Source organism: Corythoichthys intestinalis, chromosome 3 (assembly GCF_030265065.1).
Source record: "Corythoichthys intestinalis isolate RoL2023-P3 chromosome 3, ASM3026506v1, whole genome shotgun sequence".
In the NCBI taxonomy this organism is placed as follows: Eukaryota; Metazoa; Chordata; class Actinopteri; order Syngnathiformes; family Syngnathidae; genus Corythoichthys; species Corythoichthys intestinalis.
Genome location: NC_080397.1, coordinates 58,952,845 through 59,097,023, shown reverse-complemented (window position 1 = coordinate 59,097,023; position 144,179 = coordinate 58,952,845). Strand labels below are relative to the sequence as shown.

General features: G+C 39.0%; 1 protein-coding gene across 2 annotated transcripts; it reads left to right on the top strand.

The window, feature by feature from the left end:
• Positions 1 to 30,328: 30,328 nt before the first annotated feature.
• Positions 30,329 to 109,266, top strand: si:ch211-225b11.1 (uncharacterized protein LOC561694 homolog). Of its 2 annotated transcripts, none has more exons than XM_057832008.1 (13): positions 30,329 to 30,676; positions 43,455 to 43,589; positions 70,008 to 70,218; positions 73,704 to 73,836; positions 74,022 to 74,156; positions 78,813 to 78,916; positions 84,052 to 84,176; positions 90,327 to 90,439; positions 92,644 to 92,784; positions 92,872 to 92,971; positions 97,026 to 97,126; positions 98,863 to 99,030; positions 105,995 to 109,266. In XM_057832008.1, exons 1-13 carry the CDS (start codon positions 30,496 to 30,498, stop codon positions 106,115 to 106,117), a joined length of 1,770 nt encoding a protein of 589 aa, XP_057687991.1. In that variant the 5' UTR covers positions 30,329 to 30,495; the 3' UTR covers positions 106,118 to 109,266. The 2 variants fall into 2 exon arrangements, with proteins under 2 accessions (XP_057687991.1, XP_057687992.1); XM_057832009.1 differs by lacking the exon at positions 30,329 to 30,676 and adding an exon at positions 61,021 to 61,135 and having other exon boundaries at positions 43,458 to 43,589.
• The last annotated feature ends 34,913 nt before the right edge of the window (positions 109,267 to 144,179 follow it).

The following is a 144,179-nucleotide window of genomic DNA, read 5'->3' as shown; positions in this document are numbered from 1 at the left end:
GAAAATGAAGAAAATGTGTCTAGACTGTGACCAGAGGTTGCGCTAGACTTTTTCGTTGTCTGTCATTTTGACTGACAGTGTCATAAAAATCCGGTCATAATCTATTTTTACCCGTCACTTAAATTTTAAAAATGATGATAATGACATTGTGGTGACCCTTTGTTTGGCATAATTCACCTTCCGTACTTGTGTGTCCATTTGGCCGAGCGCATTACCGGCTACGACACAGTCACGTGACAGACACTTTAGAGCTGCGCGCGTTCCGGCTTGAATAGAGAGTTCACAGAGAGCAGCAGAGCTACAGCGGCTGGACACAGCAATTCGAGCTAACAAGACTCTTAACATTGCATACCGCTTCAACATATTCAATAGTATTTAGTTTTCCTTCATTTTAAATTAATATTCTGTCCGAACAAGCTTAACAGAGAATCCACACCGTGCCATCATCACACATCAAGCAGATGAGGTTACATATGGAACAATGAAATTAACAGTTCACCTGCTGTGGCCTGAATGCAGTCTCACACTTTCCTCCTGGTGCGCATGGACTTGAATTGCGTGCCCGCTTGTGCAGTCCCTCTTTTTTCACCTCTTTTATCAACACCATCGTCGTTTTGGGGCTTTTTGAAGAAACTTCGGACACTCAGTTGCCTTGACATTTTTCAGAGTAAGGCCAACGACGTCATGCATCAAGAGAGACAATAGCTAATTAATATGCTCACTCGCGACCCTGTGGTCTGGGGTGTGAATTGCATCCTGTCAAAATGACAGAAAAATTGGTCAATGACGGAAAATATTCGGTTAACGCGATCCCTGACTGTGACTGTCTGACTTGGGCTGCTCAAAGTATTGCAAGGCTGAACTGGAGTTGGGTTCATTTTCTGTACTAGCTCTTTGATCAACCTGAAAAAACCAAAGAATTTTTATTTTTCAAAGCAAGTTTTATGTATCCAATTGATTACAATACTGTATATCTCTGTATATAAAATGATTTCATTGTTTATGCCATAACTCAGTGGTCTCCAAACCATTCCACATAGGGCCGCAGCGGGCGCAGGATTTCATTCCAACAAAACAAGACAACACCTATGCACCAATCTGGTGTCTTACAAGTGTAATCAGTTGATTGCAGTCAGGTGCTGCTTGTTTTAGCAGAAACTTCATTGGTTAAACTGTCGGTACTCGATCGGTTGAAACAAAAACCAGGCCCCACAGCGGCCCTTGAGGACCAGTTTGGAGACCCCTGCCATAATTAATCCTGCCATACAAATAATAAATTTCAATGAAAATACAATAAACATTTCAAGACAAATCCTGGATGCATAACCTTCACTGGAAAGTATTAACCAGAAAACAAAACGATATATACATGATTAAAAATATATATCATATCAATTTAACTAACTAAACTTTAAAGTAAAACCATTCATTTTATTAATACCGTATTTTGTTATATTTCTTCTGAATTAATATTGCTGCTGCGTGTGCATACGTTGTTTTACAGCTAAAATATTTTTCCTTAGGAGAGTGATAGTAGGACGAGCATACTGTAACTTGACACGATTGCAAACGGACTAGCTGGCACTAACCCTTTAATTGTCATTTATTTCATTTAAAATGTAGCTACCTGGTGGATAACAATTGCCAGTATACCGAGCAAGTGACCCTCTTCATCCCTTTTTATTTGCCCTGCGCTTGTCTGGGGAACTTCCACCAGCTTATCATTACACCCTCCCTCTTCTTTTCTCTCTCCCTGCACCGGCTGCACGTCAGAGCGGCTCCCGCTCCCCCTCTCACCATCGCCGGGGGCTGAGCTGCTGTTACCCGACGTGGCCGTTGTATGGACTGCTGCTTGCGAAAATATTTGTCAACTTATGACATTTTAATGCTTCGCCCTCCAGTTTCTTTATTTTTTTCCCTCCCTAACCGTCTCCGCGCCACCCTTCGCTTTTCTTCTTTTGCCACCACCATCCATATTGGGCATTGACGCTCGTCGCTAGTTTGCTTCCACAAAGAACCAATGAAGGCTACTTTGTGCTTTCTTCGTTCTTCTATTAGACTGGCGATGAACAGCAGGCGCATTGCTGCCACCTGTCGGATTGGATGCGAACTGTAGATAATCAGAGGCTAGGGGGGATAAAAACAGTGATGTATAATGAATGTCCGCCCCTGACTGCATTAACCATCAAAGTGAAGTCTAACTGTAACTGTAGTCTTGAAACAAATCTGAATAAGGAAAAACATTGCAATAAAATAATGCAAACTGGTTAAACTTGAGAGTAGCTGAGATCTGTCATGACTAGGGCTGTCAAAATTATCGCGTTAACGGGCGTTAGTTAATTTTTAAAATTAATCACGTTAAAATAGTTGACGCATTTAACGCACATGCCCCGCTCAAACAGATGAAAATGACAGCAAAGTGTCATTTCCACTTGTTACTTGTGTTTTTTGCTGTTTTGCCGCCCTCTGCTGGCGCTTGAGTGCGACTGATTTTATGGGTTTCAGCACCATAATTATTATTGACATCAACAATGGCGAGCTACTTGTTTATTTTTTGATTGAAAATTTTACAAACTTTATTCAAACGAAAACATTAAGAGGGGTTTTGATATAAAATTTCTATAACTTTTACTAACATTTATCTTTTAAGAACTACAAGTCTTTCTATCCATGGATCGCTTTAACAGAATGTTAATAATATTAATGCCATCTTGTTGATTAATTGTTATAAAAAAACAAATACAGTTCTTATGTACAGTATGTTGAATGTATATATCCGTCTTGTGTCTTATCTTTCCATTCCAACAATAATTCAAAGAAAAATATGGCGTATTATATAGATGGTTTGAATAGCGATTAACTACGATTAATTTTTAAACTCTGATTAACGCGATTAAAAATTTTAATCGTTTGACAGCCCTAGTCATGACAAAACATCGCTTCAATGATATCTGGCGCCATCTAGCATCGTAAATGGGTGTAATGTCTAGACCGCAAATGTAAGACGACCCTCTCAAGCATTGTTCTCGAATGGTTAAAAAGTTACATGGGAAATCGCAAACAGTACGTACAGATTGGTGATTACAGATTATCATTATTGGACATTACAGTTGGAGTACCACAGGGCTCTGTATTGGGTCCAAAACTCTTTGCACTGTTTATCAACGACCTATATATGACATCTAAAAACGCTAATTTGAGTGTGTTTAAGAGAAAATACTAAGATCTTTTTTTCTGTAATTGTTCTAAAGTCTAGTCCTTCTTGTTATTAGTTCGCTCGCCCACCAGAGGGCAGTATAGGATCCCCTCATAGTCCTGTGAGAGTAGAGTAACTGAAGTTGTTTTTTTCCTGGTTTAAGAAATGTTATTGCAACGAGAGGCGGCTGCTCTGCTCATTCAATCCGAACTAGTAACAATTCCTTGTTCTATCCCAAGTTATTGTGTGCGTCCAATACCAAGTGAGTGACTATTATTATCTTAATACTTGTTGATTCAATATTATTGTTGTTTAGTTATAGTAATTGTTTAAGTTAAGTGAACCTTATTGATAGTACTATTGCCACTCTTATATTGCCTTTCACTTTGTTGTGTTGTGTTTACTAGCCATCTGCTCTAACTCATAATGGCAATGTCTTATGTTATTCCTTCAGAACCACACATACCTGTATTAACGTGGATGGAATTCAAGTAAACTTGTGATTCTCAACTCCTCTTCTGTGTTCATTTAACCCTAAAGTCTTGGGGGAATACAAGGCTAATATTACATCCTGATAGATGTACATTCTGCGATTATCAAACAGCATCGCCAGTAATCATTCGACACTCCAAAACAGTAATTATAAAATGAATGATAGTATTTATGTTGAGAAATTGTTGAGTGATGTTCTTTAGGCATTGAACTGTTTTGAATTGTATTTCTTTTGTCTGATTCATGCTGATGATTATGTAGCGGACATAGGGGTAGGATTCATAGATTAAAAAATTTTTTTTATTAGGGCTGTCAAAATTATCGCATTAACGCGCGGTAATTAATTTTAAAAATTAATCACGTTAAAATATTTGACGCAATTAACGCACATGTCCCGCTCAGACAGTATTCTGCCTTTTGGTAAGTTTTACAGCAAAGCTTTTTGTGCTGTCTAACAGCGAACTCTTGTGGTCGCTTTGCGACATGGTTTATTGTTGTCTTGCCAGCTCAAGGCTGCACGACGTCTCGGGCTGACGCCTACGTTGTAATGTTGTGCTTATATGATCCTTGGACAAGATTTGTCCGTAAGTATGGTTGTTGTAAATAATGTACATATTATGTTAGTAAGCGAAATGTTATATTTTTTGTATGAGACGCTTTTTGTTTATGTTTAGTGAACCTGTATAGCGTGCTAAGCTAACGTTGTTGCTAATGCAATGCTTGTGTACTTTTTTTTGGGAGTTTTACGACGGTCTAAAGAGGACAATGGTTTGAGGCCATTTTATTAATAAATCAGATGAAAAAGAAAGAAGTCTGATTATTATGGCGTCGTTCACTAGCTGTCTAGCTTTGGAAAAAGTAGACGCTTCGGAGTGAGGACAGCATAGACAGATTTAAATGACAGTAGAGTGAAATGCCCACTACAGTCCTTATGTACCGTATGTTGAATGTATATATCCATCTTGTGTCTTATCTTTCCATTCCAACAATTTATTTTACAGAATATATATATAATTTAGAGAAAAATGTGGCATATTTTATAGATGGTTTAAATTGCGATTAATTACGATTAATTAATTTTTAAGCTGTAATTAACTCGATTAAAATTTTTAATCGTTTGACAGCCCTAATTTTTATACTTTTTCCTACTCCTTTTTGAATCTTATGTTTTGTCTGTATTTTTGTACATCCATAATGGGATGCATGTTTTCTAAATAAATTCAATCAATCAATCAGTTTCGTGTGTGTGTTTTGAAAACTGCAATCCTATTGTAGCATAGGAGACAGGTAGTCTGTAAAATGCTGATGAAAGGTTTGTTTATTGCCGTGTTTTCTCCTGTAATTCTTCTTACACATTGCGGTTTATGAAACACAAATGAACCACCCTTCACAAATTGTTAGCGATGCCAAAATGAACATTTCCAGAATAATATACATCAGGCAGACTTGCACTCCACTCAAGTTCACGCTTGCCCAAAAAATGAATGGACTTGTGACATTTTTTACATTGGCAATCGTTCAGGGGTTACGTTAAGGCAGAGGTGTTTTAACACTTTAACCAGTTGCCAGAGTCCTCAAGCATAACTATGGAGGAAAAAAAAGGGGATTAGGTAATGAGAGACCTTTCTGGGAACAGACCAACTAAGTGGTGCGTGAGCAATAGACAATCCTTTTGTCCAAGTGAACCAGGTTATGAAACATGGCTTGAATAACACAGGAAATAATCAGATCTATTCATTCATTCTGCACTTTTTTCCCACCTTTTTTTTTTTTTTTTTTTAAACTCAACTGGGTGTGAACGATCACTGCCATCCCTTGCATTTGTCAATGGCATGGAAGAAGTTGAATATCAGCTCGCCTTTTCATCCATTATTATTATTGTAGTGACCACTACCGCGTAACAGAATTCACCTATGAAACTTGTGTCGCGCGCGTTTCCGGCAGAGAGACTAGAGCAGAGGTCACGGACAGTGGCGCCTTCAGAAATTTTTCATAGGGGTAGCCAGATGGGGCCACTTAAAATCTTGGGGTGGCCAAAACTAAAAGCCATAAGGTTTTCATTATATTATTGCAGTAAAAAGGTCAGGGGAAAACTATCAGAAAGACTTAAAGAGCATATGACACGAGAAAAAAAGTCTTAAATGGCATTATTATGTGAATTAGAATCATATTTTGAGACGATTCGATTATATACAACAATTTAGCAAAGCACAGATGACGAGAAATTAGTCTTTTAATCTGCCGGTTAGCCACGCCTACCATTATAGGGCTTTAGCGTCCTCAACAGGTGGATGACGTCAGCGGTAGACTGGGCTCATCGGTTTTACTATTCAGCCCATTGAGAGGGAATTATTCAGAACGAGGCAAACGCGACGAAGAGAGCCGCAAAATGTCATAGTTTCAGTCTCTCTACTCCAATATTTTTACAGGATATTCTTTTTATCCAAGTATTTTCCCCCAATAGCTATATAAATGGCTTGAGAAGGACCAGTCAGCCCGTCGAGGGGGAACTATTCACAACGAGGAAAACGCGACGAAGACAGCGGCAAAATGTCATTGTTTCTGTCTCTTTACTTCAATATTTTTACAGGAAATTCTTTTTATCCAAGTATTTTCCCCAATTGCTAAATAAATGGCACGGTCATGACAAATAACGGTCTTGTGCTAAATGGAATATGAAATAATAAAAATGCATTTACTCAGGACGACATGGCAAAATTACTCCATAATGGTCAAAACTGTCGACTTCACCTTTACTGTCGCACCTCCCGAACGATATTTTATGACACCTAAATCGGACATATGTCATTTCCCTTCCCCGGCTTCGGAGAATGTAAACAAACCAGAAGGCGTGACAGCTAGCCGACATGCTAACCTGAACCGAGTGATGTTTCAAAGTCTTCGAAGCGGAAAATCACACATAACTATCCTGGATTATTTGACATGACGACCCGGTTGTCGATTGTCTTCGCGGATCGGCAAACCGCCCGGCGGAGAGCAATTTACAGTTCATTCCCCGGAGGAGGGTGGCTGGAGTTGTTGTGCAGCTAATGTGCTGCTGCTAATCAGCATTAGGAGAGCTTTTTACATGCCTATCAATGATCAAACGTAAGTAGTCCTTCATTTAAAGGAAGTTTGTAGTGTTTACTTTGTAATCGCTGTATTCGTATTTGACATAATACAAAACAAGATGTTTACTCACTTCCTCGTAAATCCAATGGTCCCACAGTAAATATCCACGGTGAATGGGAACCTTTTGAAACTCCGAAAAGGCGCATACGCCTCTCCCTCATACAGAAGGATTATTCTGCAGCTGTTTGGCTGGCGTGATGCGAAAAATAAACGTATTAATCCGCAAAATCGGCTGAATCCTTCGTCCTCATACACAACAGTACACTGTAGCGTGAAGAGGACGTCTTCTACCGTACACGTCACAGCGCCCCCTCCTCCTCAATGCAAGACCGAAGCCGGAAGTCACTCATTTTCATGGCGCGGGATTAAAAAAACTAAATAAAAATAGCGATCGCTTCCGCACACATCCAAGCGGCCCATATCATTCAGGGGCATAAAATACCGCGTGTATTATGAAATAAACATGCTTTTTCGTGTCACAGGCACTTTAAGGACACCGCTACTGATATACTTTGGTGTATTGTGTAATATTTGATGTTACTAATGATTTAATGTGCATAGTCCATAACTGTCCAGTCAACATTTTGAGTTCCACAGCAATTCTGTTTTATCGTGTTATGTATATATTAGGCATAAGGTGTACATTTAACTAAGGCTGTCAAACGATTAAAATTTTTAAACGAGTTAATCACAGCTTAAAAATCAATTAATCGTAATTAATCACAATTCAAACCATCTCTAAAATATGCCATATTTTTCTGTAAATTATTGTTGGAATGGGAAAGATAAGACAAGACGGATACTGTATATACATTCAACATACTGTACAACCAATTCAGGGTGTCCCCTGCCTACTGCCCGAAGTTAGCTGGTCTTGGCTCCAGCACCTCCGCGACCCTCGTGAGGAATAAGCGGCATGGAAAATGAATGAATGAATGAATACTGTACATAAGTACTGTATTTGTTTATTATAATAATAAATCCACAAGATGGCATTAACATTATTAACATTCTTTCAGTTAAAGGGATCCATGGATAGAAAGACTTGTAATTCTCAAAGGATAATCGTCAGTTTGTATACTGTGACTTAATATTGCCATCGAGTGTATTTGTTGAGCTTTCAGTAAATGATACTGTAGCGACTTAACTGTTCTGCCCAAATGCATGATGGGAAGTGGTGCAATCATGACTGTGTGTGGTGGCTGCAAATGCTATAGACCCTACTCACATGACGTCACAACCACGCCCCCGCGCCATATTGTCCGTCAACTCGTCACTGTTGATGCATTACCGCTACGTAAATTCCTCCTATTATGGCGTGTTTTTCTGCTCGTTAACATTAGTAATCAAAATGGTGAAGGCGTGTGTGGCGGTCGGTTGCAATAACAGAGAAGATAGACGGAGAGACTTGAAGTTGTACCGGATTCCGAGAGACCCAGAGAGGAGAACGAGATGGGCTGATACAATTCGACGAGAAAACTGGGCTCCAAACGATTACCACAGATTATGTAGTAGTCATTTTATATCTGGTAAGATGCATTTAATATATATTTAGAGGGTTTTGGGCTGACAACCACAATTAAGATCATTGCTAGGCTAATCGCCGACAACATACACTCAGACGTTGTGAATGAACTACCTGAAAATATATAATTATAAGGGTATAATAAGACAGTTGTCATACAATGAATTTACAATTTCACTATTGAGGTCAAAAGCCCAAAAATAAATTCAACTAGGGACAATCTGGAGTAGTGCTATCGCACTTCATATTTATTACATATTATATATGTATGTAGTGAGAGTGCTATCGCAAACCATATAAACATTAAAAGCCCTAGCTCCATTGACAAATGACATGAAATACATTAGACTTGACAGTGGATGTTAGCAATAACAAAAGATTTTGAATTGAAAATTTCGTTACTCACCTTTCCAAGCACAAGATAGATTCCTGCCTAATTTTCGTGGACGAGGACCTGTTTCACCCAACCAGCAACGAAGTATTTGTAAGCCTCCAAGCTCTTAAAGTTTTTCAAACTTTCGTGAGAATAGGCTGATTTTGTGTGAACAAGATAGTTGTAAATATCAGGGTAGCAGATGTCAGGCAGAGACGGCGAAGACAGCGGGTCGAAAAACATCGATTTAGGCATCAAATATGGATCTGACGAATGGATAAACTGAAGCTTTTCCACATAACGCCTTTTATGCAACGCATCCAATGAGTTTACAGCGTCAGATAACACCGGGGCTTCCATGAATTGCTCTATAAATTGCACGACTAATTGAAACCATTGAGAATAGGGCTAAAAAATGACGGACAATATGGCGGCCAGATACAGCGACACGTCATTTTGTGACGTAGGTGAGTAGGGTCAATACCTTGTCTGCGTTGGGTACACTACAGGGTATTAAGAAAAAGATCAACTCATGTCATTCTTCCCCACGTCGCTTCCCACAATATTTATAGTTGCTGTGGGAGAGATGACAAAGCTTTTGCCAATTAAAAGCACGGCCCCAATGAATGCTTGTATCTACTCCACTCACTTGACACCACCGCTTATTCTCTGTATATAAGTAAAACGGCGCCATTGTAGGCTGTGTGTGGCAATGCGTGAATGAGTCGTACTGCGAATGCGTGAATTGCGATAAATATTTTCACGTGATTAATTTTAAAAATGTAATTACTGCTCATTAACGTGATAAATTTGACAGCCCTACAATTAACAAAACAAAATAAATGCATTCATTTGGAATGAAATGCATAACTGATGCTACAACAATCTAACGATATACTGGCAAGCGGGATGGCCAGTGGGGTGGCCAACCAATTTATAGGGGTGGCTGTGGCCACCCCTGGCCACCCCCTGGTGGCGCCACTGGCCACGGAACCGCGGACCTCGGTCCGGTTGCCCAAGCCGTCTGGACCGGATGTCAAGCTGTCAGGACTAATACACGTTGCAACAACAAAAATCATATTTTTTTCTGCGGGTTTGCAGAGCGGAAGGAGGCAACAAACAAAAACCTTAGCGGTGACAGGCGTGAGCCAGGCAATGGGAGTGAAGCATTTGAAAGTTATTTTTAGAACAGCATGTCCCACACTCGCTTTCCAGACTCCGCGGAGTGACAGCCAAAAACTGAGCCGAATGAAGTTGGAGGATGAGGCGAAAAGGTACGGCAAATGGCGTGCTCAAAACTACACGAGACTGATGCAGAAAACAGAGTGTTTAAGGAGGAGTGGACCAACACATTTTTGTTCATTTTACCTGGTGGCAGCAAAAGACCGCCAAGCCTCATCGGCTACATCGGCGAAACGTCCTACATTAGTCGACTTTGACACCCAAAGTACTACCGTGTGCGCTAAACTTGTTTTGTTTGGATGCATACAGGCAGAATGTACTAAAAATGCCTTAAGAAAATACAGTTATACCAGTTATACCAAATAAGGATGGTTTAAATACGTTACGTGACTAATGTGGTCAACTGCTTCAAAGCTAACACAAAAATACACAATGGTTAAAAGTAGAGTTGTTCCAATCATGTTTTTTTTGCTCCCGATCCGATCCCGATCGTTTTAGTTTGAGTATCTGCCGATCCCGATATTTCCCGATCCGATTGCTTTTTTTTGCTCCCGATTCAATTCCATCCATTGCCGATAATTTTTCCCGATCATATACATTTTGGCAGTGCATTAAGAAAAAAATGAATAAAACTCGGACGAATATATACATTCAACATACAGTACATAAGTACTGTATTTGTTTATTATGACAATAAATCCTCAAGATGGCAGTTACATTATTAACATGCTTTCTGTGAGAGGGATCCACGGATAGAAAGACTTGTAATTCTTAAAGGATAAATGTGACTTTGTATATTGTGACTAAATATTGTCATCTAGTGTATTTGTTGAGCTTTCAGTAAATGATACTGTAGCCATTTAACTTCTGCCCAAATGCATGATGGGAAGTGCAATCATGACTGTGCGTAGTGGTACCAATTGATATATCTTCTCTATGTTGGAAAATAACATCGGGTGTTAAGAAAAAGATCAATTACTACCTTTCTTCCCCACATTGCTTCCCACGATATTTCTAATCGTAAGGAGAGGGATTGTAAGGCTTTTTGGCTCCAAAGGCCGCCAAAATTCACTTTACCTGTTTTACGCTGCCTTTTAGCTCTATATATAAGTAAAACGGCTAAATAAATTGATAAATTTGATAACCCTACCTTAAGCCTAAACTAAAGACTCTGGATGAGTGTAACATATTATGTCTGTAACGTTAAATACAATTAGAAAACGATTTAATAAAAATGAAAAAATAAATTAAAAAAAGGCATGTCCGATATTACTTTTTGCCGATTCCGGTACTTTGAAAATGACGTGATCGGACCCGATCGATCGGAGCATCTCTAGTTAAAAGTATGAGAGGGTAATACATGCAAAAGTATTTTGAGGCAATGAATACAGTGGGGAGAACAAGTATTTGATACACTGCCGATTTTGCTGGTTTTCCTACTTGCAAGCCATGTAGAGGTCTGTAATTTCTATCATAAGTTCTCTTCAACTGTGAGGGACGGACTCTAATACAAAAGTCCAGAAAATCCCATTGTATAATTTTTAAATAATAAATTTGTATTTAACTGCATGAAATAAGTATTTGATACATTACCAACTAGTAAATATTTCGGCTCTTAGTTCTTTTTTAAGAACCCCTCCTGTTCTCCACTCATTACCGGAAGTAACTGCACCTGTTTGAACACATTACCTGTATAAAAGACACCTGTTCACATGCTCAAACAAACAAACTCCAACCTCTCCACAACGGCCAAGACCAAAGAGCTGTGTAAGGACATCAGGGATAAAATAATAGACCTGCACAAGGCTGGGATGGGCTACAGGAAAATAAGCAAGCAGCTTGGTGAGAAGGTAACAACTGTTGGAGCGATTATTAGAAAATGGAAGAAGTTCAAGTTGATGGTCAATCTGCCTCGTTCTGGGGCTCCATGCAAGATCTCATCTCGTGGGGCATCACTGATCATGAGGAAGGTGAGGGATCAGCCCAGAACTACACGGCAGGACCTGGTCAATGACCTGAAGAGAGCTGGAACCACAGTCTCGAAGAAAACCATCGGAAACACATTACGCCGTCATGGATTAAAATCCTACAGCGCACGCAAGGTCCCGCTGCTGAAGGCAGTGCATGTCCAGACACGTCTGAAGTTTGCCACTAACCATCTGGATGATCCAGAGGAGCAATTGGAGAAGGTCATGTGGTCGCATGAGACCAAAATGGAACTTTTTGGTCTAAACTCGGGTCGTCGTGTTTGGAGGAAAAAGAAGGATGAGTACAACCCCAAAAACACCATCCCAACCTTGAAACATGGAGGAGGAAACATCATTTTTTGGGGCTGCTTCTATGCCAAGCGTACAGGACAACTGCACCGTATTGAGGGGAGGATTGATGGGGCTATGTATCGCCAGATCTTGGCTGACAACCTCCTTCCTTCAGTGAGAGCCCTGAAGATGGGTCGTGGCTGGGTCTTCCAGCATGACAACGACCCAAAGCACACAGCCAAGGCAACTAAAGAGTGGCTCCGTAAGAAGCATCTTAAGGTCCTGGAGTGGCCTAGCCAGTCACCAGATCTGAACACGATAGGAAATGTATGGAGGGAGCTGAAAGTCCGTGTTGCCCGGCAGCAGCCCCGAAACCTGAAGATCTGCATGGAGGAGTGGGCCAAAATCCCTGCTGCAGTGTGTGCAAACCTTGTCAAGGACTACAGGAAACATTTGGTATCTGTAATAGCAAACAAAGGTTTCTGTACCAAATATTAAGTTCCATTTTTGTGATGTATCAAATACTTATTTCATGCAAATAAATGCAAATTTATTATCTAAAAATCATACACCCTGATTTTCTGTTTTTTTTGTATTAGATTCCGTCCCTCACAGTTGAAGAGAACTTGTGATAAAAATTACAGATCTCTACATGCTTTGCAAGTGGGAAAACCAGCAACATCGGCAGTGTATCAGATACTTGTTCTCCCCACTGTATGTTCTAAAAAACTAAATAAAAACAAAAATAGTGAGTATTCGCCGCTTCTGACCGATGTGCGCATGCGTGCGGATGCTTGCGCAAGCTCACTGAGCGTTAAGCCTGAACGATATATCGTTTAAACATCGCCATCGCGATGTGCGTGTGCGCATTAGTCCCATCGCAAGCACGTGCGATAGTTTTTCTTTTTTTTGATCCACATACGCCTCACTTTCTGGTCTGCGCACAGCCTCCTACCCTCCCTCTCCCAGCCTTTTGATCCTCTCAGTCACTGCAGCACAACAATGGCTTTGATCTGGCCAAAGAAGGAGACTTCACACGGGCATCTGTCAATCATCGTTTAACTTGTTGAAAGGAAGCCGCGCTGGAATGAATGTGTGTACTGTGGGGACGTTGGAGACATTTAAATGCCAGAAGTGGTCATGAGGAGTTTGAAATTTCTACATGTCACTTCAACGGTCACAGCTAAAGTAGATAAACAGAAGCATTTAATAAAGCCAAGCATTTATCTGCTACAGTACTTTATTCTTGTTCAAAAATGATTTGGTTGGACAGTTATGTTTAAAACTTATCATCATTATGAAATTGGAAGTGCTTAAAAACCATTTATTTATATACATTTTTAAAATCACTTTGGGGGGGGGGGGGGAGAGAAAAAAACATGTCTTATACACGGTGACCCAAAAAAAAGTTTACACTGCCATAATACAACTTAAATGCCATGTTTATTCATCTTAGAATTAGAATTGAATCACAAATTATACATTATTGTAAAGAACATGTACAGTACACTCTATTTTTCAATGTGTCCTCCCTTAAGTGTCACAACAGCCTCTAGGCGCCTGCGGAACGCTTCTTTATGTAGGATGCTGTCATCTTTTCCCAAGATCTAACAATGGACCTCTCCAAGGCTGCCACAGAAGTTTGTGGCTTCTTACAGGCACTGTCCTCCACAGTTGCCCATATGCTATAATCCAGGGGATTGAGATCTGGACTCTGGGGTGGCCACATATCACCTTGTCAATCAACTTTTTGGTCCGCACAGATCGGCACTTCCAGACCCAGGTTTTCGTGAGGCTGTTCCAATATCTTTCAGCTTCTTATAACTTTGTAGACTGCACATCTGGATATTCTCAGATTTGCTGCAATCTCAGTAGGTGTCAGACCGGCACGCAGCAATTCAGGTACAGCTAAAGTTTTCTTCATTTTCAGCAGAAGCACAGGAATTGTAGAGACGAGAGATTACCAGCTGCATTGAGTGACCTTAATGAATCACTTAAGCATGACAACCTATTTAGATATGTTTCAATGGCTTTTAAACAAGCAGTCAACTGAGTGTAAACTTTTTTTGGGGTCAACCTGTATGTATCTCTTTCCAATGCTAAATCTGAATAAATACATTGGGCACAAAAAACACACACACACAAAAAAAATTAAAATGGGGGGGGTGGGCTACTTCGCGGTTTTTCACTTATCGCGGCGGGTTCTGGTCCCCATTAACCGCGAAAAACAAGGGATGACTGTACACTGTGGTGATCTAAAGTCTTTCCAAACAGCTATTTAAGTCATCTTGTGAAAATATCTTGAAAAAAATATATATGAATTTTTTTAAATATCGCAATATAATATCGCAATATATCGCAAACCCCCAAAAAATCGCAGCAATAGTTTTTCCCAATATCGTTCAGGCCTACTGAGCGTTGTGTAGATGTTTCGCCGCGTAGTAAGGAATGGCCGAACAATGGTAGCGCTTGTAAAAAGCAGCAATTTGAAAAGGTACTATGAGACGAAGCACGCAGCTTTTTCGCAAAGTTTCCCTATGAACTCTGCCATCCGTTCTCAAAAAATAGCGGAATTAAGGGCTCAATATGATCTCTTTATTATCTATTACTAATTGATTATTATTAAATATTATTTAATACTTACTATAAATTTATTTTTTATATTTTATTTACATTCATGAATGCTGTATTTATCAGCACGGCCACGTAAAGATACGTTTGTATTTTTTTGAAAAAAAGAAGCATTAAAAATATTTCCGGACCCGAGATTGTTGTAATTTTTAAATTTCGGACCCAGACGATTTTTAATTCATGACCCCTGGACTAGAGAGTAACAAGAGACACGGGCGGCCTAACACGGCAACGCAGACCCAACAACATCATCCGCTACGTTACCATAATTTGCTAATTTAAACCAAGTGCAAATGTTGAAATTTTTAGGAGTGGCTGAGTGAAAAACACATGAATTGCACTTTATAAATCCTAAAATCAACATTAAAGCAACACTCGACAGCAGGAACAGGAGGATGACGTAGGCAGGGTCATGGTTTCATCTGATTTAGAATTCAGCCAATTGAGGGGGAATTATTCAGAACGAGGAAAATGTGACGAAGAAAGCCCCAAAATGTCATTGTTTCCGTCGCTCTACTCCAAAATTTTTTTTACAGGATATTCTTTTTATTGACGTATTTTTCCTCAATTGCTAAATAAATGGTATGGTCATGACAAATAACAGTCTTGTGCTCGAGGAAGTACGACAGGGCAAAATTATTCCATCATGGTCAAAACTGTCGACTTCACCTTTACTGTCGCACATCCCAAACGATATTTTATGCCACAGGAATGAATCCGGCTTTTGTCATTTCCCTTCCCCGGCTTCTGAGAGCATAAACAAACCAGGAGGCGTGACAGCTAGCCGACATGCTAACCCAAACCGAATGATGTTTCAAATTCTATTCTCGGCTTTTGAAGCAAAAAAAAATCACTCAAAACTACCCGGGATCATGTCACATGGCAGCGTGGATGTCGATTGTCTTCGCCGATTGGCAACCTGCCCGGCGGCGAGCAAGTTACAGCTCGTCCCCTGCTGCGGGCGGGGGAGCATGTTTGCCGGGAAAGCAGCTGGAAAATGACTGCCGGACAAACTGGCCGATGTCGGAGGAGCGCAAAGCTGCCACATCGACACGAATATGGCCTAAATTAATGCTTAACTACACGGCGAAGACATAAACAGTGAGAGAGTCATACGGGAGAGGCGTGCACTTGTTGTGTAGCTAACATGGCAGGATGTGTCTGAAAACTACATGTCCGTCCATGATCAAATGTAAGTAAATAGTCCTTTATTCAAAGAAAGTTTGTAGTGCTTACTTTGTAATCGCTGTATTTGCAGCCATTTTTAACACAAAGTTGCCATTCTGATTGGGTGGAAAATTTGACAGAACACCGGGCACATGAAGAGGGCAATAAGCTGAGTATAGCGCTCTCCCGGCGGGGGCATGTGCGACAAGCCGCCAGTTGTCGGCCGAGTGCCATTTTTGGTGGCCAAGGAGCATGTCAGCCACAAAATGCAGTATTTAATCGTGTGCCATGATCCCAGAATTTCACATAACCTATTGGCCCGAATATAAGACGGTGTTTTTTGCATTGAAATAAGACAGAAAAAGAGGAGCTCATCTTATATTCGCGGTCTACACATTATACCCATTCACGACGCTATTATTGAAGCGATGTTCTGTCATGACAGAGCTCAGCTACTCTCCCCATTCACGACGCTAGGTGGCGCCAGATATCATTGAAGCGATGTTCTGTCATGACGGATCTCAGCTACTCAAGTTTAACCAGTTTGAATTATTTTATTGCAATGTTTTTCCTTATTCAGATTTGTTTCAAGACTACAGTTACAGTTAGACTTCACTGAAATAGTTAATGCAGTAATTGCAATTTTTTTGTTTTATCACAATAGATTGGTTTATTTACATTTAAAAAACCAGAAGCCATTCATTTACGAATGTGATTGCACTTTAGTTTACATATGTAAATGTTCAGATATTAAGATTTCAATGAGGCAAAAATAACATGCTTTTTCTCTCAAATATATTGTTATAATAATTTGTTTCGGATGTACTGTAATTATTTTCTGTATAAAAATTAAGTTGGTGTTCACAAAGTCTTTTTACAAACTTGAGTCTTGAAAAAGAGGGGGTCGTCTTATAATCAGGGCCAATATGATAATACAAAACACGATGTTTACTCAATTCCTCGTAAGTCTAATGATCCCACAGTTGTCACACACTTGTTTTGGCCGATCTCGGGGTGAACGGGAAATCTCTGAAACCCATAAAGGCTCACACGCTTCTCCCTGGTGCAGCTACAAAAGCCTGCAGCCGTTTGGCTGGCGTGATGCGAAAAATATATAAATTAATCTGCAAAATCAGCTGAATCCGCAGTCCATCTGCATGACATAAAGCAGGGGTCCCCAATCTACAGCTCGCGGGCCGGACACGGCCTGGCTTTACATTTGGTCCGGCCCCCTGAACAATACCAGAGAGCATTTTGAAATTTTTTTTTTTTCTCAATAGTGTTATTTATTTCCTGGCCTTTTTCTGTGAAGAACTCAGAGAGGGTTATTTGGTTATTATTTAATTTATAGTGTTATTATTATTTATTATTATTATACTATATTATTATTTTTATTTTATTTACTTTTATTCCGTGAAGAATCCAGAAAGGGTTATTTAATTTTGGCTTTCTGAAAAACAATATTTTTTTAGGGCTGTCAAACGATTAACATTTTTAATCGAGTTAATCACAGCTTAAAAATGAATTAATCGTAATTAATTGCAATTCTATGGAGATAGAATAGTGCCAAAAGAAGTGAGGTTGTAAAATGAAAATTCTTCCTGTAAAATGACCATTTTTAACTAAAAAACACTTGTATTACCGACTTTTTCCTTTTGTAATAAACATGAAAAAAACACAATGTAAAAAATACATTATACAAGTGTTTTTTTTCCAATTACAAGTGATTTTTTTTGTTCTACGGGTGTTTTTTCTTAGCTACAGGTTAAAAAGTTTTGTCTCACCCTTGTCGCGTTTTATGAGACAAAAAAAATACTCGTAACCTAGTTTTAAAATAAAAACATACCTGTAAAATGACTCATCTTAACTAAAAAACACTTGTATTTTAACTAAAAAAACACTTGTATTTCCAAATTTTTTCGTTGTGAAATAAACATGAAAAAACAATATTATAAAATTTCTTCAAGTGTTTTTTTTCCTCATTTACAAGTGATTTTTTTTGTTCTACGGGTGTTTTTTCTTAGCTACAGGTTAAAAAGTTTTGTCTCACCCTTGTCGCGTTTTATGAGACAAAAAAAATACTTGTAACCTAGTTTTAAAATAAAAACATACCTGTAAAATGACTCATCTTAACTAAAAAACACTTGTATTTTAACTAAAAAAACACTTGTATTTCCAAATTTTTCGTTGTGAAATAAACATGAAAAAACAATATTAAAAAATTTCTTCAAGTGTTTTTTTCCCCCATTTACAAGTGATTTTTTTATTTTTCTACAGGTGTTTTTTTCTTTGCTACAGGTGAAAAAGTTTCGTCTCACCCCTTGTGGCGTTTTCTGAGACAAAAGTCACTTGTAACCAAAGATGAAAAAATCTACTTGTACATCGAAATAATATGTTGTAAAACACAAAAATATCATTCCAAGTCGTGGTCAAAAGAAGACGTTAGTTAAGAAAGAACACAATCTAGTGAATAGTTCTTCGGGTGTTTTATCTTTAATAATCTACAAGTGTTTTCTGAGCATGTACAACTAAATTTCGGCCCAAGCATGTGATGTGAGGCAAAATTCAGACCAATCGGAACGGCGATTGTTCAGGAGGAGGGCGGGACACACCATTGCCGACCTGCTCCTTCTTGCTTTATTCATCACGGCAGAGTACGACAGAAATGGCAGAGCTGCTCTGCCATTTCTGTCGTACTCTGCCGTAATGGCCGAAATGGCAGAGCTGCTCTGCCATTTCTGTCGTACTCTGCCGTAATGGCCGAAATGGCAGAGCTGCTCTGCCATTTCTGTCGTACTCTGCCGTGATGAATAAAGCAAGAAGGAGCAGGTCGGCAATGGTGTGTCCCGCCCTCCTCCTGAACAATCGCCGTTCCGATTGGTCTGAATTTTGCCTCACATCACATGCTTGGGCCGAAATTTAGTTGTACATGCTCAGAAAACACTTGTAGATTATTAAAGATAAAACACCCGAAGAACTATTCACTAGATTGTGTTCTTTCTTAACTAACGTCTTCTTTTGACCACGACTTGGAATGATATTTTTGTGTTTTACAACATATTATTTCGATGTACAAGTAGATTTTTTCATCTTTGGTTACAAGTGACTTTTGTCTCAGAAAACGCCACAAGGGGTGAGACGAAACTTTTTCACCTGTAGCAAAGAAAAAAACACCTGTAGAAAAATAAAAAAATCACTTGTAAATGGGGGAAAAAAACACTTGAAGAAATTTTTTAATATTGTTTTTTCATGTTTATTTCACAACGAAAAATTTGGAAATACAAGTGTTTTTTTTAGTTAAAATACAAGTGTTTTTTAGTTAAGATGAGTCATTTTACAGGTATGTTTTTATTTTAAAACTAGGTTACAAGTATTTTTTTTGTCTCATAAAACGCGACAAGGGTGAGACAAAACTTTTTAACCTGTAGCTAAGAAAAAACACCCGTAGAACAAAAAAAATCACTTGTAAATGAGGAAAAAAAACACTTGAAGAAATTTTATAATATTGTTTTTTCATGTTTATTTCACAACGAAAAAATTTGGAAATACAAGTGTTTTTTTAGTTAAAATACAAGTGTTTTTTAGTTAAGATGAGTCATTTTACAGGTATGTTTTTATTTTAAAACTAGGTTACGAGTATTTTTTTTGTCTCATAAAACGCGACAAGGGTGAGACAAAACTTTTTAACCTGTAGCTAAGAAAAAACACCCGTAGAACAAAAAAAATCACTTGTAATTGGAAAAAAAACACTTGTATAATGTATTTTTTACATTGTGTTTTTTTCATGTTTATTACAAAAGGAAAAAGTCGGTAATACAAGTGTTTTTTAGTTAAAAATGGTCATTTTACAGGAAGAATTTTCATTTTACAACCTCACTTCTTTTGGCACTATTCTATCTCCATACAATTCAAACTATCTCTAAAATATGCCATATTTTTCTGTAAATTATTGTTGGAATGGAAAGATAAGTCAAGAGGGATATATACATTCAACATACTGTACATAAGTACTGTATTTGTTTATTATAACAATAAATCCACAAGATGGCATTAACATTATTAAGATTCTCTCTGTGAAAGGGATCCACGGATAGAAGGACTTGTAATTCTTAAAGGATAAATGTGAGTTTGTATATTGTGACTAAATATTGCCATCTAGTGTATTTGTTGAGCTTTCAGTAAATGATACTGTAGCGAGTCTGCCTAAATGCATGATGGGAAGTGGTGCAACCATGACTGTGTGTAGGGGCTACAAATGTTATATCTTCTCTGCGTTGGGTATAATGGAGGGTGTTAAGAAAAAGATCAACTCCTCTTATTCTTCCCCACATCTCTTCCCACAATAATTATAGTATGTGTGGGAAAGTTATCAAAGCTTTGCCAATCTACATCCTTGACACTAATGATTACTTGAAGCTACCCCACTCACTTGACGCTGCCTGTTAGCTCTGTATATAAGTAAAACGGCGCCGTTGCAGGCTGTTTGCGGCAATGCATGAGTGGATCGTTCCACGCATACGTTAATTGCGTTAAAAATTTTCACGTGATTAATTTAAAAAATTAATTACCGCCCGTTAACGCGATAAATTTGACAGCCCTAATTTTTTTTACATTTATGCACTCCTGCGATCGTCACACTTTTTCTGTTACAAACTGACCGCGGCCCCTCATCAGAGAAGGGAAAAGTTATGTGGCCCTCACAGGAAAAAGTTTGGGGACCCCTGCTATAAAGCAATGCTGTATTGTGAGATGCTGACCCGGGTGACGTCATATTCGCATTCGTCCTAAACCCGAGACTGGAGCCGGAAGTAACTCACTTTCATGGCGCGGCATTTAAAAACAGAATCTATAAAACGATCACTTCCACACACATCCCAGTAGAGCTGTCCCGACTAGTCGACATTTTCGACGTCATCGATGACGTAAATCCGTCGACGAGCAAAACATCCCGTCGACGGTTAATGAAGGGTTAAAAAAATATATGCGTGGAAAGTTCAGAATGTCGGACGCTCTGTATGGAAGTGGGGAAAGCGGCACAAAGCCAAAAAAGCGCACCAGAGTGTCCAAAACATTGACTTATTTCAAAGAAACAAATGAGGGTACACTCTTGACTCTTCAATGTCAAGCTTGGCTGCACGTTGGCCGTGAATAAACACCTAAAGCTCCGTCACCCAGTTTCTAAGTCCATCTAACTAACTAACGACATGTTTTATTGAAGTTGCTAAGCCTGTCACGATATGCAATGAGTCCATTTATTGCACGGCAAATAAGAATGAGGCCGGTAATTTTCACGGCTGCCTTTTATCGCTGCGTGTGTGCTGATGGCATATGAGACTCCAGTTCCTTTCTCTTATCAACACTCTGTAGAATTAAAGTTCAGACAACAAAATAAGAAAACACATCTATATTAAACACTGTAACGTTAGCACTGCTACAATGAGGTGAATGGGGAAAAAGGCAACTTACTTTAGCCTGCTATAAAACATTGGCAGTCGTCTCGTGAAAGCAAACTTGCGGTTAAAAGGTGACACTTCAAACATGAAAAATCGATGGTTAACAGCATTTGCAAACGAAAAAATGACCAAAAAAATCTATTACTGACACTACATCCAATTACAAAAAGTGCTTTTTTTTTGCGGAGTGTAAAGCTAAAGTTAGCGGTTTAGCGAACGTACTTCCGGTGAACATTTCAAAATAAAAGCGTGTCATGTTTTTCATATAAATAGCTATTTCTGGAGTTAATCCCACATACTTCAAAATTCAAATTCTACACTAAGAATACCTTTAAAATGACACCCTTTATGAAAAATTTGATTGCAATGAATAATATAATTATTATCATACTATTATATATAGTACTATACTATAATATTGATGCTAGATGTTTTTTTAAGAATTGTTTTGAATCATGTTGGAAAGGCAAAGTCAGTGTTCTGAATCTGTTTACATTCCATTCTTTTGCACTAGTTAATTCTATCAGCATTTGAACTCGTTTATTTTCTGATTTATTGTTGTTATTTACGTGTTTATTTGTACTTAAATAAATAATTTACGTGTTCCAATGTGTTTTTGTGAATTGATAAGCGTCAACAAAAATTTCATCGCTAAATTAGTAAAAAAAAAAAAAAAAAAAATTTAATTATTAGATTAGTCGACTAATCGTAAAAATAGTCGGCTGCCTAATCGGGAGAAAATTAGTCGTTTGGGATAGTCCTACATCCCAGCGGTCCAATTCATTCGGGAGTATAAAACGCTGTGTGACATATGAAATAAACATGCTTTTTGGTGTCTTACGCAGTTTAAATCCCGTGATTTAATCGGCTAGCCCATTATTCGGCCTTTAGTTTTGCTTAGTGCAGTGAATCACAGGAATTTTTTCTCTTTTTTTTCTTTCTTTTAGCGAGAGGTTGTTTTAATTAGGTGGGTGAATAGACACGGTGGGCCCTCGTGTTGTTATATGTGGCAATGGACAGGAAGTGTTCAGTTTTTGTATTCATTGTGTTGAATGTATTGTTGTTTTAGGTGATGTCATGTGCTTTGTAAGTGCTTTGGAATAACTGTGGCTGCTGTGAAAGCACCATACAAACAAACCTGACTTCACTTATTCTAAAACGATGTGTTTTTTTTTTTCCACAAATTACCTCAATTACCAATGTGCAACCCTTTCACTCAACCTATGCCAAGTGTATGTGCCTCTTCCAAGATTGTTTAATAGGTGCTTTGTTACGTGGCTTTTTTCTCATGTCAACACATGCTGAGGTATCTTGCGTAAAAAACGATCAGTTAGCGGAAGTCACAATTTGTGTAAAATAGCACTAGCATAGATATACACAGTATACAATGAGACGTCATTGAGCAGGTGTCATATGTTACCTCATCTGCCATATTGGATGTGTAACTCCTTGACTCAACTCACACACACAAAGTGTGTGCCCTCCTAAACGAGCGCCATGTGTGATTCCATGGCTCAGTGTACCTATTTATTTTATATAAAAGCACATGGTCCCATCACTGATAATTTTTTTTTTTTTTACCTGTCCTGTTCAGCTGTTTGACACAGAGAACGGAAGTCTAAGTGCCCGGGTTGTCTGAACAGTTTTAATGTTTCACATTGAGAGTCTGACATACTCCCATTGTGATCATTCAAAATACCTTTTTATCATGACAAAGCAGCGAACAGGAAGGGATTATGGGGGGACAGAAGAAAAGCAACACAAGAGAAGAAAGAAAAGAAACACATACACAAACAACAACAAAAAATACATGGAACATCTAGACTAATTATTAATATGCTGGTGCCATCGTCAGCGAGATGTATTTCCGGTTTACACCATGTGGGGTCCTATTGGCCAGTGAAAGAGGGGGACGGGGGTGGGGGTGTCTATAAGCTAAGTGATTGAAAGAGGTAGAGTGTACACAAATCAGTTCCGTGATTTAGAACCCAGTAATTGTGTGAATCTCTTATGAATGTAAGCCCGTTGGCGACCGACCCTACGCCGCCCCATCGCCAATCCCGGCACCAGGACCCCCAACCCGAGCATGCCCTACCGTATCCAGCAGCACGTGAGCCCCACCGGGCGCGCGACAGCCATGCCAACCCAGGGCCACGGCCCCCACCACCCAGCCAGCCCGGGGAGGGAGGGTGGGCGGGGTGGTGGGGGGTCAAGCGCAGCCCATCCCTCCTCCCGCAGCCCAGCAAAGGAGCCATCCCCCCCCCGGGATCCAGCGCACCCATCAACCGGCCTTCAGGGATGGCAGGAGGGGACGCACCACCAACCCCACGTCTACCCCCACCCTCGCCCGCCCCCTGCCACGAGCCACAGCCGCAGCCCCCCAACCGGCACGGCACGCCACGGGACCCTCAGCGGCCCACCAAGCCCAAGGCAGGGCAGGGCCCCCCGCCGGTGCAGGCAACACCCCGCTGATACACCGGTGCCCAGCCAGCGACCCGCGACGGAGCGCAGGGCGGATGTCCAGTCAGAGAAGAGGGGAAGGCGGAGGCAGGAGAACGCCGAGGAACTGCCACGGGGCGATGCAAAATGGGAGCCCCGACCACCCGTCCCCACTCCCGCGGCCGGCAGCCCAGGCAGAGGGGAGGCCACACCCCAGGAGCCACGCCATAAGGAAAATGTTGGATCCACCTACCACCCTATTACTCTGGCTGCCAGGTTCCCGGCTGGCAGCCATCACCCAGCACCGTGATGGGATTGTGAGGGGAGGGTAGTGCAATGTATGCATTAAAATAGGAGAGCTTGGCTTGGGGCAGTGGGACCGCAGCATGGAATTTCTGCCCAGCCGCTCGTCCCACCGCCCTTTGCCGGAGCTCCCCTGTGGACTATGATGTGTGTGGTGCGTTTAAAAAAAGTGCAGGGATGGCGGGGCCTGTCGTGAGGAGGCAACCGTGAGGCACCCCCCCCCCCCAACAGGTCCAAACCATCCCACAACCTTGGTGTGTGGTGCATTAAAAACAGGGGGGAGCCGGGCCAGGATAAAGTATTTTTTGAACAGACCTTGGGTCTTGAAAAAAAGTTGATTTTTCTCTTTTCACAGGTTCTTTAATTCTCTTAATTAACAGGAGATGACGACACACAATTTGGGAACAAAATGAAAGCAATAATCACCTAAGCTAAATACTTTTATGAAAGACCAGGGGTGAAAGTGGACGGGAACGGACAGGAACGCAGTTCCGGTATAAGATTCAGTGCATGTTTTCTGAAACAGCAAAAAAAAAAAAAAAAAAAAAAAAAAGGGGCAATGCAACAGAATATGGATCAAACCTTTAAGAGCAAGGAAAGAGTTAAGGTGGCCTATTTATCATATTTAGTTTTATTTGCTCTGATGGTAAATGTGCACTTTGGATTTTTATTTGTTCATTTCAATGTGCACTTTGGATTTTTATTTGTTCATTTATGTTAGGCTACTTATTCATTTCCTTATGGTTTATAAAAGTCAATGTTTGGGCAATCTTCAAAATAGATTCCATTTCACTCTGCATAATATAAGTCATTTGTACTTATTTTTCTGTGCATATTACTTATAGTTTTATTATTAAAAACACAACAAAAAGTAAATGTTTACATTATCTTCAATTTTAATATACACCCTATGTTCTTAAGTACCGTATTTTTCGGACTATAAGTCGCAGTTTTTTTCATAGTTTGGCTGGGGGTGCGACTTATACTCTGGAGCGACTTATATGTGAAATTATTAACACATTATTATATCATTTCACATGTTATTTTGGTGTTTTGGAGTGACTCTGATGGTTTGGTAAACTTCTTAGCTTTAGTTATCTGAATAACTCTTAATAGCTATGTTACGTTAACATACCTGCCACGTTCGCATTTCGTTGTTTATGCATCATGTAACATTATCATACTGTCCCCTTATTCGGCATGTTGTTCTCTATTGTATTTTCATTTTAAATGGCCTTTCAAGACCACATATCTGTTCTATGTGTTGGATTTTATCAAGTAAATTTCCCCCCAAAATGCGACTTATACTCCAGTGCGACTTATATATGTTTTTTTCCTCTTCGTTGAGCATTTTATGGCTGGTGCGACTTATACTCAGGTGCGACTTATAGTCCGAAAAATACGGTAGTTAAAATTGAGATTTGGCATTTAGTATGTGAGGAAATGAGGGAAAATAAAAATTAGGAAATGGAGGTTGGGGTTATAGCTGTTTTTGTTAACTTTTATTTTGCAAAACATTGAAAAAAATACAATTTTGATAAAGAATCAGTTTTTGTATGTGTTATAGAAATAACTGACCAAAAAAGTTTTCTTTGCATTTCAGTAGTTTTGACAACCCCAAAATAAATAAATAAATAAATAAAAATTCTGGCTCCGTGGCGACCTTCACGTCGGGGAGTTCCGGCAAGAAATTCTAACCACTTTCACCCCTGGAAAAGACCCATGAAAAGCTGGAAGGCAAGAATTGAGGGCGCTTTCACGCTAGCGCTGTTTGGCTGTGTAGTCACATATGACCTGAAAAAGTCACTAAATTACTGATTTCACCTCAAAAAAGTAATCTAGTTACCGATTACTTCATTATCAAAGTAAGTTACTTTAAAAGTAATACAAAAGGATATAATATCTATATGAAATATTTAATATGTTATAGTTTTTAAGTATCTATCGAGTAGAACATAATATTTAATCAGACAATGATTTAAATAAAAAAGAAATATGTGAATGTAAAGTAAAATAAATTAAGAGTCATTCAAGGGGCCTTATGGTCCTGAGGCCTGAGACAACATACCCGGTGGCCCCCCCGCCACCCCCGCCACAGATCAACATTCCCCCGTACATCTCAACAGGTGGCTGCACTAGGCTCGAATGTGCACCCACGGTCTTCACGCCTTTCTCAGTCCCAAAACACTCAGGGCCCGTGACTCGAAACTGAAAAAGGAAGTATCTATGAGCGGTTACCATGGAAACAAATGAGTAGTGGGAACCTTTCTAACCTTTCTAGGTGCCTTCGAGAAGATTCCGTTCCCAACTTTCCTAATGATACACTTTGTATTATGGTTATGCAAATCAGCAAAGCTGGGCAAAAACAGTAGAAGAAGATCACTCGAGTCACTCTTATCAACAAACAAAAAAAACATTAATACATACATATATATATATCTATACTAGGGCTGTCAAAATTATCGCGTTAACGGGCGGTAATTAATTTTTTAAATTAATCACATTAAAATATTTGACGCAATTACCGCACATGCCCTGCTCGAACAGATTAAAATGACAGCAGTGTAATGTCCGCTTGTTACTTGTTTTTTGGTGTTTGCCACCCTCTGCTGGCGCTTGGGTCCAAATGATTTTATGGGTTTCTGGAGTGAGCATGGTGTAATTATTGACATCAACAATGGCGAGCTACTAGTTTATTTCTTGATTGAAAATTTAATAAATTTTAATAAAATGAAAATTTCTATAACTTGTACTAACATTTATCTTTTAAGAACGACAAGTCTTTCTATCCATAGATCGATTTAACAGAATGTTAATAATATTAATGCCATCTTGTTGATTTATTGTTATAATAAACAAATACAGTACTTATGTACCGTATGGTGAATGTATATATCCATCTTGTGTCTTATCTTTCCATTCCAACAATATTTACCGAAAAATATGGCATATTTCATAGATGGTTTGATTCGTGATTAATTACGATTAATTAATTTTTAAGCTGTAATTAACTTGATAAAATTTTTTAATCATTTGACAGCCCTAATATAAACTTCACAGAAGTCACGAATTAATGAAAATGGATGATCACATGAAATAACCAAATGTGTAGGAATAAATAAATACATTTATCTACAGGCTACTATGTGGTGCTTTGGGTGCTACGAATTGGTGACCTCGCTGGCGTTTTTCTTTTTCTTTTTAAACAGGCTACGGCTACTCATGTGGTCCTTGGGTGTGACATGATGCTCGAGGGCACCACATTGGTGACCCCTGTAAAAGAGAACTGGAAAAACCTGAAGGTGGTGGGGAGAGTAAAATATACATGTTGACCTGAAAAAAGGCACACAAACGCGTTTAACAGGTTACACGATCTGCAAAAAATACATCGTAATTTTAAATATTTGACCTCTATTGATGAAAAAAAGAAACACTTACTAAAATATACAGTGATCCCTTCTATGTTGCGCTTCAAAATTTGCGCCTTCAGTCCATCGCATATTTTTTTCAACAATAACAAAATAAATACAGTACTTAATATTTTTAGATATATACATGTATACATGTAAAATCGTTTTCTTTTATATATTCAGTTCAGTTCAATTCAATTTTATTTGTATAGCCCTAAATCATAACAAGGTTGTCTCAAAGAAAAAATAAGAGAAAAATATCTCATTTATATAATAATTAATACATTTGCAGTGCGTAAAAACTAGGACTGAACCATCATACCTTCATAAAATATTGACAGGACACGGGGCGCGGGGCTGATTAATAGGGAGCCTATCTCTATCAAAGCTGACCAAGTGGAAACACAGACAAAGAGCTTTCCATGTTGAAAATTCTTGTGAATAAATGCTTAAAGTGCATGTGACATGAAAAAGCATGTTTATTTCATAATACACGCGGTATTTTAAGCTCCTGAATGATATGGACTGCTTGGATGTGTGTGGAAGCGATCGCTATATTTATTTAGTTTTTTGAATCCCGCGCCATGAAAATGAGTGACTTCCGCCTTCGGTCTTGCATTGAGGAGGAGGGCGCTGTGATGTGTACGGTTGAAGGCGTCCTCTTCACTTTCCAGCCGCACTGTTGTGTATGAGGACTAAGGATTCAGTTGATTTTGCGGATTAATACGTTTATTTTTCGCATCATGCCAGCCAAACGACTGCAGAAAAATCTTGCTGTATGACGGAGAGGCGTCTGAGCCTTTTTGGAGTTTCAAAAGGTTCCCATTCACCGTGGATATTGGCCAAAACAAGCCCGACTACTGTGGGACCATTGGACTTACGAGGAAGCGAGTATACATCTCGTTTTGTATTATGTCAAATACGAATACAGCGGTTACAAAGTAAACACTACAAACTGTCTTTAAATAAAGGACTACTTACGTTTGATCATTGATAGGCATGTAAAAAGCTCTCCTCATGCACATTAGCTGCACGTTAGCTGCACAACAACTGCAGCCGCCCTCCTCCGGGGAACGAGCTGTAAATTGCTCTCCGCCGGGCGGTTTGCCGGTGCGCGATGACAATCGACAACCCAGTTGTCATGTCAAATAATCCGGGCTAGTGATGTGTGATTTTCCGCTTCGAAGACTTTGAAACATCACTCGGTTCGGGTTAGCATGTCGGTTAGCTGTCACGCCTCTTGGTTTGTTTACATTCTCCAAAGCCGGGGATGGGAAATGACATATGTCCGATTTAGGTGTCATAAAATATCGTTCGGGAGGTGCGACAGTAATGGTGAAGTTGACAGTTTTGACCATTATGGAGTAATTTTGCCATGTCGTCCTGAATAAGTGCATTTTTATGATTTCATATTCCATTTAGCACAAGGCTGTTATTTGTCATGACCATGCCATTTATTTAGCACTTGGGGAAAATACTTGGATAAAAAGAATATCCTGTTAAAATATCGAAGTAAAGAGACAGAAACAATGACATTTTGCAGCTCTCTTCGTCACGTTTTCCTCGTTGTGAATACTTCCCCCTTGACGGGCTGACCGGTCCTTCTCAAGCTTCAGTATCAAAGATTCAAGATCAAAATTTTTCTTTTTTTGATTGAAATGATTTTTCCTTTGAAAATATATATATTTTTGTATGAAGCAACTTATTTTTTTGATGTATTAATAATGACACAAAAGTCCTAGCCAAAATGTGGCCCAAATGCAAAACAACATTACTTCAATCAAAAAAATTTACTTCAATCAAAAAAAAAAAAAAAATCAAATAAAAATAGCTTTCAAATGCATTTTTTTTTTCAAATTTATTTTTGCATTCAAACACTTTTTTTTTGATTGAAGTGACTTTTTTTCAAATGAAAATATATATTTTGATTCAAGCAACTTTTTTTGGATCGAATCATAAAGACACAAATCTACTTCCATATGGCTCCGTCCAAGGGATACAATATTTGACTGTGGTAACTACATTGGCACGACACCGGCGGGCATACCATATTCAATGGATGATGATCTTGGTGAAAAGTATAGCTGTCCTGCCAGCAGCCTGATTTAGAATTCCCATCAAGAATGATGGGAAACAAACAAACAACCCCCCCCCCCCCAAAAAAATGCTCATTTTCAACTTATTACTATAAATATTCTTGTCAGTAAATTTTATTGCTGCGACTGCGTTTCGGGGTCTTCAACATGTTGTGCCCCCCCTGCCCCAAAAGTCAAACTCCCCCTATGATACCATGATGGTTGTTACGTTTTTATATATGTATTAATTGAAATTATTTTATTTTTATTTATTCATTTATCATTTATTATATATAATCTATCTTTTATTCTTATTATTTCACGAATAAGGATTTTTGTGTGTAACTTGCTTGTCTCAGTCGTCTGTTGTCGACTTCCATGCCGCTCTTTCCACATCCAATATGGCGTTGGCGTCGACGTTATGACAGTTTTGCAAGGTGAATGTCTATGGTTCAGCATTTTGTTTCCTGGCTATGCTCCACGAGGTTAACTAAGTGAGAAGGTAAGTTAGCAAAAAATGTGTAGTGCCAATTTCCGGCAAAATATATAATTTCAAAACAAAGGCACTAGCTGTTCAGGGTTGTCAATTTCACTACGGGAGTCCTCATTTTTAATGTTTTATTTTGAAAATAATTTTGACCGCGACTCGCTGGCTTGCCATACATATAACCATACCTAAATGTGTTCGTTTTCTCGTTCGCCGGCGCCTAACGACCACATCCCGTTAAAGCAAACAGTCTTACTTTTTGTTTCGAACCGGATCAGCCTATTTGTTCGTGGATTCCATTGTTGTGCGCCACACTATGATTCATTCCCATCAGCTCAATAGCGCGCTGAGATAGACACCGGTGATTCGACAATGAGTGAGGACGAGAAAACGAGAGGTTTGATAACCGATGTTCAAATGACCCCTGGAAAGATGGATGTTGCGAGACCCAAATGGAACGGGCGGCTGGAGTTCATTCTGTCCACTGTGGGCTACGCGGTGGGGCTTGGCAATGTTTGGAGGTTCCCCTACCTGTGCTACAGTAACGGTGGAGGTACAGTATACGCTTGGTTACATATACGGTGATATATCATGTACTGTGCAGTGCAGAAATTGTCCACTTGTCCAATTCTTATATGTTTGCATAGACTTCCCACTTTTAAGATGATCAAAAAAACAACAAAATATCAAGTCAAAAGTTATTTTTTCCTCCCTAACCTTAACAAATAATTACCATTTAAAAACAAATTTTATGTTAACTCTAGTGTTTGAAATGTAAATTTTAGTGATGATCCGAAACATTAAAGTGGGTAAACTGGAAAGAAAACTAACAATTGGAAATGGGAACAAATACTTTATAACCACACGGTAGTAGCCTAGAGTGTATCATTTGAAAAACATAAATTGTTACCTTAGAACAACTGATGGGAAGAGTGCGTAACAACTATGTTCGTTTTGTTTTAAGGTTACTTCACCTTAAACTCCTGCCAGAGCCTCACTTAGAACGGCTTTTGCTTTTACTCAAAAGTCGTTTTTCACGGTAAACGGGGACCGCTCCCCACCGCGTAAATCGAAAATCCGCGAAGTAGAGGCGGAACTTATTTACATAAGAATTTTTATTTTTTAGAAATATATATACAGTATATATATCACTGTATATATATCTTTTTAATTATTAAATTTATTAGGATCATGGAAGCTTCCATTTGGGGAAAATATATACATACAGTATATCCTGTATATACATAATATAATAAAAATATACAGTACTGTGCAAAAGTTTTAGGCAAGTGTCCTGCCTAAAACTTTTGCACAGTACTGTAACTGTATATATAATATATATACTTTATATGTATTAGGGCTGTCAAAATTATCGCGTTAACGGGCGTTAATCAATTTTTAAAATGAATCACGTTAAAATATTTGACGCAATTAACGCAGATGCCCCCCTTAGACAGATATAAATGACAGTACAGTGAAACGCTCACTTGTTGTATTTTATGGAGTTTTGCCGCCCTCTGCTGGCGCTTGGGTGCAACCGATTTTATAGGCTTCAGCACCCATGAGCATTGTGTAAGTAATTATTGACAACAATGGCGGGCTACTAGTTTATTTTTTGATTGAAAATTTTACAAATTTTATTAAAACGAAAACATTAAGAGGGGTTTTAATATAACATTTCTATAACTTGTACTAACATTTTTCTTTTAAGAACTACAAGTCTTTCTATCCATGGATCGCTTTAACAGAATGTTAATAATGCTAATGCCATCTTGTTGATTTATTGTTATAATAAACAAATACAGTCCTTATGTACCGTATGTTGAATGTATATACCCATCTTGTGTCTTATCTTTCCAATCCAACAATAATTTACAGAAAAATATGGCATATTTTAGAGATGGTTTGAATTGCGATTAATTACAATTAATTAATTTTTAAGCTGTAATTAACTCGATTAAAAATTTTAATCGTTTGACAGCCCTAATATATATATATATATATATATATATATATATATATATATATACACACACACACATATGTTAGGGCTGTCAAACGATTCAAATTTTTAATCGAGTTAATCACAGCCGCCCGTTCCATTTGGGTCTCGCAACATCCGTCTTTCTGGGGGTCACTTGAACATAATTACCATTAATTAATTTTTAAGCTGTGATTAACTCGATTAAAAATTTTAATCGTTTGACATGGGCTGTCAAACAGCCCATTAGGGCTGTCAAACGATTAAAAATTTTAATCGAGTTAATTACAGCTTAAAAATTAATTAATCGTAATTAATCGCAATTCAAACCATCTCTAAAATATGCCATATTTTTCTGTAAATTATTGTTGGAATGGAAAGATAAGACACAAGACGGATATATACATTCAACATACTGTACATAAGTACTGTATTTATTATAACGATAAATCAACAAGATGGCATTAACATTAACATTCTGTTAAAGCGATCCATGGATAGAAAGACTTGTAGTTCCTAAAGATAAATGTTATTACAAGTTATAGAAATTTTATATGAAAACCCCTCTTAATGTTTTCGTTTTAATACAATTTGTAAAAATTTCAATCAAAAAATGAACTAGTAGCTCGCCATTTTTGATGTCAATAATTACACAATGCTAATGGTGGTTAAACCCATAAAATCAGTCGCACCCAAGCAGCAGCAGAGGGAGACAAAAAACACAAGTAACAAGTGGTCATGACACTGTGCTGTCATTTTAACGAGCATAAGACAGGAGAAAATAAGTCTTAAATGGCATTATTATGTGAATTAGAATCATATTTTGAGACGATTCGACTATATACAACAATTTAGCAAAGCGCAGATGACGAGAAATTAGTCTTTTAATCTGCCGGTTAGCCACGCCTACCATTATAGGGATTTAGCGTCCCCAACAGGTGGATGACGTCAGCGGTAGACTGGGCTCATCAGTTTTACTATTCAGCCCATTGAGGGGGAATTATTAAGAACGAAGAAAACGCGACGAAGAGAGCCGCAAAATGTCATTGTTTCAGTCTCTCTAATCCAATATTTTTACAGGATATTCTTTCTATCCAAGTATTTTCCCCAATTGCTAAATAAATGGCATGGTCATGACAAATAACAGTCTTGTGCTAAATGGAATATGAAATAATAAAAATGCATTTATTCAGGATGACATGGCAAAATCACTCCATAATGGTCAAAACTGTCGACTTCACCTTCACTGTCGCACCTCCCGAACGATATTTTATGACACCTAAATCGGACATATGTCATTTCCCTTCCTTGGCTTCGGAGAATGTAAACAAACCAAAAAAAGGCGTGACAGCTAGCCAACATGCTAACCCGAACCGAGTGATGTTTCATAGTCTTCGAAGTGGAAAATCACACATAACTAGCCTGGATTTATTGACATGACGACTGGGTTGTCGATTGTCTTCATGGATCAGCAAACCGCTCGGCGGAGAGATATTTACAGTTTGTTCCCCGGAGGAGGGTGGCTGCAGTTGTTGTGCAGCTAACGTCCTGCTAATGTGCATGAGGAGAGCTTTTTACATGCCTATCAATGATCAAACGTAAGTAGTCCTTTATTTAAAGGAAGTTTGTAGTGTTTACTTTGTAATCGCTGTATTCATATTTGACATAATACAAAACAAGATGTTTACTCACTTCCTCGTAAGTCCAATGGTCCCACAGTAAATATCCACGGTGAATGGGAACCTTTTGAAACTCCAAAAATGCGCATACGCCTCTCCCTCATACAGAATGATTTTTCTGCAGCCGTTTGGCTGGCGTGATGCGAAAAATAAACGTATTAATCCGCAAAATCAGCTGAATCCTTCGTTCCATACACAACAGTACGCTGTATAGTGAAGAGGACGTCTTCTACCGTACACGTCACAGCGCCTTCCTCCTCAATGCAAGACCAAAGCCGGAAGTCACTCATTTTCATGGCGCGGGATTCAAAGAACTAAATAAATATAGCGATCGCTTCCACACTCATTCAAGCGGTCCATATCATTCAGGAGCATAAAACACCGCGTGTATTATGAAATAAACATGCTTTTTCGTGTCACATCACTTTAATCTGTTTGAGCGGGGCATCTGTGTTAATTTCGGCAAATATTTTAACGTGATTAATTCAGAAAATTAATTACCGCCCGTTAACACGATAATTTTGACAGCCCTAATATATATATATATATTAGGGCTGTCAAACGATTAAAAGTTTTAATCGAGTTAATTACAGCTTAAAAATTAATTAATCGTAATTAATCGCAATTCAAACCATCTATAAAATATGCCATATTTTTCTGTAAATTATATATATATTCTGTAAAATAAATTGTTGGAATGGAAAGATAAGACTAGGCCTGAACGATATTGGGAAAAACTATTGCTGCGATTTTTTTTGTGTTTACGATATATTGCGATATTATATTGCGATATTTAAAAAAATGTATATATATTTTTTTCAAGATATTTTCACAAGATGACTTAAATAGCTGTTTGGAAAGACTTTAGATCACCACAGTGTACAGTCATCCCTTGTTTTTCGCGGTTAATGGGGACCAGAACCTGCCGCGATAAGTGAAAAACCGCAAAGTAGCCCATCCCCCCATTTAAAATTTTTTTTGTGTGTGTGTTTTTTGTGCCCCATGTATTTATTCAGATTTAGCATTGGAGAGATACATACAGGTTGACCCCAAAAAAAGTTTACACTCAGTTGACTGCTTGTTTAAAAGCCATTGAAACATATCTAAATAGGTTGTCATGCTTAAGTGATTCATTAAGGTCACTCAATGCAGCTGGTAATCTCTCGTCTCTACAATTCCTGTGCTTCTGCTGAAAATGAAGAAAACTTTAGCTGTACCTGAATTGCTGCGTGCCGGTCTGACACCTACTGAGATTGCAGCAAATCTGAGAATATCCAGATGTGCAGTCTACAAAGTTAAAAAGAAGCTGAAAGATACTGGAACAGCCTCACGAAAACCTGGGTCTGGAAGTGCCGATCTGTGCGGACCAAAAAGTTAATTGACAAGGTGATATGTGGCCACCCCAGAGTCCAGATCTCAATCCCCTGGATTATAGCATATGGGCAACTGTGGAGGACAGTGCCTGTAAGAAGCCACAAACTTCTGTGGCAGCCTTGGAGAGGTCCATTATTAGATCTTGGGAAAAGATGACAGCATCCTACATAAAGAAGCGTTCCGCAGGCGCCTGGAGGCTGTTGTGACACTTAAGGGAGGACACATTGAAAAATAGAGTGTACTGTACATGTTCTTTACAATAATGTATAATTTGTGATTCAATTCTAATTCTAAGATGAATAAACATGGCATTTAAATTGTATTATGGCAGTGTAAACTTTTTTTTGGGTCACCGTGTATAAGACATGTTTTTTTCTCTCCCCCCCCAACCCCCCCCCAAAGTGATTTAAAAAATGTATATAAATAAATGGTTTTTAAGCACTTCAAATTTCATCATTATGATAAATTTTAAACATAACTGTCCAACCAAATCATTTTTGAACAAGAATAAAGTACTGTAGCAGATAAATGCTTGGCTTTATTAAATGTTTCTGTTTATCTACTTTAGCTGTGACCGTTGAAGTGACATGTAGAAATTTCAAACTCCTCATGATCACTTCTGGCATTTAAATGTCTCCAACGTCCCCGCAGTACACACATTCATTCCAGCGCAGCTTCCTTTCAACTGTTTAACAAGTTAAACGATGATTGACAGATGCCCGTGTAAGTCTGCTTCTTTGGCCAGATCAAAGCCATTGTTGTGCCGCAGAGACTGAGAGGATCAAAAGGCTGGGAGAGGGAGGGTAGGAGGCTGTGCGCAGACCAGAAAGTGAGGCGTATGTGGATCAAAAAAAAGAAAAACTATCGCACGTGCTTGCGATGGGACTATTGCGCACACGCACATCGCGATGGCGATGTTTAAACGATATATCGTTCAGGCTTAGATAAGACACAAGATGGATATATACATTCGACATACGGTACATAAGGACTGTAGTGGGCATTTCACTCGACTGTCATTCAAATCTGTCTATGCTGTCCTCACTCCGAAGCGTCTACTTTTTCCAAAGCTAGACAGCTAGTGAACGACGCCTTAATAATCAGACTTCTTCCTTTTTCATCTGATTTATTAATAAAATGGCCTCAAACCATTGTCCTCTTTAGACCGTCGTAAAACTACAAAAAAAAGTACACAAGCATTGCATTAGCAACAACGTTAGCTTAGCACGCTAGCAGGTTCACTAAACATAAACAAAAAGCGTCTCATACAAAAAATATAACATTTCGCTTACTAACATAATATGTACATTCTTTATAACAACCGTACTTACGGACAAATCTTGTCCAAGGATCATATAAGCACAACATTACAACGTAGGCGTCAGCCCGAGACGTCGTGCAGCCATATTGAACTGGCAAAAAAAAAAACAATGTCGCAAAGCGACCACAAGAGTTCGCTGTTAGACAGCACAAAAAGCCTTTCTGTAAAACTTACCAAAAGGCAGAATACTGTCTGAGCGGGACATGTGCGTTAATTGCGTCAAATATTTTAACATGATTAATTAATTACCGCCTGTTAACGCGATAATTATGACAGCCCTAATATATATATATATATATATATATATATATATGTGTGTATATATATATATATATATATATATACATACATAAACACATAATACATAAATACATAATACATACATACATAAATATACGGCGGAAAACACTCAGGTGACTTGAAGTTCAGCTCTGAGACCCCCAATTTGGCCAAATTTCAAAATTGACAGAAAGCTTGAAATCTCAATTTTCTAGGGGAAGAAAAATTTTGAACAGTAGGGCATTAAAAAAAAAAAAACATTTAAACAGCAAAACCCTATCTGGAGGTGAGAGCACGTGAGAGCAGAATTGCAGACGCTATGACTTTAACGAGATATTATCGCGTCCTTATCTTGTTTCGATCCAAAAACTCCATGTAGCATATCACTGATTGTCAAAACACAGCTGTGAATGGCCGCAGCTGGAATTTTTGGGGATTTTATGGGTGAAACATGTTAATTTAACAAGGGTCGCGATGCAGAAATCGCAGACATCAAGGAGTGGTTGAGATTTTCTTTTTCATATATTTACCCTTTTAAAAGTTTTTCTTCTAGTTTATCATCTAACATAGCAGAGAAAATGCGACAGTCACAAAAAAAAAATACAATTTAGCGATAGTTATGAGGTATATATCCATGACTTTTTCACAGACGCCATTTTTTTCATTGTGACATAATTTGTCTAATATGAGTGAATAATTTTTTAGTCGTTTTTTTTTTTAAAACAAAATATGAGACATCAATTAATGATTCTACGCTAAAAACGACAGACATTTTGAACAATAAATATAATTACTTACCTTCGTTTTATGGCTGGGTTGAAACAAAAGCGGTTGCGCGACGTCTGTCAACGGGGGTTTCCAGGGTAAAACGGACAAATTAAAAATAGTTCCGGGACTTCATGCGGCATGAATCTGCTATGGCAGCATATAGACATATTGTTCTGTCAAACATCTGTTTGGCTTAAAATACAACAGTTTCTTTTAAAGAGGAGTGCAAGAGCAGAAACTGCTTTTTCAGCCGTGTTTACTAGAGGTGTGCAAAATTTCCGATTCTTAGATTATTCGCGATTCGGCCGTGGAAGATTCGAGAATGATTCACAAACATCCAAATTCCGATTATTGAAATATGCCAAGTAAAGCGGAAGTACAACACACTCAGCGCGCCGCGCGGGCTTCGGGACGGAACGGAGCGGGAGTAGCTAAACATTATTCTTCTCATTAACCGGCCCCTCGGGTAATGCCAACGCTCAACTCACGGCTCTAGCTCAACTCATGCCACGAGATAAAAAAACACAACAACATACCTGACTGCTGCCGAAAAGCTGCTACAAGTACAGCTAAGCTACATAATGTTACGGTAGATATCATTTATATAGGACTAGATGGATTGTAGACTCGGTAGCGGTAGCAGCACATCTGCAAAAAGCTAGATGCGGGCGTTAGTAAACGGCTGCCATCTTAAAGCAGTAAACTTCCCTGCAATGCTGTTGTAGCGAACCTTCCAAGCAAACCTAATTAACTTTTTATCTAAAATACTCCTAAATCGGTAAAATATTGACTTGAATCTATCTTTAAAATAGTTTTAAAACTTTCACATGTCAAAAGTAGACAAAAGGGAAATTATGGAATAACGGGAGCAATTTTAACAACTTTAACGGTTGATTCACAACATTAAATTAATTGAATGTAGTTTAAAGCTGCTGATACAGAATGGGGACTGGAGTTTTTTTATTTAATGTTATTTTTGTATATTTGTTTACTGCTATATGTTAACTTGATACTGAAATAGTAGTTTGGTTTAGCCTGAGAGTATTTTTGAACAATTTTGGAACTAATGTACAAAACTTTATTTAAAAAAAAAAAAAAAAAAGGAGGGGGGTGCATCAATAATCGTTTTATAATCGAATCGGAGCCTCTGAATCGTAATCGTAATCGAATCGTTAGGTGCCCAAAGATTCCCAGCTCTAGTGTTTACTGTATATATGGCGGAAAACACTCAGGTGATTTGAAGTTCCTCTCTGAGACCCCTAATTTAGCCAACTTTCAAAGTTGTCCGATATGCATGTTTTATACATCATTGGAAAGCTTAAAGTCTCAATTTTCTGGGGGAAGAAAAATTTTGAGCAGGAGGACATTTTTAAAAAATATATTTTTTTTAAACAGCAAAACCCTATCTGGAGGTGAGAGCAAGCGAGAACAGAATTACAGACGCCATGACTTTAAAGAGATATTATCGCGTACCTACTTTGTTTCGATCCAAAAACTCCATGTAGCATGTATCACTAAGTGTCAAGACACAGCCGGATTTTTGGGGGATTTTATGGGTGGAACACGGTGATATAACAAGGGTTGCGATACAGAAATCGCAGACAACAAGGACCGGTCGAGATTTTCTTTTTCATATATTTACCGTTTTAAACATTTTCTTTCAATTTTTCTTTGTTTGGATCGAATATTTATCATATAAAATATTGGGGAAAATGTGACAGTAACGACAAAAATACAATTAAGCAATAGTTACGAGGTAGATATCGCGTGACTTTTTTACAGACGCCAATTTTTTCATTGTGACGTCATTTGTTTAAAAGCTTAAAATATGCAAGTGAATAATTTTTATAAGTCTTTTTTTTTTTTTTTAAACGAAATATTAGAAATCAATTAATGATTCTAAGCTAAAAATGACAGACATTTCGAATAATAAATACGATTACTTAGCTTTTTATGGCTTGGTTGAAACAAAAGCGGTTGTGCGACGTCTGTAGACGAAGGTTTCCATATAGTTTCCCAATAGTTTGGGGGCTTAATTCGCAATGAATCTGCTATTGCAGTATATAGACATATTGTTCTATCAAACAAAACAGTTCTTTTGGCTTAAAATACAGCAGTTTATTTTAAAGGCAAGGCAAGGCAAATTTATTCATATAGCACAATTCAACACAAGGCAGTTCAAAGTGCTTTACATCACATGAAGATCATAAAAATCACATTAAAATCAGTTAGGGCTGTCAAAATTATCGCGTTAACAGGCGGTAATTAATTTGTTAAATTAATCACGTTAAAATATTTGACGCAATTAATGCTCAGACAGATTTAAATGACAGTAGAGTGAAATGCCCACTTGTTAATTGTGTTTTATGGAGTTTTGCTACCCTCTGCTGGCGCTTGAGTGCGACTGATTTTATAGACTTCAGCACCCATGAGCATTGTGTAAGTAATTATTGACATCAACAATGGCGGGCTACTAGTTTATTGTTTGATTGAAGATTTTATAAATTTTATTAAAACGAAAACATTAAGAGGGGTCTTAATATAAAATTTCTATAACTTGTACTAACATTTATCTTTTAAGAACTACAAGTCTTTCTATCCATGGATCGCAGAATGTTAATAATGTTAATGCCATCTTGTTGATTTATTGTTAAAATAAACAAATACAGTCCTTATGTACCGTATGTTGAATGTATATATCCATCTTGTGTCTTATTTCCATACCAACAATAATTTACAGAAAAACATGGCATATTTTATAAATGGTTCGAATTGCGATTAATTACGATTATTTACGATTAATTAATTTTTAAGCTGTAATTAACTCGTTTAAAAATTTTAATCGTTTGACAGCCCTAAAATCAATACAACGTAAAAACCAAGACAATCAAAATTGGAAATAAAATTATACATAAAAATCGCATTTAATCACAAATACAATGAAAATAAATAAATAAAAATAAAACAAAAACTACTACTACTAATAATAATTGAAATCAGCAATGGAGATAAGCAGAAGAGGAATAGAAAGCAAGTAGATTGGAATATATGGACAGTTATGGATATGCAGTGCGAAACAAAAGCGTTTTTAGCCCTGATTTAAAAGAGCTAACAGTTTTAGCATACTTCAGGCATTCAGGTAACTTGTTCCAGAGGTGAGGAGCATAATAACTAAATGCTGCCTCACACTGCTTGGTTCTTGTTCTTGGAACATGCAGGAGACCGGTTCCAGATGACCTTAGGGGTCTAGATGTCTCTTAGGAATCTAACAAATCAAGCATGTCTTTTGGTCCAAGGCAATTAAGAGGGGTGCAAGAGCAGAAACTGCTTTTTCAGTTTTGTCTGTGTTTTCCGCCATGTATATATATATATATGTATATATATGTATATATATATATACATATATATATATATGTGTGTGTGTGTGTGTATATACTGTGTATATGTATATATATGTGTGTGTATATACTGTGTATACTGTATATATAGAATGCATTAAAAATAGGGTTGTTCCGATCATGTTTTTTGGCTCCCGATCCGATCGTTTTAGTTTGAGTATCTGTTGATCCCGATATTTCCCGATCCGATTGCTTTTTTTTTTGCTCCCGATTCAATTCCAATCATTCCCGATAATTTTTCCCGATCATATACAATTTGGCAATGCATTAAGAAAAAAATGAATAAAACTCGGACGAATATATACATTCAACATACAGTACATAAGTACTGTATTTGTTTATTATGACAATAAATCCTCAAGATGGCATTTATTGTACATTATTAACATTCTTTCAGTGAGAGGGATCCACAGATAGAAAGACTTGTAATTCTTAAAGGATAAATGTGACTTTGTATGTTTTGACTCAATATTGCTATCCAGTGTATTTGTTGAGCTTTCAGTAAATGATACTGTAGCCATTTAACTATTCTGCCCAAATGCATGTTGGGAAGTGCAACCATGACTGTGCGTAATGGCACCAATTGATATATCTTCTCTGCGTTGGGGAATAACATAGGGTGTAAAGAAAAAGATCAACTACTACTATTCTTCCCCACACTGCTTTCCCACGATATTTCTAATTGTTGAGAGAGGGATTTTAAGGCTTTAGCCAATTAAGAAAAGGCTTCAAATACTGTCAAAATTCACTCTACTCATTTTACGCTGCCTTTTAGCTCAATATATAGTAAAGATGCACGATGATATTGGTTGCCGATAATTATTGGCCGATAATGGCCATTATGACATGGCACCGATAATCCAGATTTTTAAAACATTCAACCGATAATGCAATCATTCAACCGATAATGCAATCCGATAATGATATACTCGATTAAGCCTCCAAATGTGCGCAATCGACGCAAATTTGTCCAATTCTGTGCCTGCGCTCCAAGCCCTCATAAAGGCATTTTTGTGCAGTTAAGGGGCATTGTATCCACCCAAATCAATAAAACTAAATGCAATCACTTTCAAAACAAACCATTGCCACTTTAACATACATATCAAAAGTTCGCTAGCTTAAATGCTATAAAATGCTAAATGTTTATTTTTTTACAATGCCCTTAACAAATGGTTCAAACACATATTCCCCAAAAAAGCGGCTAAATATACCTATAAACTAAATTACAAATGCATTAAAAAAAGCATTACCTTAAACAAAAACTTAGCATATGTTGGTCTTAACAGGGAGCAGCTGGATTCAGCCATGTGAAATTATTTAGGTCATATTCACTGTTGTCACTAGAGGGCAGTGTATCCAACCAAATCAATAAAACTAAATGCAAACAGTTTTTAAAACAAACCATTATACGCCACTTTAACTTATATAGCAAAAGTCCGCTATCTTAAATGCTATAAATTTTTTTTAATGCTCTTAACAAATGTTCCAACACATATTCCCACAAAAAACAGTTGAATGCATTAAAAAAAACATTAGCTCAAACAAAAACTTAGCTTACGTTGTTAAGTATTTTTAATATTAATTAATTAATATACATTGGTTTAGATGTTGAAATGTACTATTTGTTCACATTTGATGCGGAAAAAGGAGCAATGAATTCTATTTTGCACAGTAACATTTGCTGTTGTGTATAATTTAAAATTGTGTATGTATATCTTTTAACAGAATTATCGGCTTCACATTATCGGTTATCGGCTGGAAGGTGGAGAAAATTATTGGTTATCGGTATCGGTTGAAAAATACGTTATCGTGCATCACTAATATATAGGTAAATCGGCGCCATTATAGATTGAACGCGACACTGCGTGTGTGGTTCGTGCAGCCCACGCGTTAATTGCGTTAAATTTTATAACGTGATTAATTAAAAAAAAAATTAATTACCGCCGTTAACGCGATAAATTTGATAGCCCTACTTTAAGCCAAAACTAAAGACTCTGGATGAGTGTAAGACATTTAGTCTGTAACGTTAAATACAATTAGAAAACCATTTAATTAAGAAATATACAGTTTATATACTAAAAAAAATATGTCCGATTTTTTTTTGCCGATTCCGATACTTTGAAAATGACGTGATCGGATGCCGATCGATCGGGACATCTTTTATTAAAAACATTAGCTCAAACAACAACTTAGCTTATGATGGTCTTGACAGGGAGCAGTTGGATTCAGCATTGTGAAAAGAGGCAGACCAGAGGGCAGTGTATCCGCCCTAATCAGTAAAACTAAATGCAAACCATTACAACGCCACTTTAATTAAACGAATACTCGAAGCAACAAAATTTAATTCGAATATTTTTTTCAAATCGAATACTCGAGTTAATCGATTAATCATTGCAGCACTATTGAAAATACAGAGAAAAGCATATTTAGGTTTTGGTGGTTTGTGCCTTTGGTCAGCAAGGACATCAGATAGCTTCTCACTATACAGTACATTCAGTACAGTCATTTGATTATCCTGCCCTGCCCCCCAGGAGCTTTTTTGGTTCCCTATCTCACCATGGTAATCTTGTGTGGCATCCCGCTACTGCTTATGGAGTTTGCGATCGGTCAGTTCACCCATCTAGGGCCAGTGCACGCTTTAGCCAAAGTCTGCCCTCTGTTTAAAGGTAAGTCCACTTACTTGATTAACTTTGTCTACTGTCTGATTTTTTTTTTTTTTTCAGGGTTGGGTGTATGTGTAGGGGTTTGGCCATTTTATGACATGAATTTTTCCTCAGGGTTAATTATTTATTACACTGCCGTGTTACCCGAATCCATTTCTGTCACCACACAATATGAGAACCTTATTGGGAGGTGACGGCAATGGTTTGAGTTTCACAAATTAAGTGTCATGTTCTGGTGATGACCCATTCATTCCAGCCTATTGCCTTTCAATGTGGTCTAATCATTAAGTCCGTGTTAGTGTGTTAGATCAGCTCATCTTTAAATCTCAAAGTGTGATGTCAACGTTCCACAAAGCAAGCTGTGCTGTCGCTGGAGGCTTTCACAGATGAAGTACTGTCAAACTTTTGCAGTTAATCATCATCTGTTCAAGGACAATGTTTGATTAGTTTGTACAGTCCCTGACAAAACTCTTGTCGCTTATCCATTTTGTAGAAACAGTTGCTAATAACCTGACTTTGAGTTATTCAATTGGTTTCAGAAATGACTCATATGAAAGCTAAGACCCTAGCTAAGTCGAATGTACAAAAATATATTTGTTTCACTGAAAAAAGATTTATCATTTAATGAAGACATAAAGGTCAAATTTTAGCAAGACAAAAGTTTTGTCGCCTACAGAAAGTAGTGTGAAAATTGAACAAAAAATGTACTTCTAATACAAAAACATGATACATAACTTAAGCGAATTAAGTAGTGGTGCAAGGAGTCATACAATTTATTGATGAAGTCATCAGGAACATCAAAGAAAGCAGTCTTGCATGCCTCCCAGAGTTCATCAACCTTCGTGGGTTTCATCTTCCACGCTTCCTCTTTCATCCAGTTCATGTCTGGTGACTGGGCTGGCCAGTCCTGGATGATCTTGATCTTCTTTGCCTTGAGAAACTTTGAGGTAGAGATTGAAGTATGCGATGGAGCACCATCCTGCTGCAGAATTTGTCCCTTTTTTATGGTTAGGAATGTAAGAGGTAGCTAAAATTTGTTGATATTTCAGACTATTTATCTCTCAGGGTGCTGACAATTAAAAATCTGTGTGGCATTTGCCAAGGCCCACAGCCTGTCAAAAGGATGGACGCTGGAAAAGTGGCAAAAGGTGGATTTTTCAGATGAATCTTCCATTGAATTACACCACAGTTGCCACAAATATTGCAGGAGACCTACTGGAGCCCACATGGATCCGAGATTCACTAAGAAAACAGTGAAGTTTGGTGATGTCAAAATCATGGTCTGGGGTTACATCTAGTATGGGGTTGTGCGAGAGATCTGCAGGGTGGTAGGCAACATAAATAGTCTGAAATATCAACAAATCTTAGCTGCCTCTTACATTCCTAACCATAAAAAGGGACATATTCTGCAGCAGGATGGTGCTCCATCGCATACTTCAATCTCTATCTCAAAGTTCCTCAAGGCAAAGAAGATCAAGACCCTCCAGGACTGGCCAGCCCAGTCACCAGACGTGAACAGGATGAAAAAGGAAGCATGGAAGACGAAACCCAAGAATGTTGATGAACTCTGGGAGGCATGCAAGACTGCTTTCTTTGATGTTCCTGATGACTTCATCAATAAATTGTATGAATCCTTGCCAAAGCCCTTGGAAGGCATACAAAATATTAAATTTGGATCTCTGAGCACCACTACTTAATTCTCTTATGTTATGTAACATATTTTTGTATTTGAAGTACATTTTTTGTTCAGTTTTCACACTACTTTTTGTAGGCGACAAAACTTTTGTCTTGCCAAAATATTACCTTTATGTCTTCATTAAATGATAAATCTTTTTTCAATGAAACAAATATATTTTTGTACATTCAACATCATTTGGGAGGGTCTTAGCTTTCATATGAGCCATATCTGAAATCAATTGAATAATTAAAAGTCAGGTTATTAGCAATTGTTTCTACAAAATGGATAAGCGACAAGACTTTTGTCAGGGACTGTATTTTGTAACAACATTGCCCATAGGAAAAAAAGCAAGCATGACAAATGATTTCTGCCTCAAATATGTCCACGGACTTAAAAAAAAAATTTTTTTTTAAAGCCTCTTGTTTTTAGCTGCTTACGCTGAGAATGGGAATCTGAGTGTCTTCATGAGAGTTTTAATGTGCCACATGGGAGTTGACAACGTGCATTCTGTATTCCTTATCATTTGTAATACTTCCTGGAAAATGTTGAAAATAGCTATGAAACAGAACACACACAAAAAAATTAAAAACAATTAAAAAAAATATATATTTTGACTTGGCATGGCAAAATCCATTTTGCCACATAGCATGGCAAAAAAAATGCCACATGGCAAAATCCATTTTGCCACATGGCAAAAAAAAAAATTGCTACATGGCAAAACAAATGCCACATGGCAAAATCCATTTCACCACATGGTCAAAATATTTTGCCACATGGCAAAAAAAATTTGCCACATGGCAAAAAAAAAAATGCCACATGGCAAATACCACTTTTGGTTCTCGGCCCTGCTGGAAAATTGCCTGGGGTGGCCAATTTTTTTTCATACCACTGTATTTTCTCCACTTCCTAAAAATCTATGACCAAGCCACCCTGCACGTCATTGTTCCAGAACAGTGAGGCCTATTGAAATAATAACCAAAGTGTCTCAGATAATTGATTTGGAAGCGAAATTGGAGAGTGGGAAAAAAACGCTTCAATGTGTTGACTTACATTAATATCGCTTTTGGCCTCACTCATTCTGCTTCTGCGTGTAAAGTATGCAGCAAGCCGGAAGCATAACAATAGCTGTGCTCAACCAGCAGTTTGTGTGGCTCACCACATGAGCCAGACCCCCCCCCCCCCAAACAAGCTCATTTCACAGTGTTTAGAAATACAGTATGATGTAAAATATGTCTCTCATCCCTGATTTGGGGGTATTTTGCCATAAGCATGCCAAGGGCACATTTTAAAGGGTACCACGGAGAGAAAGACATGTAGTTCTTAAAAGATAAATGTTAGTACGAGTTATAATAATTTGATATTAAAACCCCTCTTAATGTTTTCTTTTTAATAAAATTTATAAAATTATATTAACTAGTAGGGCGGTGACGTCACACGGGTATGCTGCCGGACCTCCACAGTTTCACTCTTTAACTACATATACATGTCATTCCTTTTGCCCATCCAATTTAAACCCGAAAGGAACATTAATTTGAAGGACAGCAAAAGCAAAATGAACAGAAAAGACGGGATGAGACGAATCGCGTTCATGTGTCAAGTTCGCTAGTGACAGCACTCTCCTGCTCTAGTAGCAGTGTTTGATGTCAAAAACTGTTTGCAGATCTTCACGGTAAACTATTGTGTGATCCAACCTATTCCAATACTATTATGGAGATACAGTGCCTTGCAAAAGTATTCAGCCCCCTTGAACCTTGCAACCTTTCGCCACATTTCAAGCTTCAAACATAAAGATATAAAATTTTAATTTTTTGTCAAGAATCAACAAGTGGGACACAATCGTGAAGTGGAACAAAATTTATTGGATAATTTAAACTTTTTTAACAAATAAAAAACTGAAAAGTGGGGCGTGCAATATTATTCGGCCCCCTTGCGTTAATACTTTGTAGCGCCACCTTTTGCTCCAATTACAGCTGCAAGTCGCTTGGGGTATGTTTCTATCAGTTTTGCACATCGAGAGACTGACATTCTTGCCCATTCTTCCTTGCAAAACAGCTCGAGCTCAGTGAGGTTGGATGTAGAGTGTTTGTGAACAGCAGTCTTCAGCTCTTTCCACAGATTCTCCATTGGATTCAGGTCTGGACTTTGACTTGGCCATTCTAACACCTGGATAGGTTTATTTTTGAACCATTCCATTGTAGATTTGGCTTTATGTTTTGGATCATTGTCCTGTTGGAAGATAAATCTCTGTCCCAGTCTCAGGTCTTGTGCAGATACCAACAGGTTTTCTTCCAGAATGTTCCTGTATTTGGCTGCATCCATCTTCCCGTCAATTTTAACCATTTTCCCTGTCCCTGCTGAAGAAAAGCAGGCCCAAACCATGATGCTGCCACCACCATGTTTGACAGTGGGGATGGTGTGTTCAGGGTGATGAGCTGTGTTGCTTTTACGCCAAGCATATCGTTTTGCATTGTGGCCAAAAAGTTCAATTTTGGTTTCATCTGACCAGAGCACCTTCTTCCACATGTTTGGTGTGTCTCCCAGGTGGCTTGTGGCAAACTTTAAACGAGACTTTTTATGGATATCTTTGAGAAATGGCTTTCTTCTTGCCACTCTTCCATAAAGGCCAGATTTGTGCAGTGTACGACTGATTGTTGTCCTATGGACAGACTCTCCCACCTCAGCTGTAGATCTCTGCAGTTCATCCAGAGTGATCATGGGCCTCTTGGCTGCATCTCTGATCAGTTTTCTCCTTGTTTGAGAAGAAAGTTTGGAAGGACGGCCGGGTCTTGGTAGATTTGCAGTGGTCTGATGCTCCTTCCATTTCAATATGATGGCTTGCACAGTGCTCCTTGAGATGTTTAAAGCTTGGGAAATCTTTTTGTATCCAAATCCGGCTTTAAACTTCTCCACAACAGTATGTTCCTTGGTTTTCATAATGCTCTCTGCACTTTAAACAGAACCCTGAGACTATCACAGAGCAGGTGCATTTATACGGAGACTTGATTACACAGAGGTGGATTCTATTTATCATCATCGGTCATTTAGGACAACATTGGATCATTCAGAGATCCTCACTGAACTTCTGGAGTGAATTTGCTGCACTGAAGGTAAAGGGGCCGAATAATATTGCACGCCCCACTTTTAAGTTTTTTATTTGTTAAAAAAGTTTAAATTATCCAATAAATGTTGTTCCACTTCACGATTGTGTCCCACTTGTTGTTGATTCTTGACAAAAAATTAAAATTTTATATCTTTATGTTTGAAGCTTGAAATGTGGCGAAAGGTTGCAAGATTCAAGGGGGCTGAATACTTTTGCAAGGCACTGTATCTCCATAATAGTCAAACAGCAGTTCATTTTTTGCAGATAGCTCGTACAACACAGCACACGAAAACGTTGATGCAGTTCGCCTCTACTGAGACGTCTAATGTAGGGCTGTCAAACGATTCAAATTTTTAGTCGAGTTAATTACAGCTTAAAAATTAATTAATCGTAATTAATCGCAATTCAAACCATCTATAAAATATGCCGTATTTTTCCGTAAATTATTGTTGGAATGGAAAGATAAGACACATGACGGATATATACATTCAACATACGGTACATAAGCACTGTATTTGTTTATTATAACAATAAATCAACAAGATGGCATTAACATTATTACCATTCTGTTAAAGCGATCCATGGATAGAAAGACTTGTTGTTCTTAAAAGATAAATGTTAATAAAAGTTTCAAAAGAAATTTTATATTAAAACCCCTCTTAATGTTTTAGTTTTAATAAAATTTGTAAAATTTTCACTCAAAAAAATAAACTAGTAGCCAACCATTATTGATGTCAATAATTACACAATGCTCATGGGTGCTTAAGCCCATAAAATCAGTCGCACCCAAGCGCCAGCAGAGGGCGACAAAACTCCCAAAAAACACAAGTAACAAGTTCACATTGCACTGTGCTGTCATTTTAATCGGTTTGAGCGGGGCATGTGCGTTAATTGCGTCAAATATTTTAACGTGATTAATTAAAAAAAAAAAAATTACCACCCGTTAACGCAGTAATTTGAGCAGCCCTGGTCTAATGACATTTTTCCTTATTTTTGTTACGTAAAAACTTTGTCCAGATCGATCATCATCCTGCTGGTGTTCTCAAATTTATCAGACTTGTCAGACGTAGCTCCCGAATCTTGCTTCCCGGTGAATAAGCGACACGGAAAATGAATAAATGTATTAAGCTTAGCTTGATTGCTGGCTATTTGTATATCATTTTCTGCCCAACAGATTATAATGACGCCTTAGTTTGAACATTGAGATCTAAGAGGCGGAGAAAGGCGAGTGGACACAGGCGTTCAGATTCGTAGCTCGAACTGCCCTGTTTATTGGCATAAGCTCCGGCAACTCCTTCACAACATACAATTGAACAAAAGTATCATACAGTGACAATGCAACAAAAATAATGTTCATACCTCTCAAAAAATTATGTTCACAATAAGTGCTTCAATCTGAATTAATTCATTCACTCCCAGCCATTTTCACCGTTGCAACCCCCTTCAGTCCCGGCCGTTTTACTGGATTTTGAATGATTTTGCAAGCCCACAGAAAATTCTGTTCGATTGCTATATAAGCAGGGGTGCACATAATTTTTTTGCCCAGGTTCTCAGAGGAGGACCTGGAGATGTGACTTGGTCCTCATTGAGCTTGAGAGCCGACCCGCCTGATGTGATAAATTTATGACAAGCTTTACTTAGAGCCAACTAACTTTAATTAATTATATTAACAATTAATGCTTGATTAACATCAACTGGCACAACAAAATTGCCATTACTTTGAAGTGAAATGTAAAGAAATAAAAAGCACCAATTCAAAATAAAGGGCATTATGCGGCTCCCACATTAACTCCAAGCCTTTTTAAAAGTGGGATGTCCTCCTCATAAGAGGGCCAGCGCGTTTGTCTACGTCCAGTACGCATGTGCGCATGCGGACCACTTATGTGCACCCCTGTATATAAGCTTAGAACCCACCAAAAGAAAGATTAGACTCTCTTCTTTCAGCAGGAAAAAAAGTTAGTGCATATCTTTTTCCATTCTTTAGAAATCAGCATTAGAAAATAGCTTAGTTTGAGTAATTTTCCAATTTCTGATGAAAAAATTGAGAAATTGAGCTTTTTGTGAAAGCATACATTTTAAACATAACTTTGTCTTTAAGACAGCTATTTTTTTGCTTTAGTTACATCCCAAACATCTGGGGACTGGTATGGCCGTGCGCGTTTCCGTCTGAGTCACGGGACACTGGAGGGTCGTGGGGGACGCGAGCGCCCGAGCACGGCGGCGCGGGCTCCGCTCGGCGAGCAGCACGGACTGAACAGCATCGTCCGCTGCACTGGTGGTCCCAGTCGTTCTGCTCTTTCGTCCAGCGCCTGGCATCCCGGGCGTCCTACCGGTTGTTCTGCTCTGTCGTCCGCCGCCTGGCATCCTGGACGTCCATTCGGTTGTCTTCCGCTTGCGCCCCGGCAATGCGGCCCAGTCGTTCGTTCCATTGAATCTGGTTGCGGATCTTACCAAATGCGCTACTGCCCTCCAGTGGCCACTTTTGTCGCTTTAAAATTGATTTTCAGCATTGTGCTTTGGAGCTGAGTTGCATCAGAAAAAACGTAAAAGACATATAAATACGTCTTTGGGACACTGAAACAAATCAAAAATAGATGGATTTATACGTTTTTGGGCGCAAATGAGTTCATGAGGCCCTGTTCTCACACAGTTAAACAACAATGCAAATATAACTGGCATTCACAAATTCATAATTGAAATAGATATTCAAAATACACATAAAACTCAGACTTCGGTTAAACTCTATTTAAACATTTTAGCAACTTGTTTAGCTACAACTACACTGGATGGCAATATTTAGTCACAAAATACAAACTATGATGCTGGTAGCCATTATCAGGTCGACATACAATTGAACATAAGGCACAATGGACCCGCACTATGGAAAAAAAAACTACTGCGTCAGTCAAGGGACAAAACGTACTTATTGGCTTGATCGCTAATTAATTGAAAACTTTCCATTGACACCTTGTGGCGTATTTAAATTACTGCCTTACATAGTTAAAGAGTGAGACTGTGGAAGTACGGTAAATGGTAAATGGTGTTATACTTATATAGCGCTTTTCCACCTTTCAAGGCGCTCAAAGCGCTTTACACTATCTCACATGTGACGTCACCACCCCGCGACGTCAACAACAATGGCGAGCTACTAGTTAATTTTTTCATTGAAACTTTTACAAATGTTATTGAAACGAAACCATTAAGAGCGTTTTTTTTTTAATCAAATTATTATAACCCGTACTAACATTTATCATATGTCTTTCGATCCTTGTTTCCTTTTAAGACACCTACAGTGGGGAGAACAAGTATTTGATACACTGCTGATTTTGCTGGTTTTCCCACTTGCAAAGCATGTAGAGGTCTGTAATTTGTATCATAAGTTCTCTTCAACTGTGAGGGACGGAATCTAATACAAAGAAACAGAAAATCACGTTGTATGATTTTTAAATAATAAATTTGCATTTAATTGCATGAAAGAAGTATTTGATACATCACACAAATCAAACTTAATATTTGGTACAGAAACCTTTTTTTGGTATTACAGATACCAAACGTTTCCTGTAGTCCTTGACAAGGTTTGCACACACTGCAGCAGGGATTTTGGCCCACTCCTCCATGCAGATCTTCTCCAGAGCCTTCAGGTTTCGGGGCTGCTGCCGGGCAACACGGACTTTCAGCTCCCTCCATAGATTTTCTTCGGGTTTAGATCTGGTGACTGGCTAGGCCACTCCAGGACCTTAAGATGCTTCTTACGGAGCCACTCTTTAGTTGCCTTGGCTGTGTGCTTTGGGTCGTTGTCATGCTGGAAAACCCAGCCACGACCCATCTTCAGGGCTCTTACTGAAGGAAGGAGGTTGTCAGCCAAGATCTGGCGATACAAAGCCCCATCCATCCTCCCCTCAATACGGCGCAGTCGTCCTGAACCCTTGGCAGAGAAGCAGCCCCAAAAAATGATGTTTCCTCCTCCATGTTTCACGGTTGGGATGGTGTTCTTGGGGTTGTACTCATCCTTCTTTTTCCTCCAAACACGACGAGCCGAGTTTAGACCAAAAAGTTCAATTTTGGTCTCATGCGACCACATGACCTTCTCCCTTTGCTCCTCTGGATCATCCAGATGGTCAGTGGCAAACTTCAGACGTCTCTGGACATGCACTGGCTTCAGCAGCGGGACCTAGCGTGCGCTGTATTTTAATCCATGACGGTGTAATGTGCTTCCAATGGTTTTCTTCGAGACTGTGGTTCCAGCTCTCTTCAGGTCATTGACCAGGTCCTGCCGTGTAGTTCTAGGCTGATCCCTCACCTTCCTCATGATCAGTGATGCCCCACGAGGTGAGATCTTGCATGGATCCCCAGAACGAGGCAGATTGACCGTCAACTTGAACTTCTTCCATTTTCTAATAATCGCTCCAACAGTTGTTACCTTCTCACCAAGCTGCTTGCTTATTTTCCTGTAGCCCATCCCAGCCTTGTGCAGGTCTATTATTTAAACCCTGATGTCCTTACACAGCTCTTTGGTCTTGGCCATTGTGGAGAGGTTGGAGTTTGTTTGTTTGAGCATGTGAACAGGTGTCTTTTATACAGGTAATAAGTTCAAACAGGTGCAGTTACTTCCGGTAATGAGTGGAGAACAGGAGGGGTTCTTAAAAAAGAACTAAGAGTTACTAGTTGGTAATGTATCAAATACTTATTTCATGCAGTTAAATACAAATTTATTATTTAAAAATTATACAATGTGATTTTCTGGATTTTTGGATTACCGTAATTTCCCGAATATAACGCACACTTTTTTTCCCCAAAATCAACTTGCAAACTCATGGTGCGCATTATAAACGGGTACATGGATGGAGACAGAAATATATATGTATTACATATATATATAAACCGATTATTTTTTTCATTGACACGGCCACGTTGTGTTGAAGAAACGTATGCGGCGACCCGTTGCCGACCATTACGGTACGTGACGTCACCGTTTTCTTTCGGTAATACTTCACTCTAATCGGCCGAATGATTTCGTCTGTGTTAAATTCTGCTTTTTTCACTCTTCATAAAGCACAGAATTTAGTTTCTTGAACTCATTTGAGTCGACGTTTATTGCAGCTCCGCAATTCGGACCATAACAAATGTAAGGACACACACTTCCTGTGTCCGTCAACTATATCGGTCCCTCGGGAAACTCAAACCCAAATAACAATAGTTCCTTTTGTTACTGTCGTGTTGACAGCTATGAGCTCTCACGGATTTCCGACTTACGTTCTCACTTTCATTTTACCGTATCAATCCATGGAAGAAACATTTATTCATCATGAGGAAACGAGCAAGTTATACAGCAGCCTTTAAAAGAAAAGTCACATCTGTTTTGTTTTCTCCTAGATTCTGGTAAGTTGGAGAAGTTGTCAAATCATATTATTACCGTAAATATTGTCAGTTTACGGTAATGTTTTGAACTACCAATGTGCTATGCTTGTGCTGTGTTTCACCAGTCAGTAAAATGACATCCCTGTATCTGTACACAAGCTCTGTTTTCTTCTAAAATTAGGGTGCGCGTTATAAACGGGTACAATAATTTTCCCTAGATTTTACAAGTAAATTTGGGGTGCGCATTATACACGGGTGCGCCTTATATTTGGGAAATTACGGTAGATTCCGTCCCTCACAGTTGAAGAGAACTTATGATACAAATTATAGACCTCTACATGGCTTGCAAGTGGGAAAACCAGCAAAATCGGCAGTGTATCAAATACTTGTTCTCCCCACCGTATATTTTGTGTAAAATTAAAGCTAGAAAAGAAGGCGTCAAAACTGTACTAAACTGCTCACACTAGGGACGTTTAATACGAATCATTCGCTCAGTTGAGTTAATGACAACAGTTGAGACACGTTGAAGAAAAATAAACGTGAGGCTTTGAGATCGGGGACTAAACTCATTATGCAATGTGTAATTTAAAGTACATATTTTCAATAGTTTCACGCACTTGAGCATCAATCACCCTTGAGGCAGGTGATAAACCAATGATGAACCTGTCATACCGCATCTTATCACGACTGGTGCCAAGAATTAGTTCTCTGTACAACAAGATCACCCGAGGGCCCTGATTTTGTCAGTGTACATTTGATTAGTTCCTGAAGTAGTTTCGGAACTTGAAAATTCTGTAAGTAGTCACGTTTTCCATGTACAGATCCTTCTCAAAAAATTTGCATATTGTGATAAAGTTCATTATTTTCTGTAATGTACTGATAAACATTAGACCTTCGTATATTTTAGGTTCATTACACACGACTGAAGTAGTTCAAGCCTTTTATTGTTTTAATATTGATGATTTTGGCAAAAAGTCAAGATTAAACAAAAATCCCCAATTCGAAAAATTAGCATATTGCATCTGGCCAATACAAAAAAAGTGTTTTTTTTAATACAAAAAAAGTCAACCTTCAATTAATTATATCAGCTATGCACTCAATACTTGGTCGGAAATCCTTTTGCAGAAATGACTGCTTCAATGTGGCGTAGCATGGAGGCAATCAGCCTGTGGCACTGCTGAGGTGTTATAGATGCTTCGATAGCGGCTTTAAGCTCATCCACAGTGTCGGGTCTGCTTGTGTCTCAACTTCCTCTTCACAATATCCCACAGATTCTCTATGGGGTTCAGGTCAGGAGAGTTGGCAGGCCAATTGAGCACAGTAATGCCATGGTCAGTAAACCATTTACCAGTGGTTTTGGCACTGTGAGCAGGTGGCAGGTCGTGCTGAAAAATGAAATCTTCATCTCCATCAAGCATTTCGGAAAATGGAAGCATGAAGTGCTCCAAAATCTCCTGATAGCTAGCTGCATTGAGCCTGCCCTTGATAAAACACAGTAGACCAACACCATCAGCTGACTGTGGGTACTTGACACTGGACTTCAGGCGTTTTGGCGTTTCCTTCTTCCCAGTCTTCCTCCAAACTCTGGCACCTTGATTTCCGAATGACATGCAAAATTTGCCTTAAACTGAAAAAAGTACTTTGGACCACTGAGCAACAGTCCAGTGCTGCTTCTCTGTAGCCTGGGCCAGGCGCTTCTGCCGCTGTTTCAGGTTCAGAAGTGGCTTGACCAGGGGAATGCGGCACCTGTAGCCCATTTCCAGCACACGCCTGTGCACGGTGGCTCTGAATGTTTCTGCTCCAGACTCAGTCCACTGTTTCTGCAGGTCCCCCAAGGTCTGGAATCGGCCCTTCTCCACAATCTTTCTCAGGGTGCGGTCACCTCTTCTAGTTGTGCAGCGTTTCCTTCCACACTTTTTCCTTACCACTGAAGTGCCTTGATACAGCACTCTCGGAACAGCCTATTTGCTCAGAAATTTCTTTCTATGTCTTAGCCTCTTGCTTGAGGGTGTCAATGACGGCCTTCTGGACAGCAGTCAGGTCAGCAGTCTTGCCCATGATTGCGGTTTTGAGTAATGAACCAGGCTGGAAGTTTTTAAAAGTATCAGGAATCTTTCGCAGTTGTTTTGAGTTAATTCGGTGATTCAGATGATTAGGTTAGTAGATCCTTTAGAGTACCTTTTTATGATATGCTAATTTTTTGCTTTTCTTGACTTTTTTGCCAAAATCATCAATATTAAAACAATAAAAGGCTTGAACTCCTTCAGTTGTGTGTTATGAATCGAAAATATATGAAAGTCTAATGTTTAGCAGTACATTACAGAAAATAATGAACTTTATCACAATATGCTAATTTTTTTAGAAGGACCTGTACATAAATGCTCTAATCCGTCCCCCAAAATTCAGACATAAATCTTTTACCAACAGGTTGCTACCTAACTTTACTCTTCCATGAGAATAGTGTCTAAATTAGCTCATTGGCTGCCATTGACGGCTCTAGGCGTCCAGTTCATTTTGACAATCAAAATGGAGTGGACGTCTTGCACCGTTAAGGGTACCCAAACATGACCGCCTCCCAGTTTTGGGGCCATTCAAAGGTCAATTCCAGTTCATTTTAGGTCCTTTACAGATCACTTCCTGTTAATTTTGAGTAACTTCCTATTCATTTTAGGACCGTTTAGGTCACATCCTTTTCAGTAAACCAAAATCGATAACAAGCGACCCGGAAATGCCCAAAATAATCAGGAAGTGACCCAGAAATGCCACAAAATCAACAGGAAATAATGGAAAATTAACAGGAAATGACCTGAAATGCCCCCAAATGAACTCATCGGCTGCCATTGACAGCCATAGACATCCAAGAGGAAGAACGAATGTTCATTTACTGCGACCCTCCCAGATCAAATGAGCAGCTATCCAACAGCGCCATGGTCCCGAGCAAGCTTAACTGTTATGTCCAAACGAAACACCCGTGGCTTCAAACTATGGAATATTTTGTTGGCCTTTGTGAATACACAGAGAATGAGGCAACTTTTTTTGAGAAAAACTACAAAGGTAAATGAGAAAGCCCTCAAAGCCTCAAAGCTTGTTGCTTAACTTGTTGCTAAATCCAAAAATTCCCCTGCAAAGCCATTGTCAGCGAGATGCTCGGCCCTGATACGATTAAAGACATTGCTAAAGTCCCCTTGTCTGATAATTCCTAACTGCTATAAACAATAAAATCAGAGCGAGACTTGAGAGCTGTTGACGAAGATTCCTGCCAGGATATCGGCTTTGTGTTCATCTAAAAAGGTTCAAGTTAAGGCTCAAATATTAAGAAATTATTTTATAATTAAATATACTGTACAAAAAGTAATTTTGGAACATTTTTGGTCCGTGGTGTGCTGCAAGATTTTTTCCAATGTATAAACGTGCCGTGACCCAGAAAAGGTTGAAAAACACTGTTCTAGATGTTCCACTATAATCTTAAAAATGGCTAAATAAATACAAATGATTTATTTTTCCAAACACTCTTTTCTTGATGATAATGTTCTCTGTAATGGCACATGATTTGTGAGAGACAGCGAGAACAAAAAGTGGTATTTGGTATGTGGCAAAATGGATTTTGGTATGTGGCATTTTTATTTGGCATGTGGAACAATGGATTTTGGTATGTGGCTTTTTTTTTAATTTTATTTGGCAAAATAGATTTTGGTAGGTGGCATTTTTTTGCATGTGGCAAAATGGATTTTGGTATGTGGCATTTTTATTTGGTGTGTGGGAAAATGGATGTTGGTATGTGGCATTTTTTTGGTATGTGGCATATTTTTTTGTATTTCGCAAAATGGATTTTGCTATGTGGCATTTTTTTGGTATGTGGCAAAATGGATTTTGATGTGTTGCATTTTTTTGGTATGTGGCAAAATGGATTTTGGTATGTGACCTTTTTTGGCATGTGGCATTTTTTTAGTATGTGGCAAAATGGATTTTGGTATGTGGGATTTTTTTTTAGAATGTGGCAAAATGGTATTTGGTATGTGGCATTTTTTTGGGATGTGGCATTTTTTGGTATGTGGCAAAATCGATTTTGGTATGTTGCATTTTTTGTGTATACGGCAGAATGGATTTTGGTATGTGGCATTTTTTTGGTATGTAGCAAAATGGATTTTGGTATGTGGCATTTTTTTGGTATGTAGCAAAATCGATTTTGTTATGTGGCATTTTTTGGGCATTTGGCAAAATGAATTTTGGTATGTGACATGTTTTTGGTATTTGGCAAAATGAATTTTGGTATGCGGCATTTTTAAGGAATGTGGCAAAATGGATTTTTGTATGTGGCATTTTTTTGGTAATTGGAAAAATGGATTTTGGTATGTGGCACTTTTTTGGTATTTGGCAAGATGGATTTTGGTATGTGTAATTATTTTAGTTTGTGGGAAAATGGATTTTGGTATGTGGCAAAATGGTTATTGGTATGGCATATTTTTTGGATGTTCAGTTTCAGGGAAGCATATTCCCGCTGTTAATCCTTGCTATTTACAATCTTGGTGTCAGTTAACACACGAGTCTTTGTTTTTGCGAGTGGTATCAGTTAACACACAGTATGCCTGCGAATCCAACCAATGGGAGCGTCGCGTTGGCACATCGAACGCACCTATAGGAAAGTCGCGCTGACATACCATCGTGGCGCCGACATATTTTACTTCATACGTATGTCCCAAATAAAAATATTCAAAGCAGTTGAAGATGTATGGATAGGCTTATAGCGGAAGCCAGGTTTGCATCTTTGGTAATGCTCAAAATGCAAAATCCTGTAATCCATTTTGCCACAAACTAAAATCCATTGTGCCACATACCAAAAAAATGCCACATACAAAAAAATGCCACATACCACAATCCATTTTGCCACATACCAAAAAAAATGCCACATACCAAATAAAAAGGCCACATGCCAAAATCCATCTTGCCACATACCCAAAAAAAATGCCACATAACAAAAAAAAAACCACATACCAAAATCCCTTTTGCCACATACAAAGAAATGCCACATACTAAAATCAATTTTGCCACATACCCAAAAAATGCCAGATACAAAAAAGTGTCACATACCAAATAAAAAGCCACATACCGAAATCAATTTTGCCACATTCCTAAAAAAAAAAAAAAATCCACATACCATATAAAAATGCCACATACCAAAATCCATTTTGCCACATACCCAAAAAATACCACATACCCCAAAAAAATGCCACATACCATAAAAAATAACACATACCAAAATCGCTTTTGCCACATTCCCAAAAAATACCACATACCCCCCAAAAATGCCACATACCATAAAAAATACCACATACCAAAATCCCTTTTGCCACATACAAAAAATGCCACATACAAAAAAATGCAACATACCAAAATTAATTTTGCCACATACCACAAAAAACCACATAAGCCCAAAAAAACAAACAAAAAAAATGTTCACATACCAAATAAAAATGTCACATGCCGAAATCCATTTTGCCACATACCCAATAAAATGCTACATACAAAAAAAAAACCAAAACCACATACCTAAATCCCTTTTGCCACATACAAAAAATGCCGCATACCAAAATCCATTTTGCCACATACCCCAAAAATGCCACATACAAAAAAGTGTCACATACCAAATAAGAAGCCATATACCAAAATCCATTTTGCCACATACCAAAAAAATGCCACATACCAAAATCCATTTTGCCACATACCCAAAAAATGCCACATACCAAAAAAAATACCACATGCCAAAATCCATTTTGCCACATACCCAAAAAATGCCACATACAAAAAAAAAAATACCACATACCAAAATCCCTTTTACCACATACAAAAAAATGCCACATATCATAATCAATTTTGCCACATACGCACAAAAATACCACATACAAAAAAATGCCACATACCAAAATCCATTTTGCCACATACCAAAAAAAAAAACTGCCACAAACCAAATAATAATGCCACATGACAAAATCAATTTTGCCACATTCCCAAAAAAATGCCACATACCAAAAAAATCCCACATACTGTACCAAAATCCATTTTGCCATGTAAAAAAAAAATGCCACATACCAAATAAAAATGCCACATGCCAAAATCCATTTTGCCACATACAAACCCCCCCCCACATACTAAATAAAAATGCCACATGCCAAAATCCATTTTGCCACATACCCCCCCCAAAAAAATGCCACAAACAAAAAACGCTACATACCAAATAAAAATGCCACCTACCAAAATCCATTTTACCACATACCAAAACCCATTTTGCTACATGCTAATAAAAATGCCACATACCAAAATCCATTTTGCCTCATACCAAAAAAAATGCCGCATACAAAAAATGCTATATACCAAATCAAATTGCCACCTACCAAAATCCATTTTACCACATACAAAAAAAAAAAAAAACACATACTAAATAAAAATGCCACATGCCAAAATCCATTTTGCCACATACCCCCCCCAAAAAAAATGCCACAAACAAAAAACGCTACATACCAAATAAAAATGCCACCTACCAAAATCCATTTTACCACATACCAAAACCCATTTTGCTACATGCTAATAAAAATGCCACATACCAAAATCCATTTTACCACATACCAAAAAAATACCACATACCAAATAAAAATTCCACATGCCAAAATCCATTTTGCCACATGCCAAAAAAACTCCACATACCAAAATCCATTTTGCCACACACCAAAAAATGCCACATACCAAAATCCATTTTGCCTCATACCCCAAAAAAATGCCACATACAAAAAAATGCTATATACCAAATAAAAATGCCACATACCAAAATCCATTTTGCCACATGCCCCAAAAAAAATGCTACATGCCAAAATCCATTTTGCCACATACCAAACAAATGCCACATACCAAAATCCATTTTGCCACACACCAAAAAATGCCACATACCAAAATCCATTTTGCCACATGCCAAATACCACTTTTCGTTGTCGGCCCTCCTGTGATTTCTTGCAATGTTGAATATACAGTATAATCTATTGTTCTTTCATGTTGATGGATGAGATCTTGCTTGACTACAACAAATTTCAGTTCTTATTGACCTCAGTTTCACATAATTAAGTGGGACGAAAGAAACTATGAGTTCAAAATGTTCCAGTTGCTTAGTGCTTTAGACCATTTCCTAAGTTAATGATGGCATGCCGTGACTTGCTGTCATAAATTGATTCAAGAGCTCAGCCATCAACAACCTGTCAAAGTCCCTATATAATATGTTGCCTGTATTGTTCTAACTGGCTTTTCCTCCATAGTTTTTTTTTGTTAAAACAGAGATTATCTACCCGATCAAAACATGGGCCCTTGACCCGTTTTATCACTCCTTTGTTCCAAGTTAAAGCTCTGTGCTAAACATGGGCCAGAAAACAGGTAGTTTTTACTGTACACTCTTTTGAATGATTTCCACCTAAAAATCTGTAGTTTTCCAGATTGTTGACACCCATTCAATCATTTCAATGGTTATTCTTGAATCAATATGCCACATATGGAATGAAATACTTGAATCATTTCTAGGGATGCACCGAAATTCTGTCACCGCAAATTTCCATGCAAAATTAAGTAATAACTTGAGTAGCTCCTGTTTTGTATCTGAAAAAACATTGCGGAAACGAGAAAACCTTCTAAGCTAGAACTCTGGGTGGGATAAAAAACATGATACACCATTCATGGGGAGAACCTGATTTAGCTGTGTGTCACGCCATTGTGGTGCACCTTGGATACGCAAGCATGTCCCGTGAGCTACCTCTATGGCGGCCGTGAAAACTTGTGCATTGCTCATAAGTGTTAAAGCTACTGTGCTTAATAATCAATTTCGTGTTTCATGTTAGCTGCAGCTCACAGTTTAATGTTTAGACAAGCTGGCAATACGTTACCAATGTAACACTGGTAAAGTCTATTCATGGATGCAAGAGAGGAGGGTCCCTCGAGAGGTTGAATCTGGGATTCGGTAAGAGCAGTGTAGTTTTCGTCCTGACCGTGGAAAATGTGGACCATCTCTACACCCTCGGCAGGGTCCTCGAGGGTGCATGGGAGTTCGCCCAACTGTTGTTTTGTTGGTTTGGATAAGGCTTTCGACCGTGTCCCTCGGGGAGTCCTGTGGGGGTGCTTCAGGAGTACCGAGCCCCCTGTTAAGGGCTGTTCGGTCCCTGTGATGTCAAATCTTGGTCCGCATTGCCGGCAGTAAGTCGGAATCGTTCTCAGTGAGGGTTGGACTGTGCCAAGGTTGGCCTTTCTCACAGGTTCTGTTCATAACTTTTATGGACAGAATTTCTAGCCGCAGCCGAGGCATTGAGGGGGTCTGGTGTGTAGGGGTGTGCCATCTTAGGCACCCCACAATTCGATTTGAATACGATTCAAGGTGCTACGATTCTATTTTTGAACGAAGATCATGGAATTGACGACGATCGCGGTTATTGCGATTATCATGATTGTTGATGCATCGTACATTACTGATTAAAAAGTAGCCAAACAAATTTATGTCCATTATTTATTTAAAATATCCTTATCATTCAACAGGAACGATGAAAATATGCCCATACAACAAAAAGCTGCCCTTAAGCTGCTTTTTTATTTATTTATTTTTGACAGGAAAGTGCAAAAACATGAACTATTTTAAAAGGGAGTACTTATTTCTCTCAATAAAACAATAACATTTTCACTGGTGGAATGAATTCCACATTTTCCTGACAGAAACAAAGTGTCTTTAGAAATAAGACTTCTTTTAACCAATATACTTTATTTTCACAGTGTTACATCCCTTGTGTAACTCTTGGAGTGACAGGTGGAAATCACAACTGCTCTTGATCACTTTAACTTGTGGCATTTATTGCCGAGCGCATAAAAAAACAACACCGCCACACACACACTCATTACAGCGCGCGCACTTTCTTCTCTCCCTGGCTGCCCACGCGCACTCACGCCTGTCGGCGGCTCCCAGGCAGCACTTGCAACAACAGATTTCTGTACTATTTCGCATGTTTGTAGTGTACCGCTGTAACTAATCATGGTTTTACATATTCTGCATATCAGTTAGCGAATTAGCTAATCAGCTTAGCACTCGGCGCTAACTATTAACATCTCAAAAACAACAACAATAAAGGCTAAACAGTACAAGAGGGTTCGTGTACTCACCTCTTATAGATGCCCACGGGTCTTAGCAACACACTCAGGACATTTTTCAATTGAAATGCCATAAAACTACTGCTGGACATCTGAAAGACAAGGAGCAACGAACTATCTCTCTTCCCCTCTCGCTCTAAAAAATAACTTGCAGAAACAGGCAGAAACAGAAGTGCGACCGCCGCCTGCCTGTCTCATACACAAATTTATTTTCCTTTTATTTATCTTTTAAAAAGGAGTAAATCTCTCTCCCAGTAACTGGGAGCATCCATCATAAAGTTGTGCGTGCTTGCGTCCCGTGTCAAATCGCGATGCATGTAATAATCAGTTTTTTGGAACTCCTCTACTGGTTTGGTGACCTCAGCATTGCATCTCTCCTGATGTAGTGCTGTTGGCGTCATCAAGCCGTGATCTCCAACTCTCACTGGAACGGTTCACAGCCTAGTGTGAAACGGTCAGGATGAAGATCAGCATCTCCAAATCCGAGAGCGTGGTCCTCAGTTGAAGAAAGGTAGCGTGTCCTCTCCGGGTCGGGCAGGAGGTCCTGCCCCAAGTGGAGGAGTTTAAGTATCTGGGGGTCTTGTTCACGAGTGAGGGTAGGAGGGAGGAGGAGATTGACAGGCTGATCGGTGCAGTGATGCAGAATCTGTACCAACATGTTGTGGTTGAAGAAGGAACTGAGTCTAAAGGCGAAGCTCCTGATTTACCAGTCGATTGCTATCCATTCCTACCCTCCCCTATGGTCACCGGATCCCGGATACAAGTGGCCGAAATGAGTTTCCTGTGTAGGAGGTCTGGGCTCTCTCTTAACGAGAGGTTGAGAAGCTCAGGGACTCAGGGTCGAGCTGCTACTCCTCCGCGTTGAGAGGAACCAGCTGAGGTGGCTCGGGCTTCTGGTTCGGATTAGGCATGTGCCGGTTACCGGTTTCAAGGTGTACCGTTGTATGAAAACACCACGGTTTCAAAACCACTAAAATTTTCCGTCATACCATAGTACGATATTAGATATTTTTTATGTTCCAAAAATTTAGCGAAAAATGGAGCGGCAGAGCTCATTCCTCCTCCTCCGGTTGTTGCTGTTTGTTGTCGGTGACGCTACTCTGTATGTACTATAGACTAGAGTTGAAACAATGATTGAAGGTGGCGAAACTACAAACCTCAAAAAAACAAAAACAAAAACAAAGTAACAAGTATGGGAGTACTTCAGCTACCGAAAAGAAACAGACGGCCGCGGCTTAGAGGAGGAAGGACAGCCGACGTGCAAGACATGCTTGCGAAGGGTGGTTGCAACGAGGGGGGGGGGGTCACATTTACGTGACCATAATCCGTCACTTTACACAAAATTTAAGGTAAGTAAACGCTGTCATGAACATTTCCTACCAGCTACGAGAATTCACTCCAGTGTGTTTAGCGTGTCTAGCAACAGTAAAACAAAATACTATGACGTAAGCTTGTTAACGAGGCAGATAATGTGGTTAGTTGGCATGTCAGGACTAGTTTCCTCTCGCCTCACCGCTCCAAACTTTAACCAGAATAGGTGAACATGCTCACATTCCTGCATGATAACTTGAGCTGAGAGAGAAATATGGAGAAAATGAACAAGTCTCTAAAGATGTTGAGATGGAGCTGTAAACCGTCAAAATCTCATACCGGCACATGCCTAGTTCGGATGCCTCCTGGACGCCTCCCTGGAGAGGTGTTCCGGGCATGTCCCACCGTCGGGAGGCCCCGGGGACGACCCAGGACATGCTGGAGTGAGTACAACCCCTAGCAAAAAGTATGGAATCACCAGTCTGGGATGAGTATTTCTAGTATTTAGTAGTCTCTAGTATTTAGTAGCACCGCCTCTGACTTTTATGACAGCTTGCAGTCTCTGAGGCATGGACTTGATGAGTATTCTTCATCAATTTGGTGCCAACTCTCTTTGAATGCAGTTGGCAGATCATCCTTGCAGGTTGGAGCCTTGCTGTGGACCATTTTTTTTCAATTTCCACCACAGGTTTTCAATTGGGTTGAAATCTGGGCTATTTGCAGACCATGACATTGATTGGATGAGTCTTTCTCCAAGGAATGCTTTAACAGTTTTAGCTCTGTGGCATGATGCAATGTCATTTTCGAAAATGACATATTTTCTATTGAAGGGATAAGAAAGCGGTCTAAAATTTCAATGTAAACTTGTGCATTTATTGAAAATTTAACCACAGCCATCTCCCCAGTGCATTTGCCTGACATGCAGCCCCATATCATCAAGGACTGAGGGAATTTTTATGTTTTCTTCAGGCAGTCATCTTTGTAAATTTCACTGGAACGGCACCAAACAAAAGTTCCAGCATCATCACCGTATCTAATGCAGATTCTTGACTCATCACTGAAAATAACCTTCATCCAGTCATTCACAGTCCACGATTGCCTCTCCTTAGCCCATTGATTGCAGTCTTGTTCTTTTCTGTTTAAGTGTCAATGATGGTTTCCGTTTAGCTTTCCTGTATGAAAATCCAATTTTCTTTAGGCGATTTTGCACAGTTCTGTCACATACTTTGACTCCAGCTTCCTCCCATTTCTTTTTCATTTGTCTTGTTGTGCATCTTCTGTTTTCAAGACATCTGGCCTTTAGCTGTTTGTCATGACATTTGGATGTCTGCCTCGGTCTACCAGTACGCTTAATTTTAACAACCTTGCCAAGCTGTTTGTACTTGATCCTGATTTTTGATACAGCTAAATGTGAACTGCCCACATCTTTGGCAACCATATGTGTGGTGTTACCGTAACTTGTGCATTTGCCGGACATGCAGCCCCATATCATCAAGGACTGAGGGAATTTTGATGTTTTCTTCGGGCAGTCATCTTTGTAAATCTCACTGGATCAGCACCAAACCAAAATTTGACAATCATCACCTTGTCCAATGCAGATTCTTGACTCTGAACACCTTGTCCAATGCAGATTCTTGACTCTTGACAAGGTGATGATGATGGAACTTTGGTTTAGTGCTGTTCCAGTGAGATTTGCAGAGATGACTGCCTGAAGAAAACATCAAAATTCCCTAAGTCCTTGATGATATGGGGCTGCATTTCAGGCAAATGCACTGGGGAGATGGCTGTGGTTAAATCTTTAATAAATGCACAAGTTTACATTGAGATTTTAGACGGCTTTCTTATCCCTTCAATTGAAAGTATGTTTGTCATTTTCCAAGATGACAATGCATCATGTCACAGAGCTAAAACTGTTAAAAGCATTCCTTGGAGAAAGACTCATCCAGTCAATGTCATACAGCCCAGATCTCCACCCTATTGATAACCTGTGGTGGAAATGGAAAAAAATGGTCCACAGTAAGGCTCCGACCTGCAGGGATGATCTGGCAACTGAAATCAAAGAGAGTTGGCACCAAATTGATGAAGAATAATGTTTGTCACTCATCAAGTCCATGCCTCAGAGACCGCAAGCTGTCATAAAAGCCAGAGGTGGTGCTACTTAATACTAGAGATGTTTTGATTGTTATTTCTTTGTTTGTTTCTCACGATTCCATATTTTTTCCTCAGAATGGAATAATTCCATATATATTTCCCTGCACTTGCTCTATAAAAGTAACATTTACTGACCACCACCATGTTTTTTATTCATTTCTTTTAGTGTTTCATAATGCTAAATAGTTGTACTTTTGAACTAATTCATTATTTTTAAGCTTTTTATCTGAGTTTGTTCTACATGATAAAATGTCTGAGTGAGTGCTCGCCCGAGACTGGTGATTCCATACTTTTTGCTTGGGGCTGTATGACTCTCGGCTGGCCTGGGAACGCCTTGGGATCCTGCAGGAGGAGCTGGGTGAAGTGGCTGGGGGGAAGGAAGTATGGCCTTCCCTGATAAAGCTGTTGCCCCCGCGACCCAACCCCGGATTTAGCACTCTCGTTAGCAGACATTGCTAGATCACACTTAAAATTGGCCAAAAATGATCCCACCATTTTTGTTTTTCTTATGTTTTTTTTTTTAGTTTTCCTTTACAGCTAATTATAATTTCGGTGCATCACTAATTAATTACCACAATAATGTTTGGATTATGACTGGGAGCAATAGCATAGCATGCCATTGTTCCTATTTTGTCACTTGAGCGGTGTGTCTGTTGCTGAGGCAATAATTTGACAGTAAAAGAGAAGTGAAGCAACAGCTGTTCCAAGTATTTTTGCATGTACTTTTCCCCCCCAACTCATTTAGTCTGATGGGGGACTCAAGTATGTTCATGTGCATGCTGGTTTTCTTACAGGCAATAAAGGAAGACGGGGAGAAAATGTAATCACATACTTTTTGGAGGGGCTAGTAAAACGATTTAACAGTAACATTGATATATTTTTCAGGGTTTTAGGAATTTATTCTCCCAGGGCTAAATAATTTGGATGTTTTTTTACTCCCCAACATTTTTTTATGATCAGTTATCTAAAACATTCTTGTGTACAAAATTGATAAATGCACATTAAAAACAAAAAAACAAAACTATACACCCCTCTTCAAATGCATGTTTTTGTTTTCAATTAATGCATATTTTTTGTTCAGCCTTGCGGGTTTACCCAAAACGTTTGACCCAAGTCACGATGTTAAAAGTAAATGCTACTCAATGCAAGGAAATGTCTATTTGACTAAGGATATATTCTTATATTCTTTAGGACATTTTAACTCGTTATTGGGGCATTTAATAAAATTAAATCATTTTGGTGTTTGCAATCAATTTATACTTCTGGCTTCAACTGTATATACTAGGGCTGTCAAACAATTAAAATTTTTAATCGAGTTAATTCCAGCTTAAAAATTAATTAATCGTAATTAATGGCAATTCAAACCATCTATAAAATATGCCATATTTTTCTGTAAATTATTGTTGGAATGGAAAGATAAGACACATTCAACATACAGTACATACTGTAAGTACTGTATTTGTTTATTATAACAATAAATCAACAAGATGGCATTAACATTATTAACATTCTGTTAAAGCGATCCATGGATAGAAAGACTTGTAGTTCTTAAAAGATAAATGTTAGTACAAGTTATAGAAATTTTATATTAAAACCCCTCTTAATGTTTTTGTTTTAATAAAATTTGAAAAAATTTTCAATCAAAAAATAAACTAGTAGCCCGCCATTGTTGATGTCAATAATTACACAATGCTCATGGGTGCTGAAGCCCATAAAATCAGTCGCACCCAAGTGCCAGCAGAGGGTGACAAAACTCCAAAGAACACAAGTAACAAGTGGACATTGCACTGTGCTGTCATTTTAATCTGTTTGAGCGGGGCATGTGCGTTAATTGCGTCAAATATTTTTACGTGATTAACTAAAAAAATAATTACCGCCCGTCAACACGATCATTTTGACAGCCCTAGTATATACAGTACCTGACAAAAGTCTTGTCGCTTATCCATTTTGTAGAAACAATTGCTAATAACCTGACTTTTAATTATTCAATTGGTTTCAGAAATGGCTCATATGAAAGCTAAGAGCCTCCCAAATTATGTTGAATGTACAAAAATATTTGTTTCACTGAAAAAAGATTTATCATGTCATGAAGACATATAAGTCAAATTTTGGCAAGACAAAAGTTTTGTCGCCAACAGAAAGTAGTGTGAAAATTCAACAAAAAATGTACTTCCAATACAAAAATATGTTACATAACATAAGTGAATGAAGTAGTGGTGCTGTGAGATCCAAATTTAATATTTTGTGTGACTCCCATGGGCTTCGGCAAGGATTCATACAATTTATTGATGAAGTCATCAGGAACATCAAAGAAAGCAGTCTTGCATGCCTCCCAGAGTTCATCAACATTCTTGGGTTTCGTCTTCCATGCTTCCGCTTTCATCCTACCCCATACATGCTCAATGATGTTAATGGCTGGTGACTGGGCTGGCCAATCCTGGAGGATCTTGATCTTCTTTGCCTTGAGGAACTTTGAGGAAGAGATTGAAGTATGCGATGGAGCACTATCCTCCTGCAGAATTTGTCCCTTTTTATGGTTAGGAATGTAAGAGGCAGCTAAGATTTGTTGATATTTCAGAGAGGTTTTAATATATAATTTCTATAACTTGTGCTAACATTTATATTTTAAGAACTACAAGTCTTTCTATCCATGGATCGCTTTAACAGAATGTTAATAATGTTAATGCCATCTTGTTGATTTATTGTGATAATACACAAATACAGTACTTATGTACCATATGTTGAATATATATATCCATCTTGTGTCTTATCATCCCATTCCAACAATTATTTACAGAAAAATATGGCATACTTTATAGATGGTTTGAATTGCGATTAATTACGATTAATTAATTTTTAAGCTGTAGTTAACTCGATTAAGAATTTTAATCGTTTGACAGCCCCACTAAATATATGATAAACCAAAAAGTTTATGTTGCTTTTAACAAGGAGCAGGTGGAGTCAGCCATGTTAAATTAGTCATGTCATATTCACTGTTGCCACTAGAGGGCTGTGTATCCACCCAAATGGATAAGAATAAATGCAAACACTTTCAAAACAAACCATTATAACGCCAGTCTAATTAAACGAATACTCGCAGCAAAATTTGATTTGAAGTTTTTTTTTTAATTGAATTACTGGAATTAATTAATAAATCGTTGCAGCACTGGTCTCGACACTTTATAATATTATTGATTCAGCAATCCAACTGGAGTGTAGCAGTGAACTCTCTCTCTGTTGCTCAGATCACCCAAACAAGGACCCAAACAGGACTCTTCATAGCTGCCGGCAAAATTCGATTATCAAATTCGTTGGTAACTAAATTATTAATCGATTTTAATCGATTTAATGCATTGGTATGTGCAGTCTTAATCTCAGTTGGTAATCCTTGTATCAACTCTCAGAACAATTTCCACTTTTTTCACTTATATTGTGGAGATTAGAGGTCACAGTAATGTTAGATTTTTCTTTAAGGATGAAGATAAGTGGTATTAAAGATGACTGAATGAATGATTGGTGTCGTTTAAAAAAAAAAAAAAAAAAAGGTATTTGAACAGGGGTGTGTAGATGTTTTCGTAAAAACTGTTGGTTACAGACGGGTTAATTTAGTTTTAAGTGACATGTTTCAAAGCGTTGTCTGAAAACTAATCTTTCACCACAGGTGTCGGTCTTGCCACTGTGGTTATCTCCTATGTCTTCTGCACTTACTACAATGTGCTCATGAGCTGGGCCCTTTTCTATTTGTTCAACTCCTTCGGAGCAACACCTCCATGGAAGACATGCGACAACAGTTGGAATGTCTTTAAGAACTGTTCCAGTGGTTTACCTGGCAACACTTCAGATCTGCAGTCGGCAAGCCAACAGTTCTTTGAGTAAGACATGTTAATTGCATTTTTTGTTTGTTTTCACCATTACCTGCAGTGCTTCACTTTTGTCATTGTCTTATTCAAAATGGAACAAAACATTTGTGATCCTCAAAATGCTGCACACAGCATCCCATTATAACTATGACTGCAGATATCGATTATTTTAGCAGTCGGTGAATAAATTTTAGGAGATGTACAACAAAGGCTTGCCAAAATTGCACTTTCAAAATAGCATAAAATGTGAATACAAAATAAAATTCTTTCATTTAAACATAAAATACCTGAGCTTAGCCTCAAACGGTGATAAAAAAATAAATAAATGAGGATCTAAGTTAAACAAAAGAACAATTGGCTAACTTGGATAGCAAAAGTCCACTAGCTTAAATGCTACAAAATGCTAACATAGTTTTACAATGCTCTTAACATATCTACTAAATTACTAATGCATTAAAAAAACATATTAGCTCAAACAAAAACTTATCTTATGTTGGTCTTAACAGGGAGCAGCTGGATTCAACCATGTTAAATCTGATATGTCACATTCATTATTGCCGCTACAGAGCAACGTATCCACCCAAATCAATAAAACTAAATGCAAACACTTTCAAAACAAACCATTGCAAAGCCACTCTAATTAAACAAATAGTCGAAGCAGCAATATTTGATTCAACGCTTTTTTAAAATTGAATTACTTGATTAATCTTGCAGAACTAATTATAACTACTTGAAGAATAATTTTGATTTTTTTTTCTAATTAATTAGAAATAAAACAAATACAAATAACATTCGCTTAAAGCAACGCTAGGTAACTTTCCAATTTTGATCGATTTTAGCGACGCCAGTGGAAAAAAGAGGTAGTGTTTTGCCTTAAGGAAGACTGCGTTACCCGTGAGGACCAGCGCACATCCGCACAGTGTCATAAAATCCTGATCTCCCGGTCGCCTGCAGATGAATTAAACAACATTTCTGTTTCCAACGGCTGTGTGAAGGATGAATCATAGACTTTTTTCACTATCAGTTACGGGACACGGGGCTTGGGACCGAACCGTAGGGGGGCCTATTTTCAAAAACTTCCAAGTTCAAATACAGTACTGTGCAAAATTTTTAGGCAGGTGTCCTGCCTAAAACTTTTGCACAGTACTGTATATTTTTATCATATTATGTATATACAGGATATACTGTATACTATGTATATATTTTCCCCAAGTGGAAGCTTCCATGATCCTAATAAATTTAATAATTAAAAAAAAATATATACAGTACTGTGCAAACGTTTTAGGCAGGTGTCCTGTCCTACGATCGATTGGGACATCTCTATACACAATAATACTTTATAATATAAAGTAACTAACATTAATGCAGTAATGGATTACAGTAAGCAGGCCAGTGCTGTTTCCATATATATTATTATTATGTTATGTATATACAGGATATATGTATATATTTTTCCCCGATTGGGAGCTTCCATGATCCTAATAAATGTCACAATAATTAAAAAAAAAAATATATAATTATATATGTATTAATTATTTTATTAAATAAAAATGCACGCTGATACGACGCACATAAAGGCAACTTCCATTAAAAAAATCGTTAGAAAGTTGTATGGATTTACAATCCGCTAGCTTGTTATTTCTTGTTGTCTTCAAAAATTACACTTGGGTGACGGCGCTTCAAGTGTTCGTTCATAGCCGACGTGCTACCGTGGTATGCGAGCTCAGCTTAGCAAAGAGTACACACAGTGGCACTCTCCATATTTTCCTTGAAATAATTCCAGGCTCTGGCTATTCTAGTCCGCTTTTTTGGCTTTATGCCGCTTTCACGTGTTACCAATTCTGCCCTTTTTTGGTAATTGGTGGTGTTTTCAACTCCTCGCCGTAGTGTGGCGTGAACCGGCGATTCACTTGGCTCGTTGTCGTCGGTTCGTCTGATTTCCTCCTCAGGAAGGCGGCGGCGTGCATAAAAACACAGAGAGGCGTCGGATGACTCTTTATGGTTACTTTTATTGACCAAAACAAAAACGTGGGGATGCACTCACTCAACTCCGCGCTACCCGCGCACTTTCCCAACTCACCGATCTCGCTCCCTCTCTCTCGTTCGCCCACTTTCTTCCTCTTTGCTCAATCTGACAATGCCGGACACATTGGAATAACAGCGGCCCCCTTGGGGGTGCCAGTAACAACCGCTTGCATTGCGAGCGCCTGCCATTCTAAACTTTATCCGCATGTATTTTTATTTTATTTTTTTAACCCGTCTTTACCCGTCGACGGTATGCTTTGCCCGTCGACGCATTCACGTCATCGATGACGTCGACTAGTCGGGACAGCTCTAGTATCTATGAACAACTGCCGTTTTCATGTTAAATATGGTGGGTGGCGGCTTATAGTCAGGTGCTCCTTATAGTGTGAAAATTACGGAAGTTCTTAGGAGTCATGATGAACATTTATTAAGCAAGGTAACGAGCAGTGTTGTTAATCTTACTTCAAAAAACTAATTAGTAGGGCTGCAGCTATCGAATATTTTAGTAGTCGATTAATCGATTGACTACTTAGTTCGAATAATCGACTAATCGGATAAGGAACATGAAAAATTAAAATACCTGAGCTGAGCCTCAAACGGTATAATTTTTAAAAAAAATGAGGATCTATGGACAACAAAAGAACAACTGGCAAATGTACATACAAAAAGTCCGCTAGCTTAAATGCTATAAAAGGCTAAAGTTTTTTTTAATTTAATTTATTTATTATTTATTTTTACAATGCTCTTTACAAATTGGTCAGACACATATTCCCACAAAAAAACGGCTAAATATACAAATAAACTAAATTAAGAATGCATTAAAAAACATTAGCTCAAACAAAAACTTAGCTTACGTCGGTCTTAACAGGGAGCAGTTGGAGTCAGCCATGTGAAAAGAGGCAGACCAGAGGGCAGTGTAGCCACACTCATCAATAAAACTAATTGCAAACACTTTCAAAATAAACCATTAAAACGCCACTTTAATTAAACGAATACTCGAAGCAACAGAATTTAATTCGAATATTTTTTTCTAATCGAATACTCCAGTTAATCGATTAATCGTTGCAGCACTACTAATTAGTCACATTGTAATTATTGAATGCTTTGTGTGACATTTTGAGGGAAATAGAATCCATTTTGGAATAACGTTACAACATAAAAAATCTGGAAAAAGGTAAGTGCTGTGAGTAGTGTACTTCCCAGGGGCACTGTATGTGCCAATCTCTCACAATCTCTATTTATGTATTTAAACCACAGTAAGCCCGGTCATCATATTCACACACACACACAAAAAAAACCAACACATTATATAACTTGTAATGACTTGCTCCTTGGGAAGTAGTATAACCTCCAAACCTAAACGAGCCCTAATCAGGCTTGGGGATTTTGTGGACCGTTTCTTGAGCGACAACAATGGATTCCCATTATTCCTGTAGATTAATGAGTTTCATTATCTTTTCTATTTTGACTAGTCACAGGCTTCTGAAGAAAACTAATGGAATTGAAAATGTCGGTGACCTTCAGTGGGAACTCTTCGGCTATCTCTTCCTTGCCTGGGTCATTGTGTATTTATGCATTTTTAAAGGAGTGAAATCAACTGGAAAGGTCAGAAAAGCAAGATATCTTTGTCGCTTGATATGTTTATGCTTCCTGCAAAGTTCAGCTTGGCTTATCTACCTCATTTTTTCGTTAACATGAATTGTATTCTTATAATTAATGATGACAAATTCTCCATTCTGTACCTTTGAAACCTTTTAATGGTAATCTGATTGTTTTATCCCTTTCTGTAGGTGGTTTATTTCACTGCTTTATTTCCTTATTTCATCTTGTTCGCCCTGCTCATTAACAACATGCAACTACCTGGTGCCAAAGAGGGTGTCCTGTACTTCGTGACACCTGTCTGGAACAAACTTTTTGAAGTGAAGGTAATGTTTTATGTGACTTTATGTTTAGAACGTAGATGCGGAGTTGTAGATGTGTAAATATTTTTCTAAAAGTTATATATATATTTGGGCTGTCAAACGTTTAGAATTTTTAATCGAGTTAATCAGAGCTTAAAAATTAATTACCGTATTTTTCGGACTACAAGTCGCTCCTGAGTATAAGTCGATCCAGCCATAAAATGCCCAACGAAGAGAAAAAAAACATATACAAGTCGCACCGGAGTATAAGTCGAATTTTTTGGGGAAATTTACTTGATAAAATCAGACATGAACAGACAGACATGTCATCTTGAAAGGCAATTTAATATAAAAATACAATAGAGAACAACATGCTAAATAAATGTACAGTGTACAGTGCATGAACAACGAAATGTGAATATACTGTCCTACGCTACGGCCTGTCCTGGCTATACAGCGAACTCCCAAAAGACAATGCTGGACGTCCGTATAATTTGCTGAATCAATTTGGTCCTCGATAGAAAACAGGTTCGCATCAACGTAAATAAATGATAATTAGGTACTATTAGTAATAAGTAACAGGTTAGCATGCGTTCGCTATCATTAGCACATCGTTCAAACAACCACACAACTGGCTCTAAGTGTCCGATCGCGGGTGGAAAACACACAACAACAGAAAAGGTGATACACGCAGGCATTGCCTCTGTAGAGATGATTTAAAAGCATAAACAATGAAAGTAGGTTCGCATCCGTCTACTCTCTCTAGCTAACTCGCCCACTCACTCACTCAGAGCTACGTAGCTGTCCGTCTTCTTCTGCCTGGTCACGTAAACAAGTGCGAGTGCGCCCTCACGTGGGCGTGAAAGCGCCACAAACTAAATGCATCCATTTCAAGATAAAAAAGTAAATAATACAATTGAACATACACTGCCAAAGGCAGAACGCGACCGTGGCCATAGCTATAAAGAGTTATTCAGATAACTATAGCATAAGAACATGCTAACAACTTTACAAAACCATCAGTGTCACTGCAAAACACCAAAAAACATGTGAAATTATATCATAATGTGTTAATAATTCCACACATAAGTCGCTCTTGAGTATAAGTCGCACCCCCAGCCAAAATATGAAAAAAAACGCAATTTATAGTCCGAAAAATACGGTAATCTCAATTCATCGCAATTCAAATCATCTCTAAAATATGCCATGTTTTTCTGTAAATTATTGTTGGAATGGAAAGATAAGACACAAGACGGATATATACATTCAAAATACTGTACAAATGTACTAGTGTTGCACCGATACCATTTTTTGGCCCCGATACCGATACTTGGCTGTGCAGTATCTGGCGATACCGATACCACCCTGATTATATATTATATAAAACATTTATTTATTTATTTTTATTTTATTTTTTTTCCCAAAGAGCTACATAATTGGATGTGAAATCATTGCTATCAAGGCTTTGTCAGGCTGTTGCTTACCTTTGCAAAATAGGAAAAAGACTAGTACAAAGTATAATACTAGCCCAACAGTAAGAAAGTAAAAATAAGTTCATAATAATAAACTCTGAATGAATTGAGTAAACTTTTTTTAAACCTCTTAAAGGCCAAACAGTGCAACTTTCATGAAATTATTGTCACATTCTGCTGCTGGTTAGATTGTGTTTTGTTGCTGGGCTGTTAGTGGGGGCGTTCCTGAGATCACACCTGAATCCAATGCGGGCTCATCAACGCAGCATTTAAGCACGGGTGAGCTCAGAGAAGGCTGCCGAGATATTTGCTTTGCTAATCGCCATTTGACATCTCGCACTATAGTCTCGCTACATTTGCTTGTTACGCCCCTGCATTGGGTTTTTTCTGGTAGTGTGCTGCACTCGTTTGTAACCTCTACCCTGTGCAGGTATTTGAGTGTTTTTATTTTGGCTTTTTGGCTCGCTGCCTATCGTCTTAGTTATTAAATCTTCGAGTTTGTAGTATTGAGCTCCGTCGACCTGCTGTCACGGACTCCTTTTGTTATTTCTACTATCCCGCGATCGCGTGTTATTTTTTGTTTGCAATCATTACACCCTTGTACTTATCTCCCGCTTGTTGTCCGCTTCGAGGTCCAACCTTGTTTCCGCATTTGCGGACGCTCACAATTATAAGTAATAATAATTGACCACAGCATCCCGTCTCTCTATTAGCCTCGTTTTTTTCGGGAGGGGGTGGGTCCTTTATTTCTATTTCTGAAAGGTGGCAACCCTACTTTGGAAACAGTTCCCAAATTACTGCAGCATTTATTTCAGTAAAAGACAATAAAAGTTAAGTAGACGTAGTGAACTGACCAGAGATTGTTGCACCTGTCCAGCGCCCTTCCTCTGGATAGCAGTCCTGCTCTTGCAGGCACAAACTCGTTGTGCTCGTTCACGTTTCGTCTTCACATGTTTTATCAGGTTCGAGGTAATGAAACTGGCCGATTTAACTCCACATCTCGAAACTTTCAGGCCGCAAATCTTGCACGCAGCCATTGATTTTAATTGACGGGATTTCTATTTTGAAATATTTCCCGACCGCCGCCATGCCGCCATGTCGGCCATGTCGCCATGTCATTGGTCAGAAGTGGCTATTGGCCCGTTCTCATTGGTCTGGAGCAGGCCAATAGCGATAGCTGTTTGGTGGTCACGTGTCATCACACAACACAGAGACAAAGTGTAGTGAGCGCCAGGAGGAAAAAAAAAGGCTGCGGTCAAATGTTATAATAATGGACCGGTAAATGGTATCTGCGCCGTCTTTGTTGGTACTCGCCGATACCGATACCACCATTTTGGGCCGGATCGGCGCCGCCTGCCGATACTAGTATCGGTATCGGTGCATCTTTAATATGTATTGTATTTTTTTATTATAACAATAAATCCACAAGATGGCATCAACATTATTAACATTCTTTCTGTTAAATGGATCCATGGATAGAAAGACTTGTAGTTCTTAAAAGATAAATGTGAGTACAAGTTATAGTAATTGTTAGGGCTGTCAAACGATTAAAATTTTTTTAATTACAGCTTAAAAATTTAATTAATCGCAATTAATCGCAATTCAAACCATATATAAAATATGCCATATTTTTCTGTAAATTATATATATATATTCTGCAAAATAAATTGTTGGAATGGAAAGATAAGACACAAGATGGATATATACATTCAACATACGGTACATAAGGACTGCATTTGTTTATTATAACAATAAATCAACAAGATGGCATTAACATTATTAACATTCTGTTAAAGTGATCCACGGATAAAAGGACTTGTAGTTCTTAAGATAAATGTGAGTACAAGTTATAGAAATTTTATATTAAAACCCCTCTTAATGTTTTCGTTTTAATAAAATTTGTAAAATTTTCAATCAAAAAATAAACTAGTAGCCCGCCATTGTTGATGTCAATAATTACTTACACAATGCTCATGGGTGCTGAAGCCTATAAAATCAGTCGCACCCAAGCGCCAGCAGAGGGCGGAAAAACTCCATAAAACACAATTAACAAGTGGGCATTTCACTCTACTGTCATTTAAATCTGTCTGAGCGGGACATGTGCGTTAATTGCGTCAAATATTTTAACGTGATTAATTAAAAAAATTAATTACCGCTCGTTAACGCGATAATTTTGACAGCCCTAGTAATTTTATATTAAAACCCCTCTGTATGTTTTCATTTTCATAAAATTTGTAAAATTTTCAATCAAAAGATAAACTAATAGCTCGCCACTGTTGACGTCGCCGAGCGGGACGTCACATGGGCTCCCTGCCGTTCTTCCACAGTCTCTTTAAATATGAAAGGTAGTGATTGAAATACACCACAAGGTGTCAATGGCGAGTTTTAAATTAATTAATTAATGGGCATCCATGACTGTCAGTGGTGGCTGCAAATGGTATAGAGTACGGTATGTTCTGCATCATGTTCAAATAAGCGTGTTATGAAAAAGACAGTCTCCTGTCAGTCTTCCCCACATTGTTCGCCACAATATTTAAATATTTATTGTGAAAAAGTTGCCAAAGCTTAAGCCAATAAAAGGTGTGGTCCAATGAACGCCTGTGTCCACTCGCATTTCTGTGTTTTTTTGCTCTCAATGTGCTAAAACGCCGTCATTGTAAACTGTTTGAGGCAACGCACGAACGGGTCATTCCGTGCATGCGTTAATTGCGTCAAATATTTTAACGTGATTAATAGTAAATAATATAAATTTGACAGCACTAATTAAAACCCCTCCTAATGTTTTCGTTTTAATAAAATTTGTAAAATTTTCAATCAAAAAATAAACTACCGATAATAGCTCGCCATTGTTGACGTCGCCGAGCGGGACGTCACATGGGCTCCCTCCCGTTCTTTAACTACGTAAGGTAGTGATTGAAATACACCACAAGGTGTCAATGGTGAGTTTAAAACTAATTCGAGATCTAGCCAACGAGTGCATTTTGCCCCTCGATATTTTTGGTCAAGAATATTGACCCAGTAAAATCTAGACCATGGAATGGTTATGTTTTTTAAAAAGTCATTCATGATTTATCACCCAAAATCCAAAGTACCGTAATCAAGACGTTTTTTTTGTTTGTTTTTTTTTGTATCGGTGGTAATTTAAAGAACATGTGTTTATCATTTATTCATTTGTTACTTTTGTTTTGTCAATACCTCACATATGCAGGTTTGGGTTCATGCAGCTGCCCAAGTGTTTAATTCCCTGGGAATTGCTTTTGGTTCCATGATTTCAATGGCAAGTTACAACAACTTCAACAACAACATTGTGAGGTAATATAACACAATGGCCTGCTGTTTCATTGTTTTTCCCCCTCAGTATGTGGTCATTATTTTTTATGGCTCCAAGTATACGGAACATTAAATAATGTGTTCTAGATTGCCTGTTAACAGAGTAACCCAAAATATCGATTCAAGTACAAGTTAACACATTAATTTAAACACATCTAAGACTAAAATATGCCGGATTATAGCAAAAATGGTAATTTACATCCACAGTCCCGAGGCAGGCAACGGAACAGAAGGACACAAGAAGACCTAAGAGAGAACAAGAGGTTACAATAAAACACAGCACTGTACAATAAATTACTAAGAAGTTAAAAGTTAGCGGTTACAGAACTGGTTTACTTTCAACCCCTGCTTGAGGTGAGTTTTGAAAGTTTGTAATGAAGGACATTCCACTCAATTGAACTCAGATACAAGAAGCTACTGGTGTAAAAATCTACCCAAAGTAAAAGTTAGTTTTTTTTGTCGGTGGACAGCCAAATTTATTGCTACTTGTTTGAAATGCTGTACCAAGTGGAAAAGATGAACAAAATGAAAGATCAGGTAGCAACCACAGTGGGGCAAATAAGTATTTAGTCAACCACTAATTGTGCAAGTTCTCCCACTTGAAAATATTAGAGTGGCCTGTAATTGTCAACATGGTTAAACATCAACCATGAGAGACCGAATGTGGAAAAAAAACCCAGAAAGTCACATTGTTTGATTTTTAAATAATTTATTTGAAAATCATGGTGGAAAATAAGTATTTGGTCCATACCAAAAGTTCATCTCAATACTTTGTTATGTACCCTTTGTTGGCAATAACGGAGGCCAAAAGTTTTCTGTAACTCTTCACAAGCTTTTCACACACTGTTGCTGGTATTTTGGCCCATTCCTCCATGCAGATCTCCTTTAGAGCGGTGATGGTTTGGGGCTGTCGTCGTGCAACACGGACTCTCAACTCCCTCCACAGATTTTCTAGGGGATTGAGATCTGGAGACTGGTTAGGCCACTCCAGGACCTTGAAATGCTTCTTACGAAGCCACTCCTCTGTTGCTCTGGTTGTGTGTTTCGGATCATTGTGGTGCTGAAAAACCCAGCCACGTCTCATCTTCGATGCCCTTGCTGATGGAAGGAGATTTTCACACAAAATCTCTCGATACATGGCCCCATTCATTCATTCCTTTACACAGATCAGTCGTCTGGGTTCCTTTGCGGAAAAACAGCCGCAAAGCATGATGTTTCCACCCCCATGCTTCACAGTGGGTATGGTCCAATTCAGTATTCTTTCTCCTCCAAACCGGAGAACCTGTGTTTCTACCAAAAAGTTCTATTTTGGTTTCATCTGACCATAACACATTCTCCCAGTCCTCTTCTGAATCACCCAAATGCTCTCTAGCAAACAGCAGACGGGCCTGGACGTGTACTTTCTTCAGCTGGGGGACAAGTCTGGCAGCGCAGGATTTGAGTCCCTGACGGCTCATTGTGTTACTGATAGTAGCCTTTGTTATAGTGGTGCCAGCTCTCTGTAGGTCATTCACTAGGTCCCCCCAAGTGGTTCTGGGATTTTTGCTCACCGTTCTTGTTATCATTTTGACGCCACAGAGTGAGGAGGGAGTTGAAAGTCCGTGTTGCCCAATGACAGCCCCATAACATCACTGCTCTAGAGGAGATCTGCATGGAGGAATGGGCCAAAACACCAGGAACAGTGTGTGAAAAGCTTGTGAAGAGTTACAGAGAACGTTTGGCCTCCGTTATTGCCAACAAAGGGTACATAACAAAGTATTGAGATGAGCTTTTGGTATTGACCAAATACTTGTTTTCTCCCATGATTTGCAATTAAATTCTTTAAAAATCAAGCAATGTGATTTTCTGTTTTTTTTTCCACATTCTGTCTCTCATGGTTGAAGTTTACCCATGTTGACAATTACAGGCCTCTCGAATATTTTCAAGTTGGAGAACTTGCACAATTAGTGGTTGACTAAATACTTATTTGCCCCACTGTATCTACACTATAATATTAGCACAACAGTAGTGGTACTCATTTTTTGCGAGTACTGTTCTCAGTTTGAGGTAAATTATGATAGCCATGCTAATTAGCAACGGACAGCTGTATCAAAAATCTGGACCGAGTACAAACAGCATGGCAAGGTTGTTAAAGTTAAGCGTACTGGTAGACAGAGGAAGACATCCAAATGTCATGACAAACAAGTAAAGGCCGGATGTCTTGAAAACAGAAGATGTACAAGACAAATGAAGAAGAAATGCGAGGAAGATGAAGTCAAGGTATGTGACATAACTGTGCAAAATCACCTAAAGGAAATGGGATTTTTATACAGGAAAGCTAAAAGGAAACTATCCTTGACACTTAAACAGAAAAGAACAAGACTGCAATGGGCTAAGGAGAGGCAATCATGGATTGTGAATGACTGGATGAAGGTTATTTTCAGTGATGAGTCAAGAAACTGCATTGGACAAGGTGATGATGCTGGAACTTTTGTTTGGTGCCGTTCCAGTGAGATTTACAAAGATGACTGCCTAAAGAAAACATCAAAATTCCCTCAGTCCTTGATGATATTGGGCTGCATGTCAGGCAAAGGCACTGGGGAGATGACTGTGGTTAAATCTTCAATAAATGCACAAATTTACTTTGAAATTTTTGACAGCTTTCTTATCCCTTCAATTGAAAATATGTCATTTTCCAAGATGACAATGCATCATGCCATAGAGCTAAAACTGTTGAAGCATCCTTTTGAGAAAGACTCATCCAGTCAAAGTCATGGCCTGCAAATAGCCCAGATCTCAACCCTATTGAAAACCTGTGGTGGAAATTGAAAAAAAAAAAAGGTCCGCAGCAAGGCTCCGACCTGCAAGGATGATCTGGCAACTGCAATCAAAAGAGAGTTGGTACCAAATTGATGAAGAATACTCATCAAGTCCATGCCTCAGAGACTACAAGCTGTCATAAAAGCCACAGGTGGTTCAACTAAATACTAGAGAGGTGTTTTGATTGTTATTTCTGTGTTTGTTTCTCATGATTCCATATATTTTTCCTCAGAATGGTGTGATTCTATATTTATTTCCCTGCACTTGCTCTATAAATGTAACATTTACTGACCACCACAAGTTTTTTATTCCTTTCTTTTAGTGTTTCCGAATGCCACAGAGTTGCACTTTTGAACTCATTAATTACAGTATTTTTTCAAGCTTTTTATCTGTTTGTTCTACATAATAAAATGTCTGAGTGAGTGCTCGTCCAAGACTGGTGATTCCATACTTTTTGCTAGGGGTTGTAAAACCCATTTTGTACTGTTTATTGTACGTTTTCAATTGTGGTCCAATACTTGGGGCGAGTTTATGTGATTGGTGATATGTGAATGCTAACTAATCCATGCTAATCGTTTGATATTGCTGTATCAGCAGCTACTTGTAAAAGAAAATTTGAATTGCTGTTATTGATTTATTTAATTTTAATTTAGTTTCATTCTGTAAGTGTCAATGTCACGAGCAGCTGAATAAAGTCAGCAAACCACACGGATGTCTGACATTGTCATTTCCCAGATTAGCTCGCTGTCTAGCTAGGCCTTAGCTCCAACGTCTTGGCACAGTCACGAGAGTAAATGTATTTGTTACGTTACACTCATGCCTGCCAAGATGTAGATTTCCATGCCAGTTGTTGTTGATTTTTTAATGTTTTCTAACACTACCGGGTGCTTCAATTTCCTTCAACATTCCAAAAACATGCACGGTAGGTTGATTGAAAACTCCACATTGTCCGTATGTTAGGGTGACCAAACGTCCTCTTTTGCCTGGACAAGTCCTACTTTCACGCAGTATCCTCGTTGTCCGGGCGGGTTTTATAAATTCATAAAAATGTCCGGTTTTTACGATTTTTTTTTACGGGACCAACTTGAAGAGAATTCCTCCGGCCACTAGGGGGCAGCGCTTGCCTGCGTTGACGTTGCTCCTACTAGTAGGGGCGGGAGAAGGAGTAGATCTTCTTTTTTGTTGGCAGTTCACCCTTTGTTTCATGGGGAATTACTACCATCTACTGACGGTTTGGCGAGAGCTCAGACTACAGTAAGGAGTTCAATAAGAAGTTCTAAGAGACGTGGCTCCATACACCTTTCTCTAAGTTTCTCCTGTTAATGTCGGTCACGTGTCTTCTGTTGTACATAGGGTTATATGTGTACACAGAGATGCAGTATACTGTATGAGTCTTGTAATTGTTCTGCGTTAGTTAGTGGTTGAATGCTAGTATAGCTAAATAGCTGTGTTGCTTATGAGTTTTTTACGATAAATACGTATATAATGGCAACTGTTGACTTCTGTCGGAGATTTGTACTGGTGTTATCTGTAAAATCCCGTTTGTTGTCGCATCTTTGCGCTGCCAATGGTAGTAAACTTTTATAGCAAAGTCTGATTTTGCCTCGGCTCCCGTATTCGCTAATAGGGTAGCAATCAGTGAGCTCAGCTGCGCTAGGTATTATGGGCAATGTAGTTTTGAATTTGAACTGCTGCGTTTGGAAACATGCTGGTTGAATCGCTTGTCAGTTTATTTCGGTTATTGTTTGCGTACAAGTTAGAACATTGTATGAGAATAAAAATTGAGTGGGAATAACATTTTGTCAACGACAATTGTCGTGATTGTAATTTTAAAAAATGTTGAGTTGGCACATCGCCAACTGTGTGTATGTGTGTGTGTGTATTAACTGGACTACATTTCCATGAGTCTGCATTGTATTATTTTTTTTAATAATTATTCTTTTTTAAATTTTTTTTATTGTTTATTTTTTTTTAGGAAGAATAAAGCCTGTTGAGTAAAAAAAAGTGGGAGATATACGCATCTTTGAGTGATCTTCGAGTAAAATTCAAGTATCTCGAGGCCGGGCCGAGTGTCCTCTTTTTTGGAAATCAAAATATGGTCACCCTACCGTATTTGTAAATGTGAGCGTGAATGTTGTTTTCTCTCTTTTTGCACTGTAATTGTTTGGCAACCAGTACAGGGTGTACCCCACCTCCCGCCCATAGTTACTGTATCTGGTATAGTCCAGCACAGCTGGAACCCTCATGAGGTTAAGCGGCACAAATGAATGAATGAATTTCTAACACCATTTTTTTCTTTGACTCCTTTCCACTTTCAGAGATGCATTGATTGTATCGTTCATCAACTCATTCACAAGCATTCTGGCTGGCTTTGTGATCTTCTCAGCTATTGGCTTTATGTCACACGTACATAATCTTCCAGTCAACAACATATCTACAGATGGTAGGTGGTCTTGAAAACACATTTTCCGCCTGTTAAGGAATAAACTTAATGGACATGGATTGACAATGATGCTGTAAAGGGGAGTTATTCAATAGTGTTGCGACGATAAACCCATTCAGCAGAAATGTAGCACCCCCCACCTCCCCCCAACCTGGCACATTCAAATGTATAGGCTAAAATACTGCACTTTTGTTTCCGACCAAATTCACTAGATCGTTTTAATATATGTATTTTATTTCCAAACATTTATTTCAATGTTTTTTTATATGAAAAGAAAAATATAAATATAATACTTGTTATTATTTAATATAGAGTACTGGCTAAAAGTATTGGAACCGCTGCAATTCTCTCAGATAATACTTAATTTCTCCCAGAAATTGATTCCAATTACAAATGCTTTAGTAGTAATATCTTCATTTATTTTTGCTTGCAATGATAAAACACAAAAGAGAATGGGGAAAAAAATTAAATCATTTTCATTTTACACAAAACTCCAAAAATGGGCACTCCCAGCCTAATACTTGGTAGCACAACCATGAGACAAAATAACTGCGGACAACTATTTCCGTTATCCATCCATGAAATTCTTACAATGCTCTGCTGGAATTTTAGACCATTCTCTTTGGCCAAGTGCTCCAGGTCTTTGAGATTTGAAGGGTACCTTCTCCAAACAGCCATTTTCAGATCCGTCCACAGGTGTTCTATGGGATTCAGGTCTGGGCTCATTATTGGCCACTTTAGAAGTCTCCAGTGCTTCCTCTCAAACCATTTTCTAGTGCTTTTTGAAGTGTGTTTTGGGTCATTGCCATGACCTCTGAGGGAGACCCAGCTTTCTCACACTGGGCCCTACATTATGTTGCAAAATTTGTTGGTAGTCTTCAGACTTCATAATGCCATGCACACGGTCAAGCAGTCCAGTGCCAGAGGCAGCAAAGCAACCCCAAAACATCAGGGAACCTCCGCCATGTTTGACTGGGGTCGTGTTCCTTCTTTGAAGGCCTTGTTTTTTTGTTTTTTTTGTTTTTTGTTTTGACCAGTAAACTCTATGTTGGTGCCTTTTCCCAAAAAGCTATACTTTTTTCTCATCTGACCAGAGCACATTCTTCCAAAACATTTTTGGCTTTCTCAGGTAAGTTTTGGCAAACTCCAGCCTGGCTTTTTTATGTCTCTGGGTCAGAAGTGGGGTCTTCCTAGGTATCCTACCATGGAGTCCGTTTTCATTCAGACGCCAATGGATAGTACGGGTTGACACTGTTGTACCCTCGGACTGCGGGACAGTTTGAACTTGCTTGGATGTTAGTTGAGGTTCTTTATCCACCATCCGCACAATCTTTCATTGATATCTCTCAATTTTTCTTTTCCGTCCACATCTAGAGAGGTTAGCCACAGCGCCATGGGCTTCACACTTATTGATGACACTGTGCACGGTAGACACAGGAACATTCAGGTCTTTGGAGATGGACTTGTAGCCTAGAGATCGCCCATGCTTCCTCACAATTTTGCTTCTCAAGTCCTCAGACAGTTCTTTGGTCTGCTTTCTTTTCTCCATGCTCAATGTGGTACACACAAGGACACAGGACAGAGGTTGAGTCAACTTTAATCCATTTTAACTGGCTGCAAGCATGATTTAGTTACTGCCACCACCTGTTATGTGCCACAGGTAAGTAACAGGTGTTGTTAATTTCACAAATTACTGAAGCATCACATGATTTTTCAAAGGGTGCCAATACTTTTGTCCGGCCCATTTTTTGAGTTTTTTTGTAAAATGATAATGTGTGTGTATATGTATATATATATATACATATATATTCTTTTCTCTCTTGTGTTTTTTCTTATTGCAAGCAAAATATATGGACATACAGTATTACTACCAAAGCATTTGTAATTGCAATCATTTTCTTGGAGAAATTGAGCATTACCTGACAGAATTGCAGGGGTGCCAATACTTTTGGCTAGCAGTGTATGCATGTATCTACCATATGTATATCTGTATGTATGTTTGTATATACAGTATGTATGTGTGTCTGTATGTGTGTGTGTATAGTTATATAGTATGTGTTTACTGTATATGTATGTACGTACTGTATATGTGTGTATTGCAGATGTAATCTGATGAAAAGAAAGTTTTAAATTTATTTGCCGTTCAAATGAATTCAATGTCAATCGCCGTCAATGCCGTTAATTTATCCGATGCCACCCTTCCCACTTCAGATGGGTTGGACGCCTAGCGCTGTCAATGGCAGCAACTGAATACGATGCTTTGGCACTGATAAAATAATCTTTTCAAAATCGGTTGAGGAATAAGTTTGTGATGTGAGTCTTTTTATTTATTTATTTTTTAAAAATCCATCAGTATCTCTTCCTGAGATTTTTTTTTTTTTTTTTTTAATTTCGTACTTTTAACTTTGAAAATGCTGTAAGAATGCTATTTTATATAATTGGTTTATACTGTATATAATTATGAATTGTTATAGTTATTGCTTTAACGATATCGCCTTTGCAACCCATATACCACATTGGCCTCATGCTAAGGTTACCCAACTATTCAAGCAGGGAATTTTCCAGGGTGTGTTTCTTTCTCCTCTCATGAGTAAATAGAAGGACTCCACACCTAACAACTAAATCTTTTGGATTAGGATGAAATAACTTGAACAAACAATAACAGTCCAGTTTCTTGGATTCAACATTTGACGTGGATGACTCTCATAAAACAGTTCATTAGTGGTGCTTGGAAACTCCAATCCAAAATTGCAATCCTCTTATTGCATTGAGGACAGTAAATTTGGGAATAAATGTTGCACTAAACCGAATGGGAGAAAATGTCAACTAAAACGATATTCAGTTGGCTGTGATGCCTAAGACTCAATGCATGCTAAAGTTCATGTGAAAGAAACTGGGATGGTCCCTCTTCTTTTCTAGAATGATTGTAAAGAGAAAAATTGTAATGAAGCGTGTAAATGAAAAAATCTTACGGCACACCCACTTAGTTTCACTTTAATTCCTTGTCTTTGAGAAACTAGGGCCTTCACCTGGGTCAGAATCTTGTCCAGTACTCAGTTCAGATTTCGAAGTTGACCTTTTGAAAAACGTATCCATGACTGCCACCGCGACTTCCGTGTGCGTCTCAAGGAAGGTTTTCCAGCGAAGTAATTGCTCGTCTTGCATTCAAGAACTGTAGCTATTAGCCAACTTGCTGTCCGAGACAATGTCGATCACAGTACTTCTACTGTATATCATTTAACTCATTCACTCCCAGCCATTTTCACCGGAGCAAGGCCCTTCGCTCCCGGCCGTTTTTCTGGATTTTGACAGATTTTGCAAGGCCCACAGAAAATTATGTTCTATTGCTATATAAACATGGAACCCACCAAAACAAAGATTTGACTCTCTTTTTTCAGCAGAAAAAAATTAAGTTCATATCTTTTTCCATTCTTTAGAAATCAGCATTAGAAAATAGCTTAGTTTGAGCAATTTTCCAATTTCTGATGAAAAAATTTTTGTAAACGCATACATTTCAAACATAACTTTGACCTTAACACATCTATTTTTTGCATTAGTTACATTCCAAACATCTGAATGTTTTCCTTTTACAAAATATCATAATGAACAAGACAGATAGAGCTTTTGATAGCAAAGTAACAATTTGTTTACACAATGCTACTGAGAGATGACTGACGCCTGTTGTCGCCGAGATGACGCCGTTGTCGCCATGTCTGCCGTGTAAACTTTTCCCTCATTGTTGTCTGTCTCTTCTCACAAAGATGGATTATTTTTTAATCTCGGCGGGGTCTGCTTGGCGAGCAGACCAGGCGTCCAGGTCTGGCGTCCTCTCCGTTGTTTTGTTTGGTCGTCCGCCGCCTGGCATACTGCCGGTAGCGCTCCATCCGTGCTGCCTGGCCTTTCATTGCTGTTGAATCGGGTTGCGGGTCTTTACAAAATACGCCACTGCCCTCCAGTGGCCAGTTTTATTGCTTTAAAATGGGTTTGGAGCCTTGTTTTTTGTTTCTCAGATAGATCGCAAACTATAGATTCTTCTTGTAAAAAAAAAAAAAAACAGAAAACGCCAAAGACGTATAAATACGTTTTTGGGACAATGAAGCATTTGAAAATAGAACGTATTTATACGTTCCTGGGAACAAATGAGTTAATGAGACTCGTAAAGTGTCGAAATACACGGAACTATCCTTTCCCTTTCATTCGTTTTTGTGACGACCGTCAATCCTCTCCTTGCATTTTATTCCAACACATTGTCGTGGATAGCAACATGGCTGATGGCTAGAAATCCGGGCAGTTCTTGAACGTGATACGAACAACAACTCGCTCGCATGCACAAGACTGAACCTTCCACATAGTCCTTCCGCGTGCTGCTGACAAGGCTGAGTGTCCTTCAAAATACCGTCAAGGGCAATCCTAATAATATTATAACTGATATACAGTCATGTGAAACAATTAGGACACCCCATTGATAATTCATTTCCCTATTAAGAAATGTTCACATATCAATGTCTGATCTTGTTTTTCTTGATCTCTGGAGAGGAAAGGGATCTAATTGCAGGTAAACAACAAAATTAACATTGTTTTACTCATTGAACCAAATTTATCAACAGAAATGCATATTCTAACTGAGGAAAAAGTTAGGACACCCTACCACCTAATAGCTAGTGTTCCCCTCTTAACTACAGTGAGACGCTTTTTGTAGCCATCTAACAGTCTTTGACATCGGTCTGAATAAAAGTTTGCCCCACTCCTCAACAGTGACTGACTGTTGAAGTAAGAGAAAACACCATGCTGAGATCAAAGGAACTGTCTGAGGCCTTCAGAAATTATGATTCTAAACGCTTATGAGTTTGCTAAGGGATTTCAAAAGATCTCAAATCAGCCATTCCACTGTCCGGAAAATAGTCTACAAGTGGAGGAATTCAAAATAACTGCCAATATGCGCAAGTCTGGCCGTCCAAGCAAGTTAACCCCGAGAGCAGACCGCAAGATGCTAAAAGAAGTCTCCAAAAACCCTAAAATGCCATCACTGGACCTACAGCAGACTCTTGCTATTGTTGATGTGAAAGTGAATGCCTCTACACTCAGAAAGAGACTTCACAAGTCTAACCTTCATGTGAGGTGTGCAGGGAGGAACCCTTTGCTCTCCAAGAAGAACATGAAGGCCAGACTGAAGTTTGCCAGAGTGAATGTAGACAAAGACCAGGACTTCTGGAATAAGTTGTTTGGACGGATGAATCTAAAATTGAATTATTTGGACACCAGAACAGAGGACATGTTTGGCGTAAACCGAATCCAGCATTCCAGGAAAAGAAACTCATACCAAGTGTGAAGCATGGAGGTGGAAGTGTCATGGTTTGGGGATGCTTTGCTAGAGCAGGACCTGGCCAGCTCACCATCATAGAATCCACCATGAATTCTATCGTGTATCAGAGGGTTCTCTGAAGAACATGTGAGAGATCATCTGGGAAAAGATTAAATCTGAAGCGAAACTAGCCCTGCAACATGACAAGGACCCAAAACATACCTGTAAATCGACCAAGGACTGGCTGAAAAGGAAGAAATGGAGAGTCAAAGCCCAGTGAGATGCTGTGGGGTGACTTGAAACGGGCTGTACATGCAAGACACCTCTTAAACATCTCACTGTTGAAAGTGTTCTGCGTTGAGGAGTGGAGCAAACTTTCTTCAGACCGATGTCAAAGACTGGTAGATGGCTTCAAAAACCCAAAACAGTCCTCAAGGGTCGCTGTGGGTCCTGGTTTTTGTTCCTACTGTTCGAGCACATACTGTTTAACCAGATTGAGGTTGATGTTTCTGCTAAAACAAGCAGCACTTGACCAACCAACTGCTTGCACTTGGAAGACACCAGATTGGTTCACAGGTGTCGTCCAGTTTTGTTGGAAAGAAATCCACCACCCACTACGGCCCGATGTGGAATAGTTTGGGAACCCCTGCTTTAGATATTGCACACATTGAGGTGGTTACATTGGGATTAGGGAAAATCTAGATTAGAATACTCAAAAAAATACTATTTAATACTACATAGAATGATAATACATTTGATTAATATTCCACTTGATATCAGAGAAGGATGTTTGCAAAGATGAAATTGAAATATCAAAATGACGTTAAAACCTTTTTCATTTTTTTTAGGTCCCGGTCTTGTATTTGTTGTGTACCCCGAAGTTCTTTCCACAATGCCCGCTTTTCGACTGTGGGCTCCACTCTTCTTCATTATGCTGCTCTGTCTTGGTCTGGACAGCCAGGTAAACATGTCCCACTCTCACTCTGAGAATCCTCTAAGGGCGATTTCACACTACCACTGTTTGGTCCTTTTTAAACAGACCAGAGTTATTTTTCTCAGATAGTCGGTTTCATTTTGTAAATGTGAAAGCACATCTGAACTCTAGTATGGACCAAATAAGCGAATTCTGGTCGGCTCAAAAATAGTGGGTCTCGGTCCGCTTTAAGCGCACCCTGCTTCACTTGTGAATGCAACTGCAGCAGGGTGCACTTATGCTACTTTATGTGCAGCATCACAGCGTGGAGCTGTGATGTTCTAGGCTCTGAGGGTACAGTCAGGGCATCCTTGGAAGCGGAAGTACAGCGCGGACGCTATTCAAAATCAACACTGGTAAGATGACAGACGATCAGCAGTGGCCAAATGTTTTTGTGCTGCACTAAGCTGTTGTATTTGATACACAGAATCGTGTTCTAATGTGGCGATTGTGTTTTGCATGCTGTTGCTGAATGTACCGTGTGAGAGTGACTGGGCCAGACAGGCGGAGCCTCTCGGGGCGGCCGTTTCGTGAGTCTCGCTTCCTGGAAGTGACGACAGTTTGACAGTCCAAAAGTAAAAGTTGTATATAGAATTTGGAAAAAATGTACAATTCCCAGGAAATTTGCCCAAAAAATTCCCATTCATTTTTTAATGGGATGCAACATTCAAATTTCCAATGGAAATTGCATTGCATTGGTGTCATTGACTGCCATGTACAGTATGTCGAATCTATTGATGCCAATGTACTTGGATTCTATTGACGCATATGTAAGTCGATGCCATTGACGGCCATGGACGTCCAAATTTCCCATTCATTTCTAATGTCATTCGCATTGCATTGACGCACAAGTACACAATTGCAAATGAGAGTTATGCACGTCCTTGGCATTGACGGCCATATTTGTCGATTCTATTGATGCCAACGTACTTGGATTCCATTGACGCATATGTAAGTCGATGCCATTGACTGCCTTGGACGTCCAAATTTCCCATTGATTTCCATTGTCATTCGCATTGCATTGACGCTCAAGTACACAATTGCAAATGAGGGCTGTGCACGTCCTTGCCATTGACGGCCATATATGTCGATTTTATTGATGCCAACGTACTTGGATTCCATTGATGCATATGTAAGTCGAGGCCATTGACTGCAATGGAGTCCAAATTTCCCATTCATTTAATGCCAAAAAAACAAATGACCCCAAATCAACTGGAAATGAAAAGATACCAATAGGACGTGTCCCCCAAATGTCCCCGATTCCATTGACGCATTTGGAAGTCAATGCCATTGACGCCCATGGACGTCCAAATTTCCCATTCATTTTCAATGGCAAAAAAAAAAACAAATGTCCCCAAATCAACAGTAAATGACCAGATATGACCAGGACACGCCCCCAAATGTCTCCAACAGACCTGATATGACCAGGACACGCCCCCAAATGACCTGATATGAGCAGGACACGTCCCCCAAATGTCCCCAAATGACCTGATATAACCAGGACACGCCCCCCAAATGTCCCCAAATGACCTTATATGACCAGGACACGTCCCCCAAATGTCCCCAAATGCCTTGATATGACCAGGACAAGTCCCCCAAATCTCCCCAAATGACCTGATATGGCCAGGGCACGCCCCCCAAATGACCTGATAGGACCAGAACACGCCCCCCAAATGACCTAATATGACCAGGACACGCCCCCAAATGTCCCCAAATGACCTGGACATGCCTCTGAAATGTCCCTAAATCAAAAGGAAGTGACCTGATATTGTCCCTGAAATGTTTCTAAACTAACCTGGGCGGGGCTAAGATCTGTATCTCCACACAGCAAAGACCCAGAGTAATTTCTCCAGAAATTGCAGTTTCTTGTTCTAACATAAAAGACAGTAATAAAAAGAAAAAAATAAATGCAGTGTAGCATGTAAAAATAATACTATGCTACATTACACTGTGACGCTCCACGCTCCCTCGCCTCCCAGGAGGTAGGTATTTCCTCTTCTATTCGTCCAATCAATGGTTGCGCCTTTCGTCCATGTGATGCTACTCAGAAAGTTCAGTTGGCGCAGTGTGAATGCTGAACTTTTTAAACAACTCATTTCCAAGTGTTACTGTGAGGTACCCACTCGTCACTGGCACCTCACGTATTTATTGCATGAAGTAGAAGAACTACTTTCTATTTCTTTCTCTTTTAGTTTGCAACAGTTGAAGTGGCTTTGACATTCATAAAAGATGAATTTAGAGCCAAAGTCCTGCACTACCTCAAGAGGGAAGAGCTGCTGGCCCTGTTTGTCTGCATTGTCAGCTTTCTTCTCGGGATTCCACACGTTACTAAGGTAAGGAACAGCATGAACCATGATGGTCGTCATGTCCTGTCATCACCTCAACTGCTGTGCTACAAATGTGCCCCCCCTTTTTTTCAGGGAGGCATATACGTGTTTCAACTGATGGACCACTACACTGCAGTGGTGTCCCTCATGTTCTTGGCTTTCTTTGAGGTCATAGCAGTCTGCTGGTTTTTTGGTAAGCTCCTCATTTATGAGCTGGCATAGCGAAATTACCGTGATTTTCGGTCCATAGGGCGCACCTGACTATAAGCCGCCATCAGCCAAATATGATACAAAGACGGCTGTATTATGGGATATTTACACCAAACGATATTCACGGGTAACACTTTATTTGACAGCGGCATCATAAGACTGTAATGAGACCAAATGAACTACCTTGAAACTTTGAACCGATTAGCTGCAAAGCTTTTGCTTCAAGAAGCTTCATTTGGCCATCACTGCTCCCTTTGGGGAGACAGTCAACCACTGCTGCCAACTGCTGTCAACACTGTTGTTGTCTAACATGCCTCCTATCATACATTGCAGCGCAAATAAATTTAAATAACAATCAAAATTTTCTGCGCTAATTATTTCTTCAGTTACTGTTCCAGTTGTTTCATTAATTGATAGTTACGGTATTTGGTAACATTTTATTTGACAGTGGTGCATTAAGACTGTCATAAGAAAGTCATAATTATGACATGACACCATCATGAGCATTAATGAATACATGTAACAGATGTCATTTAGTGCCATCCAGAAAATAATCTCACTTTTGAATGGATGTAAAAGATCCGAGCTGGACATAAATGGAGTTAGTGCCATAATTTGCCAGATGACACTTAATGACATCTGTCATAAGCGTTCACTAACTCCCATGATAGTGTCATGTCATAATTTTGACGTTCTTATGACAGTCTTGTGTCAAATAACGTGTTACCTGTTAACTAGGGCTGTCAAACGATTACAAATTTTAATCGAATTAATTACAGCTTAAAAATTAATTAATCGCAATTAATCGAAATTCAAACCATCTATAAAATATGCCATATTTTTCTGTAAATGATTGTTGGAATGGAAAGATAAGACACAAGATGGATATATACATTCAACAGACGGTACATAAGGACTATTTGTTTATTATAACAATAAATCAACAAGATGGCATTAACATTATTAACATTCTGTTAAAGCGATCCATGTAGTTCTTAAAAGAAAAATGTTAGTACAAGTTAGAGAAATTTTATATTAAAACCCCTCTAAATGTTTTCGTTTTAATAAAATTTGTAAAATTTTCAATCAAAAAATAAACTAGTAGCCCGCCATTGTTGATGTCAATAATTACTTACACAATGCTCATGGATGCTGAAGCCTATAAAATCAGTCACACCCAAGCGCCAGCAGAGGGCGGCAAAACTCCATAAAACACAACAAGTGAGCGTTTCACTGTGTACTGTCATTTAAATCTGTCTGGGCGGGGCATCTGCGTTAATTGCGTCAAATATTTTAACGTGATTAATTCAAAAAATTAATTAACACCCGTTAACGCGATAATTTTGACAGCCCTACTGTTAACCCAAATAAATCAACAAATAAGTGAAAAAAATAGCGGCTTGTAGTCCGAAAATTACGGTAGTCGGAATTTGCACATAAAGATGCACAGATAAAAAGGTAATAATGTTTCGCTAGGTCAACTTTTTCAACTCTCGTCACTTAAAACAAACAAACAAAAAAAATTGTTCAGTCTTCATTATTTTCGGTTGAGGTCATCGCTAAAGTGAACCACTGACGGTGTCCGAAATATGTCATTGCATGTAATTGACTCTCCCAAAAATTAATTTAAAGGAGAAGTTCAGAATTTTTGACATCAGGCTCAATCTTTGAGTTAGCGGACGTTTAATTAGTCGGTGGAGTTGATTTCAACAAATTCCGTGCAGCTTGTTAGTTATTTGTCACTATCATGGCCCCAGAGTTGCTAAGCCAGTGTGAGTAAACGGTGGCTGCTTGGCATACCAATAAAAAACATATGCACGTATGAGAATCACTGATGACCCACGCAATCAATAGTGCTGGCCAAGTTTTGAGGATAAAGTTATTAAAACTTACCATTGCAATTCAATAATTGTAGTATGAAGAGTAACATTTGTAATCCAGCAGCTCTGCAGGGAACAGGCTGTCGAGGCTATCAGGGCGGAGTAATATCACATCGTTTTTTTCACCACTGATTTTTATTTTTTTTTGGGTGGGAACGAAAGGCACTCCCCAGCAGACTGAGCACGAGTGGCTGAAGCACTCCTCTCTATCGTGGTCGCATTACGCATCTAAAAAAATCGTCCCGCAAAATGAAATGAATTACGGCACTTTGGTGTGACATTGTTTTGGCTGCATGGGTATTTCAGACAATGAACGTCATTTTGAATTTATTTGACTTTTAGATCTGTTCATATCGTTTTTTATTGGTGTGCTAAGCAAGCACCATTAACTTGCACTAGCTTAGCCACTCCAGAGACCTGAAACTAACAAATACCTGACAAACTGCACAGAGTTTGTTAAAAATAACTCCACCAACTAATTAATTTAACTCATGTGCTCCCAAAAACGTATAAATACGTTCTATTTTTAATTGTTTCAGTGTCCCAAAGACGTAATTATACGTCTTATACGTTTTTTTTCACAAGAGACATCTCCAGGTTCTTATGCAACGTAGCTCCAAAGTACAATGCTGAAAATCCATTTTAGAGCAATAAAATTGGCCACTGGAGAGCAGTAGCGCATTTGGTAAGACACGAACGAACGGACGGCAGGGCCGCACGGCCAGGGCGTCAGCGGACGACGATCGAATGGACGACCAGGACGCCAGGCGCGGGAACTTTGAGCAGGATGTCCGGGAGGATGGCCGGGACGCCAGGCGACGACCGACCAAGTGCAACGACCAGGAGGACGTCCAGGATGCCAGGCAGCGGACGACTGAGCAGAACAACTGGGAGGACGCCCGGGATGCCAGGCGCTGGACGACCGAGCAGAACGACTGGGACCACAAGTGCAGCGAACGATGCCGTTGAGTCTGTGCTGCTCGCCTAGCAGAGCCCGCGCCGACGTGCTCAGCCGTTCGCGTCCCCTGCTACCCTCCAGTGTCCCGTGAGTCAGCCGGAAACGCGCACGGCCAAACCAGTCCCCCCCCAGGAACACAACATGCCCCACACAAATCCCCAGGCAAACTCCGCCACGAGGCAGTGGTCACCACAAAAGAAAGACTAAAAAAAAATCCATCTTGATGTGACAGGCGGCGATGAGGGAAAAGTTTATCCCGGCTGTTGCAGCCACAACAGCGTCATCTCTCAGTTCAATAGTTTAGTTATGTGTAAATAAATGGTTACTTTGCTATCAAAAGATGTATTTGTCTTGTTGTTTATGTTATTTTGTAGAAGGAAAACATTATTCAGATATTTGGGATGTCACAAACGCAAAAAATAGCAGTGTTAAAGTCAAAGTTATGTTGAAATGTATGCTTTTACAAAAAGCTCAATTTCTGTTTTTTCATCAGAAAATTGCTGAAACTAAGAATGGAAAAATATATGAACTAACTTTTTTTCCTGCTGAAAGAACAGAGTCTAATTATTCTTTTGGTGGGTTCCATGTTTATATAGCAATAGAACAGATTTTTTTGTGGGCCTTGCAAAATCAGTCAAAATCCAGTAAAACGGCTAGGAGTGAAGGGGGTTGCACCGGTGAAAATGGCTGGGAGTGAATGACTTAATGTAAAAAGTTCTGAACTTCCCCATTAAAATACATACCTGGCCGATAAAATGCCGTCTGTAAAAGTTGTAAAGCAATAAAACAACAAAAATGGTTGGCGAGGACAGTACAATGGCATATATTAGATGTTTTTGGGTAGTTATTTTGAGATTTTGGAAGTATTTAGGGTTACTTAAAGGGTTATTTCTGATTTACGCAGAAATTCGGGTTATATAGCGTAGGAACAGAACTCATTCGTAACCCGGGGACTACCTGTGGTTAACATTAAATCAACACTAAACACTAAATCATTGACTTCACGTGGCTGGTTGTGGTAGAAGTTCACTCCATGATCAGCCAGTCTCACATTTCACAAGAATATTTTAACATTCATAATTTCACATTTTAACATTAACATTGCACTTGAGTGTAAGTCACATGCTTAGTCGAAAAATGAAAAAAAGTGTGACTTACAGTCCGGAAAATACGGTAATTCTCTTGTCATATTTCATTAGGGGTCCCTCGCCTTTCACATATGATCAAGAAGATGCTAGGAAAGCGTGTGAACATCTACTTCCGCATCTGCTGGTTGCTTATTTGTCCTTTGCTGGTGCTGGTAAGTTCTTTTTTTAACACAAATAACAATACAATATTTATGGTCACTGTCTTTCTGTTCTATCTGATCTGTGGACACATAATTACAGTCCCTGACAAAAGTCTTGTCACTTATCCGTTTTGTAGAAACATTTGCTAATAACCTGACTTTTAATTATTCAATTGGTTTCAGAACGTCTCATATGAAAACTAAGACCCTCCCAAATGGTGTTGAATATGCAAAAATATATTTGTTTCACTGAAAAAAGATTTGTCATTTAATGAAGACATAAAGGTCAAATTTTGGCCAGACAAGTTTTTTCGCCTTCAGAAATTAGTGTGAAAATTGAACAAAAAATGTACTTCTAATACAAAAAAATGTTACATAACATAAACAAATGAAGTAGTGGTGCTGTGAGATCCAAATTTAATATTTTCTATGACTTCCATGGGCTTCGGCTAGGATTCATACAATATGTTGATGAAGTCATCAGGAACATCAAAGAATGCAGTCTTGCATGCCTCCCAGAGTTCATCAACATTCTTGGGTTTCGTCTTCCATGCTTCCACTTTCATCCTACCCCAGACATGCTCAATGATGTTCATGTCTAGTGACTGGGCTGGCCAGTCCTGGAGGATCTTGATCTTCTTTGCCTTGAGGAACTTTGAGGTAGAGATTAAAGTATGCGATGGAGCACCATCCTGCCGCAGAATTTGTCCCTTTTTATGGTTAGGAATGTAAGATGCAGCTAAGATGCGTTGATATTTCAGACTATTTATGTTGCCTTCCACCATGCCGATCTCTGGCACACCCCCATACTGGATGTAAACCCAGACCATGAGTTTGCAACCACCAAACTTCACTGTTTTGTGGCAAAAGGTAGATTTTTCCGATGAATCTTCCATTGAATTGCACCACAGTCCCCGGAAATATTGCAGGAGACCTACACCTCATAGTCTGGGGTTTCATCCAGTATGGGGGTGTGCGAGAGATCTGCAGGGTGGAAGGCAACATAAATAGTCAGAAATATCAACAAATCTTAGCTGCCTCTTACATTCCTAACCATAAAAAGGGACAAATTCTGCAGCAGGATGGTGCTCCATCGCTTACTTCAATCTCTACCTCGAAGTTCCTCTAGGCAAAGAAGATCAAGATCCTCAAGGACTTGCCATCCCAGTCACCAGACATGAACATCATTAAGCATGTCTGGGGTAGGATGAAAGAGGAAGCATGGAAGACGAAACCTAAGATTGTTGATGAACTCTGGGAGGCACGCAAGACTGCTTTCTTTGATGTTCCTGATGACTTCATTAATAAATTGTATGAATCCTTGCCGAAGCCCATGGAAGTCATACAAAATATTAAATTTGGATTTCACAGTACCACTACTTAATTCGCTTATGTTATTTAACATATTTTTGTATTTAAAGTACATTTTTTGTTCAATTTTCACAATACTTTCTGTAGGCGACAAAACTTTTGTCTTGCCAAAATTTGACCTTTATGTCTTCATTAAATGATAAATCTTTTTTCAGTGAAACAAATATATTTTTCTACATTCAACAACATTTGAGAGGGTCTTAGCTTTCATATGAGCCATTTCTGAAACCAATTGAATAATTAAAAGTCAGGTTATTAGCAATTGTTTCTACAAAATGGATAAGCGACAAGACTTTTGTCAGGGACTGTATGTAATTAAAAAATGAGAAGCTTGATATAGTCACCTACTCAACAAACCTGCTGTTTTTCATTTTTAGTGCATACTGGTTTCCAGTATCATCCAGTACACTCCTGTCAAGTATGGGACGTATAGGTACCCATTGTGGGCCGAATGGGTGGGTTGGGGCGTCTCACTGATCTCCCTAATATGGATTCCCATTGGAGCTATTCACGAGATCTATAACAACAAAGGCTCTTTTCTTTCGGTGAGTGTGGGAGTGACGTGTGGGATTATGACTGTGCAAGATAGTTGTGTGCCCTTATCTGAGTGTTTTCTCTCTTGGTAAAGCAGGCTAGATAAACTCACTCTGTAAGATACCTACTGATTTTACTAAAACTTTCTTTTCTGGAACGCATATATTGGAAAGGGTGTCCACAAATGCTATGTGAACTTTATAACAAAAAAGTTACTTTGTGTGTGTATTGTATGTGGTTGAAAGAATCTGTAAAATACAGTCATGTGAAAAAATTTGGACACACTATGGAAGCCTGTGTGTTTTCGAACATATTTGGTCATTTGGATATTTAATATCGATTTTAACAAACTTGAGAGATTCAAGTAATCGAACTAAACAATTAAAACTGGGGTTGTTCCGATCATGTTTTTTTGCTCCCGATCGTTTTAGTTTGAGTATCTGCCGATCCCGATATTTCCCGATCCGATTGCTTTTTTTTGTGCTCCCGATTCAATTCCAATCATTCCCGATAATTTTTCCCAGTCACATACTTTTTGGCAATGCATTAAGAAATGCATTAAGAAAAAAAAGAATAAAACTCAGACGAATATATACATTTAACATACAGTACATAAGTACTGTATTTGTTTATTATGACAATAAATCCTCAAGATGGCATTTACATTATTAACATTCTTTCTGTGAGAGGGATCCACGGATAGAAAGACTTTTGACTTTGTATATTGTGACTAAATATTGCCATCTAGTGTATTTGTCGAGCTTTCAGTAAATGATACTGTAGTCATGCCCAAATGCATGATGGGAAGTGGAACCATGACTGTGTAGTGCTACCAATTGATATATCTTCTCTGCATTGACAAATAACAAGGTGTTAAGATAAAGATCAATTGCTACCTTGTTTCCCCACATTGCTTCCCATGATATTTCTAATCATAGGGAGAGGGATTGTATGGCTTTAGCCTATTAAAAAAAGGCTTCAAAGGCTGCCAAAATTCACTCTACTCATTTTACGCTGCCTTTTATCTCTCTACATGGGTACAACGGTGCCATTACAGATTGAGCGCGACAATGCGTGAGTGGGTCATACAGCGTTAAATATTTATTTTTATATTTATATTAATATTATATTTTATATTTATTATTAATTGCATTAAATATTTTAACGTGATACATTTTTTAAAAAATTAATTACCGCCGTTATTAGGATAAATTTGATAAACTAAAGACTCTGGAAGAGTGAAACATATTATGTCTGTAACGTTAAATACAATTAGAAAACGATTTAATTGAAAAAAAAAATATATATATGTATATATATTTAAAAAAGGCATGGCCGATATTTTTTTGCCGATTCGGATACATTGAAAATGACGTGATCGGACGCGATCGATCGGGATATCTCTAATTAAAACGGATTTTTTTTTTATAGCTTTCTGTAAAATGTAATTTTAAATAAATGCCATTTCTGTTGAGGAATAAATTAGGACACCCCCAAATTCAATCCCACTTAAAATGGCTAAAATCACACGCAGGTATATCACATCGGGTGCACATGATTAGAACATCATTACCCAGTGTTTTGAAGGAGGCTTGCCTTATTTAAACCTCACATTTAGTTTGGTGTGCCCCTGACTGTTGAAGTGAGAGAAAACACCACGGTGAGATCAAAGGAGCTGTCTGAGGTCTTCAGAAATAAGATTCTAGACGCTTATTAGTCTGGTAAGGGATTTCAAAAGATCTCAAAGAGTATAAAATCAACTATTCCACTGTCCGGAAAATAGTCTGCAAGTGGAGGAGATTCAAAATAATTGCCAACATGCCCTGATCTGGCCGTCCAAGCAAGTTCACCCTGAGAGCAGACCGCAAGATGCTAAAAGAAGTCTCCAAAAACCCTAAAATGTCATCACAGGACCTACTGCAGGCTCTTGCTACTGTTGATGTGAGAGTGCATGTCTCTGCAATCAGAAAGAGACTTCACAAGTTTAACCTTCATGGGAGGTGTGCCAGGAGGAAACCTTTTCTCCCCAATAAGAACATGAAGGCCAGACTGAAATTTGCCAGCGTGAATGTAGACAAAGACCAGGACTTCTGGAATAATGTTATTTGGACAGATGAATCTAAAATTAGAATTATTTGGACACCAGAACAGAGGAAATGTTTGGCGTAAACCCAATACAGCATTCCAGGAAAAGAACCTCATACCAACTGTGAAGTGTCATGGTTTGGGGATGCTTTACTGCAGCAGGACCTGGCCAGCTCACCATCATAGAATCCACCATGAATTGTATTGTGTATCAGAGGGTGCTTGAGGAACATGTGAGATCATCTGTGAAAAAATTAAAGCTGAAGTGAAACTGGACCTTCCAACATGACAATGACCCAAAACTAGTAGTAAATCCACCAAGGACTGGATGGAAATGGAGAGTCCTGGAATGGCCAGGTCAAAGCCCAGATCTTAATCCCATTGAGATGCTGTGGAGTGACTTGAAACGAGCTGTACATGCAAGAAACCCCTCAAACATCTCACAGCTGAAAGATAGCTAATTTTAAGCAGGCTTGTTATACTACTTTAAAAAAAAAAAGGGTTACAGTTACAAATTATTTCTCCCAGAAAGTAATTGAGTTAGTAACTCAGTTACCTCATTATAAGAGTAATTAGTTACTCAGCAAAGTAACTGACATTACTTTTCATGTTTAACACATTCTATGACATCTCACCCAAGTAGGTCGATGCCATTGACAGCCGCGAAACAACATATCAACAGGAAATGACCCCGAAATGTCCCCAAATGAACTGGAAGTATCCTGATAGATCTGTATCTACCACTTAAAATTTCTCCAGAAAGTGCAGTTTCTCGTTAGTCATGATGATTTAATACACGTACTACCACTTCAGGAGAATGTTGCTACTTAACAATAAATTAACTGTTTGTATTTTATTTCAACTGTTACAATGTGGACATGTGCTAATTACCGGTTTCAAGGTATACCGTGGCATGAAAAGCGCAAACTTTTTTCTTCATACCGTCCATACGGGAATATTTTCTTGGCACTCTTTGGGCCCCTTGGTACCAATTGAGCATCGTTGGAACGCCACAGCCTACCTGAGTATTGTTGCTGACCATGTCCATCCCTTTATGACCACAATGTACCCAACTTCTGATGGCTACTTTCAGCAGGATAATGTGCCTTGTCATAAAGCTGGAATCATCTCAGACTGGTTTCTTGAACATGACAATGAGTTTACTGTACTCAAATGGCCTCCACAGTAGAGCTGGGAATCTTTGGGCACCTAACGATTCGATTACGATTACGATTCAGAGGCTCCGATTCAATTATAAAACGATTATTGATGCACCCCCCTCCTTTTTTATTTTTTATTTTTAAATGTTTTGTACATTAGTTCCAAAATTGTTCAAAAATACTCTCAGGCTAAACCAAACTACTATTTCAGTATCAAGTTAACATAAAGCAGTAAAAAAAATACACAAAAATAACAGTAAATAAAAAACTCTAGTCCCCATTCTATATCAGCAGCTTTAAACTACATTCAATTATTTTAATGTTGTGAATCAACCGTTAAAGTTGTTAAAATTGCTCCCGTCATTCCATAATTTCCCTTTTGTCTACTTTCGACATGTGAAAGTTTTAAAACTATTTTAAAGATAGATTCAAGTCAATATTTTACCGATTTAGGAGTATTTTAGATAAAAAGTTAATTAGGTTTGTTTGGAAGGTTCGCTACAACAGCCTTGCAGGGAAGTGTACTGCTTTAAGATGGCGGCCGTTTACTATGCCCGCATCTAGCTTTTTGTTGCTGTGCTGCTAACGCTACCGAATCTATAATGCATCTAGTCCTATATAAATGATATCTACCGTAACGTGGATGCCACTGGATGTACTTTGTAGCAGCTTTTCGGCAGCAGTCAGGTACGTTGTTGTATGTTTTTTATAACGGGGCATGAGTTGAGCTAGAGCCGTGAGTTGAGCATTGGCATTACCCTACGGGCCGGGTAATGAGAAGCATGATGTTTAGCTACTCTCGCTCTGTTCTTCCTCATTCCTCCCGAAGACCGCGCGGCGCGCTGAGTGTGTTGTACTTCCGCTTTACTTGGCATATTTCAATAATCGGAATTTGGATGTTTGTGAATCGTTCTCGAATCTTCCACGGCCGAATCGCGAATAATCTAAGAATCGGAAATTTTGCACACCTCTACTCCACAGTCACCAGATCTCAATCCAATAGAGCATCTTTTGGATGTGGTGGAACGGCAGATTGGCATCATGGATGTGCAACTGACAAATCTGCACCAACTGTGTGATGCCACCATGTCAATATGGACCAAACTCTCTGAGGAATGCTTCCAGCACCTTGTTGATTCAATGCCACAAAGAATTGAGGCAGTTCTGAAGGCAAAAGGGGGTCCAACCCGTTACTAGCATGGTGTACCTAATAAAGTAGCCGGTGGGTGTATACTGGAGCCCGCATGGATCCGAGATTCACTCAGAAAACAGTGAAGTTTGGTAAATATTGGATATTTCTATAATACTATTTATGTTGCCTTCCACCTTGCAGGTCTCTCGCACACCCCCATACTGGATGTAACCCCAGACCATGATTTTGCCTCCACCAAACTTCACTGTTTTCTGAGTGAATCTCGGATCCATCCGGGCTTCAGTAGGTCTCCTGCAAAATTTGCGGCGACTGTGGTGTAATTCAATGGAAGCTTCATCTGAAAAATCCACATTTTGCGACAAAACAGTAAAGTTTGGTTATGGGAAAATCATGGTCTGGGATTACATCCAGTATGGGGGTGTGCGAGAGATCTGCAGGGTGGAAGGCAACATTAATAGTCTGAAATATCAACAAATCGTAACTGCCTCTTACATTCCTAACATTAAAAAGGGACAAATTCTGCAACAGGATGGTGCTCCATCACATACTTCAATCAACATCCTTCAGGATTGGCCAGCCAAGTCACCAGACATAAACATCATTTAGCATGTCTGGGGTAGGATGAAAGAGGAAGCATGGTAGACGAAACCCAACAATGTTGATGAACTCTGGGAGGCATTCAAGACTGCTTTCTTTGATGTTCCTGATGACTTCATCGATAAATTGTATGAATCCTTGCCAAACTGCATGGATGCAGTCCTTCAAGCCCATGGAAGACATACAAAATTTTAAATTTGGATCTCACAGCACCACTACTTAATTCGCTTATGTTATGTAACATATTTTTGTATTTGAAGTAGAGCAGGGCGATAAACCGAAAATTTTCCGTCACCGAAATTCTTCACAATGACCAACGTAATTTTGACCGTGTCGGCAAATTCGGTAATTTAATTAAACAAGAAAATAGTCTTTTCATCCCGCTTTGACTCTGTTTTTCGACTATGTTCATTCCCCTTTAAGAAAGCAGACAGTGTGCTTACGTATGGAGTCACGTGGTTTTAAGTAGCTTCGCCAAACTTTCACCCGACATGAAGTAAACTCTTGGCGGGTTCCAGACGGGCTTTCACCCGCTGTCCTCCCTGGTTCTTACGATTTCAGGAGAGGATGCTTTCAGTGCTTTCTTCTGGTAGCCAAGCCACAGGCTAACACTAGCGGCTAACAGCGGCTACAAATGAACGGGAAAGAGTCGGATAGCGGCTCTAACCTTGTCGAAACGGCTGAAATTTATGAGTGGACTAGTCACGGACTTCATGTAGCAATCATTATGTTGCGTTATTTGGCATCTCTGTGTGATTTCTCTGAAAGCTTTCATGATAGTCAAGCACTCAGCATAAAATATAATCCAACAGTGAAGTCTATGTACAGTATGTGTTTGCTTTATTCTGCCATCATAAAACCTTAAATATTTCATTGGCATCAGAGCAATACAGCTTTAATCTGGCTGTGTGTGTGTGGGGGGTGCATGTTTTAAAAAATGTTTCGGGGAAAAAAAAAAAGCCTGAAACCTTGACGTAAACACTTGTGTTGAATAATTATGTCACAGCAGCCATTACCAATAAGTTGTCTGAAGTGTACTGTTAAAGCTGCAAGTCATTTGTGTTAGAATGACATGTTTGCACAGTAGTCATATTGATTTTTATAATGTACATTTTTCAAGTCATACAAGCTGTTATAAATGTTCACACTAGAATTCTCATTGTTTACAAGATTTTTTTTTTAATACTTAATGTTTAGACTGCATGTGCAATTGTAAATTGAAAGCTGGTAAATAAATTTCACGAGAAACGGTTGATTTGTATTCCATGCATTGATTCAAATTTTCAAATTATATAACAGTCCGCTTGGGCGAATTTATCGTCATTTATCTTTATCGAGGTAAATCTGCTCAATTTATCGTGATACATACTTAAGGCCATATCGCCCAGCCCTAATTTGAAGTACATTTTTTGTTCAATTTTCACACTACTTTCTGTAGACGACAAAACTTTTGTCTTGCCAAAATTGGACCTTTAAGTCTTCATTAAATGATAAATCTTTTTTCAGTGAAACAGATATATTTTTGTACATCCAACATCATTTGGAGGGTCTTAGCTTTCATATGAGCCATTTCTGAAACCAATCGAATAATTAAAAGTCAGGTTATTAGCAATTGTTTCTACAAAATGGATAAGCGACAAGACTTTTGTCAGGGACTGTAGCTGTCTATTTATTTAAATATATAAATATCTAACAATGTAATACATATTCAGTGTTTTTTTTCTTTTGGTAATTCACATTGTACTAACAAGGCAGCCGGGCTGACAGTTATATACCCTGCAAAAAGTGGCCTTTTTTACCCATCTGGGCACCTTCCCCCCAAATTGCCTGTGCACGCCACTGCCAAGCAGTATATAAAAATGAATGGAAGGACGGATGGTTGGAATGTTTATGTGTGTCTGGTGTTTTGACTGAGGAACGTGTAAGCTAGTGCAGTATTTCCATTTTTGGGTTTTTAATCTTCTGCTTTCTTCCTTTTAGAGGATCAAAACAGCTGTGACTACCACAATAGACCCGGCCGGTGAGGATCCTCTTCCTGAAAAACAAAACCTGAACAACCCAATGGCTGAAAAAGCAATCGAACACCTTACCACAACACTTTGAATTTGTTTTAATTTTGTTTTATGAAAATATTTTGTATAATGGAACAAACATCTAGCCGACAAACACGCATTAGGACGGTACGTACAATATTTATTTTATTACAAATATTAAGAAATAAACGATTACAGCACAAGTTTCAAACTTCCCACACATTCTGGCATGTCTAATAACTAATTGAACACATCATACTACAGTGGAGAAGCGCCCTTGCTTATAAAACCAACTTGTGTTCCTGAGCCAAAGGAGAAACTCACTGCTTCTAAATGCAAATATTTTTTTTTGCATTTGTTTTTCATAACTTTACATCTTTGGGACTCCATCCACATACTTGCATAAATGGAAGTTCGATGCAAAAATGAAATAACCGAATTATTAATTAAAATATGCATATTATAAGTCTCAAACACAGGAATTATACAGAAATTATAAGATTGGAATCCTCAGGAGGGTCGTGAAAGCTAAATGTCAAACTGACAGTCACTGCCTCTTATGTAATACTGTATATGTGAATGGACATACTGTACTGTAGGTGAAAGCCAAATTGCAAGGCAGTAGCAGTGAGCTTACAAATTTGTGTTAAAATCAGTTTAGGGCTTGTGGGGGCAGGGTTTTATTAGTTGTTCTGACAGATTTATGTCATAAAATGGCACGTGCTATTTAGCTTACATATTGAGGAAAAGGTGTGATATGACCACATCAACGAAATGAATGAATGTACATGTTGAAAGCTTTAAACAGATTAGCCAATACTGAAATTATGCAATATCTTTGTTTGACAACATGATGATATACATAATGTATTTTTTCATTCCATCAGTACGGTCATTTTTTGCTTCTTTAATTATTTTTAAATAATATAATATTTTGCTTTTTTTCATTTGAGACATAATTCAACATGTTACAGAGCCCTTAAAGGGACATCAACAGAAAAACATTTAAACTAACTGGTGCGCACGAGCTAGTATGTGGTGCGCCCTAGAAATTATCTAGTACGCACTAGGTAGTATGTGGTGTGCAATAGAAACTACCTGGTATGCACAAGATAGTTTCCATTGTGCACCAAATAATTTCTAGTGCACACCTTGGTGCGCACCAGATAGTATGTGGTGTGCACTAGATACTATCTGGTGCACATGAGATAGTATGTGGTCAGCACTAGAAACTATATGGTGCGCAACAGATAGTATGTGGTGTGCACTAAAAAGTATCTAGTACACCCTAGATAGTATGTGGTGTGCACTGGAAACTATCTGTGCACTACAAAACTATCTCGTGCGCACCAAATACTATTTGGTGTGCACTAGATAGTATGTGGTGCTCACTAGAAACTATGTGGTGCGCACTGGATAGTATGTAGTGCTCACTAGAAATTATCTGGTGCGCACTAGATAGTATGTAGTGCTCTCTAAAAACTATCTGGTGCGCACTAGAAATTATCTAGTACATACTAGATAGTATGTGGTGTGTACTAGAAACTATCTGGTGCGCACAAGATAGTTTCAAGTAGTCACCACACACTATCTGGTGCGCACTAGATAGTTTCTAGTGCTAACCACATACTCTCTGGTGTGCACCATATAGTATGTGATACGCACTACAAAACTCTACATACTGGTGTCCAGTGTGCACCACATACTATCTGGTGCGTACTAGATAGTATGTGGTGAGCACTAGAAACTATATGTTTCGCAACGGATAGTATGTGGTGTGCGCTAGAAACTATCTGGCACGCATGAGATAGTGTGAGGTGACTACTAGAAACTATCTGGTGCGCACTAGATAGTTTCTAGTGCTCACCACATACTCTCTGGTGTGCACCATATAGTATGTGATATGCACTACAAAACTACATACTATCTGGTGCGCACCATATAGTATGTGGTGCGCATTTGAAACTATCTGGTGCGCATGAGATGGTATGTTGTGCGCACTAAAAATTATCTAGTACGCACTAGATAGTATGTGGTGTGCACTAAAAACTATCTGGTGCGCACAAGATAGTTTCCAGTGTGCACCACATACTATCTGGCTTGCACCAAATAGTATGTGTTGCTCACTAGAAACTATCTGGTGTGCACCAGATAGTATGTGGTGCGCACTAGAAACACTCGTGTGCACCAGAAACAATTTGCAATTAAAAAATATGATGTGTAGGTAATGCAGTTATACAGTATCTTTATAGTTGAGTCCAAGAATGAAGTAAAACTCAACTAAATTTTTAGCACGCCGAAGCTGCTGGTGTCCAAAGTGCGCCTGCAGTTGGTGGCCTAAAAAAAGGAACTTTCTGGTGCTCACCAAATAGTTTCTGGTGCCCACCAGATACTTTTTTGTTGCGCACAAAATAGTTTTCTGATGCGCACCAGATAGTTTCTTGTTTGAACCATATACTATCTGGTGTGCGCCAAATTGTTTCTTGTGCACACCAGATGGTCTAAATTTATTTCTGTCGATGTCCCTTTAGAGGCTCTGTAACATGTCACATAAAGCATGTATACAAAAAATGGATACACACCCCTTTTCAAATTACAAGTTTATGTGGGCGAGAAGGGGACCAATATAAACCAAGACTTCCCCCCTCCCTTTACATTACCTAAAACCTGTTTAACGCAGGTGGAAAAAAATGTTTAGCTAGTATAAGTAAAAATAAACGACTGTAATATTATGGTTGTTCAGACTGCACATTTTATAAATTTAATTAGTGCAGGTTATCGTGAAAACATCCTCAGTCATAGAGGGTGTGTGCACGCTTGGGCAACCAGATGATCTCAGTTCATTTTTACTTACCCTCTCTAAACAAAATTGTGTAAAGTATAGCTTACATAAATGGTGGACAACTGACATCTGAACTGTTGTTATCTATTGATATCTACTGTTTGTTGTAGTATGTGCTAATGAACCGCTGTGCTCTTAAGTTTGAAGGCCCAGGCAGAATTTGCAATATTCGCAATACAGTGATCCCTCGTTTTTGCGGTTAATTGGGGACCAGAACCCCTTGCGATAAGTGGAAAAAAAAAAAAACTTTTTTTTTTTTTTGTGTGTGTGTGTTCAATGTATTTATTTAGATTTAGCATTTGAAAGAGATACATATAAGACATGTTTTTTTCACTTTTTTTCCCCCAAAGTATAAATAAAAAAACAAAACAAAACCTTATATGTGTGTATATATATATATATATATATATATATATATATATATATATATATATATATATATATATATATATATATACTGTATAATATATATTAATAAATGGTTTAGGTTAGGTTCAAATTAGGGCTGTCAAACGATTAAAAATTTTAATCGAGTGATTTAGAGCTAAAAATTAATTGTAATTAATCGCAATTCAAACCATCTATAAAATATGCCATATTTTTCTGTAAATTATTGTTGGAATGGAAAGATAAGACACGACCGATATATACATTCAACATACGGTACATAAGTACTGTATTTGTTTATTATAACAATAAATCAACTAGATGGCATTAACATTATTAACATTCTCTTAAAGCGATCCATGGATAGATAGAAAAACTTGTAGTTCTTAAAAGATAAATGTTAGTATAAGTTATAGAAATTTTATATTAAAACCCCTCTTAATGTTTTCGTTTTATTAAAATGTGTAAAATTTTCATTCAAAAAATAAACTAGTAGCTCGCCATTGTTGATGTCAATAATTACACCATGCTCACTCATGGTACTAACCTATAAAATCAGTTGGACCCGAGAGCCAGCAGAGGGCGCCAAACACCAAAAAACCAGTGACAAGCGGACATTGCACTGTCCTGTCATTTTAATCTGTTTGAGCGAGGCATGTGCGTTAATTGCGTCAAATATTTTACCGTGATTAATTTAAAAAATTAATTACCGCCCGTTAACGCGATATTTTTGACAGCCCTAGTTCAAATGTAATAAATATGATAAGTTTTAAACATGTTACTGTCCCATTGAATTATTTTTAAATGAGAAAACATAGAAAAATGCTTGTCTTTATTAAATGCTTCATTGAGTGAGTCCACTCAAATCCGCTCACGCTGCTCACTTGCACACAATGAGTTGCCCTAGCAACTATTTAACGAGTTAAACGATGATTGACACATGCGGCGCCTTGAAGTTCTGGCTTCCAAGCTTCTCTGGCAAGATCAGACCTTAACGCCTGTCAATCATCGTTAACTTTAACAAGCAACTCCAGTGCACTGGTTGACCAAGAAAAGCAGCAGGAGGGAGAGACTACGTGATCGGATCGGGACAGCTCGATAAAATACTGCAAGTTTGAAGCGCGAAGTAGCGAGGGATCACTGTGGTGAGATGAAATGGCTGAACTGGGACCATCTCATTTTTATCATCACCATGTTTTGTTTGATGATTGTGCTGTTCTGAAAAACCGTATAGTTGGATTTAAATCCGGTAAAAAATAAAATACATGTTTTGTAATTTATGACCACAATTCATGACCACAATTGTAGGATCTGGCCAAGGAAAATTTGGCAGATAGAAGCACTATTGTACCCACCAAAGTCCACTGTTATACTTGATCAATTCCCATGATGTCTGTTGGAATGTACTTGCCTTAAAAACTTATACAGTGAGGTAGAAGTATTTGCACCCCTTGTGATTCTTGCAAGTTCACCCACTTAGAAAATAGGTAGAGGTCTGAAATTTCAATCATAGATGCATTTCCACTCATAGAGACATAAAAAAAATTGAGAAATTACATTGTATGACTTTTTAAAATAATTTATTTGTAATTTACAGGGCTTCATAAGTATTTGTACCCCTGAGAAAACCAGTGCTAATATTTAGTGCAGAAGCCTTTGTTTGCAATTACCAAGGTCAGACGCCTTCTATGGTTCTTCACCAAGTTTTCACATATGGAAACAGGGAGTTTTTTTGCCATGTAGCATTTTTTTTTTGCCATGTGGCAAAATAAATGTTGCTGTGTGGCTTTTTTTTTTTTTTTTTGCCATGTGGCATTTTTTTTTTTTGCCATGTGGCAAAATGGATTTTGGTTTGTCACATTTTTTTTGGAGGGGGGGTATATTGCAGTTTTGAATAATGCACGTCCAAATTTCCATTCATTTTAAATGGCAGAAAAACGTGTGGCTGTGATTTTTGACCATACACTGTACATTAGAGCGCATCGACATTCAGCTGGCAACCAAGTCAGGCTATGCCATTGACTGCGATGCACGTCCAAATTTTCCAAAATCAAAATGGAAAATGTGGCAAAATGGAATTTGCCAATTGGCATTTTTTTGACATGTGGCAAAATGGATTTTGCCATGTGGCAAAATGATTTTTGCCATGTGGATTTTGCCACATGGCTATTTAAGTAGCCATGTGGCATTCTTTTTGCCATGTGGCAAAATTGATTTTTTTCATATGGCTTTTTTTTTTTTTTTTTTTTTGCCATGTTGCAAAATGGATTTTGACATGTGGCATTTTTTTGGGTGTGTGGCAAAATGGATTTTGGTTTGTCACATTGTTTTGGTGGGGTATGTTGCATTTGTTGGGGGTATGTAGCAGTTTTGAATGCACATCCAAATTTTCCATTCATTTTAAATGCCAGAAAAACGTGTGGCTGGGGTTTTTGACCACCATACACTTTTTATTAGAGCGCGTTGGCATTCAGCTGGCAACCAAGTCAGACTATGCCATTGACTGCTATGCACGTCCAAATTTTCCAAAATATAAATCCATTTTGCCACATACCAAAAAAAAAAAAAAAAAAGCCACAGGGCAAAAAAAAAAAAAAAATGCCACATTGAAATATCAATTTTGCAACATGGCAAAAAAAATGCCACATGGCAAAATCCATTTTGCCACATGTAAAATACCACTTTTGGTTCTCGCTGTCTCTCTAAATTATTTTTAAAAATCATACAATGTGATTTCTGGATTTTTTTCAAAATGATGTCTCTATGAGTGGAAATGAATCTATGATTGAAATTTCAGACTTCTACCTATTTTCTATTTTGCCATTTGGCATTTTTTTTTGCTATGTGGCTAAATGGATTTTGCCATGTGGCATTTTTTTTTTGCCATGTGACAAAACGGATTTCGACATATTTTTGACCATAGACTGTACATTAGAGGGCATTGACCTTCAACTGGCAACCAAGTCGGGCTATGCCATTGAATGCTATGCACGTCCAAATTTTCCAAAATCCAAATCCATTTTGCCACATACCAAAAAAAAAAAAAAAAAAAAAAAAAAAAAGCCACATGGCAACATCCATTTTGCCACATTGCAAATACCACTTTTGGTTCTCACTGCCTCTCTAAATTATTTTTTTTAAATCATACAATGTGATTTCTGGATTTTTTTTTTATTTTTTAGATTATATTTGTATGAGTTTAAAATTTCAGACTTGTACCTATTTTGTAAATGGGTGAGCTTGCAAAATCACAAAGGGTGCAAATATTGCTGCTCCTCACTGTATTTCAGGTGAATTGGCAATGCCAATTTCCTGGTTAGATTAATTTGGGTTTGTATTGCACTATTATTTTGGGGATGGAGACTTGATCCTTTTCATGATGTTTGGCACGTAATTAGTTTTGACTAGTACCTAAAAATGATAACCAACAAAGGATGTTTTTACTACAGGATTCCTTTCTTTGATTTTATTATTGTTATTTTTTTTAAGACTGATATACCTTATTGCATTCTTGGACCGTGTCAAATCTTTGAAAACGCATTTCCACATTGACCTCACATAGAAATGAAAATTCACTGGTATGCAACCTACTGTAGTCTATGAAATCATTTATTTTGGTACTGTATTTTATATCACCATTCTTTTACTGGAGTGGATGTGTGCTATCATTTTGCTGAATAAAAGGATCAAAGTTACTGAACTTACTGTCATGCCATTTGCATCCTTGCCCACGGGCGTCACTTTTTTGCCATGTGGCATTCTTTTTGCCATGTGTCAAAATAGAATTTGCCATTTGGCTTTTTTTTTTTTTTGCCATGTGGCAAAACGGATTCTGCCATGTGGCATTTTTTAGCCATGTGGCAAAATTGATTTTGACATGTGGCATTTTTTTGGGTGTGTGGCAAAATGGATTTTGGTTTGTCACATTTTTTGGGGTTTGGGGGGGTATGTTGCATTTGTTGGGGGTATATAGCAGTTTTGAATGCGCATCCAAATTTTCCATTGATTTTAAATGTCAGAAAAACGTGTGGCTGGTGTTTTTGACCATACACTTTACAGTAGAGCGCGTTGACATTCAGCTGGCAACCAAGTCAGGCTGTGCCAGTGACTGCTATGCACGTCCAAATTTTCCAAACTATAAATCCATTTTGCCACATACCCCCCCAAAAAATGCCACAAGGCAAAAAAAATGGCACACTGAAAAATCCATTTTGCCACATGGCAAAAAAATGCCACATGGCAAAATCCATTTTGCCACATGTAAAATACCACTTTTGGTTCTCGCTGTCTCTCTAAATTATTTTTAAAAATCGTACAATGTGATTTCTGGATTTTTTTCAAAATGATGTCTCTATGAGTGGAAATGCATCTATGATTGAAATTTCAGACTTCTACCTATTTTCTATTTTGCCATTTGGCATTTTTTTTTTGCTATGTGGCAAAATGGATTTTGCCATGTGGCTTTTTTTTTTCCATGTGACAAAACGGATTTCGACATATTTTTGACCATAGACTGTACATTAGAGGGCATTGACCTGCAACTGGCAACCAAGTCGGGCTATGCCATTGAATGCTATGCACGTCCAAATTTTCCAAAATCCAAATCCATTTTGCCACATACCAAAAAAAAAAAAAAAAAAAAAAGCCACATGGCAACATCCATTTGGCCACATTGCAAATACCACTTTTGGTTCTCACTGCCTCTCTAAATTATTTTTTTAAAATCATACAATGTGATTTCTGGATTTTTTTTTTTTTTTTTTTTAGATTATATTTGTATGAGTTTAAAATTTCAGACTTGTACCTATTTTGTAAATGGGTGAGCTTGCAAAATCACAAAGGGTGCAAATATTGCTGCTCCTCACTGTATTTCAGGTGAATTGGCAATGCCAATTTCCTGGTTAGATTAATTTGGGTTTGTATTGCACTATTATTTTGGGGATGGAGACTTGATCCTTTTCATGATGTTTGGCACGTAATTAGTTTTGACTAGTACCTAAAAATAATAACCAACAAAGGATGTTTTTACTACAGGATTCCTTTCTTTGATTTTATTATTATTTTTTTTAAGACTGATATACCTTATTGCATTCTTGGACCGTGTCAAGTCTTTGAAAACGCATTTCCACATTGACCTCACATAGAAATGAAAATTCACTCGTATGCAACCTACTGTAGTCTATGAAATCATTTATTTTGGTACTGTATTTTATATCGCCATTCTTTTACTGGAGTGGATGTGTGCTATCATTTTGCTGAATAAAAGGATCAAAGTTACTGAACTTACTGTCATGCCATTTGCATCCTTGCCCACGAGCGTCACTTGGTGGCAGTAGAGCACCAAAGAAGAACTCGGGAAAATATGTTCAGCAAAATTGACTTGACAACTATGTCCACGCACGCGCGCAAGATATATTTGAAATGCAATGCTGGGGCAACACTACCATTCATGCACTCACTCACTCAATAGTATAACTCAATTTAGATATGAGGAAAAAACCATTGGCACATGGTATTGAGAATCAATTGGTATGCATTGTAGAGGTGTGGCTGGATGATTTCACTACATTGGCTGTATTGTCAGAGCGGATGACCCAGCTGGGGCACGAAGGAGAGCAGAGTCAGGACAAATGTGAATGTGATGCTCATGAGGTTTGAAAGTGAATTAGGTGAATTGTCATAGAGGAGTGCGACACCCTTAGCAGAGCTGCATGTTAATCAATAGTCCCTTCCTGTTTGGCTCACGGCGGAGCGTATCATGGCTTCTAAATCAGAGCATGGAGCACTGTCAGATCAATAGTCATAGACAGTGCAGGCCAGGAGGCAGTAAATAAATGGTCATGCATGGCAGATGGAAAGTGATTGTGAGTCGGAATGGGCAATTGAATGGGTTATATCGTTGTATAGGTCACTGACTTACTCCTATTATGGTGTGAAAATGCTCACTTTCTCTATTTCTCCTTTGTACCCTGTAAAGAGATGAAGAGAACGTTATCACGTTTAATTAAGGCGTGTGCTGAAAGATTATTGCAAGTCACAGCTTTGGTGCTGCAAATTAAACAGTGCTGGTGTTTGACTGGCACGTGACATTCAGTCATGACGACAACACTGCAGCACTCAGTCAACTAGGGAAGTTTTCTTTAATGTCTCGAAGTGTACACTGCTCATGAAACAAATATCCCCACTAATATTCAAGATATACAGTGTGCACCTGATGATAGTGATTTATTGGACTGCCGTCATAGAAACAAATATCTCCACGAATATTCCAGATATATAGTCATAGGCGGATCTACTATTCAGGCAAAGTAGGCAATCGCCTGAGGCCCCCAACATGTAGGGGGCCCCCAACCAGCTGCCCTTGCCCCAACGAGCAGGGGCTTGGGCCACCGGAGCCAGCAGCACCCCCAACTATTCGTCATGTATAACTATGTCAGCATACCAAACAAACAAATAACAAAACAAAAAGGAAAGCCATTTGAATGCTGCATTTATATTATCTCTCCCCCACACACACGCACTACAATGGACTGTTCCATGACAACGGACTGAGTATCAGTCGCCAGTGTTGTCAGTACTGTAATCTGATTACTTTCTTCAGTAACGAGTAATCTAACGCGTTCAGTTTCCCAATCCAGTAATCCGATTAAAGTTAGTTTCCCTAGTGCCTGTGCGTTACTATTTTGTTTTTGCCTCATAATGTATGTAGAATGAAGAATACTGTAGTCATGTACGAAGAACATTTCTCATCGGGGGGGAAAAAAAACGGGTCACGTGTATTATGGTGCTGTCTGCCAAGGCGGTCAACAACATACTGTAGCATTCTGACGAGTCAGCGAGGCTAACAGTGAAAGGCAGGATATATGCCGCAAATGGATGCATTTGCTCACTGGAAATACAGCCATTACTTCACATTTCTGTCCAGTAAAGATGACAAAAATATCTCCGTGCGTTGCAAACTTTACGCTGGCTGAAAATGACTGTCGGTCGCTAAATCAACAAAGAAGCACTTGGAATTACAGTACAATGCGAGAAAACTCGAAACAGCCTACAGGTATCAAGACAGCCAGCACTTCTACAGTTTGTAACCAGCCTTTATGCACGTTTTATTGTCAGTGTTTGGAACCATAGGCGGAGTTTTACTTTTGTGGGGCTGGGGGTAAAGCATGTTGATGACAAACAATAGTCAAAAGTTTGGACACACCTAAACATTTTTACGTTTTATATATTTTCACTACTATTGTAAATCCTCTCTGAATACATCAAAACTATGAACGAACATGTGGAATGGCAAAAAACAAGTGAAATAACTGAAAACAGGTTTTATATTCTACATTCTTCAATGTATCCACCTTTGAGGTGTCGCCAAACTTTTGGCCAATACTGTATATATACATATTAGGGCTGTCAAAATTACCGCGTTAACACGCGGTAATTAATTTTTTTTATTAATCACATTAAAATTTTTGACGCAATTAACGCACATGTCCCGCTCAGACAGTATTCTGCCTTTTGGTAAGTTTTACAGCAAGGCTTTTTGTGCTAACAGCGAACTCTTGTGGTCACTTTGCGACATGGTTTATTGGTTTCTTGCCAGTTCAATGTGGCTGTACGACATCTCTGTTGTGCTTATATGATCCTTGGATAAGATTTGTCCGTAAGTATGGTTGTTGTAAAGAATGTACATTGTTAATAAGCGAAATGTAATATTTTTTGTATGAGACGCTTTTTGTTTATGTTTAATCTGTATAGCGTGCTAAGCTAACGTTGTTGCTAATGCAATGCTTGTGTACTTTTTTTTTTTGTAGTTTTACGACTACAGACTAAAGAGGACAATGGTTTGAGGCCATTTTATTAATAAATCAGATGAAAAAGGAAGAAGTCTGATTATTAAGGCGTCATTCTCTAGCTGTCTAGCTTTGGAAAATATGCTTCGGAGTGAGGACAGCATAGACAGATTTAAATGACAGTAGAGTGAAATGCCCACTACAGTCCTTATGTACCGTATGTTGAATGTATATATCCATCTTGTGTCTTATCTTTCCATTCCAACAATCTATTTTACAGAATATATATATATAGTTCACAGAAAAATATGGCATATTTTATAGATGGTTTGAATTGCGATTAATTGCGATTAATTACGATTAATTAATTTTTTAGCTGTAATTAACTCAATTAAAAATTTTAATCGTTTGACAGCCCTAATACATATATATAAAACTGTTCAAGCTCAGTTGTTGTTGGTTGCGTTTGAAAGCTTAGGCTTACAGAAATTCTAAATAGCCATCTTGCCTCCACAGGTGTAGTTTTGGCTTAGCAAATCAAAAGCTACTGTCTTAGGTGCTAGTCAAATGATCTGCTCAAAAAATGATTTTGACCCATTATGAAATACGTTGTAGGATTCTTGTTCATTTCATTAATTTTTGTTGTTTGTTTTATTGCTTTACAACTTTTATAGACAATATTTTAACAGCTAGGTCTTTATTTTAAAGGGGAAGTTCAGAATTTTTGACATTAGGCTTTATCTTGGAGTTAGCGGGGGTTTATTTATTCGTTGGAGTTGATTTGAACAAATTTCGTGCAGTTTGTCAGTTATTTGTTAGTTTCAGGGCTCCGGGGTGGCTAAGCTAGCGCAAGTCAATGGTGGTTGAAATCAACTCCATCGACTAATTAAACCCCCGCTAACTCAAAGATTAAGCCTTATGTGAAAAATTCAATTACATGTGATGACATTTTTTGTTGTCATTTTTATGTTGAGGCAGCAAAAGGAGATAAATTGGTAAAAAGTAACTGATAAGTTACTTTTAAAGTAACTTAGTTACTTTGATAATAAAGTAATTGGTAAAGTACCTAGATTACTTTTTTGAGGTGAAATCAGTAATCAGTAATTAAATTACTTTTTTAAGTAATCTGTGACAACACTGTCAGTCGCTTAGCTTCATTTAGCACCGTTTAGCTTCGTTTAGCTCCGTTTAGCATCGCTTAGCTCCGCTTAGCTGTTCGTTAGCTTCACTTAGCTCCCCTGCGTTTTTCACGCCACTAAGCTCGCTATTTTTACAGCTCACTTGCCACTTTGTACGTCGGCTATCGTTTATTTCGAACACATGAGCGAACGTGCTCTCCATGAGAGCCAAAGTGCAGTGAGGGAGAAGTTGAGAACAGGCCGCTAATGCCTCTTTTAACTTTCTTCTTCCTCTTCACACTGAACATAAAATACACGACAGCACACCCTGTGGTAAAACAATGCAGTGCAGTTCCAATCAGTCATAAAATAACACTTAACAGCCTGTTAACAGCAGTTGCTAACGAAAAAAAAATTAAATCTATTAGTGACACCACAGTATCTGCTTTAACTAAAACCACCCAAACATTTATAGGTTTTCATATTTTAATGAGGATAGCATGCAAACAATGACAGAAGGGGGGAAAATAAGTAAGTAAACCATCACATTTAATATTTTGGAGTCCTCCCATGAACACCATTCTTGGCCATAGTTTTACATATAGTTGATGTGTGCACATAGATATTGGACTGTGCCAGTGATTTCTGTAAGTTCTTAGCAGATACTCTCGGGTTCTTTTTTTTTTTTTACCTCTCCGAGTATTCTGCTCTGAACTCTTGGCGTCATCTTTGGTGGTGGACGGCCACAAATTTTTTGAGAAGGACCTTATGTGTGTGTATATATATATATATATATGTTAGGGCTGTCAAAATTATCGGGTTAATGGGCGGTAATTATTTTTTTAAATTAATCACGTTAAAATAGTTGACGCAATTAACGCACATGCCCCGCTCAAACAGATTAAAATGACAGAACAGTGTCATGTCCACTTGTTACTTGTGTTTTTTTGTCTCCCTCTGCTGGCGCTTTGGTGCAACTGATTTTATGGGTTTAAGCACCATAATGTAATGTAATTATTGACATCAACAATGGCGAGCTACTAGTTTATTTTTTGATTGAAAATTTTACGAATTTTATCAAAACGAAAACATTAAGAAGGGTTTTAATACAAAATTTCTATAACTTGTACTAACATTTATCTTTTAAGAACTACAAGTCTTTCTATCCATGGATCGCTTTAACAGAATGTTAATGTTAATGCCATCTTGTTGATTTATTGTTATAATAAACAAATACAGTACTTATGTACAGTACGTTGAATGTATATATCCGTCTTGTGTCTTATCTTTCCATTCCAACAATAATTTACAGAAAAATATGGCATATTTTATAGATGGTTTGAATTGCGATTAATTGCAATAATTACGATTAATTTTTAAACTGTGATTAACATGATTAAAAAATTTAGTCGTTTGACAGCCCTTATATATATATATATATAATTAAATTACTGTCTTTTATTTTGCAATGATAATATAACCGTGCATCACTATGTGTCAATTTTTGTGAAGCAAAAGTTTGTATGCATGCAAGTTCGAATGGGGAAAAAAAAACATAATCGAGCATTGGCATAGCAAGTTGCTTCTTGGCCAGCGGCAGGGACGCTCCCTCCCGATTCTAAACAAAAAATATATAGAGAGAAATTAAACCATGAAAGGGAACTGCATGGTACCCCAAGCCACACAGGCGCGGATCGCTCTCACTTACGTGACTTTTAGGACTGTCAAATTGTCGCCACTGCTAGGAGAGCGAGACTTATGAAACGGTCGCCCCGAGAGGCTCCGCCTGTCTCGGCCAGTCACTCTCACATGGCATGTAGCAACACTTACAAATGACTTGTTTAAAAGGTTCCCCATTCGCACTGCGCCAACCGAACCTTCCAAGTAGCATCACGTGGACTAAAGGCGCACTCATTTAGTGGACAAATTGAAGAGGAAATACCTCCCTCCTGTGCATATAGGTAAGAAAATTGGAATTGGCCTGCAGTGTGAACGTAGCCTTTGAGAAGGAATTACACAGCGTTCCTTTGGAAGTCCTGTTCTGCTCTGGGAGGATGGGGTACAGGAGACCCTCATACTGGCTATTAGACTGGTCTCAGGGTTTCGTACACATTCAGTTTGATTCCTTTTCAGTGAGCATTTGACTCCTCCAAGGCTGCCCTTTGTCACCGATTCTGTTCATAAATTTTATGGACGGAATTTCAAGGCACAGCTGCAACCTTCATAGAGGTCAGATTTGTCGGCCTCTCTATTGTATCTGTTTTTGTAGATTATTTGTTTGTGTTAGTTTCATCAAAAGTTAAAGAATACAGTGGGGCAAATAAGTATTTAGTCAACCACTAATGGTGCAAGTGTTCCCACTTGAAAATATTAGAGAGGCCTGTAATTGTCAACATGGGTAAACCTCAACCATGAGAGACAGAATGTGAACCCTCACCCCCACACACACAAAATCACATTGTTTGATTTTTAAAGAATTTATTTGCAAATCATGGTGGAAAATAATTAATTAGTCAATACCAAAAGTTCATCTCAATACTTTGTTTTGTACCCTTTGTTGGCAATAACGGAGGCCAAACATTTTCTTTAACTCTTCACAAGCTTGTCACACACTGTTGCTGGTATTTTGGCCCATTCCTCCATGCAGATCTCCTCTAGAGCAGTGATGTTTTTCCCTCGATCTGGGGCTCCATGCAAAATCTTACCGCGTGGCGTCAAAATGATAACAACAACGGTGAGCAAAAATCCCAGAGCCACATGGGGGGACCTATTGAATGACATACAGAGAGCTGGGACCACAGTAACAAAGGGTACTATCAGTAACACAATGCGCCGCCAGGCACTCAAATCCTGCAATACCAGACGTGTCCCCCTGCTGAAGAAAGTACACGTTCAGGCCCGTCTGCGGTTCGCTCGAGAGAATTTGGATGATCCAGAAGAGGACTGGGAGAATGTGTTATGGTCAGATGAAACCAAAATAGAACTTTTTGGTAGAAACACAGGTTCTCGTGTTTGGAGGAGAAAGAATCCTGAATTGCATCTGAAGAACACCATACCCACTGTGAAGCATGGGGGTGGAAACATCATCCTTTGGGGCTGTCTTTCTGCAAAGGGACCAGGACGACTGAGCTGTGTAAAGGAAAGAATGAATTGGGCCATGTATCGAGAGATTTTGAGTGAAAATCTTCTTCCATCAGTGTTGGATCTAAAGCACCTTCTTCAATTTAGCTGTTGACCCAGAGCAAGGTGACAAAGGTAGGAGACAAGGAGGCAGGAGGCAGAGAGTGGACTTTTACCAACTGCTGTTTGGGGAGAGGTCTGAGATCGGGCAACGTGACTAAGAGCGTCTCATCGAAGTCTCTCTCAGAGCTCCCCGCGCTGCTGACTTTTATTGAGGGCTTGTTGCTGGGCAGAATATAGTTACAACACTGTTGTCCAACGTGGCAGTTTCGATCGGGCAAGTTCCTTATTCTAGTCATTGATTGAATAAACAGTCACACTCATTAATTAAATTAACAGTCACACTCTTGAGCGAGCAAGATAACTTTGTTTTGAACACACATTTGCACTCGAAGTAGCTTGGTGGAAAAGTACTGAGACGTTGTGTGATGAATCAACATATGTGTGTGTATCTATCAGCAGAATGTGAGCAATTGCCAGTAATAAAAATGTAAGCACATGATTATGGGCTAAAACTGTAGTCTTCATAATAGCTTGGGAGAGCACGTATTATAGCTGTGGCAAACTTGTATAACCCGCAGAGTATAATGGTCATACAATCAAGCATATCTTACAATCAGCAAGGGCATTGAAGATGAGACATGGCTGGGTCTTTCAGCATGACAATGATCCCAAACACACAGCAAGGGGCAACAAAGGAGTGGCTTCGTAAGAAGCATTTCAAGGTCATGGAGTGGCCTAGCCAGTCTCCAGATCTCAACCCCATAGAAAATCTGTGGATGGAGTTGAAAGTCCGTGTTGCTAAACGACAGCCCCAAAACATCACTGCTCTAGAGGATATCTGCATGGAGGAATGGGCCAAAATACCAGCAACAGTGTGTGAAAAGCTTGTGAAGAGTTACAGAAAACGTTTGGCCTCCGTTATTGACAACAAACGGTACATAACAAAGTATTGAGATGAACTTTTGGTATTTGGTCAATACTTATTTTCCACCATGATTTGCAAATGAATTCTTTAAAAATCAAACAATGTGATTTTTCTGTTTTTTTTCCCACATTCTGACTCTCATGGTTAAGGTTTACCCATGTTGACAATTACAGGCCTCTTTAATATTTTCAAGTGGGAGAACTTGCACAATTGGTGGTTGACTAAAATACTTATTTGCCCCACTGTACATCTTTAACTTTTGTTGGAGTGGCTCACAGCCAAGTGTGTGAGATAATGGTCGTCATTTAGAAAAGGGTGGTGAACCGTCGACTGGTCTGAAAAGAGATCCTGCCCCAAGTGGAGGAGTTTAAGTATCTTGGAGTCATATTTGTTAGAGCAAGGCAAAAAAGGTGCATGAGACCATCAGGTAGATTGCTGCAGAGTGTGCAATAATGTGGACTGCAGAGTAAAGGCCAAGTCCGATGAGGCAGCTAGGCAATAGGATGAGTTGTTCTTGGCAACCCTCACTGGGAGGAGGCTCCTGGAAAGACCCAGTGATGTTGCTTTGCTGTCCTGGAGACCTCTTGGGATCCCTCCAGAAGATCAGGATGAACAAAGTGGCTGGGGAGGGGGAAGTTTGGGCTTACCTATTTAGGTTGATATGCATCTGATTCCAGATAAGTGCAAGAAAATGGATTTATGTAAAGAGTGAGGTAGGCCTAAACGATATATTGTTTGAACAGCGTCATCGTGATGTGCAGATGTGCAATACTCGTATCGCAAGGACGTGCAATATTTTGTTTGAACATGTAAAAAGTTTTCTACTTCATGCTCGTACAGCGCCATAAATTCACTCATGCTTTGACGCTCACCCTGCCAAGAGCACCCCCTGACTTACACAATGAATGAGTTGTCTTTGACCGTGGAGCGAGTGAGTCTTCCATCGCCAGATCAAAGCTACAAACCTATCAATCATCGTTTAACTTTAAGCATTGGAAGAAAAGGTTTGGTCGGACTGCTTAGCTCAGGTGCTAATTAAGATGACCCCCTCTTTTTCAAGACTCAAGTTTGAAAAAAGACTTTTTGAACACCAAATTAATTTTTATACAGAAAGTAATTCCAGTACATCTGATAAAAAAAAGATCATAACAATATATCTGAGAGAAAAAGCATGTTATTTTGCCTCATTCAAATGTTAATATCTGAACTTTTAAATATGTAAACTAAAGTGCAATCACATTTGTAAATGAATGGCTTCTGGTTTTTGAAATGTAAATAAACCAATGTATTGTGATAAAACAACAAAATTGCAATAACTGCATTAACCATCAAAGTGAAGTCTAACTGTAACTGTAGTCTTGAAACAAATCTGAATAAGGAAAAACATTGCAATAAAATAATGCAAACTGGTTAAACTTGAGTAGCTGAGATCTGTCATGACAGAACATTAATCCTCGCTATCTAGCGTCGTGAATGGGTATAGTGTCTAGACCGCAAATATAAGACGACCCCATCTTTTCAATCTTATTTCAATGCAAAAAACCACCGTCTTATATTCGGGCCAATACGGTATATGATGAAAAATTTAGTTTCCCACGAAAGTGATCATTCACCGGCAGCTCTGTCAATGAAAATGATTGAACACCGTCACTGTGAGTTAATCGAAACCTTTATTTTCCACAAATAAAAATCTCAAAATGGGAAAACCGTTTAACACCCTGCCTTTGATTTAAAAAAAAAAAAAAAGGCAACACATCTGGTTTCACTGGACTTAAGATTTTTTAAAATATAAAATTTAAAGATGTCCCGATCGATCGGCGATCGGGTCCGATCACGTCATTTTCAAAGTATCGGAATCGGCAAAAAAATATCGGACATGCCTTTTTTTAATATATATATATTATTTAATCAAATCGTTTTCTAATTGTATTTCACGTTACAGACAAAATGTCTTACACTCATCCAGAGTCTTTAGTTTTGGCTTAAAGTAGGACTGTCAAATTGATCGCGTTAACGGCAGTAATTAATTTTTTAAAAATTAATCACGTTAAAATATTTAATGCAATTAACGCATGCGCTGCACGACCCACTCATGCATTGTCGCGTTCAATCTATAAAGGCGCCATTTTACCTATATATATAGAGCTAAAAGGCAGTGTAAAATGAGCAGAGTGAATTTAGGCTGTCTTTGAAGCCTTTATTTAATTGGCTAAAGCCTAATCCCCCTCTCAACAATTAAAAATATCGTGGGAAGCAATGTGGGGAAGAAAGGTAGTAGTTGATCTTTTTCTTAACACCATATGTTATTTCTCAACGCAGAGAAGATACAGTATATCAATTGGTGTCACTACGCACAGTCATGGTTGCACTTCCCATCATGCATTTGGGCAGAACAGTTAAATGGCTACAGTATCATTTACTGAAAGCTCAACAAATACACTAGATGGCAATATTTAGTCACAATATACAAAGTCACATTTATCCTTTAAGAATTACAAGTCTTTTTATCCGTGGATCCCTCTCACAGAAGGAATGTTAATGATGTAAATGCCATCTTGGGGATTTATTGTCATAATAAACAAATACAGTACTTTTGTACTGTATGTTGAATGTATATATTCGTCCGAGTTTTATTCATTTTTTTCTTAATGCATTGCCAAAATGTATATGATCGGGAAATATTATCGGGAATGATTGGAATTGAACCGGGAGCAAAAAAATAAATCAGATCGGGAAATATCGGGATCGGCAGATACTCAAACTCAAACGATCGGGATCGGATCGGGAGCAAAAAAACATGATCGGAACAACCCTAATAAAATTTGCTTGCTGTCCATACCGGAACTTCCAGAAAACATTCCTTTCTCAACTTCTCCTCTGAGCACACATTGTTCAGATTGGTCCTACTTCTGACATCAATGTTACTAAGCTCTCATAAGATCTGCTGAGGTCTTAGGTGACTTCAAGTGTGAAGGAGTTTTAAAGTTTTGCCCAACTTTAGGGGTATTCGACTGTGGACGTTCCACACCGCAGTCTTAAAATGACTCAAGCAGTAACTGTGTTGATTTCTCAAATTATGTTGATGGTAACAGGGGAAGAGCAATGATTGGCTCATATGGAAAAAGTCTTATTGTGGACCAAGAAGACGTGATAATGGGTCACTGTGCCATTTTAGTTAAGATTATTCATTACATTATAATACATCCTTATGGGGCCACAGCAGGGCAGGAGTGGGACTCATTTTCAGCCAGGGATATTCATGCCTCAGGCCAGCCCACTTTGTATTATTTGAAATAGGAATGTCCCGATGTTTTTGCACCGGAGTCCGAGTCACCTGTTGAAACAAGAGTTGAATTGAAACAAGGTAAGTATGTGATAATATCTCGTTAAAATCAATGTGTCTTTAACTCATTCACTCCCAGCCATTTTCAGCGGAGCAAGGCCCTTCGCTCCCGGCTGTTTTACTGGATTTTCACTGATTTTGCAAGGCCCACAGAAAATTGTGTTCTATTGCTATATGAACATGGAACCCCCCAAAAGAAAGATTAGACTCTCTTCTTTAAGCAGAAAAAAAAGTTAAAATCTTTTTCCATTCTTTAGAAATCAGCATTAGAAAATAGTTTAGTTTGAGCAATTTTCCAATTTCTGATGAAAAAACAGAAAATGAGCTTTTTGTAAACGCAAAAATATCAAACATAACTTTGACTTTAACACGGCTATTTTTTTGCTTCAGTTACATCCCAAACATCTGAATAATGTTTTCCTTTTACAAAATAACATGAACAACCAGACAAATAGAGCTTTTGATAGCAAAGTAACAATTTATTCACACTTACCTAACTGAGAGATGACGTTTGGTGGCTGCGACAGCAGTTAAACTTTTCCCTCATTGCCGACTGTCTCTAAAAGATGGATGGGTTCTGCTAAGTTACTAGCACTACTGGTTGAATCGGGTTGGGGGAGGTCTTACGAAATGCGCTACTGCCCTCCAGTGGCCAGTTTTATTGCTTTAAAATTGGTTTTGAGCTTTGTTTTTTGTTTCGGAGATAGATCAGAAGCTATAGACCCTACTCACCTACGTCACAAAATGGGCGTGTCGCCGTTTCCGGCCGCCATATTGTACCTATTTTTTAGACCTATTCTCATTGTTTTCAATTAGTCGAGCAAGTTATAGAGCAATTCATGGAAGCCCCGGTGTTATCTGACGCTGTAAACTCATTGGATGCGTTGCATAAAAGGCGTTACGTGGAAAAGCTTCACTTTATCCATTCGCCAGATCCGTATTTGATGCCTAAATCGATGGTTTTCGACCTGCTGGGTTCACCGTCTTTGCCTGACATCTGCTATCCTGATATTTACAACTATCTTGTCCACACAAAATCAGCCTATTCTCACGAAAGTTTGAAAAACTTTAAGAGCTTGGAGGCTTATAAATGCTACGTTGCTGGTTGGGTGAAACAGGTCCTCGTACACGAAAATTTGGCAGGAATCTTGTGCTCGGAAGGTGAGTTACGAAATTTGCAATTCAAAATCTTTTGTTCTTGCTAACATCCACTGTCAAGTCTAATGTATTTCATGTCATTTGTCAATGGAGCAAGGGCTTTTAATGTTTATATGGTTTAGCGATAGCACTCTCACTACATACATATATAATATGTAATAAATATGAAGTGCGATAGCAGTACTCCAGATTGTCCCTAGTTGAATTTATTTTTTGGCTTTTGACCTCAATAGTGAAATTGTAAATTAATTGTATGACAACTGTCTGATTATCCCCTTATAATTATATATTTTCAGGTAGTTCATTCACAACGTCTGAGTGTATGTTGTCGGCGATTAGCCTAGCAATGATCTTAATTGTGGTTGTCAGCCCAAAACCCTCTAAATATATATTAAATGCATCTTACCAGATATAAAATGACTACTACATAATCTGTGGTAGTCGTTTGGAGCCCAGTTTTCTAGTCGAATTGCAGCAGTCAATCTCGGTCTCCTCTTCGGGTCTCTCAGAATACGGTAAAACTTCAAGTCTCTCCGTCTATCTTCTCTGTTTTGGCAACCGACCGCCACACACGACTTCACCATTTTGATTATTAATGTTAACGAGCAGAAAAACACGCCATAATAGGAGGAATTTACGAAGCGCTAATGCATTAACATGACGAGTATACGGACAACATGGCGCGGGGGCGTGGCTGTGACGTCACATGAGTAGGGTCTATAGATGCTTCGTGTAAAAAAAACAAAAAAACGCAAAAGACTAGAGGTGTGCATCGGCACTGCCCTCACGATTCGATTCGATTACGATTCGGAGGGCCACCATTCGATTCGATTCGATTCACAGGGTCACGATTCGATTCGGTTTGATTCAGCAACGCATCGCGATGCATTAAAATTCTAAAGCAAAGCATATTTTTCGTGAATCATGAGGCAACACAAGCGTTCAGACATTAAACAACTTTTTATTGGCTCATGTGTCACTCCTGGTTGAAGTCAAATGAAAATAAAAAAAACAGATCACAGCATTTAATTTGTGCTTTGAATGAGACCAGGGCTTTCGCTTTTTTTATACACAGTAGCAGCCTTTCACACAGTGCAACAGCTGAACACCTGTGCAAAATCAGTAATAACAGTCACTGTATTTTAGTCACAAAAAACCATCAATAAAAAATTCAAGTAAATATTAAAGAAAACGACAAAGAAAATATTGTAGTGCAGCAGCATCTTTATCGCAATATCAATCCAGGGATCAGTTCAGTTGCAAACAAAACATCAACTAAATTGCAATGTAGAGCAAAAGTAAAATGTAGGCCAAGCCCACTATATATGTGCAATAGAGGTTAGATCGGGCCTAAAAAATCCAGTCCGACACGACACGACCCGCTGGTATTGAAGGCCGACCTGGCCCGAGCCCGATCAATTAACTAGATTTGCAGGCCTAGCCTGAAAAACCCGAAATTTTTTTGTTTTTTTGTTGGAGTGACGCGAAAAAGAAAAAAAAAAAAACGCAGCAGCAGCAATTTATTTTATTTTCTTCGAGTTGGCAGAAAAAAGTTTTCTTAAAAAAAACAAAATCTCGACCACTCCTCGATGTCTGTGATATCTGCATCGCGACCCTTGTTATATGACCATGTTTCACCCATAAAATCCCCCAAATTTCCGGCTATGACCATTCACAGTTGTGTCTTGACACTCAGTGATAAATGCTACATGGAGTTTTTGGATTGAAACTAGGTAAGTACGCGATAATATCTCATTAAAGTCACGGCGTCTGTAATTCTGCTCTCGCGTGCTCTCACCTCCAGATAGGGTCTTGCTGTTTAAAAAAAAAAAAAATAATTTTTTTTAAATGCCCTCCTGTTCAAAATTTTTCTTCACCCAGAAAATTGAGATTTTAAGCTTTCCAATGATGTATCACACGTGCATATCGGACAATTTTGAAAGTTGGCCAAATTGGGGCTCTCAGAGCGGAACTTCAAGTCACTTGAGATATATTCTGTAAAATAATTTGTTGGAATGGAAAGATAAGACACAAGATGGATATATACATTCAACATACGGTACATAAGGACTGTAGTGGGCATTTCACTCTACTGTCATTTAAATCTGTCTATGCTGTCCTCACTCCGAAGCGTCTACTTTTTCTAAAGCTAGACAGCTAGTGAACGACGCCTTAATAATCAGACTTCTTCCTTTTCCATCTGATTTATTAATAAAATGGCCTCAAACCACTGTCCTCTTTAGACCGTAGTGAAACTGCAAAAAAAAGTATACAAGCATTGCATCAGCAACAACGTTAGCTCAGCACGCTATACAGGTACACTAAACATAAACAAAAAGCGTCTCATACAAAAAATAAAACATTTCGCTTACTAACATAATATGTACATTCTTTACAACAACCATACTTACGGACAAATCTTGTCCAAGGATCATATAAGCACAACATTACAACGTAGGCGTCAGCCCGAGACGTCGTGCAACCATATTAAACTGGCAAGAAAGCAATAAACCATGTCGCAAAGCGACCACAAGAGTTCGCTGTTAGACAGCACAAAAAACCTTGCTGTAAAACTTACCAAAAGGCAGAATACTGTCTGAGCGGGACATGTGCGTTAATTGCGTCAAATATTTTAACGTGATTAATTAAAAAAATAATTACCACGCGTTAACGCGATAATTTTGACAGCCCTAATATATATATATATATATATATATATATATATATATATATATATATATATATATGTATATATACACAGTGGGGAGAACAAGTATTTGATACACTGTTAATGGGAAAACCCATTGGCAGTGTATCAAATACTTGTTCTCCCCACTGTATATATATATGTGTATATATATATATGTAATATATATATATATATATATATGTAATATATATATATATATATATATATATATATATATGTGTGTATATATATATATAAATATATATATATATATATTTTTTTTAAAGACTGCCCACAAGGTCTCATGTCTTGTTTCTTGTCCATGTGATTACCCCTTGATTTCACCTGTTGTTGCCTGCTCCTTTTGTCTTGACCAATCGGCTGCCTCTTGTCTCAACCACCTGTATCTCATGATCTCGTTACCCCTTGTCTGTGTATTTAAGCTCCCAGTGTATGTTCACTTCTTGTTGCGTCATTGTCGGTCTATCCCATGATTGTCAATATCTACGTCTCAGCCCTCATGTTCCTGCATTCCCTGTTTGAGTAAGTTTTGATGCTTTTTGTTTGATCCCCTGGCCTTTTGTTTGTACTTTGTGTTTTTGTTCATTATCATTTAACCATTTTTTAGTTCACTGCCCCCCGGCTTGCCTCCCAGCTGTTTTCCCTGCGTTTGGGTCCGCCTCATCCATGAAACCTGACACAGGGACAGCGGTAACAGTGTGTACTGTAAGTAATACTCATTGTCATTATTGAATACCAAACAAACATTTTTAATAGAATTAAAAATGTCTAAAACTCGGACCGGCCCACCTGGATTCGTTCCGATCCTTCCGGTTAGCCACTCCGGGCCTAGGCCACAGTACTGTCTTTTATGAGGTGTCATGAAATCTGTAAGAAAGGAAGAAAAAAATCAAACTAGGCCTGCAAGCAGGACTGAACGGGCCCTCGCACTTTGGCGCAACTCAGACGGTACGCAGGTCAGGGTGGTGGCAGATCGTCTCCCTCTCATCATCTCCTGATAACTTTCTCAGAACTCACCTCTATTTTGGGGGATTACAAATACATTCACACACTTAGGTGAAAAATCCGCTACTGAAGACAATCATACGAAAAAGGAGGCGCTACTGAGCTGTGCAGCCACGCCTATATTCAAAACCAAAATGAATCTTCCAATTGGGCCAATTTGACCAAGTGTGCCAAATTTTGTGGGCATACAGGCTGCCCAAGTCCCTGAAAAAATCTACTTCCTATTAATGACGAGCAAAGGGTTGTCACGGCAACACAGATATTTGGACATGGGCCTTCAATTGTAGTCTTACAAAAGGTCTTGAAACTATAGTGACCAACCTGAAAAGAACTGGACATGTATAAGTTAAATGAGTGACTTTGTTGCCACTAGTTGGCGCTACAGAGTTGATGCAAATGACCCCTACAGGACCCTTCAGGGTACGACTCTTTGGCGCAGATATGTTGTATGTCTGCCAAGTTATGACTGTTCAGGATTTGTGGCGAGACGACATGGCGACAGTCATTTTCACACTCCGGTTTGGACCCCTCTGCTTTGATGAAAATATTTTTCATCAGGCACCTGAACACGTCTTAAGGCTTCCCTGAAACAGGTTTGAGGTCAATAGGTCAGTTTTTTTCCTTTGGTGGAGGAGCCTGTCTCTTAAAGGCATTTCCTGTTCCCACTAGGGGACGCCGGGCCTACTGGGTAGTATTTCAATGCAGTCGTGTTCAGGCTGGGATACCTCACATACTGTACATGCCAGATATGAAAAAGATTGAACGTTGTATGAGGGAGTTATTAGTCATTTTCTGAATTTGGTGTTTTGCCCCAAAAAATGGCTTTGGCACCCTGCCCAGGTCAGGCCAGTGAATGAAAACTCAGTTTTGAGAATCTAAGGTCTCATATGTCTCATGAACATTCTCACCAATTTTGAGGAGGATCCAACTAACACTCTAGGCACCAAGGTTTCCAATGTGCACCCTGATAATCGATAAAAATTTCATTCACACCAAAATACCCGATTTCCTGTTGGGTTTAGAATATGGGTGCATGGGACTTTTTGGAGCAGTTTTGCACAATGTATTGACTCCCCAAATTTCATCGCTCTACATTGAAAAAACTTAAATGGAGAGTCCTTTTTTAAAAATTCAAAGGGGCGCCACTGAGCTATTTTGTTACATTTTTTTTTCGCAACGTTGCAAAATAATCACAATTTACGCGAAGCCGCATGTATGTGCAAATTGGCCATTTTAATTTGCCAAGGAGAACAAATAATAACTAGGCCTGCAAGCAGGACTGAACGGTAGTGATGTTATGCTCGAAGCAGACGCCCGGGAAAAGTGTCAAGTGCTCGCGGCAAAAGTGTCACAAATCAGTCGTCCCGATGTTTCGCTGGATCCGGTGGAACAGCTCTGGACGTCACGCTCGAAGCAGACGCCCGACAAGTGTCGAGCGCTTGCAGCAATAAGTATCCCGACACTTTGTACCGATGGGGGGAAGAATAAAGAATAAATTTCAGGCTAGGGGTCGAACCCACTACTGCTCGCACATCAAAGTATATACTGTAACCACCATACCACCCACAGGATTCAATGTTCAGATGACACTTGGTCATTTGGTTATATGAAAATTCAATATATTTTTGTCCAGAAGATGTCACCACACTGAATTGTGTCAAGTGCCTCGTAACACTGAACCATTTCAACACATTGCTTGATATTGATTTACTGCTTCAGAAAGCCTTGGTTTCTCCATCACAACTGAACTGGCCCTTGCAGTTTGGCGCAACTCAGACGTCACGCAAACTCGGATGGCATGCAGGTCAGGGTTGTGGCACATCACCCCCCCCCCCCATCATCTCATGAGAACCTAACTGGCTCGAAACTCTCCTCTTTTTTGGGGGGGTTAAAAATTCATTCACACACCTGGCAGAAAAAAAACCTATTGAAGAGGGTCCTACAAAAAAGGAGGCGCTACTGAGCTGTGCAGCAGTGCCCTTATCAAAAACCAAAATGTATTCGCTCTACGTTAAAAATAAACCTAATAGGAGAGGCCTTTTTAAAAAATTCAAGGGGGTGCCACTGAGCCGTTTTGTTAAGTTTTTTTGGAGGTTGCAAAATTAAAAATATGTACACCAAGCTGCATGTATGTGCAAATTTTGGTGATTTTTCCAGCTTGTTCAAGCCTCAAATTCTGCTGCCAATAGTTGGGGCTACAGAGTTGATGCAAATGACTACGACAGGACTCTTCAGGGTAAGACGGTGACCAAGCACCGGAAGTTTGGTGCAGATATCTTGTATATCTGCCAAGTGATGACTGTTCAAAACTTGTGGTGAGACAAAATGACTACAGTCATTTTTACTTTCCTGTTTGGACCCCTCCGCTTCAACGAAACCTCAATATTTTTCATCAGGCACCTGAACACATGTCTTAAGGCTTCCCTGAAACAGGTTTGAGGTCAATAGATTTTTTTTTCCCTTGGGGGAGGAGCCTGTCTCGTAAAGAAGGCATTTCCTGTTCCTACTAGGGGACGCCAGGCCTCATGGGTAGTATTTCAATGCAGTCGTGTTCAGGCTGGGATGCCTCATGGGTAGTATTTCAATGCAGTCGTGTTCAGGCTGGGATACCTCACATACATGCCAAATATGAAAAAGATAGTTGAAAGTTGTATGAGGGAGTTATTAGTCATTTTCTGAATTGGGTGTTTTGCCCAGAAAATGGGCGACTTTGGCACCCCGCCCAGGTCAGGCCCGTGAATGAAAACTCAGTTTTGACAACATAAGATCTCATATGTCTCATGAACATTCTCACCAATTTTGAGGAGCATCCAATTAACACTCTAAGCATCAAGTTCTCAAATGTGCACCCTGTTAATTGATGAAAAAATCACATTCAATCCAAAATTTGAATATGGGTGCAAGAGACTTTTTGGAGCAGTTTTCACAATGTATCAATTCCCCAAATTTCATCGCTCTATGTTGAAAAAAACCTAAATGGAGAGGCCTTTTTTAAAAATTCAAGGGGGCGCCACTGAGCCATTTTGTTACATTTTTTCGCAACGTTGCAAAATAATCGCAATTTACGCGAAGCCGCACGTATGTGCAAATTTTGGTGAGTTTTCGAGCATGTCGAGGAGAAGAAATAATGACTAGGCCTGCTAGCAGGACTGAACGGGCCCTCGCAATTTGGCTCAACTTGGATGTCACGCAAACTTGGACGGCACGCAGGTCAGGATTGTGGCAGATCATCCACCTCTCATCATCTCATGACAACCTAAGTTGCAGGAAACTCACCTCTTTTTTGGGGGGATTAAAAATTTATTCACACACCTAGAAAAAAAAAACTCTATTGAAGAGGGTCCTACAAAAAAGGAGGCGCTAATGAGCTGTGCAGCCATGCCGTTATTTAAAACCATAATCTACATTGAAAAAAGCCTAATAGGAGAGGCCTTTTAGAAAAATTCAAGGGGGCACTACTGAGCCATTTTGTTAAGATTTTTTTGAGAGGTTGCAAAATTATCGAAATTTATGCCTCATATGTCTCACGGACAGTAGCGCATTTATCTGCATGGGTACCATGCCCAAAGCACTTTACATTAGCACACACATTTTACCTGTTCACGCACACATTCACACACCAAATGGGGCTGCTGCCATGCAAGGCGCTGTCAACCCATTGGAGGCAAATCAGGGTTCAGTGCCTTGCCCAAGGGCACTTCGACAGTGGGCAGTCGTAGCCGGGAATCGAACCGTTACGGTCCAAAAACAACTCAAGCTACCTACTGCGCCAAGGCCGCCCTCATAAACATTCTCACCAATTTTGAAGAGGCTCCAACTAACACTCTAGGTCTCAAATGTGCACCCTGTTAATCTCTAAAAAATTCACATTCAATCCAAAATACCAGATTTCCTTTTGGGTTTGGAATATGGGTGCAAGACACTTTTTGGAGCAGTTTTACACAACTTATCCACTCCCCAAATTTCATCACTCTGTTGAAAAAACCCAAATGGAGAAGCCTTTTTTTTTTTTAATTCAAGGGGGCGCCACTGAGCCATTTTGTTAAGATTTTTTGAGCGTTTGCAAAATTATTGAAATTTACGCCTCATATGTCTCATGAACATTCTCACCAATTTTGAGGGGGATCCAACTAACACTCTAGGTCTCAAATGTGCACCCTGTTAATCTCTGACAAATTCACATTCAATTCTAAATACAAGATTTCCTTTTGGGTTTGGAATATGGGTGCAAGAGACTTTTTGGGGCAGTTTTGCACAACGTATCCACTCCCCAAATTTCATCGCTCTGTTGAAAAAACCCAAATGGAGAGGCCTTTTTTAAAAATTCAAGGGGGCGCCACTGAGCCATTTTAAGATTTTTTGAGAGGTTGCAAAATTATCGAAATTCACGCCTCATATGTCTCTTGAACATTCTCACCAATTTTGAGGAGGATCCAACTAACACTCAAGGTCTCAAATGTGCACCCTGTTAATCTCTAAAAAAAAATTCACATTCAATCTAAAATACCAGACTTCCTTTTGGGTTTGGAGTATGGGTGCAAGAGACTTTTTGGAGCAGTTTTGCACAACGTATCCTCTCCCCAAATTTCATCGCTCATGTTGAAAAAAAACCAAATGGAGAGGCCTTTTTCAAAAATTCAAGGGGGTGCCACTGAGCCATTTTGTTAATTCTGCAACCTCTCAAAAAAATCTTCTAGAAATTTACGCCTCATATGTCTCATGAACATTCTCACCAATTTTGAGGAGGATCCAACTAACACTCTAGGTCTCAAAAGTGCACCCTGTTAATCTCTAAAAAAAAATTCACATTCAATCTAAAATACCAGACTTCCTTTTGGGTCTGGAATATGGGTGCAAGAGACTTTTTGGACCAGTTTTGCACAATGTATCCACTCTACAAATTCCATCGCTCTATGTTGGAAAAAAAAAAACCCTAATGGAGAGGCCTTTTTTAAAATTTCAAGGGGGTGCCACTGAGCCAGTTTGGCTAGGTTCATACTACAGGTCTTAATGCACAAATCTGATTTTTTTGGCGTGCCCGTTCAGACTGCCTTTGTCCATTGAGACCATTCAAGTATTACGCATGCGCACTAATTCGCAGTCCGACATGCGCTGAGCAAGACGACCCGCATGCGCAGAAGCATCAAAACAAATGACCACACATGCTGGCTGTCATCTGTCATTCCAGGGATATCATATTTGGCTTTTTAAAAAGAGGACACAAATAACAGACATAAATAATCCCAATTTAGGTTTATATTCAAAGTATATGGATCAATAGCATGCATGCACTGTCCGTGCATGTCATACACACATACGGGCAGTTTGCCCCGACTCTTGGCCGTGTAAGCAATGTTGAAATATTGCTTATATGGAGCTGACAGAAAACCGATCCTTCTCAGGTTTATCCTCATCCCATTTTTTTTTTTTTTTTTTTTTTGAGATTTTTTCCCGATCGATCGGGATCACGTCATTTTCAAAGTATCGGAATCGGCAAAAAAATATCGGCCATGCCTTTTTTTAAGATGGATATTTTTTTTTTTTAATTGAATCGTTTTCTGATTGTATTTAACGTCACAGACATAATGTGTTACACTCTTCCAGAGTCTTCAGTTTAGGCTTAAGGTAGGGTTATCAAATTGATCCCAATAACGGCGGCAATTAATTAAAAAAAAAAAAAACTGTCATGTTAATTTTTTTTTTTTTTTTTTTTTAAAACCTGTCCTGTTCAGCTGTTTGACACAGAGAATGGAAGTCTAAGTGCCCAGATTCTGAACAGTTTTAATGTTTCACATTGACAGTCTGACATACTCCCATTGTGATCATTCAAAATACCTTTTTATTATGACAAAGCAGCGAACAGGAAGGGATTATGGGGGGACAGAAGAAAAGAAATACAGGAGAAGAAGGAAAAGAAACACATACACAAACAACAACAAGAAATACATTGAACATCTAAACAAGTTACTAATATGCTGGTGCTATCGTCAGCGAGATGTATTTCCGGTTTACACCAAGTGGGGGCCTATTGGCCAGTGAAAGAGGAGAATGGGGGTGGGGGTGTCTATAAGCCTATAAGCTAAGTGATTGAAAGGGGTAGAGTGTACACAAATCAGTTCTGTGATCTAGAACCCAGTAATCGTGTGAATCTCCTATGAGCGTAAGCCCGTTGGCAACCAACCCTACGCCGCCGCATCGCCAATCCCGGCACCGGGACCCCCAACCCGAGCATGCCCTACCACATCCAGCAGCACGCAGGCCCCACCGGGCGCGTGACAGCCACGCAGACGGGCGGAGAAGCCGCGCGGGCGCCAACCCAGGGCCACGGCACCCGCCCAGCCAGCCCGGGCAGGGAGGGCGGGCGGGGGGGTGGGGGGCCATGTGCAGCCCATCCCTCCTCCCGCAGCCCAGCAAAGGAGCCATCGTCCCCCCCCCCCCGGGACCCAGGGTGGTCCCCCGGGCTACCCGCGCACCCATCAACCGGCCTTCAGGGATGGCAGGAGGGGACGCACCACCAACCCCACGCCTACACCCACCCCCGCCCGCCCACCCGGGCCACCAGCCACAGCCGCAGCCCCCCAACCGACACGGCACGCCACGGGACCCCCAGCGGCCCACCAAGCCCCAGGCAAGGCAGGGTCGCCCGCCGGTGCAGGCGACACCCCGCTGATACACCGGCGCCCAGCCAGCGACCCGCGACGGAGCGCAGGGCGGATGCCCAGCCAGAGAAGAGAGGGGAAGGCGGAGGCAGTCATGTTAAAAAATTTAACGCTGCATGACCCTCTCATTGTCGCGCTGAAGGGGAAACGATATCGTCATCGCACACACCATATAACTGTTTGCATTAGTCTAACACATATATAGTCTAACACATACATATGGTACAGGTTTTCGTAGGCACCGTCTAACTGTTTGCATTAGGCTAACACACGTAATATAATTAATCAGGAAATGTGTATCATTTTCATATTTACGGTAGGACTACACTACTAATATAAAATAAATAGCACACCATAGTTTAATGAGAAGAAATAGAGATACACAATGCCGTCTTATCGCAAGAGTGACGCACATACTCGGGGAATCTGCTCTCAGCAAACTCCAAGGACAAAGCGCTTTGTCCTAAAACAAGCACCACCAGCCCGGACAGCAAAGTTGATAGCGGGCGTCCCAATCCGCGCACGAACCTAAACCGCCCAAAACCGGCCACAGCGGGGGCGGCCCCAAAGCAACGCCCAGAAACGCCTTCGACGAGACCCGCGTCAGCAAAGACTTCAAAAAGACTGGACACTGAGATAAGACAGATTTTCTTCTGCTCGGAAACATGTAGCCTTGTTTTGGATCCAGAATTGTCCCTCCGTCGTCTGTTTTTGCCTTGTCTTTGACCATTGTCGACGAATAAATTGTCAACCTGTTTTCGGCGAGTGTTCTTCAAGCTTTTGAAACATGGAGTCAGTGTGCAAAGGGTTAACACAGGAATGCGCGGAGTTTAGCTTCCTCCTTAGCCTGGCTCCTCGGGGGAGTCAGCGACGGAGCACATTTCCGTTCTGTTGCCGGCCTCCCCGTGCAGTTTGGGCTGGGAGGACTAAATTCCTTCAGCGCTCAATCTGTAATGACGCTGTTTTACCTAGAGAGATAAAAGGCAGCGCAAAATGAGTAGAGTGAACTTTGGCAGCCTTTGAAACCTTTTATTAAATGGCTAAAGCCTTGCAATCCCTCTCCCTATGATTAGAAATATCATGGGAAGCAATGTGGGGAAGCAAGGTGGCAATTGATCATTGTCTTACCACCCTAAGTTATTTCCCAACGCAGAGAAGATAGAGCAATTGGTAGCACGTTGCACAGTCATGGTTCCACTTCCCATCATGCATTTGGGATGGCCACAGTATCATTTACTGAAAGCTCAACAAATACACTAGATGGCAATATTTAGTCACAATATACAAAGTCACAAGTCTTTCTATCCGTGGATCCCTCTCACAGAAAGAATGTTAATAATGTAAATGCCATCTTGAGGATTTATTGTCATAATAAACAAATACAGTTCTAGGCATCGGAATCGAAATCCGATTCCAATTCGGAACCGGTTCCGAGTGTTTCGAGGCCTCGACATCACAATGAAAAACGATTCCTAAAGGCGCGTATTGCGTCGTGACGTGTCTTGTTGTCCAGATGCATCAAACTAGCATGGCGCCAAGAACCACTCGCTCCAAAGTTTGACTACACTTCACCAGGAAAGATTGTGAAAATGAAAGGTTACGACGGGTAAGCGCGAGCATTGCAGCCATAAACATAACAATGACAGCACGTAGGTTCAAACGCTCGAAAGTGTGTCTTCACTTCACGAGGAAAAAATACAACAAAGCGACTTGCAGTCATTGCAAGGTGGAGATTTGCTGACTTTATTCAACCATCACTTGAAGAGTGAAACTAAGAATAGTAATGAAATAAATCAATTTCGTCCCAAATAACAAACAGGTTTGCATCAACGTAAATCAGCGATGATGAGCTGCTAATTACAGTATGGTTAGCATTCGTTCGCTAGCATTAGCACATCGTTCAAACCACTACACAACTGGATTTAAGTGTCCGATCGCGAGTGGAAACACAACAACAACAACACAAAAGATGATACATACAGGCGTTGCCTCTGTAGATATTAACATTAATAAAGAACGTAGGCTCGTAGAAGTGTTTCCCTCTCTCTCTAACTCGCTCACTCACTTGGATGCGGCCTTTCTTCTTTGGGTGTAAGCGCGCTCTTCTTCACGTGAGCGCGTTCTTCTTCGCGTGAGGAAGTGCAAGGGCGCGCCCACTTGAGCGTGTAAGCGCCACAAAAACTAAAAGGCATGCATTTCAATGTAATGGTTAAATAATACATGTTAACCCAGAAGTTCCCAAACTGCGGCCCGCGGCCCAAATACGGCCCGCCTCTACATTTGGTCTGGCCATTTTGAATTTTTTTTTTCTCAATCGTGTTATTTATTTCCTGGCCTTTTCCTTGAAGAATTCAGAGAGGGTTTTTTGGTTATTATCTATTTAATAGTGTTTTTATTATTAATTATTATTATTATTATTATTATTATTATTATAAAGAATCCAGAAAGGGTTATTTGATTGTGGCTTTCTGAAAAACAATAATTTTTTACATTTATGCACTTCTGCAATCGTCACACTTTTTCTGTTACAAACTGACCCCGGCCCCTCATCAGAGAAGGGAAAAGTTATGTGGCCCTCACAGGAAAAAGTTTGGGGACCCCTGCTTTAACACATATTGCCAAAGGCAGAACAACAACCTATCTGCCAATATATACCAATATTTTTTATTTCTATTAGATAAATGTTTCAGTAAAATGTTTTATCACTTTCTTGTGTATTTGTATGTGTATTTGCAAAATAATCAAAATATACGTGAAGCCGCATGTATGTGCAAATTTTGGCGAGTTTTCGAGCATGTTCAGGCCTCCAAAATTTTCATTTGCCGAGGAGAAGAAATAATAAGAATCAATTTCAATGGCGCTCTCGCACACTTAGTGCTCAGGCCCTAATAAACCTCTTCAGTGCATTTTCATGAGAGTCACAATATTGTGATAAATGCACATATCTGCGATCACAGTTGATATTGGATTATTCAATCAAAGACGTGTGTCTATTTTTTTCCACCTCTAGCTGTATAATGTCACTTGTGTGATAAATGCATAATCTTGTTCCCCCCCCCCTGGGGTTGCTGACTTGCTTGAAGCGTGTGTTGACTGTGCAGACAATCTGTAAGATGGATCTGTTGTTGTTAACTGCATGTGCAATGTTCCTTATAGACGTTCTGTCTCGATCTGTGGTTTATCGGATGATGCGGTCTTCAAGCGGAATTGATACATTGCTCCGGTGTGCTGCGTGGCACTAACCTATGGCGGGGCAAACATGTAAAACAGAGAATCGGATGTTAGTATTTGCATTGCAAAGGGCAGCGTGAAAGCCGATAAATCGGCTCATAATGTGCACTAGTAAAAACATTTAAGGCGATTGCCTTTATATTGTCTACATACGACATTTGTCTGGAATGTCTGGGTAAACACATCTATTTACGTGTGCTTTTTTCACTTCAGTGGAATGCTAATGAGCATGTCTTGCTCGCAATTCATATGCAGATGAGTGCTTTTGATGCTGGGATGCTACAGTGAGCTCTTGCTGCACGCTTGCTTTTGTCTAATAAGGATTCTTTGGCGCTCGCTTTAAGGCTGCCGGGGATGTGCATACAGAGGAGTTGGGTCCCCAGCGCGTCCTGCTGGTAATGAGACTTCAACTCTAAGCATCACTTAGCCTTTCTCTTGAATGTAATAATAAGCTAAAGGTGAATCAGTGCGCATATGGCAGGTTACAGTGACAATACAAAGGTTTCCTTGGAGTCTCGCAACCTGAATGAAAGCTCATTATGATTTGATTGAAATGGGAACTTGCTTCACACATAAATGTGTTCAGAGGTGGGTTGAGTAGCCAAAGATTTTACTCAAGTAAGAGTAGCGTTACTTCTAGGGTTGTTCCGATCATGTTTTTTTTGCACCCCATCCGATCCCGATCGTTTTAGTTTGAGTATCTGCCGATCCCGATATTTCCAGATCCAATTGTTTTTTGTTCGATTCTATTTATCATCATCGGTCATTTAGGACAACATTGGATCATTCAGAGATCCTCACTGAACTTCTGGAGTGAGTTTGCTGCACTGAAAGTAAAGGGGCCGAATAATATTGCACGCCCCACTTTTCAGTTTTTTTATTTGTTAAAAAAGTTTAAATCATCCAATAAATGTTGTTCCACTTCACGATTGTGTCCCACTTGTTGTTGATTCTTGACAAAAAAATTAAATTTCATATCTTTATGTTGGAAGCCTGAAATGTGGCGAAAGGTTGCAAGATTCAAGGGGGCCGAATACTTTTGCAAGGCACTGTATCTTCTCTGCTTTGGGAAATAACTTAGTGTGTTAAGACAAAGATCAATTGTCACCTTGCTTCCCCACATTGCTTCCCATGATATTTCGAGTCATAGGGAGAGGGATTGCAAGGATTTAGCCAATTGATGAAAGGCTCTAAAGGCTGCCAAAATTCACGCTACGCGTTTTGCGCTGCCTTTTATCTCTATATCGGTAAAATGGCGTCATTACAGATTGAGCGCGTCAATGAGTGAGACGGTCGTGCAGCGCATATATTAACCAAGAATTTTGACTTTTTTACTTCCATAGCTATAAAGAATTCAGGGATTTGAGTATTTATTCACAAGAACTTTCAATGCAAAAAGCTTTTCGTCTGTGTTTCCACTCGGTCAGCCTTGACGGAGATAGGCCCCCAATGAATCGGCCCCGCGCCCCATGTCCCGTCTATACATTATGAAGTCTATAAGTATTTTCGTCCAAAAGACTTAAGATGGCTGCCAAAAACAACACTGCTTAGAAGTACTTTATCAAAAAGTTACTCAAGTAAATGTAACAAAGTACATGTAACGCGTTACTACTAGCAGTGCAACTGTTTGCGGTTCAAAGCCGAACCGTACGGTTCGCCCTGTACGGTTCAATACGCCTTTATGAACCGCGCCTTTTTGGTTTTGCAATTAATTTATTCCGAACGCTTGTGGAATGAATTAGTCGAGCTCTGTGTGCCTGTGTGTGACGTGAAGCACAGCTGTGGAGAAATACCCGCCCCGCAAGTAAATGTCCGATCGCTGTCAAGCAGCTGTGTAATAGAAGCAGAAAATCGCCCTCTCTTGCTTACGAGCGAAGTGAAAGTGAAACAAGAAAGAAAACAAAACGCTCTGGCGAGCGGAGGAGTGGAGAGACCGAATTTTGAGGAAGCACCGGCCTCTTTTAAATATGTGGTGTGACAACATTTCGGTTTCCCCATGGACTACAATGTGGAGGGAGATAAAATATTGAGAAAAACGAAAGAAAACAATTTTCAAGCATTGCTCAGCGCTTGTTCCCTATGCTAATGGCAACACTTATAACATGACTCCGGCACCTCAGCCGGTGTTCTGACAAATTTTGCTATTTTTAGACCGTGACGTAGCATCGTAAAGCGGAAGTAAAGCCGAAGTGGGACATTATAGACCCGCCCTCGCATAGACCCAATGTAAAAAGCGCTACTTTTCTCCGGTAATGAACATGCCGATCACGCATTGCTTTTTTGGAACTTGTAGAAACGACTCTAGACATTACGACACATGAAGGCTGTTTTCTTCATACGTTTCCGGAAACAAAAACTTGAGAGGAAAAAATGTGAAGACCGAATCAACTTGCGCGGACTTTAACACCAGCTCGGCAAATCCATTCACGTTTCATATGCAGTAAACATTATGTTGGGTTGGCAAGGTCTTTCAGAGGACAAAGAGGTAAGCCTTTTTTATATCTTTAACTTATTTATTTTTGCGTAACGTTGTGCCGTACTGCTTCTGTCTGACAATGGATGACCTGAAAGGAATTACAATGGTATCTGACTGCCACTGTTACCGTTTCTGTATATATATATATAATACTTTAGTAAGGGGGAAGTGTAAATAAATTATAGGATTAAGATGTGTTATCAATGAAAAAATTAAAAGTGTTTGTTGGCTGTCACTGATTAGCATTTGCGATCGCTACACAAAGCTAACTAAATTACCCCCAAGAACGGTAAGAGACGTAGGACAACCAGAGGATATATATAAAAGACAGGGCTGATGGTAAAGGATAGCTTGTTGGAACAGGAGAATGTCATTGTCAGTCGCGTCGATAAAAAAGCTAAAGCTATGCTTAGGTCGGCTCGTTTTTTTCTCGTCTTTTTCAGGCTTCGACACTAAAGCCATCTCTTTAACTGAACATTTTTATGTTCTTCCACATCTTTGCCAGTGAATTTGGCACCAGGCACATCATTTTCGGAGAGAATTGGGAGGTTTAACTCTGTAAACATCTCCTTCGTACACGATTTCCATTCATTTCCTATTAGGGATAAACGGTGGCTTGTCCTTACTTAGCAGCTAGCAGTAGCTAATGTCATGAATATAAATGAGCGGAAGTGACGTGTTGCTTGTGGTATGCCATTGGTAGCACTACGCACAGGCATGGTTCCACTTCCCATCATGCATTTGGGTTGAATGGCTGCAGTATCATTTACTGAAAGCTCAACAAATACACTAGATGGCAATATTTAGTCACAGTATACAAAGTCACAAGTCTTTCTATCCGTGGAGCCCTCTCACAGAAAGAATGTTAATAATAATGTAAATGCCATCTTGAGGATTTATTGTCATAATAAACAAAGTACTTATGTACTGTCTGTTGATTGTATATATTTGTCCGAGTTTTACTCTTTTTATTCTTAATGCATTGCCAAAGTGTATATGATCGGGAAAAATTATCGGGAATGATTGGAATTGAATCGGGAGCAAAAAAAAGCAATTGGATCGGGAAATATCGGGATCGGCAGACACTCAAACTAAAACGATCGGGATCGGATCAGGAGCAAAAAAACATAATCGGAACAACCCTAATTTTAACAGTCGAAAATGTTTACATTTTAAGTGTTTATTTCACTTTCTTAAAAGCAAAATAAAGGCCGTTTTCAAAAAAAAAAAAAAAAAAAAAAAAATTCATAATGCAAACCGAACCCGAACCGAAACAGTGATCCCAAAACAGATGTTCAAACCGAACCG

Coding starts and splice junctions, on each gene's coding strand:
- si:ch211-225b11.1 (XM_057832008.1), top strand. CDS start 30,496: ATGAGTGAGGACGAGAAAACGAGAGGTTTGATAACCGATGTTCAAATG. Junction 78,917..84,051: donor TTCAACAACAACATTGTGAG/GTAATATAACAC, acceptor TTCCACTTTCAG/AGATGCATTGATTGTATCGT. Junction 97,127..98,862: donor TTTGTCCTTTGCTGGTGCTG/GTAAGTTCTTTT, acceptor TTTCATTTTTAG/TGCATACTGGTTTCCAGTAT.